Here is a 144179-nt window from a genome sequence, read left to right as displayed (position 1 = left end):
TCGTCATCGCTGAACTGTGGGCTCGGGGAATCATCTCCATATGTTCTCCTTATTTCTTAGAGCTGTTTTCTCAATTCAGATATGAGTAGGGTCAACTCTTGAACCTGCTCTCCATGTTACGAGTTTATCCTTTTCGCAGAAACCGACAGTCCGGACGGATCCGGACTCGGAGTACTTTATGTTTAAAAGTCCGTCGACGTCCATTTTTGTGTTGCGCACTAAGCACTGTCGGGCAGGTATCTTCCGCTAGACACACACTTCGGAACAACTGATCTCTCTTTTCACTATAGGGCTATTTCTTCACTTTCAAACTCACTATTTCTCACTGACTCTAGGACTAGCTGGCTTGACTATCAGCACTCAAAAAATCGAATGAATTGAATTGGAATGAATTAAGTAGAACGTAGAACTTCTTTCTCTTTTGCGGTCTGGCTATTAGCCTTTTACTGCTCCATCTCAATATAATTCACCTCTGGTGAGCTTTTGTAATCTGCTCTAGCAGGTGGCTATATGACATTCAGAAAGTTTGTGTATTCATTACACAATCTCTGTTCCAGTAACGGTTTGGCTTTAACACACACTTCCTAGGGAAGTGACATCTTTTGTCATTTGTGTTTCCTAGGAGCTTTTTCATCGTAGTCGCAAGCCTTCGTTATAAGAGGGTTTGCGTGCTTTTCCATTTTGATGAAGGTCTTCACGCTCAGATCTCTTAGGAATGGTATTTGCAGGTGCATTTACGGCTCGTCTCAGGATCGTATTCTGCACGACTTGAAGTTTCTGCAGATGCGTCTTTGCGGCGTATCCCCAAGTCAGACATGCGTAAGACATGACCGGCTGAATGGTGGACTTATAAAGGCGAAGCTTGTTTAAAAGAGACATTTTGCTGCTTTTGCAAAGTAGCGGTTGCAACGCTGTCGCTGCTGTCTTTCCTTCGTCACGGCTGATGTGACGTGTTGGTTCCGAGTGAGCTTCTTTACAAGTATCACTGCCAGATACTTGGCCTCGTTTTTCCATTCGATCCTCCTATCGAACATTACGACGTGTCCGACGGGATCTTTTTTCTTTCGGTTGAAAAGAACTGCTTCGCTCTTCTAAGGGTTTACTTCAATTCTCCATCGGGAAAACGAAGATTGAAGTCTGTAGATGGCTTCTTGTAGGTACTTCGTTGCTATTTTGGGACACCAAGAACTGGCAAGAATGACGGTGTCGTCAGCGTACATTGCCATGGAGGTTTTCTCCGTTTTTGACATGTCGGATACATATATTGTAAACAATATTGGAGGCAGCAGAAATCCTTGAGGAACTCCGGCTGAAAGGGACCTCTCTAAAGACTATTCTCCGTCAACTCTGTCTCTAAACTTGCGAGAATGGAGACCATGGACCATGTAGAGTGGGAAACCTGCCGCAAGCAGTTTATATAGCCGTCCTTTGTTCCACCTCAACGCAGACATCAGCGGCGGATTTTATGTCGTAAATACGACTTTCATCTCTGGGCAGGTGAACGAGAACCAGGGGGGTTGGCTTTCTCTCTTTGCCACTCTTCATCCTGAAGGCTCCCGTTGGGTGGAAACCTTGTTTCTTTAGATCGTCTTGGACGGTTGACATCTCAACCGTTTCCGGTATTCCCATTAACATCACTAATTAATTGAGTTTCAATATCGGATATATTTATATGATAAATCGGGACGTTTAAGCCGTTACAATCAGAGCCAGGTTTGAGGGAATGAAAATGCGTGGCTTCCCGTTGAATTTATTCGTAATTAATTCGTATTTTTATCTTAAAGAAATCCACAGGATTTTTCACCTTCTTGTTTGTAGCATTCCGCTACAGTGTAAAGGACTAAGCAATTTTCCATATTTAGTTTGAAAACCCAGAAAAGACGGGTTAAATCTCCATATTCGCCATAAGGGCTTTATTTCCTTTTATTTCATTCAAATGCGCTGGTGATGAATTACGATCGGATCGTAATCTAGTGATTGTGGATAATGCTTCCCTTGATATGTCCGCGTTTGAAAATTCGTTTACCGGAACTTTATTTCGATTTCTCATACTTGCTCAGATCGATATAGCTTCAGATAGTCTTAATATAAAAAAATATATAAAGACTATCTGAAGCTATATCGATCTGAGCTCAAAAAGGCAAAAAAAAACACAATGATAATTACCTTCGAAAACGGAACTTTATTCCTAAAGCGATTTGGGACGTGATAAAAGAAAGTACAAACCTATTGAAAAGACGTAAACAAATTGATAGCAAGTTAACACCTAATGACTTCAATAATTTTTTTGTTACAGTCCCTGAAGAAATTATTGGCAAAATTCCTCCTTCTAAAAAATCATCTGTTGATTTCATTCGAGATTACTGCAATTCTAGAGGATCTGGGTTGGATGGTATTCAGTTTGCTTTTTCTCCTGTATCTGAGATCAAAGTAAGAGATGTAATAATGTCACTAAAAAATAAAAGTAGTCGTGACTTACACGGATTCAACAGTAAAATACTGAAGAGTTTAGTTAGTGAGATCATTAACCTGCTAATAAAATTAATAAATTTCTGTATAAGAGATAACATATTCCCAAATATACTCAAATTGGCCAGAGTAGTCACTGTGCACAAAAAGTGTCCAGATGACTAGGTAGATAATTACAGACCGGTTACAATTATATCTCTTTTTTCGAAGGTTTTGGAAAAAGTAATGCAACAGCAGTTAACAACATTTTTTGAAAATAACCACATCTTTAATAAATCTCAATTTGGTTTTGGAAAAGATCTCTCTACAACAACTGCTATTGCTGAACTCATGAGAATAGTAAATGAGGGTTACAGTGAGGGCGAATACATAGGGGCACTGTTCTGTGATCTGAGCAAAGTTTTCGATTGTCTTTCCAGGGAAAAGCTTCTTGACATAAATGAATGTTCTATAATATTGATCGGAGTGCAATAAATCTTATTAATTCCTTTCTCATAAGTAGGAAACAGTGTGTAGATCGCAGTGGTAGTATGTCTGATATGTGTGATGTTAAATGTGGTGTACCCCAGGGATCTGTCCTTGGGCCACTTCTTTTTATTGTTTACACGAACGATCTTGTAAACAGTGATGAGGGCGCTGATTTCGTCATTTTTGCCGATGACACAACGGTATTGAAGAAAGCAAAATCTAAGGAACTTTTGGTTAATAACATGAACGAAGCATTTTATGTAGTTTCGGATTGGTTTCATAGCAACCAGCTCAATTTAAACGTAACTAAAACAAAGTTTATGTATTTTTCAATGAGAGATATGGAGGGAATTACTTCAACTGAACCGGTTAAGTTCTTGGGAGTCCATATAGATAGCAAATTATCTTGGAATGCTCACATGGATAACGTTTGTCAGCATGTATCATCTTGTGTTTATGCATTGAGAACATTGTCTGGTGTAGTTTCGAATACAGTGTTAAAGAATGTCTATCATGCTTTTATTGAATCAAAGATGTCGTATGGTATATTGTGTTGGGGTCATGATGCAAATGTAAAGCGTCTATTCAGTCTACAGAGGAAAGCTATCAGGGTAATAAGCCAGCTCGGTTTCAGAGATGATTGTAGGAATGCTTTTGAACATAATAAAATTCTTACTGTCCCTTGTTTATACATGTTACAATGTTTGTTATATGTGAAGTCTCATGTTGATGAATATAGGACAAACCAAGATGTGCATGATCATGATACACGTCAAAGAAGGCATATTTATACCGATTTCCATCGAATCAACAAAATGAAGTCTGGAGTAACATATTACGGGCCTTAACTTTACAATAGGCTGCCAACCGCTATGAAGATGACTACCATTAAAAAGTTTAAAGTTTCAGTTAAAAACTATTTACTGAGGAAATGTTTCTATTCCATAGATGAATACTTCTCTTGTGATTTTTCTGATTTTCAGGAGTGATACTTTAGTATATTTTCTTTTTGATTTGTAGTTTGAAGTATGTAAGCATTTTTGTAATGTATTAGCATGAATAAACTATTACTTGTATAAGTTTTGCCCTTAATTTTACCGGTTTTTGTCCAATTTCTATTCCATTCCATCATAATTTCTTTCTTCGTCTTTATATGTAGCCTTCAGTGTTAGTAGCGGTTTGTTCCTTTCCTCATTAGCTAGTATATCCGCTATTTCATTACCTTTTATCCCTGCATGACCAGGGATCCATATGAGCGTAATGTCTATGTTTGATTTATATGCTTGGATCATTAGTTTTTTCACCTCAACCGCTATATGATCCACATCAGAGCTAATTTTCCATTTCTTGATTTTGGTTACTGCGTTTTTTGAATCTGAAAATATCAAGGCTTTTGTAATATCTTTATCGATTATACATGTAATGGCCTTCGCTATCGCAAACATCTAAGCAGAATATATAGTAAAGTAGTTTGATAATCTAATAGTAAAGTTGATCTTTAGATTTTCAGAAAAAACTCCTATTCCTACAGACCCTGAGTCTAGATCTTTAAAAGCATCAGTATAAAAGGTCTCGTAAATATCTGAGAAGTTATTTTCATAAAACTGGTGAAATCTAGATCGGGTTGTTATGTCGTCTTTAATGAACACTGGAATCATGATTTTCGGTTTATTTAGGTGGTCTGATGGATCTAAGCTATACAGGGTGGCCACTTTTTTTTTATTGGTAACTTTCAAACCATAATATTTAGGAGGTCGGTCAAATGGAGAAAAAGTTGCATGCATAGAAGCATTATCAAGCAGTTCAAACAAATCGTGATTATCAGGGCCGGTTTTCGAGATATCATAAGAAAAGTAAATTATGTCATTTTGATTTTTCTTGTTTTCCCACTTTATTTCGAATATTATAAAAAAATGTTACAGGAATTTTTTATTCGACAGTAAATTATTTTCAATTTGACGTAATCAGATTTCGTATCCAACGTTTCGTACTCTCTGGGCCACCCTCAACCTCATTTTTTTCAAATACGGACCTGCATATTTTATGACATTTTTTGAAATGACTTTTAACGCTGGAATCAACGATATATCATACAATGTCATTCAGAGTTGATTTTCAGGAGACTTTGACCCTCATCCAAAATTAATGGTGTGTATGTAAGAAAAAACAAGTCTATTAACGATATCAATGTTCTGACCCAAATTCATTCGAACTCAGAAAAAAAATCGAGAACTGAGGCCAGTGTTCAGGTTCCAAGTACCTAAAAAACTTTCATTTTTCTTTCTTTGACTTATCGGTACTCACTCCGGGGCATTTTCTCACACTGGCTCCTATTTCCGATATTCCTGAGCCTGACTTATCCAATGTGTCCGTCAATAGATTATCTAGGTGGCAGTTGATCACTCGGTTGCATCAAGATTTCTGGAAAAGGTGGCATGTTGAATATTTGAATACGTTGCAACAACGGACCAAATGGTTCACACCACGAGATTCCCAATTATCTGTGGGACAACTTGTGTTGATCAGGGATGAGCAACTGCCTCCTCGACGTTGGCGCATGGCTCGCGTGATTGATGTCCATTTGGGCAAGGACGGTATAGCACGAGTGGCTACCGTTCGCACTGTTAGCGGTATTCTGCAAAGACCGGTAGTAAAATTGTGCCCTCTTCCGGGGCAAGCATGAGCATATAAAATAATGCTATTTTAGGTGGGCGGAATGTTCAGGTTCCAAGTACCTAAAAAACTTTCATTTTTCTTTCTTTAATTTCAGACTTAAATTTATTTTAGTTAATTTTGGTTTGTGGAATGAGAATGTTTTGTTGGAAGAAATTCAAGTTTTATTTCAATTTTTCGCGCGCATGTGTTGGTCAAATTTAATACCATACCTGCAGCGAACACGTGTGGAAGAAGCAAGAGAGAGAAGATTTTTTTCAGTTTTGAGTTTTCGATGTGCTGCAGAGAGAAAATATAAAATTTCTACAATTACCAGTGATTTCGACATTGTTAATGATCAGGATTGTGCCTTAAAATAGCAGGATAATTGAGGTTTACAAACAATCAGTGAAGGTAGGTCGATTTGACCAGTACTCGATTTATTTTCATTATTTTTTTATACAGTCCAATAAATTCATAAATACGCCTCAGTCGGCGACATTGGTCCAATCAGAGCCGAATTTTCTTTTAATAGACGTTCTCATTTCAAAATTCCATCGTTTCAAATTGAAAATATTCATTTAATTTTGTTTTGCATTTGATAAGCAGCGGAAAGAGCATCAGAACTCTGTCCCATATTTCTCTTATCATAACTGCACATCTGTTTCATGTTATCTTGAATATTTTCATGCTCGTCGTCAGTACGAGAATTTTACGTTTGTTTTCATCCGGAAAATAAATTGTTTTTCATTTTTCAGACAATTTAATTTTATTTGCATACAAATATTTTGGTGAAGAATAAATATATTGAGGATAGACTCATTATATTATTGTTTTCTTTTTTTATTATCACGTCTTTGCAGAATATCGAATTTTATTCATTCATTTCGATAAAATGAGTGTCAATAAATTGAAACAAGCAAAAGCCTTGCGCCAACTTCAAATAGATGAAATCTTGGAAATACTAGCGCTCGCCCAACTTGCTGTAACTGATCAAAGTTTGCACGTTCGATTTAATTTGCGGTGTTCCAATTCAGATGATATTCTCGAAGAATTTAAAACAATGCATAATTCGATTATCTCCATTTTGTCAACAATCGAAAATCCAGATATGATCGCTGAAAAGGAGATAAAAACTAGCTTTATGGATAATTTCTTTACTGTCAAGACCATTTACACTAATTTATTCAACGAAGAAACCTCCTCGAATATCGATACAACGTCAACAACGCCAAATGTCAAGCTTCCAAAAATTTCTTTACCGACATTTGATGGAAGTTATAAGAATTGGCCTACTTTTTTCGACATTTTTAATAGTTTGATTCACACAAATTCTACCTTATCAGATATTGATAAATTTCAATATTTACTCAGTTCGTTGTCTTCTGAAACGAGAAATCTTCTGAAGGGATATCAGTTAACAAAAGAAAATTATCAATTAGCTTTCGAAACGTTAACTGAAAGATATCAAAACAAGAGGCTTTTAGCAAATTCTTTTTGGAAGGAAATATGTAACGCACCTAAACTAAACAATGAGTCAGTGGATGGTCTGAGAAATTTATTAGCAATATTTTCGGAGAATTTAACAGCTTTGAAAAATCTTAATTTGCCTATTGAAGATTGGGATTTTATTCTATTTCATTCGCTCATACAGAAATTAGATATAGCAACAATTAAGAGATTTGAGCTGCAAGAATGTTCCACAGAAATTCCTTCGTATCGTGCTCTTTATAAATTTCTCAAAAATCAATGTATTTCTTTAGAGTCACTTAAGTTCTCGGTTTCACAACGCGTGAATGCATCATCAAGTGATAAGCCTTATAAAAAAAGTTCAACATTTCTTACTCAGTCAAATTCGCCGAACAAATTTTCATGCAGCTATTGTAATGCTAACCATTCAATTTATAAATGTTCTTCTTTTCTCAATGAACCTCCATCAGCAAGATTGCAAATCGTTAAAGACAAAAATTGGTGTATTAACTGCCTTCATTCGGGACATAGAGTATCGGGGTGTTCGTCGAAATCTACTTGCCGTCATTGTCATAAGAGTCATCACACATTGTTGCATTTAGGGACAATTGATCCATCTCCTGAAACAATTGATCCTTGTAATGAAATTCCATCTACTTCCATGGTATGCCGCTCTCAAGTGTTAACAAACATATCTGCATCGCCAGCTACTGTGTTGCTAGCTACTGCGCGGGTTGAAGTCTTAGATGCTCGAGGTCAATATCAAAATATTCGCATTCTTTTAGATCCAGGCTCCCAAACGAATATAATCACACAAAAATGCGTAAAAAGGTTAGGACTTGAATGTTTTAAAACCCCTCTTGCTATCTTTGGCCTTGGTGAAACATCAGCATCTGTTTCTGATTCCATAACATGTACAATTCGTCCGATAGGGTCCATAAATCCATCTTACACTATTGATGCAGTCGTATTGCCGAAGATTTGTTCTAATATGCCTAACAACTTTCTACCCTACCATGAGTGGTATTCTCTTTCTAATATCAAACTGGCTGACCCAACCTTTCATTCTCCTGGTCCAGTTGATATGCTAGTAGGAGCAGCTATCTTTCCTCTCATTCTGAGAACAGGTCGTTTGCCAGGTAATCTGAAACAACCTTCTGCGTTACAAACTGTATTCGGTTGGATATTGATGGGAAACACCTCTAGTCCATCAGCTAGCATCAGCTCTTTTCACTTAACAGCTAATTCTGTAATTGACTCAACGCTTAGACAATTTTGGGAAATTGAAGAAATTCCTAAATCTGAAATTTCTTCACCAGATGATGCCCTGTGTGAGAAGATATTTGACGATAATTACTCTCGTGATTCAACAGGTCGTTACACGGTTATGTTACCCTTCAAAGAAGGGATAAACAAATCCTTTGGAGATACATATACCATGGCCTTGCGACGTCTGTTTTCACTGGAACGAAGATTCAAAACCTCTCCTGATTTCTATAACGAGTACAAGATGTTCATGAAAGATTACCTCGATTGTGGTCACATGACTTTACTCCCAAATGCCAGTCCATCTGTTGACGAATATTATATACCACATCATGCTGTTATCAACCGAAATAGTCCTTCTACAAAACTTAGAGTAGTGTTTGACTCCTCAGCGAAGGTTTCAGGCAATGTGTCCCTGAATGAGATTCTTTTGACCGGTCCAAAGCTCCAGAAAGATGTGATGGCTCTTCTGCTCAATTTTCGGTTTTATAAGGTTGTTTTCACTGCTGACATCAAACAAATGTACCGGCAGATTCTCGTTCACCCATCACATAGACGATTTCAGCGAATTCTTTTCAGATTCTCTCTCTCAGATCCAGTTCGAGTATACGAGTTGAACACTGTTACGTATGGTGTTGCTTCATCTCCCTATATAGCTCTTCGGACGTTGAAACAATTATCTTCTGATGAGGCGATGGCTTTTCCTTCAGCGGTGAGCGTTTTACGGTCCGAAACATATGTAGATGACATCTTATCAGGTGGAGATAGCTTGGAGGAGGCTCGAGGTTTGCAGGACGAGTTGATTTCTTTATTGAGGCGTGGTGGATTTGAACTCAGAAAATGGTCCAGTAACAGAACTGAGCTAATAGATCATTTTCCTCCAGATCATCGACATCAAGAATCGTTGAATTTCGATGATTCTGTATTGAAAATTCTGGGACTCAGGTGGTTTCCAGCCGGAGATCATTTCTCCTATGTTATAGATTCTACCGAAAGACCAGTTACAAAACGAACAATTCTTTCAGACTTGGCACGAATCTTTGACCCAATTGTTTTTCTGACACCATTCACTTTCCTGGCCAAACATCTCATCCAACACCTTTGGACTCTAGGTCTGCAGTGGGACGATGTTCCTCCATCGGAACTAACGGATCGTTGGAATCAATGTAAATCCGAGTTGCAGGTTCTTTCCACTCTGCGAATACCACGCAGAATCTTCACTCAATCATTTACTAAATGTGAAGCCCACGGATTTGGGGACAGCAGCGAGAAGGGGTATGCCGCTGTTGTTTACTTCCGATTTATCAATCCAGATGATTCAATAAATTTTTCTTTGATTGGCGCAAAGTCTCGGGTTTCACCAATCAAACGCATTTCTTTACCTAAGTTGGAGTTATGTGCCGCTCTTCTCCTTTCAAAATTATTAAAATCATATGGACCCTCATTGAAAGTGGATGAAATATTCGCATGGTCAGACTCCACCGTGGTTCTTCATTGGATCAAGTCATCGCCCTATCGCTGGAAGAGTTTCGTGAGCAATCGTACCTCCCAAATTCAGGAATTAGTTCCTCCTGATCGATGGTATTATGTGAAGTCTCAAGATAATCCGGCAGATTGTGCCTCTAGAGGCATGTCTTTGTCTGGTTTACTCGACCATTCCTTATGGTGGGCGGGACCTCCTTGGCTTCAGTCCAAGGATCCAATAGGAAAACCTGGTGATCCAAAAATTGAAGAAATGCTAACTGGAGAAGAACGGCAGGTTGTTTTATCAACCTTCGCCTCATCCGACGTATTTGACGATCTTATAATGAGATATTCCTCTTTCTTTAAACTTCAACAGGTTGTAATTTATCTATTTCGTTTTTCCTTCAATCTCAGAAGTCCTCACTCCAAACGAATCGGTAGTATTTTATCCGTGGAAAGAAAACACGCTCTCAATTTTCTCATCAAATGTGTTCAGCAAAGAGTTTTTGGTGAGGAAATTCAAAATCTTCGATTAAACCGTCCTATTACCGTGAAATATCTTCAAAAACTCAATCTCTTCATTGGAGATGATGACATTTTGAGAGTGGGTGGTCGATTAACGTTTTCTGGCCTTCAGTATGACCATAAATTTCCAGCATTATTGCCTAATAAACATTTGTTCACGGATATATTCATTCAACATTTTCATCGGTTGTACCTTCATCCCGGTTCACAAACGTTACAGTTTCTTCTATCCCAGCAAGTTTGGATTTTGTCTGCAAGAAAGGCTATTCGTAGAGTTACTTCCAAATGTCTCGTTTGCTTCCGCTCCAATCCCAAACCTCTACAGCCCTTGATGGGCAATCTTCCATCGTACCGCGTCAATCAATTAAAGCCCTTTCAATGTGTAGGAGTCGATTTTGGCGGTCCTTTTCTTGTTACGATGTCAAAAGGTCGGGGCATCAAATCAACTAAAGCGTATATTTGCCTCTTTGTGTGCTTTTCGACAAAAGCTCTGCATTTAGAACTAATGTCAGATTTGACTAGTGAGGCATTTCTGGCTGCTTTAAAACGGTTCATTGCGCGCAGAGGTAGGTGCACTAGAATTTTCAGTGACGGTGGCAGTAATTTCAAGGGTGCTCAGAGAGAACTCATTTCATACTAATCATGGCGGCAACTGATGCAGATGTGTCAGATCGAGATGGTGAAGATTTCGCAAATAATTGTGAATATACAAGTTCAAAAATGTTCAAGTGTTGTTCAAAAGCAACTAAAACATGCATTTGTAAAAACTGCTTATCTATTTTTCACGATAGTTGCGTGAAGAGGAACAAAAACGTTAAAATCGTCAGTGAAATGATCGTTGAGTGCTGTACTACGGCGAAGAACGACGAAATTAAACCCAACCCAGAAGATCAAAATGAAGAAGTAAATCAGCTGAGGCTAGAAGTAAAATACCTTAAAATACTAGTGGAAGAAATGAAGGATAAAAATAATGTTTTAAGCATAAACAATTCATTATTATTGGACAGATTGAAAGACCTAACAAAAAATGATGTAAACATGCCTGAAAAAAACAGATATCCAAGATCTGTTATAAACAACGATTCATCGTCTAAACAAGAACTTCAAATTCCCACCAATCCGGTAATTGCGCGCAATTATGCGAACGTCACAAAAGGTATCAGCACACAAACCACAGAACCCGACGTAAGTAATGTCAAAGTCAGAAATGACAGTCAACATCGAAATCATCAACATAAACAAAAACAAACATCTAAAACCCAATACGAAACTACTGAACCCAAAAATGAAACGAAAAAGATATCTCAAGAAACTTCTGACGAATTCAAAGTTGTAATGAATAGGCGGAACAATCGAAGAATAATATCTGCGAAAAACCTTGGCACGGCAAAACTTGAAGACAAAGAAAAAACCACGGGTTTCTCTGCAATCGAAAGAAAAGTCTGGATCTATATATACCGTATTAACAAACACGTTTCGGAACAGATAATTAGGGATTACATTAAAAAACAGCAAGATTTTTCAACTTGTAATATTGAGGTAAAGCAACTAGATGGAGATCCTAGCTTTAGTAAAAGATTTCTTGTAACAGCTCCAATAAATAAAAAAGAAGTGCTGTACGACCCTTCATTCTGGCCAGAAGGAGTAGGAATTAAGAGGTTCGACTTCTCAAAACATAAAGAGTTCCTAAGTAAAAATACTTCCTTTCCTGGGCAATGATGAACACCAAATACTATCAAGTACAACATCCAAATGCAATGTATCAATTCTACACCAAAATGTTCAATCTATCAATAATGCGACTGAACACCTTGAAAAAATAGCACAGGATATAAACGAACTAAAGATAATTTGCGTAACAGAACACTGGAAGAGGAAAGAACAGCTCCAAAACCATAACATCAAGGATTTCTACCTTGCTAGTGCTTTCTGTCGTACTGAGTACATGCATGGTGGTAGTGCCATATATGTAAAGCAGGGCATAAAATTCCAAGAAATGAAGGACCTGGTCAGAAAATCGGTAGAAAAAATTTTGGAAATATCTGCAGTAGATGTCAAGATGGGCCCTAGGAACATCTCAATTTTATCAGTTTACACAACTCCAGGTCAAACAAAAGAATTCATCAAAAAATTCGAGGAGATTCTTCAGCTAATCTGCTGGACTAATAAAACTGTTGTAATTGCAGGTGACTTCAATATTAACCTTTTAGATAAATCTCACAAGAACACAATCTGCTTTGTGGAATTGTTAAACTCATATGGACTGAACGTTAGCATAGATGTACCAACAACATCAACATTGGTTACAAAAACTTGTATAGACAACATTCTGATCAATCAATCAAACTTTACATCACAAATAATAAGAACACATATTTCTGACCACGATACAGCACAACTACTGACTCTTCAGGAAGAAATAGAACAAACAGAGGAATATCAATATAAAAGAAACATTACAGCCAATAACATCCAAGATTTAATCGAAAGACTGACGCTTTTAGATTGGAATGCTGTATATAAAATTCCAGAGAAGGAAGTAGATCAGCAATGGAGAACTTTCACAAATATGTTCAAAACAGAATTAGATTATGCTTGTCCGATAAGAAAAAATAAAACCACTGCTAGAAGACAACAAAAGCCAATCAATGATAATATTACAAAATGCAAGACCAGACTTGACATATTACACACTTGTAAAACATTCAATCCAGTCTTTATGAGAGCATACAAGGAGGTAAAAAAGGAATATGACAAAATGCTTCGAGATGAGAAAAGAGAAAGATATAAGCAGCAAATCCTTCAGTCTGATAACAAGATGAAAACACTATGGCAAACTGTAGCAAAAATCAAAAACAACACGAAAATCAACAAAGAGATTCCTGGAAATCCTTTAGAGATAGCAAATAATTTCAATCGTCATTTTGCAACAGCAGCTGAAGAAAAAATAAAACAGAACCAAAACATTCCATTTCAAAATGATATCACACGCAACAGTAACAATTTCAAATTTCGCCTGATAACTGAAGAAGAAACTCTCAAGATAATAGGAAAATTAAAAAACAAAAATAGTTCTGGAATTGACGACATTCCAATGTGCACAGTTAAAGCCTGTATGAATCAGACAGCTACTCCATTAACATACCTTGTGAATAACTCCATGAAGCATGGTGTATTTCCTGAATTGCTCAAAAAAGCACTCATAAAACCAATCTACAAAAAGGGTAAAGAGAATGAACCGGAAAACTATAGGCCAATCAGCCTACTACCAGCATTCTCAAAAATATTAGAGCTGGCAATAAGTGAACAACTCGTAGATTTTCTTATAAATGAGGAAATTTTAAGTTCCACTCAACATGGATATGTGAAAGGAAAATCAACAACAACAGCAACATTCCAGTTCATTACTGATGTACTGAATGCATTGGAGGATTCCAAAGTGGTAATCGCCTTACTGCTGGACTTATCTAAGGCCTTTGATACCTTGTTTCACAAATATATCCTAAATAAATTGGACAGTTACGGAATAAGAGGAAAAGAGAAGGAGTGGTTTAGGTCATATCTGTCAAATCGAAAACAACAAGTAATTATAGATGGTAATGGCACGAGAACTTTATCCGAGGAGGCATTGATTCAATTTGGAGTTCCCCAGGGAAGTATACTGGGACCGATACTTTTCATCATCTTCATCAACGACCTGATGAGTGTACTACGTTCTGATCCGAATACATCCATGGTAAACTATGCCGATGACACAAGTTTTATATTGAAGGCGGACATCTTGCCCCAGATTGCAGACTTAGTACAGAGTATTCTCCAACAGGCTAATCACTGGTTTCAATCAAACAATTTATGTTTAAATGTAGAAAAAACATGTGCTATAATTATTAAAACCACACATGCAAACTTTCAAACACCTTCTCACATTCAGCTAAATGACAGTAAACTTGATCTTCAGACCTCAGGACGATTTCTTGGGTTAACTATAAATGAGAACTTGAACTGGGATGAACATACTACAGGCCTGTGTACAAAACTGGGATCCATTTGTTATTCATTGGGTGTTTTACGAAACTATCTTGACTCATCGTCTATGAGAGTTGTCTACCAGGCAACCTTTGAAGCCAAAATAAGGTATGGTATTATGTTTTATGGTAGTGGTAATAACATGAAGCAAGTGCTAAAGATGCAAAAAAGAGCTATTCGAACAATAATGAGAATGCCATGCAGAGAAACATGTAGGGGCATATTTAGGAAACATGGACTACTTACAGCCATAGCGATACACATCCAAGAATGCTTGATATTTGTGTTCAAAAATAGAAACTGTTTCGAAACCAAAACCTCTACAAAATATGACACAAGAACAACTCAACTAAAATATCCAATACATAAGCTTTCACTCACAGAGAAAGGACCAGAATACAGGTGTATAAAATACTATAATAGACTTTCAAACCAGATGAGAGACATAACCAACCTCAAACTATTCAAGAAGGAAGTCTATAAGTTGCTGCTTCAGATTGAACCATATACAGTGGAAGAATTCTTGGTACATAATATTTGATATAAAATAGACTAAAGATTATTATCTGACACTGTTTCACTTCAGGTAGACAATGTATTTGTACATGAACCTACTTTATTTGAAATAAAGCTCATTATTATTATTATTATTATTATTATTATTATTATTATACATGAAGTGCGCTGTGGAAGCAGAGAAAATAGACTGGGATTTCAATCCTCCTTCAGCTCCTCATTTTGGAGGGTTGTGGGAAATCGGTATTAAATCTGTTAAATCACATCTATACGAACTGATTGGTGATCGAATTCTTTCTTATGAGGAGATGTATACCGTGCTGGTTCAAATCGAGGCGGTCTTGAACTCCCGACCACTTTGTCCTCTCAGTACAGATCCAAATGACTTATCGGTACTCACTCCGGGGCATTTTCTCACACTGGCTCCTATTTCCGATATTCCTGAGCCTGACTTATCCAATGTGTCCCTCAATAGATTATCTAGGTGGCAGTTGATCACTCGGTTGCATCAAGATTTCTGGAAAAGGTGGCATGTTGAATATTTGAATACGTTGCAACAACGGACCAAATGGTTCACACCACGAGATTCCCAATTATCTGTGGGACAACTTGTGTTGATCAGGGATGAGCAACTGCCTCCTCGACGTTGGCGCATGGCTCGCGTGATTGATGTCCATTTGGGCAAGGACGGTATAGCACGAGTGGCTACCGTTCGCACTGTTAGCGGTATTCTGCAAAGACCGGTAGTAAAATTGTGCCCTCTTCCGGGGCAAGCATGAGCATATAAAATAATGCTATTTTAGGTGGGCGGAATGTTCAGGTTCCAAGTACCTAAAAAACTTTCATTTTTCTTTCTTTAATTTCAGACTTAAATTTATTTTAGTTAATTTTGGTTTGTGGAATGAGAATGTTTTGTTGGAAGAAATTCAAGTTTTATTTCAATTTTTCGCGCGCATGTGTTGGTCAAATTTAATACCATACCTGCAGCGAACACGTGTGGAAGAAGCAAGAGAGAGAAGTTTTTTTTCAGTTTTGGGTTTTCGATGTGCTGCAGAGAGAAAATATAAAATTTCTACAATTACCAGTGATTTCGACATTGTTAATGATCAGGATTGTGCCTTAAAATAGCAGGATAATTGAGGTTTACAAACAATCAGTGAAGGTAGGTCGATTTGACCAGTACTCGATTTATTTTCATTATTTTTTTATACAGTCCATTAAATTCATAAATACGCCTCAGTCGGCGACAGCCAGTTAATGGAATTTTTCAAAAACTGCTCTTAATAAAATAGTCAAGAGACGCGAATATAATGATTTTAAATTTGAATACCAAGCCTTGCAAAAATTATATCGTAATGCTCTCAAAATAAAGTTCGATTCTGTTATTTGTTTCAACGGAACAAATGAAAAATACAACAATAGTGATACCTCGCGAGAAAATTGAGCAATAGAGATAAATAGGTACCATAAAAAACAGATTCTCCTCAACGATCAAACGGACCTAAATAAATCACCATTACTCAACCTGTTTTGAAACCCAAGAATTTCCAGGATTTTATTATATTTCACACCATATTTTTTCAACTATTTAAAGAACTGTATCCCAAATATGTAGTTAGTTACCATGCTCACCTGACGAAGTCATGTTATCATGACGAAACAATTGTTGTGAAAATAAATATAAAAAGCGGAAATAAGTTATTTTACTTTTTAATCAACAAGATGAATTTCCGACAAGTAAAGACTGAGATAATCAAACAAATTGAGAATGTTTTGGAAGGTATTCAAGGAGACCAAACAAGCAAATGTATAAGAAGTATGGGTTCCAGAACCGTAAAGTGCATTTTACAAAATGGTGGACATTTCGAACACTTACTTCATTAATTTTCATTTACTATCGAATAATCATTTGATTTTTCTTTCATTAAATGATACTTTCGTTTAATTATTATGAATTGAAATATTTAAATGATTATTATAAAAGAAGAACCAAGAAACCAGTATACTGGTTTCTTGCTTTGATTCTAATATGTTCCATTTAGTTCAAGATGGGTAGGTTGATTTTCTTATCAAAATTTATTGCATATTGCATGTTGTTAATTAAACTAAATGAAGGTAATACAGATCCGACCCAAAGAAAATTGGATAAGGGTCAAAATCACCTGAAAATATACTTTGAATGACATTGTATGATATATCGTTGAATTCAGCGTTAAAAGTTATTTCGAAAAATGTCATAAAATATGCAGGTCCGTATTGAAAAAAATGAGGTAGAGGATACGTTGGATACGAAATCTGATTACGTTAAATTGAGGATAATTTACTGTTAAATAAAAAATTCCTGTGACATTTTTTTATGATATTTGAAATGAAGTGGGAAAAAAAGAAAAATCAAAATGACATAATTAACTTTTCTTATGATATCTCGAAAACCGGCCCTGATAATCTCGATTTGTTTGAACTGCTTGATAATGCTTCTATGCATGCAACTTTTTGTCGATTTGACCGACCTTCCAACTCTTATGGTTTAAAAGTTACCAATACAATCCCATTAAAAAAGTGGCCACCCTGTATGTGGAAAGGTAGTTATCAGTGTGCATTTTTTCTATTTTCGGGATTGTCTATGCATATGCCATCAAAAATGAGGGTCTAATGCGATTGTGCCAGAAACCCTTCATAACAGGTGGTTTTTCGATTGATTTGATAACTGGATTAGCAATTTCGAAAGCCTTCGCTGTGTTGCCATGTAAGTCAGTAAGTCTGATAGTTCGTCATTATGTTAATTGTGTTAAGAATTGGTTTTGGCTGTTTTTGCTTTAATTTTCAACTGTTACACTCATGCTCATTTGAATACATATAATTTTCTGATTTCACTAGCAAAACAATTATCAAAAGTGACATCAAGAGAATCACGGATGAAACAACAGTGGAGGCTGCTATCACCATGCATTAGAGAAATTTTCATAGCAGAATCAGTTATGATATCATATTGTGAGGAAACAGCATAAACATCGACACCATTTTTTTCTCCTCTTAAGGAGTTTTTTCTGAAAATCTAAAGATCAACTTTAGTTGTCAATAAATGATTTTTTTTATTTAATACTATTTTTGAGTTCTATTCTTTTTTCTTTGCAATTAAATATTCTTGTTATTATCATTATCATTTGTGTTCAGTTTGAGATATTTGTGTAGGTATGTATTTGATGGACACTTTCATTAGGGATTTCAGTTACACCGCTTTTCCCACAACCACGTGCGAGAGTATCTCCGATTTTAATTCTTTGGATGAGCAAAGTAGTTGTTTGAGTCTTTATCATCGGAACATTCGTAGTCTATCGAAGAATTTTGACAGTTTCGAGGTGGTGCTCGGTCAGATCGAGAATTCATTTGAGGTCATTGTTTTGGCCGAAACATGAAGAATACACGATACAGAATTTTTCAACATTCCTGGTTATGATTTGGTCTATAATAATTTCGGAAATGTGAATCAGAATGATGGCGTGGATGTTTATTTGAAGAAATCGCTTGATTATTTTGTCAAGGACCTTTTGATCACTTCTTGAAGAGTTTTGGAAAAACAATTGGCGATGAAATCGAAAACTTTAATAATAACGGCAATATTATGTTGAGTTGCTTTCTAATTATATAAAATAAATACTTGGAAGGTGACTTTTTGTGACGATTTTTTATTGACAACTTCGTTCTAACTTAATCTTGCGCCATAATGACAATAACACACTACAAAAAATATAACATGTACAGTATGAAACAATAAAGTACAGCATGTCCCAACATTCTCCGGCCCCAAGCTTATTCCACACCCAACCTTGCTGGAGCATTCAAGATTCGAACAAACCTTGATCTTTCGACTGGGTTTTCATTCTTCTCTTCTTTTTTCTTATTCTTTTGTTTCTTTTCTGTAGTGATAACTTCTTTACTGTTTGATTCTGATGCTGTTCCTAATTCTAATGGATAGATCCTTTGGAATGGCCTAATTATTATTCCGTTCTTCGTTTTTACTTTTGCGACCCGGCTAACTCCATCTTTTCCATCATAAATTTCTAATATTCTTCCCATTGGCCAAAGTACCCGTTTCAGATTATCTGCTCCAACCAAAACTACATCACCAACTTTAATCTGCTCCGTCTTCTTCCTGTGACCTTTATTAACTAACTGTGCAAGATACTCATTTTTAAATCTTTTCCGTAATGAATTCCGAACATTTTGCAAATGTGTAAAACGACCTTTTAAAAATGTCGCGTCTACCTCGTCTAAATCCGCAACTTCACCCAAAAAATTTGTACCTAACGACTGTGAGTGTATAGGCCTTAAAAACCTTGCAGGACTAAGAACCTCCCACTCATCGGCGCTGGAAACATAGGTGAGTGGTCGTTCGTTAATTACTGCTTCTACATCGCAAAGCATAGTGTATAACTCAACATAATATAACGATGCTTTTCCCAACGATCGACGCAATAGTTCTTTTACAACCCTTACTAATCTTTCCCACCATCCGCCCCACCACGAAGCCGAAGGTGGATTGAATATCCATTTAATTCTTTTTTGTCCCGAAAAATTTTCAATTTCCTCCCAATTTAATTTCTTAAACAAATTATTACTTCCACGAAAGTGTTTGGTCTACCTCGTCTACTGATGAAGCGTCTTAGCGAATATAAAAATGCTTCTGTTGAAAGCGATTTAACTAGTTCAAGATGAACTGCCCTGTAGACTGCGCACGTGAACAATACAATCCAAACTTTGCTACCATCTTTTAGTAGTAATGGTCCTGCTAAATCAACACCCACAACTTCAAAAACCCCCGCGTCGTTTATTCTGTTTGCTGGAAGAGGCGCAAAAGGAGTTTCAAGTGGTTTAGATGTATGTTTTTTACAATTTACACAGGCAAATATTATGGAATTTATCGTTTTACGGGCTTTTAGTAACCAGAACTTTTCTCGGATGACTCCTAATAAAATTTTTGGTCCTGCATGACAACTATTTTCGTGCTCTTCTATAAGTAGTTTCCTAACAATTTCGTTTTTTAAGCTGTAAACACAGTTGTCAACATAAAACGCATTTAAAAGTTGACCTGCAGTTTCTTTAAATTTTTTCTCTTTTTTTAAGTGTAAATTCAGTGTAGCTGCCAAGAGAAATGGACTTGGCTTTAACCCGAAAACGACTCTACAATGTCTTAAAAATTTAATTCGTCGTTGTTCGAAATCTTTCCACCATATAAAGCGCAAATAGTCTCTATCTTCTTTTTTAATGCTAATTTGTGAAAATGCTTTGGCGATATCTGCTGTTACCCCTATTTTATGTAGCCTAAATTTTAAGATGAGAGGAATAACTAACTCAATCATATTGGGACCCTTTTCTAGTAGATCCTTAAGAGAATTACCGTTTCTATCCTTTTGTGATGCATCAAATACTGGCCTTATTTTTGTTGTGTAGCTTGATTTCTTTATGACAGCATGATGCGCCAAATAGTGGTGTCTCCCGGTGAAACATGTTGACTTAAAACTAGGCTTAAAAGCTCTCTAACATAAACCTGAATTAAAACCTCGTCCCTTGCAAATCTAGTTTTGAGTTGGTCAACGGCAATTTTGTTATTGTTTGCTGAGGGTGGGAAGCTTTCCACCAAATACGGGCTGGCGAGTTTTCTTCGGTGGATTGGATAAGGTACTGGAATTTGTCTTCATCGGGCAAATCTGAATTTTCATCTATCTTGCGAAATTGACCCCAAAAATTGATCCAATGTTTGACATTTCCGTCAAACTTTTTTATTTCTAATTTTGGTAGGTTAAAATTCTTTGGAGATTTTCTTGTTTCGTTTTTAACCTCCGCTCCTGCTTCTTTTATTTTTTCTAGTAAAAAATTGCATTTGTTTGTATAATTGGTTACCTCAGTGCAAAAATTCATTTCCTCTGTGATTTCTTCACTAATATCTTCGACACTGGGTTCTTCGTTACAAAGCAATTCTTTTATACTATTGTCTAGGGAAAATACTTTTTCTGCTTTGACTAAAACTTGTTGCAATAGTTCATTTATTTTCTCCTTATCATCCTGTCCTACCTTCTCAATCTCTTGGAAATGTTTTCTTGCAGCGTCCTTGACAATCTTTCTTTCTGTTTTCAAAGACTGCATGCTCTTCTCCAAAATTACCAGGGATGCCAATTATGTTGAGTTGCTTTCTAATTATATGAAATAAATACTTGGAAGGTGACTTTTTGTGACGATTTTTTATTGACAACTTCGTTCTTACTTAATCTTGCGTCATAATGACAATAACACTCTACAAAAAATATAACATGTTATGTGTTCGGTATTTTCTCTTCCACTAGTTCATTTTTGTTTTGTTTAGTTTTGCTGGGATAGAAGTTCACCTCAGTTTTTCTTTTATTCTTTCTTAGTTGTTTTCGTTTTTGAATTGCGCGGGTTTTGTTGAGGGTTGCACATGTGTGCCATGTCATGTGGAGTTTACGAAGAGAGATAGGAGACAGTATGAAAACAACCGCCGCAGAGCTATATATGCAAGATATCACCGCATGTTATTTCGTCTATGGAAAATACAGTCCACTCGCAAAAAAAGGTAAGTGCACACTCAACATTCGAAATAATTCTAAAATTTCATTATTTGCGCGACATTATTTGGTCCATTCGTGCCAAGAATCGCTCCGCATAACTAGAGGTGCATTTCTTCCTGTTCATTATTTCATAAACTCAATATTCATTAGAATTCAATTTTTCAGTTTTCATTACAATATAATTCCGTTTCAAATTGATTGATTTCATTATCATTCAACTGCGACATAAATTCGCACGCCTTATCTGCTAACAACAAATCTGGTCATTTTTTGTGAGGTTTTGTGTTTTATCGCATTTCATTCCTGAAACAGCTGACTTGGTCAGTGCCGTGCCGTTTCGGGGTTCTGGAGTTGATTGATAAGTTCGAAAATGGCAAACACGAATAAAATTAAACAAGCTAGAGCTCTTAGAACAATGAGTGAGAATCAGATTATTGAAATCAAGGCATTTGCTGATGAGGCTAAAATTGATATAAATAAACGCGCCCAGTTCAAAAATTTGTGTCAGAATCTTGATTCATACCGCGAAGAATTTAAGTCTCATCATCAAACTCTCATATCTCTTATGGCCATCAATGATGAAGACATAAGTAAAGAGGAAACAAATAGAAAAGACTTTGATTTCAATTATTCCTATATTGAAACAGTACTTCAGGAGTTTTTCGAGGTGAAACCCAGTGTTACAACTTCCGCTAGCGCTATTGGGGATATATTTCAAACCAGTAATCATAATGTTAAACTTCCCAAGATTGAAATACCAAAGTTCACAGGTGATATAAAAACATTTAAACCCTTTATAGACATGTTTGAAAATCTCATTCATAATAATACCTCTCTTTCGAACATCGAGAAATTCAATTATTTGATTTCCTCTTTACGAGGTCCGCCTCTCACTCTAGTGCAGACTACGCCAATGTCAAGTGACAATTATGCGATCGCCTTTAAATCACTTTCAGAACGCTATAATAACAAAAGACTTATAGCCTTCGCTCATTTTCAAGAGATTGATAATGCTATTATTATAAAAAATTCAAAGAATACTCAAAGTTTAAGGATTTTACTGGACACCTACACAGAGAACCTTGCCGCGCTCGAAAATATGGGTATTCCAGTGAAGGAATGGGATTTCATGTTATATTATCTTTTCACAAAACATTTAGATCAAGAAACCATTTCACGTTTTGAATTTGAGAATCCAGTAGCATTCGATGAATTACCTTCTTTCAAAAAATTGGTTGCCTTTGTTCAACAAAGATGTAATACGCTTGATGCTATTGATCTCTCAGTGGGTAAATCCTCAAACACGCTATCACCCAGTTCGAAAAATGTTCCAAATTTTTCCTCTCATTCGAGACCAAAACAGTCTTCAACATACTTCGCAAACGCTTCTAAGGGTATAAAAAATTCAACTATTACATGTTCATTCTGTAAACAGGATCATACAATTTACAAATGCTCTGAATATCATAACAGAACACCTAATGACAGATCTCTTTTTGTCAAGCAAAACAAACTATGCACAAATTGTTTAAGTTCGCAACATTCAATTTATAAATGCAGGTCAAAATCAACTTGTCATTTTTGTCATGAAAGACATCATTCAAGCATACACGTAAATAAGGATCTAACTAAAAATTACTCTTCTTCCGATAATCTTCAAGTCAGTTCTCAAACAACTCAACCTTTACCTAGTACTTCCAAGTCACCAGACATTTCCACATTTTCTGGAATGATGTCTTCAGCTGTTGGTGTTTTACTTTCAACTGCAATAGTCGAGGTTTCTGATTCTTATAGTAACTTTCAAAAGGTACGTGTGATATTATAGATAGTGGTTCACAAACAAGTTATATCACCGAAAAATGTGCGAATAGGTTGGGTTTATCACGTTTCAGTTGCTCACTTTCGATACAGGGTCTTGGAAATATGACTAACATGACATCCAAGAGTGGTGTTACATGTAAAATAAAGCCTGTTGGAAAAATATCTCCTATATTTACCATCGACGCGGTTGTTTTACCCAAACTTTGTGCCAATATGCCGGTCTCAAAATTAAATCATACTCATTAGGTTCACCTGAATAATATCCAACTAGCTGACGATTCATTTCATAAACCTGCTCCGGTAGATATGCTATTAGGAGCCGATATTTTTCCACATATTTTAAAAGAAGGTCGTGTTATAGGACATGCAAATGAACCAGTAGCTATCAACACTATTTTCGGTTACATACTTATGGGTAAATATAACGCTTATGATACTCATATTACGGCCAATGTGTCTACATTTTTCGCAGCTCTGGGCAATAATGCTTTATCGGTCGATAACTTGATTGGGCGGTTCTGGGAGGTTGAGGAAGTTCCTTCAGTCAAATCAATATGTTCGCCTGAAAATGCGTTATGTGAAAAAATTTTCGCTGAGACTCATGAAAGGGGTAATTTTGGACGTTATACTGTCAATTTACCATTCAAAAATTCCGAACCTTCATTTGATTCGGAAGATATTCGCTCGATAGCTCTGCGCCGTTTTTATTCGCTCGAACGTCGCTTATACAAACAACCAACAGTATTCAAACAATATTCAGATTTTTTGAATGAATATCTCAAAAATGATTACATGGAGGAAGTTGAGGTTGAGAATAGTGACAATCCTATCGCAAAGAAAAATATATTTTATCTACCCCATCACTGCGTAATGAAAGATAGTACTACCACACAGCTCAGAGTAGTTTTCGATGGATCTACGAGGTCGAAAGGAATATCGTTAAATGATACCCTCTTGGTGGGGGAGAAACTTCAGAATAATATTTTCGAAATATTACTCAAGTTCAGAGTGCATTCAATCGTTTTTACTGCCGACATAAAAAAAATGTTTTTACAAATTCTAATAAATTCTAAGCATCAAGATTATCAGAGGATATTGTGGAGGTTTTCGCGAAATGATCAGGTTAGAGAATATCGCTTAAAACGATTAGTTTTCGGTTGGTCTTCCTCACCATTTATAGCAAATAGAGTCATTTTGCAGTTAGCCAGAGATGAACGCAATGATTTTCCTCTGGCCGCAAATATTTTGGAGGATGATATCTATATAGATGATGTGTGTTCTGGGTGTTCCAGTTTAGAGGAAGCAAAGTTAATTCGCGATCAATTAATTAATATTTTAAACAGGGGATGTTTTGAATTGCGCAAATGGGCATCCAACACTCCATTACTTCTAGATGATTTACCAATTGAATATCGTTACAACAATAATTCATCGATTTCTTTCGATGATGAAAACTCCTGCATAAAGGTTTTAGGGTTGAGATGGCAACCATCCTTGGACGCTTTCATATATACTATAGATTCAACTGTTGTGGGTTACACAAAAAGACAAATTTTGAGCGATATAGCCAAAATTTTCGATCCTTTAGGATTTCTCGCACCATTGACATGTTTCGCGAAATTGATTATGCAACGTCTCTGGACTTTGGGTCTCAACTGGGATGATACGCCGCCTCGCGAAATTTGTGAAAAGTGGTACCAGTTTAAATCGTCTTTCGCGATGTTGTCAGATTTTAAGATTTCTCGGCGTTTTCTTGTTGACAATTGTGATGAATGCCAAATTCATGCCTTTTGCGACGCTTCTGAGAAGGCATATGCCGGGGTCATATATTTTAGGGTTCAACAAAATAGTAAAGTTAATGTATTTTTTGTATGTGCAAAAACAAAGGTTGCTCCCTTGAAGAGTATTTCAGTTCCCCGTCTGGAACTGTGCGCCGCGGTATTGCTTTCTAATTTACTATCAGAAGTGTTGACAATTTTTGATAACAAAATTAAATTTTCTAATGTATATGCCTACACCGATAGTATGATTGTCATTCATTGGATTAAATCGTCTCCACATAAGTGGAAAACGTTTGTCAGCAATCGTGTAACTCATATTCAAGATAAAATACCCCCAGCTTCTTGGCAACATATTTCAACAGACAACAATCCGGCAGATTGTGCCTCTCGTGGGTTTTTACCTGGTGAAATTCTACAAAATAAATTATGGTTTTCCGGCCCAGAATGGCTTCAATCGTCGAGCGAATACTGGCCAGTCAGTAAATTCGATCCGAATTATGTGAATTTGTCTGATGAAAAGGCGGAACAAAAAATCTTGACTCTCACCACTTTGAATATTCCGAATTTTATCGAGACACTAATTCAAGATTGTTCTACTTCATCTAAATTGAAAAGAATTCTCGCATATATTCAAAGATTTTTATATAATTCTGCAAATTCTGTGAACAGAAGAACTGGTGTACTCACAGTGAAGGAGCTTAATGATTCCTTAATGACGCTGGTTAAATATGTTCAGGTTTTTCATTTTCATGATGAAATTCAGAAATTGAAAAATAAAAAATCAACATCAAAATTCTTAAGAAAACTTAACGCCTTTTTGGATAAAGATGATATTCTCAGGGTAGGAGGTCGTTTAAGAAATTCAAATTTGAGCTTCCTTCAGAATCATCCCGCAATTTTGCCTAAAAGGAGTCGTTTCACGGAATTAATAATTCAACATTTTCATATCACTCACTTACATCCGGGTGTCCAAACCCTTCAGTTTTTAATTTCACAGCAATTTTGGATCTTATCAGCTAGAAGTTCCATTAAAAGGGTAGTATCAGGATGTAAACAGTGTTGGCGCTTATCACCAAGGCCTTATCAACCCCCTATGGGTAATCTTCCTGATTTTCGCGTTTCTCAGTTGAAGGCGTTTTCAGTAGTTGGTCTCGACTACGCCGGTCCCTTTGCTATAACGCTTGGTAAAATACGCGGTGCTAAGACTCATAAAGCGTATATTTGTGTGTTTGTATGTATGGCTACTAAGTGCATACATTTGGAACTGGCTTCAGATATGACATGCGAGATTTTTATTTCTGCCTTGAGGAGGTTCATAGCTCGTAGAGGACGCTGCGATTGTATAATATCTGACTGCGGTACAAATTTTACAAGCGCAAGTAGGGAAATAGGCACTTTAATGAAGCAAGCTGCTGAACGCGAAACAATCAAGTTCAAATTTAATCCACCTGGTTCGCCACACTTCGCAGGTATGGCCGAAGCAGGAGTGAAGTCTGTAAAAACACATATTCATCGTGTTGTGGGTCAACAGATTATGACTTACGAGGAGTTTTACACTCTTCTGACGCAAATTGAAGCGCTATTAAATTCTCGCCCCTTATGTCCAATGAGCAATGATCCCAATGATTTGTCAGTTTTGACACCGGGACATTTTTTAACTTTGGAGCCTCTGACGTCATTGCCTGACCCTGATTTAGCCCATTTAAATATCAGTAAGTTGAACCGATTCCAATTTTTACAACGATGTGTTCAATCCTTTTGGAAAAGGTGGCAGTTAGAATATTTGCACACACTTCAACAAAGAAGTAAATGGTTGAACGCCTCGCACCCAATTGGGGTCGGTACAATAGTTCTCATAAAAAATGACCAGACATCGCCAATGAAATGGTTAGTAGGGCGAATTCAAAAACTTTATTATGGAAAAGATGAGGTTGCGAGAGTTGTGATGTACGAACGAAGAATGGCGTTCTAAAGAGGGCTTTGGTAAAATTGTGTCCTTTACCAAGTGCCGAGCTAAGTAATGGTATTTAATAATAATAAATTATTTAAATTATTGCATAATTTAGTGGGGGAGAATGTTCGGTATTTTCTCTTCCACTAGTTCATTTTTGTTTTGTTTAGTTTTGCTGGGATAGAAGTTCACCTCAGTTTTTCTTTTATTCTTTCTTAGTTGTTTTCGTTTTTGAATTGCGCGGGTTTTGTTGAGGGTTGCACATGTGTGCCATGTCATGTGGAGTTTACGAAGAGAGATAGGAGACAGTATGAAAACAACCGCCGCAGAGCTATATATGCAAGATATCACCGCATGTTATTTCGTCTATGGAAAATACAGTCCACTCGCAAAAAAAGGTAAGTGCACACTCAACATTCGAAATAATTCTAAAATTTCATTATTTGCGCGACATTATGAAACAATAAAGTACAGCATGGCCCAACACTACCGACCACTCTCTACAAGCGAAGCTGATTTTATAGCCGAGTTACATACATGCCTACTTAGATCAAATCAGATATAAATGCGATGGTCACATTATTTTAGGCGACATAAATATCAACTTGTTTTCGGAGGATAAATCAACAACAGATTATCTGAATGTAATTAGTGAATTCAACTTTGTATCAACGACTCCCGCAATTTCAATCCCGCAGAATTTAAGAGGGATCCCGTATTTGCGGGATTGGATTCCCTAATTGCAACCGATTTCTCTGCTGATAAAGTCATATTTTATTTTTCATCTACTCACATATTTTATCAAGTGTGGAGTTAATTTTTTCATATAGTTCTTCAATGTACCACCCTGAGGCTTTGATGAAGATATCATCTCTATTGAGCACATTATTATCAGCAATAGTGTGTATGTATACATTATAAAATATAGGGCTCAGTGATGATCCTTGTAACTGACCTGACCCAGCAATCCAAGGGTCTTTAGTTTGATCCTTCTGTCCGTTATGTACATAAAGTTCTCTATATTTAAGTAAATTCATTATCAGATTTGTAATATCAGGGGTATGTCTGCAGAAATTAGATCATCTTTCAGAATTCTAACATTATATCATATGCCGCTTTCACATCCAGAAACACAATGATGGTGAATTTTCTACGAGAAAATGCATCGTATATATTTGAGACAGCATATGTCAAATTATCATATATTGATTTTCGTCTACGGAAACCGAAGCTGAGGGGATTATTTTCTGATAGTTGATAGTTTTTGTCTATTTTTTCTATTCTACTTTTGATGATAAGATGTTAGTGCTATCGGTCGCAAATTATTGAAATCTGTGTTGGTTTTGCCTGGTTTACAGAAAGGGATTATTAATGTTTTCATCGATGTCTTGATTAGGTCAGGTTGTTGCAATATTTTATTGTATATTTGAGACAATAGTTCAATAGCCGTGAGTGGTAGATTTTGAATCATAATATATGTAATATTGTTCAGCCCAGGCCCAGAGTCTTTTTGAGGTATACATGTTCTCACCTCTTCCGTAGAAATGGCATCCGAGGTTGCCAGGGGGTGGAGTAAGTAGTTCAACATTATCTATGGAAGGGGTAAGATGATAGCTTTTCCATTCATTTTTCAATGACCGAGAAATCTGATATTGATATTGGGGATGATGTGTCATTATTGTTTTAGAACTTTTTTATCGTCCTCCACATCTTTTTTTCAATCTTTAAAATTAATATTCTCACAAAACTTTCTCTTTTCTTCTGTTTGATTAGTACCTCATCTAGTTTTAGCTCCCAATTGTTGGACTCTGATGAAATTTTCTAGGCTTGGGCTTTTCACGTAGGTTTTGAAGGCTTCTTTGCCTAGATTAACTGATGTTGATAGTTCTTCATCCCACCATATTACCGCTTTTTGATTTGGTTTTCTCTTTTTGAGTATCGGTACCTACTCTTCCGCGCATTTAATGATCATGTCGTCAAATTCTTGTTACGAAGTTATTTTATGCTCAGGAATTTATGATTCTATCTTTTCCTGATCAAGAGTCCAGTCTACGTCATTTGTCTTGTATTTTCTGGTATTGAAAAGTTTATTTTGTGTTTCCTCAACTGGTTTGTCAACATGTATCTCTATAGGGAAATGGTCGCTGAATCTTGAGTCATATATACTTGCCAAGTAATTTTATTACCAAGATCTGCCGAAGATAGTGTAATATCTGGGACGCTTTTATTAATGATGGGGCCCATCATTATGGTAGTTTCTTCCAGTAGAGACTGTATTATGCGTCCGTTGAAATTAACGCTTTGTGATCCCCACATTGGAGATTGTGCATTCAAATGGCCCATTATTATGTAAGATGTCGGGGCGCTGTTACATATGTAGGTAGTGTTTGCATCAGTTCTAGATATTTATCAACCATGTTTTCTCCACCTCAATTACATTGAAATCTATTGTTTATGTTTGGTAATGAAATGTCTATTATTTCAAATTTAATAGTGCTATTCCACCTCTCCCATCTGTCCAGTCTTTTCTAATGTGGCGGCTTCTCATAAAGCTCCAAATAGCAACAATAAACACAGCACTCGGTGGTCTAGAGGTTAGGAGTGTAGACTCACTCACCGAGATGCGACAAGGTGCCGGGTTCGAGTCCCGGCGGCTCCCGATAATAATTCCCCAAGCGTCTGTGACACGGCACACACAAACAGTGCTGCCAACTCTACCTAAATTTAGGTAGATCTACCTAAATTCGAACTAATCTACCTATCTACCTTTTTTGAGCTCGATCTACCTTAATTCAGCTCCGCTCGAACTTCACGGTTTTAGATCAACAACAAACCGTTTTACCAGTAACGTGACTATGAAAAAAATCTATTCCTTATTAACGCTGTCACATCTTAATTTTTACGCACGCCATTGGATACGAAGATCTCAGGAAATCAGCGGCGGAGTTTCAGAAACATACAGATGCAAAGAAAGGACCGAAATGGGTAATAAACTAATAAATAACGATGGCTGCGCCTCAATACGCACTTGCTTGATAGAAAAATAGCCATAGTAAATATGGTTGCATGTACGTAGGAAAAATAGATAGGTTCGTATTGCTCGCAGATTAATAGAATCGAACCTTATGCTTAAAAAAAACAGAATAAAATAAGATCGTCGAAAGAAATGAGATGAGACCCTCTGAATACATCGAAGGCTGCCGTCGGGAAGCAATAAAAGACCCTTTTGGGTGTTAAAATAATAAAAGTTTTTGGACAACAAGTTTTCTTGCAAATTATCCACATCTGTTGAAATGAAATATTTGAAAGACTATTTATTCTTTCGTGTTCAAGTAGTAAAGAGAACAACTTTCTTCAAAGCAGGCTGTTTTAGTAGAATTGCTGAATCGGGATATTGCGTTTTTGACGAAACAGAAAAGGTGTCGTTTTGTATAGGTGAGTTTTTTGCTGAATTTATCGAAAATATGAGTGCCAGGAATAGTGGAGGCGAAGGAACAAGTCGTGGTCCATTACCGAAGAAAAGATAGTATTACCAGACCTATAAAAGTGATTGGAAAAAATTATCATTATTTTATATATATTTAAATTTTAATTTATTACATAAATATATTTCTTTGTTTTTCAATTTTTTTTTATTATGTGAATTCTTATATTTTTTTATTAATTCATCAATATTTATCATTAGTGAAGTATAATTCTAAGGACTCAGTTCTTTCAAAACTCCTAAAAAAAAGGAAAAAATAATCTACCTAAATTTGGCAACATCTACCTAAATTTCGAACCTCTATCTACCTTTATTTGAGCTCAGTGGGTTGGCAGCACTGCACACAAATATACCAAAGTCACACTGATGAGTCCGGTGTGTGTGCCAGGGACGAAACGCATATAAGTAGGCATATCTGAAATCCTACACTAACTTTATTATAATTTTTGAATGTTATATGTTTATCTTGTTTTAAGAATGTTTCAGATAGTGCTACAATGTCTGGGTTTTGCTGTGACAATTTGCTGATTAGTTCATCATAATTTGATAGCAAAGATCTTATATTCCATTGTATAAGATGCATTAGAATAAATATATTATTATATTGTATTGATTTTATTTTTTTTTAATTAAAATTTAATTCATATTTTTAGGAGAAAAATGCACGAAATCAAAAGGGACTGATATAAGAAAAAAAAATTTCGAAGGAAAGAAAATATTCTTCCTCTTTTTCAATTAAATATCATCACTTTCAGTTATATCCTCCTAACTAGGAGATTGTTGTATCTAACTTAATGTATTATTAATTCGCCAAGTAGGTTTTCATCAAATTCTGAGTACTGCATACTATTTCCCAAACTATCGGGTATTGAGAAATCAATTTTTTCCATTGCTTCTTCTGTGTTCTTATTTTGTTGCGATACGAAAGGTTGTTCATTAGTTAATACTGATTTTCCAATATTTGCTGGGTATGTGAGTCTGTATTGATAATATATAAGCATTTTTTTTATTTTTTCACGATTATACGCATCTTGTTGCTTATCGGTGCGCTTTCTAGGAGCACAATTAGTTATTCTATGACCTGAAATTTTTGTGTTCGCCGTTTGAATTTTATTCTTTATTTTTTCCGCATATGTAACTTTTCCAACCGTGATTGGAATTAGTTCCGTTATTATCAGCTAGCTCTGATCGTGAGAGTGTGGGGAATGTTTTATTGTAGCCATTATTCTGAATATTATATTGTTTTTGTTTCTTTTAAAGTAGGTTAGCCTCATAGTACGTGTATTTCTGGATTGCTATTGCTTCTTATATTCTCTACATATTCTGTCAATCACTGAATGGGGTTCTACGCAGTAAAAGTATTTGATTGAGAAATTACATTCTTCCTCATCGTGTTCCCCGCCGGAATTTCTGCATCTTTTCTTTCCTCTACATATATTAGCTGTGTACCCGAAGCGTAAACAGTTATAGCATTGTATGATGGGACTGATATATTAATTATCTTTTAAGTAATTATGATATGTTATATAAGTTGACAATCTTGACTATTGAGCTTCTTAATGTAACTAAACATGATCTAGAATTTACATATTGTATTTCACCTTTTTTTGTTGTTCTTCGTTTAATTCTTCAAACTTTAATAACTTCCGCATCCGAGTTAGCATAGTTTCTATGTTTCTAATTTCTTTGTCTGTTATATCCAAGTCTATATCTGGAATTATTCCCTTAACCGTTAAGTAATAAGCCAGTATAATAATATTGTATTCCGGAAGTAGAGGACTATCAACAAATCTATTAGCTCCACTAGCTGTATAAAATTCTACTCATATTGTTTTTCCTTTTCTCGTTATTCCAACTATTTTAAAGTTATCATTTTAAAAGATAAGTTTACCAATTTTGAGGGCGTTAAGGTTTCGTATATTCCCCGTTTTACTTTCTATGAAAACAATGAAAGGTCCGTGATCTCATAATGTATATTTAAGTGTTTCGATCTTTTTTTTGCAAGAGCGATTGTGATATTAATTTATTTTGGTTGATAAGTTCTGTGTCCTTATCATTTATAGCCTGTTTTTTTAGTTCATTAATTTTATCATTTATCAATAAGGTAACATCTGCTAAAGAAAACTGTTCACTCTCTTCACCTAAATTTTCAACAGTTTTTTTTTATTTTGGCGTTAAATCTCCTCGAGCTATTTAGAGACATAACTGAATCTATTAATCTCCGGATTTTGCGCGTTTACAAATAAACAAACACGCAAAAAAGGATGCTCAAAAACTCGAAAATAATACAAAACTCTAAAGAAAAAACACAAATCACAAGGAATATTAGTAAATTTCGAAAATTCAAATTGACACAAATGACCCGCGTCAAAGCTTACCTCCGAATCCAAATAACAAGTTTCGATTCCAAAAAAACACTGATATTGTTGGATTTAAATAAAACACATGCTTATGGTTCAATATTTATGTCAAACAAATTCTTTCAATTGCTCTGGTTCTCAAAACCTAAAACTCTTGATGCCCATTCAAGAAACTATTTCAACAGTTGAAAATGGTTTTATATTTTAAATTTCAGAAAATTAATACTTTGAAAACTAGATTTGCAGTAATCGAAACATTTTTACCAGTCGCCTATAGAAGTGGAAAATAAGCAAACACCCATATCAGTTGCCAGTTTTCGATAAAATAAGTTACCACTTATTCTAAGTATTCAAAATGGATGCCCTTTGAATCATGTACTTAATATTTTGCCACCGATTCAGAATAATATCTTAATTGTTAATAAAGGGTATGGTCCGCAAATTTTGAAACGGAAAAAAATTTGACTATACACAAGTTGATGTGAATTTCTCTAAGGAAATGACAAATAACAGATGGTTATATAACAATCTACACTCAAAGTGTCGTCAGTTGTTCTTAGGACAGATAATTATTAATAAATCAAAGGAGTTGTTGTATCTAACTTAATGTATTATTAATTCGCCATGTAGGTTTTCATCAAATTCTGAGTACTGCATACTATTTCCCAAACTATCGGGTATTGAGAAATCAATTTTTTCCATTGCTTCTTCTGTGTTCTTATTTTGTTGCGATACGAAAGGTTGTTCATTAGTTAATACTGATTTTCCAATATTTGCTGGGTATGTGAGTCTGTATTGATAATATATAAGCATTTTTTTTATTTTTTCACGATTATACGCATCTTGTTGCTTAGCGGTGCGCTTTCTAGGAGCACAATTAGTTATTCTATGACCTGAAATTTTTGTGTTCGCCGTTTGAATTTTATTCTTTATTTTTTCCGCATATGTAACTTTTCCAACCGTGATTGGAATTAGTTCCGTTATTATCAGCTAGCTCTGATCGTGAGAGTGTGGGGAATGTTTTATTGTAGCCATTATTCTGAATATTATATTGTTTTTGTTTCTTTTAAAGTAGGTTAGCCTCATAGTACGTGTATTTCTGGATTGCTATTGCTTCTTATATTCTCTACATATTCTGTCAATCACTGAATGGGGTTCTACGCAGTAAAAGTATTTGATTGAGAAATTACATTCTTCCTCATCGTGTTCCCCGCCGGAATTTCTGCATCTTTTCTTTCCTCTACATATATTAGCTGTGTACCCGAAGCGTAAACAGTTATAGCATTGTATGATGGGACTGATATATTAATTATCTTTTAAGTAATTATGATATGTTATATAAGTTGACAATCTTGACTATTGAGCTTCTTAATGTAACTAAACATGATCTAGAATTTACATATTGTATTTCACCTTTTTTTGTTGTTCTTCGTTTAATTCTTCAAACTTTAATAACTTCCGCATCCGAGTTAGCATAGTTTCTATTTTCTTTGTCTGTTATATCCAAGTCTATATCTGGAATTATTCCCTTAACCGTTAAGTAATAAGCCAGTATAATAATATTGTATTCCGGAAGTAGAGGACTATCAACAAATCTATTAGCTCCACTTCTTCTTTAAGTGCCGTCTCCTCAACGGAGGTTGGCGACCATCAACTGGAATTCCTCTCTGTCTCGTGCCAAATGGATGATCGTACTGGCCTCTCTTATATCAAACCACTGGCGTAGATTTCGCAGCCAAGAGAATCTTTTACGCCCGACGCCTCTTCGTCCTTCGATCTTTCCCTCAACGATTAGTTGCAGAAAACTGTACTTGCTGTTCCTAAAAATATGGCCGAAATAAGCTGCTTTTCTTCGCTTTACTGTTGTTAAAAGTTCCCGTTCTTTATCCATTCTTTCGAGTACCCTATCATTTGTTACTCGTTCGGTCCATAATATCTTTAGTATCCGTCGGTATAACCACATCTCAAAAGAATCCAAACGTGACATGGTCTGCGCCTTCAGCTCCACTAGCTGTATAAAATTCTACTCATATTGTTTTTCCTTTTCTCGTTATTCCAACTATTTTAAAGTTAAAGTTTTCATTTTAAAAGAGAAGTTTACCAATTTTGAGGGCGTTAAGGTTTCGTATATTCCCCGTTTTACTTTCTATGAAAACAATGAAAGGTCCGTGATCTCATAATGTATATTTAAGTGTTTCGATCTTTTTTTTGCAAGAGCGATTGTGATATTAATTTAATTTGGTTGATAAGTTCTGTGTCCTTATCATTTATAGCCTGTTTTTTTAGTTCATTAATTTTATCATTTATCAATAAGGTAACATCTGCTAAAGAAAACTGTTCACTCTCTTCACCTAAATTTTCAACAGTTTTTTTTATTTTGGCGTTAAATCTCCCCGAGCTATTTAGAGACATAACTGAATCTATTAATCTCCGGATTTTGCGCGTTTACAAATAAACAAACACGCAAAAAAGGATGCTCAAAAACTCGAAAATAATACAAAACTCTAAAGAAAAAACACAAATCACAAGGAATATTAATAAATTTCGAAAATTCAAATTGACACAAATGACCCGCGTCAAAGCTTACCTCCGAATCCAAATAACAAGTTTCGATTCTAAAAAAACACTGATATTGTTGGATTTAAATAAAACACATGCTTATGGTTCAATATTTATGTCAAACAAATTCTTTCAACTGCTCTGGTTCTCAAAACCTAAAACTCTTGATGCCCATTCAAGAAACTATTTCAACAGTTGAAAATGGTTTCATATTTTAAATTTCAGAAAATTAATACTTTGAAAACTAGATTTGCAGTAATTGAAACATTTTTACCAGTCGCCTATAGAAGTGGAAAATAAGCAAACACCCATATCAGTTGCCAGTTTTCGATAAAATAAGTTACCACTATTTCTAAGTATTCAAAATGGATGCCCTTTGAATCATGTACTTAATATTTTGCCACCGATTCAGAATAATATCTTAATTGTTAATAAAGAGTATGGTCCGCAAATTTTGAAACGGAAAAAAATTTGACTATACACAAGTTGATGTGAATTTCTCTAAGGAAATGACAAATAACAGATGGTTATATAACAATCTAGACTCAAAGTGTCGTCAGTTGTTCTTAGGACAGATAATTATTAATAAATCAAAGGAGCAAACAAGTAATTTTATGTTCAAAATAGTTAATGTTTTTTCAGGAATTTGGTTTATATATAAGGACTGAACGATTCCATCCACAATAGATAAATTAAACTTGAGAAAGCCTCAAATACAGAGGAATATTTACGATGACCATGAACACATGGAATTTATAAGGACCATATCCAAAACAAATGGATGCTATTATCAACATTCAAGTTTGATTAAATAAAAAATCTTTTCTGAGTTGGTGGACAGTACATTTGACCAAAACACTTCAATATATGCCTGTAATAAGATACAGTTAGAGAATTAACAGAAATATGATATACACTAGGTTTGAATATCTAAAAGTTAAAAGATACTCAACTGTGAGTTTAGGTGAAATTTGAACACTTAAATATATGTTGTTTAAGGGTACTCTGAAACACCTATGATGTATCAAATTAAATATACAATTACTTAACTTCAAAAGGGGAAACAATAATTCAAAATTTGGATCCTGAATAATTAATGATGAGGTTTAGATAGAAGAATGTTTAATAGATGCAAGTCCAATTCCACTGAAAGAGAGGCGATTTATTGTTTCCCTTTTGCTGATGCTGAAAAAATAATTAATATAGCAAGGCTGAGAAAATTACAATAGATAAACACTTTTCTAAAATTACAAAGCAAAACAAATACAGAAATATATCATATCTTACTAGACTGTGAAAATGACACATTTATAAATCGATTCAACTCTTAAAATTTTTAAGATTCGATAATTGTAACAATTAAATAACTTCAAAATCAAAATTATCTTTTTATCGAAGGAAATGATTTTCCTAGCAGCTAAAATTGATCGATTCATCAAATGGAAAATTACACAAATAGTTGAAAACAATTACAATTATAATTTATTATCTGGATTATAATATGAATACAGTTTTATAAAATTGTGAAGCTAAGTATATTTACCAATTTTTCTACCATGTGTATAATATGAACAGCTACATAAAATTGAAAATTTTTGGGATTTTATAATAGAATACGCCGATTATCAACATCCCTTATTACAGATTCTTTTAATTGCGTAAGTTTTACTTTTCTGTTGCTCCTCAAACATGAAAGCAATATGAAAAACTTGTCTTGTCTCATATTTTTGTTTTAACACAACCAAGCTGGGCATCTTCTACTTGGTTGTGACACAGGCATGTAAGATTATCTTTTAAACAATTAAGGCATCTAAAAGAGTTTTGGATGGTCATACAAACATGAAATTTTGCACCATTGAACATTTGAAATTACAAAAACACCCTGTTTCCATTATTGAATGGATTACATTTACTAAAGTTTTCAATGTATGGTATCTTTCAAAATATTTTCTTTGTTATTTCGAAATGTTCAAACCGCTCTTTGGCTCTTTATATTTTGATGCATCATTAAATTTCTCCGGAATGTAATATGCATTTCTGATGCTTTATTTGTTTTTTAAGTAATTTACTGCAATCATTATTATTTGTCCAATAAGTTATATAGCCATAACAATCTGTCAATTGATTTTAATTTCCATGTTAGAATGGAAGCCAAATGAGCGGATTTTTTTGTTCTTGCAAAAGGGAAATATCAAATGGATGCTACCAGGAATCAGGAATATTGAAAAAAATCTAATTTTTCAACCTTGAAATATATCAATAAAATGTATATTTTGATATCTGATAATTTTGTTGTTGTTGATATAACCCCTTCTACATTTGATAATAAAGTTTATTGTGATTGCTGAAGACTGTATATACAGGCAAAGTAACCACCAATTTTGTATACTTACAGAACCATCTTTAAATTATCTCATTCCTTGAATATATATTCAATATCATAGTACAGTGCAATAACCACACTGTAATAATGTTGAATAAATATCCCACTATCAACAGATCTAAAATGTATATAAATACCATAAATACAATCACAGTTGCGTTCTGAACGCAAATCTTCAGTCAATATAAATTTATTTCAACATTTGTAACAAACATAGAAAAATATACATATGCTTTCAAACAGATCAGTCAGCGTTATTGAAATCGTTTTGTGAACACAATAATTTGTAGAATGGTTAGTTTTTGTTCACAAACTTTTTTGGGCTCCTTAAATAGTTTCTCTTAGCTGACTATAACTTGCATTTAATTTTCTCGCACAGAATGCACCATGATATTAATTACTGAACTAACCACTATTTATTTCTTGCCAGTCAAAATCACATATATCTTAGTCAGTTCACTCCTCACTTAGTTTTAATAATAAAAATATTAATTGTTGGGTAGGTAACCTAAAGTAACATGAAAATAAATGGATTTTGGCAATACATCTGAATTAAGAAAACACAAAAGTGATCCAGTTACTTCTTAATGGGCTTCTTTCTTCAAAATTCTTCAATTGTCTGCAAATTTTGATTCTCCAGTTCTAGGAGGTGCGTCCCCTTGACCCTGATGTTCTGTTTTCTGGTTGCCTTCTCGTTTGTCACCAATTTCATTATCAACTATTTCCCCTTCGACCACTGGTACATCACTAAAAGTCAGTTTTTTGTTAGTAATTCAATTTTCTTGGTTTCATCAAACATACCCATCTTCCGTATTCACAGTCAGAGTTCTCATCTGATTGGTTGCAGTTTTGTTGCCGTTCTTGTTAAATTTGTTAGAAGCATTGCGTTTTTTGTTTGTCTACGATATAAAAAAGAAAGTGAGTGGAAATTGTTTAGTTCATTCATGAAATCGAGATTAATCCACAATAGGTTATTTGAAAGAATTAAAAAATAACGATGAACTTACATTGACGTCACACTTCGATACTCATTTAATATAACAATATGCAGATAGCGCGTAGAGAGAGAGACAGAGAGAGAGAGAGAGAGAGAGAGAGAGAGAGAGAGAGAAGGGGGGAGGGAGAAATCGACTACAACATAAAATTGAGACCCATGTATCAGCCGACTATTCTATCATTGGTTGAAATTCAAACTTCCTTTAGCTTCGCCTTCATGGTCACTTGGCTGGACACTCAATCTTTCTCTCTCTATTCTCTCCAGTGCTGTAATTTTTTTATTTGAATGATATAACCTGAGTGGTATTATCGAAATGTGACGCCATGTCGAGAAAATTACGTCTTGCCAGTCTTGTTGAAGTTTACTTTTTTGAATGCAATATATTTTTTTTGGAACTAACTATGCAAATTGAAAATACCCACTTTCTATAAGCTCAATAATAACCAACGAATAATTCAACGAAATTTGAAAAATGTCAAATATCCAATTACAATAATCTGATAAAATTTGTAGGTAGTATAGCTTGTCAACTGTTTCCACTATTTACAGAAACAAGAAAAAAATTACCTAAAGGAAAATTCAATTCAAATATTTTCAATTTGGAAAAATTATAACACCAATTAACAAGGAAGTTGATTAAACATTGCTTCAATGGTTCAAAGAGAGAAGAATTCTGAATGGTCCCATAAGTGAACTAATGTTATCAATATATCAATCTTATGTTTATAACTACCACGATCGTTGTAACCGAGCAAGAATTCTCAAAGGCAGAAACACACTAGAGGAGCCGACTATATTTCTGCTACGCAAAGACCCAAAGTCTAAGAGTGGTTTTAATAGCGTATTCGACTGGCTGTACCAGTGCGAATTAATTCGAATTTTTGTAGAGCTAAATGACATAATTATCTTGAATTAATTCGAACTGGTGCAGCCAGTCGAATACGCTATAAAATAATTGAGATACGTCGGTTGAAAGACTTCGGTCGATGGCCATTTGTGTTGTTGAGATACGATTGAAAAACTTTTGAATATTCAGTGATATAAAACAAAAACTATAACATTTTTTGTGGAAAGAAATCAGTGAGCTTATTCTAAACTGTCATACGAAGGTTTCTTACCAAAATTGTAAGAATCGATCAAGCGATTTCCTCAGAGAATCGAAATGAATCTGCACTGAAGAACCTAGTGAGGAAGTAGTGTACAACCTCGATACATATTTCGTTAAGGAAAGGTGCGGCAGGATATGACACTACTCTCATTAAGTGAAGAACTTTTTGTAGGACTCCTGCACCGCGGTCGTAATACCGGTAGGAGTATCGAGAGATCCCGATACGTAGGAGAGTAAAACAGAGCGATCCGCCCCACTTAGTTCTAACGGGCTGATACGTGATCTCCAAGTTCAGGTGACCAATGATCAGACGTATGTAACGCCGACGACTTGCTAATTTTTTCAAACTCCCCATGATCAGCTTCTAAACAACTCAAAACGGCTATCGAGCTTCTTCGGAAACTGAGGATATAGTTCAATCCCACCCAGCAAGTGCACCACGATAACCGTATGGGTTAACCGTTATAATCCTCATTTTGCAGAAACGATGTTTAAGAGCCATATTTAAAATGAAACAGACGGAAACATGTAGAAATATATTTGTTGAATTTGAAAAAGTTACTTTACATAGTTACTTACATATAGTCGCTATGGCTCCGAAGGTGAACACGGTTGCAGATACGTGCTGCAGAAAATGCTCAAAAGAGGTGAAAATTTCGATTACTTGTGCGAAATGAGGGTCAAACTACCATCCCAGTTGTGTACTCAAGATATGTGGTACTTTTGTGAGGGCTGATGGGGTAGTTATTTGCTGTGATTCACGGAATTGTGAGTGTAAAGCCAAATATGAGGAAATCAAACAACTCAAATTGAGATTAACAAACATAAATGAGTCAATATATGAAAAATCCCTTGTGCAGGAAATTAATGTTTTCGAGGATGAGAGAATATGGGGAAATTACGATGGTGGAGCAAATCAAGATATGCGTGGTGAGTTGGTTTCCCAGAATGTTATCATTGCTCAACAAAAGGATGTATTGATTGAAGAAATGAAGGATAAAATTTTCATTTTGAAAAAACATATCTCTATTGGAGGAATTTATTGAAACGAAAGAATAGCATTTTCATAATCAAATCAATCTATCAAATTCTTCAGGAACAGAATACATAAAGAATTCAGCTGCAAATAAAGATGATATTATTATTGATATAATAATATTTCTGAAGTAGACTCGATAACATGTGAGAGAGGTATTGAGCGAGAGAGAGAGAGAGAGAGAGAGAGAGAGAGAGAGAGAGAGAGAGAGAGAGAGAGAGAGAGAGAATGGTATCAGACGAGTGGAAAGTGGTTACACAGAAGAAGAGAACGAAAACAAATGTGAATTTGATTGATGACAAGGTTGACGTACAGAAAGATAAACTTTCTGATAAAAGAATAAACAACAGGACACGAAATAAACAATGGAGTACAATGGGTGTTTCAAAGGATAGTTCCATAAAGGCAGTGGAGAAAAAAACTTCTTTGTTTGTGACGAAAATTGCGGCTGGTAAAACCTTGGCCGATTTTGAAAATATGGTAAAGACTAAATTTCCTAAAGCTAAAGATTTTGCATAACTGTTTCCGATCAAGAGATACAGGGCGATTTTGGAAATTGATACTTTTCGGACCCCTCCTTTATCTCTGAAGTTATTAGAAATAATGCTGAGGTAAAAACCACGTCTGAATCAGAATTCTGCGTAGAATCCAGTGGCGTACTCAATTTTTTTTTTCGGTGTAGGGTTTTGAAGATTCAACAAACACCTATATTTTTTTTATGGAACACCCTTGAATTCGTCATTTTTTTTCCTTCAAAATAATGTATGATGTAGGATGTATGTAGGTAGGATGTTCAGAAATGTTAAAAATACACTAAAACATCAAATAATGATGATTTTTGGTTAATAAGCAATGGATTTCCCATATAAAAAAAGGATCAATTGGACAATTTTCATTTGTGATTTTTATTTATAGTAGAGTGAGCAAACAAAGATAATACGCTCATCACTAACATGAAAAACAAAACGTAGGTACCTACCTAATAACAACAAATGAATAATATAAAAATTCATAAACATTGCATAATATCATACAGATTAAACTGTTCAAATTGCTGTCCATTTTCCCTAATACATATAATATACTACAGTAAAAGACTCAACAGTCCCGAAGAACTTCGTGCATCAACAGAGGCAGTTTTCCAGGATTTATAAAACCGCCCTTTTATAATATTAAATGCACTCAGGCGTATTGAAGAGTTTTGTCAGTTATGTATTAGGGGAAAATGGACAGCAATTTGAACAGTTTAATCTGTAAGATATTGTGCAATGTTTATGAATTTTTGTATTATTTATTTGTTGCTATTAGGTAGGTACATACGTTTTGTTTTTCATGTTAGTGATGATCCAATCCAATTGATCCTTTTTTCATATGGGAAATCCAATGCTCATTAACAAAAAATCATCATTATTTGATGTTTTAGTGTTTCTTTGACATTTTTGAACATCCTACCTACATCGTATGATACATCATTTTGAAGGGAAAAAAATAAAGAATTCAACGAAGTAATGATATATATAGGGTGTTCCATAAAAAAAATATAGGTTTGTGTTCAATCTTCAAAACCATACCCCGAAAAAAAAATTGAGTACGCCACTGGATTCTACGCAAAATTCTGATTCAGACGTAGTTTTTACCTCAGCATTATTTCTATTAACTTCGGAGATGAAGGAGGGGTCCGAAAAGTATCAATTTCCAAAATCGCCCAGTATCTCTTGAACAGAAATAGTTGTGCAAAATCTGATTAGACCAACTTGAGTTTCACAAAAAAGTAGGACAGGAACGTGAAAACCGCAAGGCTCTATCTTAAATAACAAGCAAGAAACCTGGCTGTCTCACCCAAAATGGGATGCACTGTACAGTCTATTAGAAGTAAAATAAATGACCTGGAAGCTATGATATACAGTCTTCCCAACGTTATAGATGTAATGTGGCTTACTGAGCACTGGCTGAGAGTGGATGAGTGTCCGGGTTTTGGTATGGAAGGTGGGACTGTTGGAGATTCATATGCGAGATCCGAACTATAGCATGGCGGATCCATGATTTTGGTAAGGAATCAAGTTGAGTTGACTGAATGTAAAATAGTGAGTAAAATAAGAAATTTTATCTGTTGAAGTACATTGGGAAATTTCGGTAATTAAATTGACTGAATGTAAAATAGTGAGTAAAATAAGAAATTTTATCTGTTGAAGTACATTGGGAAATTTCGGTAATTAAATTGACTGCATGTAATGTGTTCGTGATATGTGTTTATTCCTCACCATCTAGGGATTTTAGTAACTTTGTCTATATTCTGGAGTTGGCCCTTGGATTCTTCGACGTGTGCAGTAATCGTGTTATTGTATTGGACATTTCAATGTCAGGTTCAGAATTGATGATGATGGTGTTTTGGAGGGGGAAGCAAAGACTCTATGTGAAATGATGGGATCGTATGGTTTTCAACAGAAAATTTATCAGCCAACTAGGGGTAATAATTGTCTTGACAATATTTTTACAAATTTTGACACAGGAAAAGAGAGTGCCGGTGTTGTTGTGACTGATTTATCTGAACATGATGCACAGTTTTTTCAGGTGAGTGTGCTTGGTCGTTCTACTCATACCAGCAGAGTGATTAGACCTCTTAACATACATGGTTTCAATACGATGCATCAGCTGCTTGGAGAAGTGGATTGGGCTTTCATGGATGACAGTGATTTGGATGGGAATGCTTGTTTTAACATGTTCCATCGAGCATTGGTGGATGTGTTTCGATTCTCTTTCCCGGAAAGACAGGTGAAGCCTACGAAATCGGGGTCTCAGAGTGGTTGGTTTACTGATGAGCATAGAAGAATGAGAGAACAACTTCTTCTGGTGAGAGCAATGTGTGGTAAATATGCGTCAGAAAGTTTGTATTCACTCAAAAATCACTTAACGAAGTGCTATAAAATTCGAAAACTGATTATTTCAATAACATTATAGAAAAGTCAGCAAATAAATCCAGGACTGCTTGGCAGCTTGTAATTAGTCATTCCAAGAAAAAAACACAATACAAAAATTAGAATTGATTTGGGTATTTTTAATGAACATTTTTCTACTATAGCTGAAAAGACATCACAAAAACTGCCACGTTCTTTGCTGGGTTCTGAGGATACTTTTAGAAAGAACGTATCAGATAGTATCAGTATGAGATTCCATGAGATTAGTTCTGTTGAGGTAAGAGACGTAGTGAGGAAACTTAAGCCAAGTAAATCAACTGACTTCTATGGACTTTCTGTTAAGGTCATAAAAGCGAACATAAGCTCTATTATATCACCATTGACCAAATTGATCAATCGATGCCTAATTACTGGTTGTTTTCCCGAAACATTGAGGATATCCAAAGTAATCCCAGTACTAAAGAAAGGGGATAGAGAAAATATAAAAAATTATCGGCCAATTTCGTTGACACCTGTCATATCAAAAATATACGAAAAAATATTTCAAAGCAACTGGTAACGTATTTTGAAGAGAATGGTCTATTTTCGGGCAGGCAATTCGGATATAGAAAGAATATGAGTACCGCCAAAGCAGTGATGGAGTTTGTAGACTTTGTTGTGGATTGCTTCGAGAAAATGGAACATTGTCTCTCTTTATTTATTGATTTATCGAGGGCCTTCGACTGCGTCCGCATGAAGAACTAATAATGAAAATGAAGAAATACGGATTGGAACATAATGCGGTGAAACTTATCCATTCATTTTTGAGTGGTAGATATCAAACGGTGTTTGTTGATGGCAAGTATTCGGAACTGAAACCAATAAAATTCGGTGTACCCCAGGGGTCCACATTGGGGCCTCTACTGTTCTTGGTATATGTTAATGATTTTCCTGATTTTGTGCCTGATGCTAAAACGACTTTGTTTGTAGATGACACTACCATTGCAGTTGGATCCTCTGATATAACCGAGTTGGGCAGTATCTCTGAGAGGGCTAAGTCAGCAGCCTTGGAGTGGTTTACTGCGAATAGACTCAGTATGAATAATGAAAAAACGAAGCGATTGATTTTGAGCATGAGAAATCGAAGCCATCAGGATGGTAATGTGGTGAACTCGATTAGATTTCTTGGTGTGAATTTAGATTCGGCGCTCACTTGGACGTCTCATGTGGATGAACTGATGGCAAGCCTTAGCAGGAATATTTTTGCTTTGAGGGTGTTACCGCATTCTCTATCTGGTGCAGTTTTGAAGACGGTTTATCATGCATTGATTGAGTCCAGGCTGAAATATTGCGTGTTGATATGGGGAAATTGTGCCCGACGTGAAGATGTCTTTAGATAGCAGAGATGGGCCATCAGGATAGTGGATGGTCTTGGATACAGAGAATGTTGCAAGAAATCATTTAGGAAACTGAGTGTACTGAGCTTTCCTTCTAATTTATTATATGTTCATAACAATATTGAAAGATATCGCCTACAATCTGATATTCACGAATAAAACACACGAAGTAATTCGTGTATAAGAAAAGACTACTTCAGACTGTGGAGGTCACAGCAGAGTCCAGACTACTGCGCAGCTTCTCTTTATAATAGATTGCCCGGTTGGATGAGAAGATTTTCTGGGGTTGAGTTTAAAGCAAGGTTGAAAACAATTTTGTTGGATACTGCTTTTTATTCATTGGATGAATTTCATAAGTACAATATATTGCAGAATTGAACTATTTTATATTGTTCTTGCTATGTGTGTGACATATTTGTCATTTTATTATATTGACACATTTATTATTTTATCTATACATATATTTATTATTTTATTTATACATTATGCGTTTGTTATGTCGGATAAACTGAATACTTTGACTTGTGTAAGCGATTTATGTTGCATTGGCACTAATAAACTCTTTCTCTCTCTCTCTCTCTCTCTCTCTCTCTCTCTCTCTCTCTCGTACATATATGAATGTGTAATGTACAAAATAAATAATCCATCTGAATTCGAAAACTTAGAAATGAAACATGCCCATAATACAAGGAGCAAATTCTATTTGAGTAATGAAAAACCTAATTTTACCTTTGTACAAAAAAATATCACTTACTCTATTTTATCAATATGGAATAGGTTACCAACTGTTTTCAAAAGTAGATGTAAAAATATTCAAAAGAAATCACTTAAGATGTTTTTAATTAAAAAATGTTATTATTCAATTAATGAGTTTTTGGATGATAATGATTTCAGGGAACTTTAATGAAGTTGTGAATTGTTGTTTTTTTAGGTTTATTATTATTGTTTTGACAGGATCTACACCTAATTGGTATGTACATAAAGGATCAAATAAAGAATTATTCGTATTATAACAAGAACATACAGGGTGTTTCGAGTTCGACGGCCTATTAGACGTTTCTGGAGAAAGGAGCCGATTTGAAATCTGAAAATTCGGAATAAGACATTGTTCATGCTGCTCTATTGAGCTAAAATATTTTCGGAGTTCCGGCACTTCCGATTATACAAGAATTCAAAATATATTTTTCAAAAAAACTTTTTTTTTTCATTTTATGTCTTAGATATTATCAAGATTTCCATTTTCAATTAAACTTTTCTAAAATTATTGCGTCAGTCCACATAGTTTTCAAAATATTAAGGAAAAACCGAAAAAAAGAGAGAATTTCCGTAGTCACTATTACTTGAATTACACTGATCAACAATTGCTAGGGATCACTTTTGAACTTCTCTTCATTTGTATTTTTTTCAAGTTATCTCGTGAATATCTGTACATTATATGTTCTCTAAGGAAAAAGTAAAATGTTTTGAGTTGATTATATCAAAGTCTTCCTCACTTCATCGGCTCTTGTTCACAAAATCGATTATTATCTGTAGGCTGTTACAGGTGGAGTGAAAAGCAATGTGGTATTTGTTATTAAATCTGTTTTTTTTCTCTCGTTCAAACACATAAGGTGACAATAATTGAAGAAATGAGAACAATATCAGCTTATCAGTCATGCCGAGAAGACGTTTGGCCCCTGTGCAACTGGACCAAATCATACGGTGGATACAGAAAGGTTTGTCCCAGCGAGAAGTGTCCCGGCGGTTGAATGTTTCGCAAAGTGTCGTGAGTCGGGCTTGGAATAGGTTCATCCAAAACGACTCAGTAGCTTATGTTCATGGGGGAGGTCGGCAGCGCAGTACAACAGCTGCCCAAGATCGTCTTTTGATCCTCAATGCTAGGAGAAATCCCACATTGTTGCAACAGGAGTTCTAATTTCGAACCAGACTATAAGACAACGACTACATGTTCGTGGTTTGAGAGCACGTAGGAGGGTACAACATCCCCGTTTGAATAGGGAACACCGGGTTCATCGACGGCAATGGGCTGAGGAGCACCGCAATTGGACACTTGAAGATTGGAGCCGATGTTTATTTACGGATGAGTCTAGATTTCGTTTGGTCAACTCCGATGGACGTATTCTTGCTTGGAGGGAAAGAGGAGTTCGAAGGTATGCAGAACAGTTTATGCTACCCACAACAGCTTTTGGCGGAGGTTCTATATGTGTATGGGGAGGCATTTGTTTGAACCAACGCACAGAGTTGGTTGTTCTGCAGAACACCACCATGACCAGCCAGAGATATCACGATATTATTATTAAACCCATAATTGTTCCGTTTGCGGGTGCCGTGGGCGGGAATTTCATTTCAATTGACGATAATGCCCGTCCACACCGTAGTCGTCTGGTTAATGAAGCGCTAGAAACTCATGCTATTGATAGGATGGACTGGCCAGCTCGCTCTCCAGACATGAATTGCATCGAACATGTCTGGTCTGAGATGTCTAGACAATTGTCAACCTTAGAACAACCGATCAATAACCTGGAGGACCTTTCTAACGCTTTACGGGATATTTGGACGAATTTGCCCCACAATTTTATAAATCGTTTGATCGAAAGTATGCCTCGTAGGGTAGAATGCTTGAGACGAGCTCGTGGTGGACCAACTAGGTACAAGCTTAACCGAAACTTTAGCCTTCTTGTGGTTTCATCATAAAATTTTTATGTTATTCAAACACAAAATTTTGAGTGTTCCTAATAAAGTCTTTTTTTCTCTCCAACTTTCCATTTTTTCATTCTTTTCTCAAGTGAACCATATTATCAACTGAAAATTCTCGGATATCTGACTAAATTTATAATCTTGGAGCGAATATTTCAGAAATGAATTTAGAACAAGTAAGTGATCCCTATCAATTGTTGAGCAGTGTATTTTTACTGTGGATGAAATTGACCCTACGTATAACATAAATTCATAAAATCTCGAATAACTCTTGAATTATTGAATTTGAGAGCATAATCATGTTTGGACACTACCCTTATTTTACAGCGTAGAATCCAATGAAATCACAAAAAATTAGGGTTCTAATTTGAAAATCGAAAAACAACATAGAGGCACTTCTTTACGTAAAATCCAGTGGCCTGCTCGTCTTTTCAAAAGGGTTTTTAATTATGAAGCTATGACCCAAAGTTATGTTTTTTCAAATGGGAACACTAGATTTCTATGCTATTTTTTGAAAGCTCAATCTTTCCTGATTTCAAAAATATATAACATCGTATGGTATCGTATCAATATAAATAATGGAAAATGGTCAAATACCTTTTTCCATAAAATAATAAGGTTTTGTACCATCTAAGAGTCTCAATATTTCTATGGTTTCAACTGTTGATGAACACAGAAAAATTGAGCTTCTTATAACAAGAGTAGTATCAAGAATTTTTTTTTTTGTAACAACTACTGTCCCCATCGGCAATCATTTTGCTGTATCAATTTGTACATAGGTAAACTGGAACAAAATCCTTCAGCTTCTATGGCCGTCGAAGATGAATTTCAATTTTCATAGCGTGTATGCACTGTTGGTGTTACATACTTCATTGTGTACTCTTTTATTTTGAAATCATTGTAAAAAATTCTCTTTCTTTCTTTATACAGTGAAAATGAAAAACAAGGGACATTCATACCATTTCGAAATTCTACACATAATGCGTACGAAAACTAATTTCGACTGAAACCCTATTTTTATTTCCTTCACCGAACGCATATTAGATAAATTTTATTCAAAAATAACGGAGTGACTGGAATGTTCTTTTAGAGAAATTGCTGAATATAAACAATTCGGAATGTATCCAAAGATATTTCCCTGCATAAAAGGTTCAATTCAATACACATAAACAAAATTATAAGGAGAACTGCACAGGACAAATAGATATGAAAACTTCTAGTAATACCTCAACCCGAAATTGAGAATACCATTCTAGGAATTTCAGTTTGAAAATGTTTATTTCAATGTCGGGTATATTCTTCATTTCTACATAAAATCAATGAGTAAGTAGAAATATACGTATAGGTACAAAAATAGACCATTTCAAATTTTTACTCCTGAAATGCCTTCTTTCAGGTACCTATGCAATGCTGAACCTACCTAGAAACTGTCAAATTGTCCAGCAATGAAATAATACGGTACACAAAAGAGTACCGAATAACCTTTATTTACAACTGATGTTTATCTGATGTGACAATGAAATCTTGAAATAACTCTAATAAATTTACACGAAATCACTTCTTGTTAACTTTTTATATAAGTATTATTCTCAAGCAGTAGCACAATACCGAATCTTAGATAGGTTCTGAACTACCCAAATTTTGTATTATATGAAATATGTTAAAAACAAGGTAATTTGCCAGCCAATATTACATCCGAATCGATTTTTTCAATAACAGATATCTACTTTTTCTCAAACTTACGAACCTTCGGTCCGAAGTAATTAATTGACTATTGCATCCAATCCGAAACCTTCCATGAGGAATACATTTTTTCATTCGAGAAAGTAACATGAAAATCAGACATATGGCTTTAAAGATAATCAATGCTGGAATAGGAACTTGCAGGTTTAAGCGACAAAATATTTTTTTTTGTTCGTAACAAATAATTCAGGTTTTCAAGAATACATTTAAAGATGGCGGAAAGTGGAGAAGACGTGACTGATCAGTGCTCTGATATAAGTGCAGATTCTGAGGTGAAAAACACCCAGAAAATTTACAAATACTTCAAGTGTTGCCCAAAAAAATCATTTTCAACATTTCTATGCAAAAACTGTTGTGGTGCCTACCATGATTCATGTGCAAGAAAACTAATGAGCATAAGTGGCTTTTCATTTTTGGATGGATTGTTCGTGAAATGCTGCGAAGCAGATGGCTCTGCGTACAATTTAGACAAGAACACGGAAGCTGAATTGGACCCGAAATCTTGTGTCACTAAATATCCAACTGAAGGAAGAAAATTTTAAAATGAGGTATGAAAACCAAATACTATCAGCAGAAGTGAATCACTTGAAACAACTTCTAAATGAATACAAGGATAATAAGGAGCGACTAAGAATTGAAATGGAGGATAAGAATTCAATCCTGAAGGAGAACAATCGTTTTTTAATGCAAAGAATCGCCCAAATCCAAAATGAATTTCTAGAAACAAGAGACGACAAAAAACAGATAAAAAACAATCAAAACATAAACACTGGATACAAGGAGAATAATTTGATAACACAGACAGCAGCATTACCGACAAATCACCTGAAACAGAGGAATTATAGTTTGCAAACACAGATGTCATCAAACATTAAGAAGAAAGATGTTACATATAGCATGGTAACAGGTGCAGCACATCCTCAGCAGATGGCGCCGGCATCCTCCGAACAGAAAACTGTAAGAGATTATCAAAATCACACAAATGACAGTCAGGCAGAACAAGAAAAACTGATTGATGTAGTAGAACCACGGAATAAAAGATACTCTTTGACAGAACAGTCGAATGTAAACAATCAACAAAAACAAACAACAACAGAAAACCAAGTAGATGAAAATGGGTTCAAAAAGGTTACATATGGGAAAAAAGACCCAGGAAAAACTTAGGTACAGCGGAAATCAGCGAGGAACAAAGTAAAAATGGATTCGCAGGTGGAGAGAGAAAAGTATGGCTGTATATATACAGGGTAAATCGAGTAACCACAGAAGAACAAATTCTTGACTATATTTCTAATAAACCTGGATTTGATAAGAAAACAACTAATGTTGAGGAAATTCCAAGTGATATTGACCAGCTTAAGAGATTTCTTGTAACAGCACCTCTAGAAAAAAAAGACACAATGTATCAACCGCAGTTTTGGCCGAAAAATGTTGGAGTGAAAAGATTTAATTTTGAAAAGAATAAAAAATTTTTGAGTGAAAGGAGTGGAAATTTTCAAATAAATACTCAATTGGCCTAGGTTACGCCGGGAATAACAATGAATTAATTGAAAACCGAAATACAGCAGAAGTAAATATAAGTGCTATTCATCAAAATGTTCAGTCACTTGGTAATGTGGTTGACCGAATCCAATATTTCCTGAGGGGTGAACAAGAATGTAAATTTTTCATGATGACTGAACACTGGAAAACTCTTGAACAGCTGCAATTAATATCAATTGGTGAATATGTCTTGGCAGCGCAATGGTGCAGAGAAGAAAACGAGCATGGTGGTGCTGCAGTTTACTTGCACAAGGAAATGAAAAACAAGCACAGAAAGGACTTGAGTGAATTGTCTGTAAAAGGTGAGATGGAGTGTGCTGTGGCAGAATGTGAACTCTACACTTGTAAATATTTAATAATATCAATATACAGGCCATGTAACGGTGATAGAGACGCATTTCTTGTTCACTTGGAGGGTCTATTGCTCTCAATTCAACAGGAAAACAAAACGGTAATTTTAGGAGGAGATTTTAATATAGAACTTAAAAAAGAAAACAAATTTAAAACTGAATTATTGTCTCTTTTACACTCTTTTTCATTGAAACAGCATATTAACGAGGACACTAGAGTATTTAATAACACAAACAGCTGTATTGACAATATATTTTCCAATGTAACTAGAACTATAAAAGGCAGCGTTATCTTCAACCATATCTCTGATCACAGTGCCCAGAAAATATCTTTTAATGTTGAAACTAATAGATCACTCAAAACAAGGCAAATTAGGCTGTTCACAGATCAGGCAAAGCAAGATTTCTTGAATGAACTAGGTGAGCAGAATTGGTTGCAGGTTTACTCTGTCGAAACTCATTGTGTCAACGAACAATGGGAATACTTTGCAAGAATATTTTCAAATATCTTTGAGAAACATTTCCCGAAAAGAAAAATAGTTTTAGGAAAACCGAAGCTAAAAGAAATTTTTCGTGACAATCCGGAATTTATACAATGCAAAAAAAATTTAGACTTATTATTCAGTTTAAGTAATCAGGATAGGGAGTATAAGAGCTTGTACAAGAAAGAAAAAAGGAGATATGATAACACCTTAATTGAACTCAAAAAAAAACATTATAACAACAAAATTTTAGCATCTGATAATAAAAATAAAACCATGTGGAATGTTTGTAAGGAAATTCAGGGAAATTTTTTCTATGAGGATGAGTGTCAATTAAATGGAACACCTAAGTACATTTCAGAAACATATAATAACTTTTTGCAAAACATAGTTCCTAACATATTACAGAACAATACCGGTTGTAACTTTTCGTGTAATGTCAAAACAGATACCATGTATCTAAGAGCCTTTTCACCCTCAGAAATTTCAGAGCTGGGTAATAAATTAAAGAGCAAAATGAGTAGTGGTATTGATGAAATTCCAGTTTGCATTGTAAAGCTCAGCATAGATACTGTCAGGGATGTTTTGTGTCATATTGTGAACAATTCTCTTAAATTCGGCATATTTCCAGACCCACTTAAACTTACAATTATCAAACCAATTTTTAAGTCAGGGGATCCTGACAAATTAGAGAATTACAGACCAATTAGTCTATTAAACAGTTTCTCAAAAGTTTTTGAGTTAGCTATGTCTACTCGTATTCTAGAATATTTTAACAACTGTAATCTTTTCAGTCCTTCTCAGCATGGCTATTTAAGAGGTAGGTCAGTTCAAACCGCAATTTTCCAGTTCACATCTAACATCTTGAAATTCTTAGAAGAAAATAAACTTGTAGCAGGTCTATTTATAGATCTAACTAAAGCATTTGACTGTTTGAATAGAGAACACTTATTGAAAAAGTTGGAACAGTATGGTATAGTAGGTAGTGCCTTGAGCTGGCTTGCTTCTTATCTATCAGAACGGTTGCAACGGGTCAAGATAACAAAAAATAATGAAACACACTTTTCCTCATGGCTGCAAAATGAGTTTGGTGTACCTCAAGGCAGTATTTTAGGGGTTGTCCTTTTCTTGATAATTATAAATGATCAGGACCAAGAAACAAATACAATAGAAGATTCAGAACTCACAAATTTTGTAGATGATACTAATGCCTTAATAGCTGGGAAAAATAGTAATGTATTGAAAGAAAGATGTAACAACCTGTATAGCTGCGTTGAGAATTGGTTCAAAAAGAATAATTTCACTATCAACACTGACAAAACAAACGTAATAATATTCAGAGCAAGTAATTCAAAAGGAATACCCTCAGAGGTCTGTCTGAGCAACCAGCACATTAAAACTGTTGAGAGTACCAAGTTCCTGGGAATCATTATAGATGAATTCTTGAAGTGGAACACACATATTAATTATCTTTCAAAAAAACTCAACAAAGTCATTTATGCTTTCAGAATTATACATAAATATATAAATCAAAATGTAAAAAAAGTACTGTACTATGCTAATTTCGAATCGCTACTGAGATACGGAATAATATTCTGGGGAATAAGGCCCGGTGCACACATCCGACTTTTGCAGTTACGACACCGTTGCTGTGTCGTACTTGCGGCCTGTGGTACAAAGAATCAAATGGGAGCATGCACACTACCCGCCGTGCAGTTGCGACGTCGTAACTGCCAGCATACGATCGTTTTTTCGTAGCATGTCCCTCTAGGCCGCAACTGGGCCGCAGTCGTACATGCGATATCTCAGTACTCTTTTCTATATTGGCCTGTGCACACATACGACTTTTGTCTTGAGTTCGCACAATGGCAGAGAGGGAATTGGATATCGATTTCTTCATTGAAGAAACTAAAATGAGATGATGTCATCAGAAAAATTTATTGGGTAGTAGTATGTTGTTCTCATCAATTCTTCGAACCACAGGATTTTCAACAATTCATCTCTATTTCTCATGATCGGTGAGTCCGCTGGTAGCCTATATATTTTCTTCCGAACGATTTTATCATTGTCTATAGTTATTGCGAAAGTAATAAAGTGTCTTATTCAAACTCTTATTGATAAAAATTTAAATTCAATTTTTGAAACAGCTAGAGATTTCAAGATCATATGAGTGACAGTTTCGTAGAAATCATGAAAAACTGAAAAAGTTTTAAATTTTTATGATCCAACAAATACAATGCGCACTAGTTTCCCATTCAGCATCGTGAATGTAAATACTTTCTGGACTTATTTGATCATAATCAAATAAGTCCAGAAAGTATTACATTCACGATGCTGAATGGGAAACTAGTGCACATTGAATTTATCCGGCTCCGCAACCACGCCGGTGTAGTATGTAGTGTGCATTGAATAGGTACGACACCGCAACGGGTGTCGTAACTGCAAAAGTCGGATGTGTGCACCGGGCCTAAGTTCATCTGTCCAGTCCATATTTGTCAGTCAGAAGCGCATAATCCGAGTATTATTGAATATGGGGTTTAGGGATTCCTGCAGAGGTAAATTCAGGGAATTAGGCGTTCTAACAGTTTATGGTTTGTACCTGCTCGAGTGCCTTCTATACCTTCATAGAAATAAAACAGAATTCCTTAAAAATAATACTAATTTTACGTATAACACAAGAACGGTTGATATTACTTTTCCACAACATAAGCTATCTCTATCTGAAAAAAATCCATCATATATGTGCATAAAAATTTTCAACAAATTACCCCAGAATATAAAGAATATTGAGAATTATAAGATCTTCAAGGCAAAAACAAAGAAATTCTTGATTAATATGGAACCCTATTGTTTGGGGGATTACTTTATATAGGTATAATCAAATTGTAAATCATTGTAATTGACACTATTTCATTTTGTATTTTTTTCTGTGTATGAAAATTTAAAATCTGAAATAAAGAACCTATCTATCTATCTATCTATTTCCTAAAAGACGGTCCTGATAGCTACAAGCCACGCCCCTCAGGGACGAGCAACGATTTTTAGTTCACAATTCTGGCACTTGAAACAGATTTACAACGTCACATAGAATTTTGGGTAACTATGATGTAATATATTTCTTATTGGTATCATTGGAAAGAAGAAAAAATAGGCTATGACCATGTTGTATTAGATTTTAGAATTTAGGTCAACTGGAGCGACAATAAATTAATGAAAAATTGGTATTGAAAATCGTTCTTTCTACGTCAATAATACAATTAATTTGCAACTTTAAGTGAAATTATTACCTAACGATCATACAAGGGATAAAGACCTTCCAATATTGTTTTGAATCATCTCGATAGCGTTTACCGTTTCTGTGAAAATCAAGACCGAATTAGTTAAGAAAACGCCTGAATTTGCGCCGCGTGAACGGACTCTTAAGTTCTCAAAAGGGCACCTTCCGGTGTTCCGAACAATTAAAAGGTTTTCTACTTCCGAAAAGGAATTGCTGGAGATATTGCCACCAAATTGCGCGCACTGTTAGGGTTAACGAATACAAATTCGACATTATTTCAATCCGATGTTCCGCTTTCAAGAGAAATTTGATCACATGTCTCAATAAATGGGTGCTTTCGATAGAAAATATATTGAATTCTTTCATAACTTAACAGCATTCAATGAAATTACGTACAGTGCATCCCATTTTGGGTGAGACAGCCAGGTTTCTCGCTTGTTATTTAAGATAGAGCCTTGCGGTTTTCACGTTCCTGTCCTACTTTTTCGTGAAACTCACGTTGGTCTAATCAGATTTTTCATAACTGTTTCCGTTCAAGAGATACAGGGTGATTTTGGAAATTGATACTTTTCGGACCCCTTCTTTATCTCCGAAGTTATTAGAAATAATGCTGAGGTAAAAACTACGTCTGAATCAGAATTCTGCGTAGAATCCAGTGGCGTACTCAATATTTTTTTTCGGGGTATGGTTTTGAAGATTCAACACAAACTTATGTTTTTTTTAATGGAACGCCATGTGTATCATTACTTCGTTGAATTCGTTATTTTTTTCCCTTCAAAATGATATATGACACTATGTAGGTGGGATGTTCAGAAATGTTAAAAAAACACTAAAACATCAAATAATGAAGATTTTTTGTTAATGGGCAATGGATTTCCCATAGAAAAGAAGAATCAATAATGATAACAATAATTTATAGCGATGACAGCTAGATCAGATTGGTTTTTCCCTCCAATGCCTACTTGATAAAACAATGCTCCCAAATGCATAGTAGCCATAATAACAACGAGGATGTTTGTGTCATCAATGACCTACTACTTTTAAAAATCGAAAGTAATAATCCTCTTATTGAAACATAGAAAATTCATGGCCCATTTACAAAAAATCATCATTATTTGACGTTTTAGTGTTTTTTTAACATTTCTGAACAGCCTACCTACATAGTATCATAAATCATTTTGAAGGGAAAAAAATAACGAATTCAACGAAGTAATGATATATAGGGTGTTCCATTAAAAAAAATATAGGTTTGTGTTGAATCTTCAAAACCATACCCCGAAAAAAATATTGAGTACGCCACTGGATTCTACGCAGAATTCTGATTCAGACGTAGTTTTTATCTCAGCATTATTTCTAATAACTTCGGAGATAAAGAAGGGGTCCGAAAAGTATCAATTTCCAAAATCACCCTGTATCTTTTGAACGGAAACAGTTATGCACAATCTGATTAGACCAACTTGAGTTTCACGAAAAAGTAGGACAGGAACATGAAAACCGCAAGGCTCTATCTTAAATAACAAGCGAGAAACCTGGCTGTCTCACCCAAAATGGGATGCACTGTACACTAATAATACACATTGTATAATTTGAGGAAATTGTTTACCATCAACACATACAATTATATTTTTTTACTATACCCAAAAATGAATAATTGTAAGTTTTTCTCCATTTGAAACATAAAGTTGAAAGACAGAGACGAGTGTTTTTATCTCAATGAAATTGCTCTAAACTGGGATTATTGAAGTTAGTATGAACTTTTATATTTGCCACACCGACAAATTAATATAAATCAACTTACAGACTGTTTTCTATTTCCTACAGGATAAGTTGGGGAGCCGTTTTTCTTGCCCTGTCCTCTTCCTCCGGAATTCTGGGGAAACTGGTTGCCGCCTCCACGTCCTCTACCAAAGTTTACAGGACCAGGAGGTTGACGATTCAAACCCTGATAGCCATAATTAGCCCCCCAAGATCCAACAACCACACCTGCTACTTGCAACTGACCCCCTTTGGATAGGATAGGTCTCCTCAAACCAGGCGTGCTTCTCGCTGAAGGAATGGGCATTTGAGGAATACAAGTTGGTCCTCCAAGGTTTGGACGTATCAAACCTAAAATATCTTAAGTTTAATGTTTTCATCCTGAGATTCTCATGCCTCTGAGAAACTCAAGGAACTGACATTAGGCCCGTACAAGCCCCAAAAATATTCATTGTTAAACCAATAATGAACCGATGGAACCATATTACCAAATACCAAGTGGGTATAATTAATTTTATTTTTTTTTTAATTTGGATATTTATTTTTGATAAACTACTAATTAGAAAAACTAATTAATTTCAACTTGTGCGATTTAATGCAAGAGGGCCTTAGAATAATTGAGCAATGGTGCTTGTCAGTGGGGCTGAACATTAACCCATCCAAGACCACAGTAATCCCATTCATTCGGAAAAGGAAACTTCCAACTATGAAATCTCACTCTCTAAACGGAGACATCATAGAGTGAAAATTTGAAGTCAAATATCTGGGAGTAACACTAGACAGTAAGCTTCTATGAAGGAAACACATTGAGGTTACGACTAACAAAGCAACAAAGGCCTTGATGGCGTGCTAGCGTTTGGCTGGTAAGACTTGGGGATGTAACCCAAAAATACTGCGATGGATGTACGTCATGATTGTGAGATCGATAATAACCTATGGGGCATGCTAAAGCAAGTCAGAACAGCATGAGGAAAGCCCTTGATAAAATACTAAGGTTAGCCTGCGTTTGTATTTGACTGGAAACGTGCCCAACTAGGGCATTGGAGATCATTACAGATCTAACACCTCTTCATCTAGTAATAGAGGGATTGGCTTATGAAGCCACTCTAAGACTATCTAGGGAACGTACCGGCGATGAGAGAATTAGGAATAAAAGAGCCTGGTCCTTCTTGACTAATTACATCCATCAGCGAACCTTCCCAGTAACGGGATGATAAAAAAAATTAGCATCGAAAAAACCTTTATTACGATACTAAGTAAAAAAAAAAAAGATTGGGAAAAGGAGTCCACAATCCCAGTTCTTAAAAATATTACCATCAAATGGTACACAGATCGTTCCAAAACCACGACTGGGACTGGCGCTGGAGTATTCGGGACTGGTACCAAATGCTCAATATCGCTAGGCCGCTGTCTTTCATGCAGATACACTAGCAATAAAAATCAGTAAACTGATTTACTTGAAGGTCAGGTTGTTGGAACAGAAACCACCTCTCAGACCATTGCCGACATGTTTCGATTTTATTTCAAAATCTTCGTCAAGGCTCTAAAATAAATAACAAGATTTTTTAAAACACTTATAAATAAACTATGTTGAAATATGCAATGGGATATCACATTTGTACAACAATTGAATAAATAATTACATAAATATCTGAAAACTACAATGCAAAAACAAATTTCAAAACGAACGGTGAGAGAAACATTGAAAATAATTCAGCTCAGCATACAGATACTTGATGATTTAACATCAAAAAAAAAAGGAAAACAATTACTTACAGTCTATTTTGTAGTTTTTTGGTCAGAACCATGAAAGATATGAAATAAACAATACTTTTGGATACTGTAATATATTCGTTATAAAGATTAATATTGTCATGCGCAAAACCCCCCACTTAATCTTGTTGTATCCAACTGTTCTCCGTTGCAAAATCAGACCAGTTGTATTGTAGCACATGAAGAATAAAGCATACGTCGTATTCGTTTCTTTTAATTATTGCTATTATTCCAATACACCACATAATTTGGCGACGAGGATAAAAGAAGTATTTTTTGAGTTAAGTGTTCTAAGAGTATTTTTAATTTTGTTTTGCCTGCGAATATTTTTTTTATTTGAGTGAATAAAAGTGGAGAAGACAAAATGGCTACGGGTGAAGTCGGTTCTTCCGAAGTGATTATGGGTGGAATCGGCCAACTGCGAGAATTTCATTTAAATATCACGGATTGGAACATCTATAAAGCGAGATTGAACAATTATTTCATCGCTAATGAAGTTACCAGTGATAATAAAAAACGTGCAATTCTCTTAAACATGTTGGATGAAGAATCGTACAAACTGATATTCAACATGTGCAGCCCGGATGTCCCTGAATTAAATACATTCGATATGCTAATTTCACTCTTGGATAAGCATTTCATCCCAAGAAAATCAGTCCTAGCTGAACGTTTCAAATTCTTTGATAGCAAGAAAGGGAATAATGAAACAATTAAGGATTGGGCAGCACGTGTGCGGAGCTTAGCTGTTTCCTGTGAGTTTGGAATGGAATTAGATATTTGTCTCCGAGACTGTTTTGTTTGTGGATTCGAAAAAGGTATTATACTGGACAGACTCCTGGAAGAGAAGAAAGATATAACTTTCGAACAAGCTATCGGCATAGCAGAAAACAAGATGGCGTCTTCGCAGAGCTACCAGATCGGCAACTCCGTGAAGATGGAACAGTTGTTACTTGTGCGCAGCCACGTCAAACGTCATGAGAGCGGACGTCACTTCAATTCCCAGAAAGGTTCCAGCGCCAGCGCAACGAATGATGGTACAAATGACAAGTGTACAACCTGTGGAAAAATTGGTCATAATAAAGATAAGTGCTTTAGAAATTTATTTTGTTCTTTCTGTAAAAAGAATGGCCATAATATTAATAATTGTTTCAAAAAGAAAAAAAGAATGAATAATGTTTCAAGTTACATATATCTGTTACATATATATGTCCATAGTTACATATATCTGGGGCATGAAGTGAGGATTGATAGAGGCAACCAAACAGCAGAACTGCTCAGAAGAACAACTTTAGGATGGGCAGCATATGGCAAACTTCGTGATGTCTTCAAGAGCGATATTCCAACCAAGCTGAAGAGAGAGGCTTTCAACATGTGTGTTCTACCCGTTCTAACCTACGGTGCAGAGACCTTAACCCTGACCAAAGCATCGGCAAGAAAACTGCAGAAAACGCAGCGCAGGATGGAACGATCGATGCTGGGAATAAGTCTAAGAGACAGAATTCGAAACGAGGAGATTCGCAGAAGAACGGGTGTGGATGATGTTTTGGAGAGAGTGACGAGAGCTAAATGGAGGTGGGCAGGACATGTTGCAAGATCTAACGACGGAAGATGGACGAAGAAAATTCTGGAATGGCGACCAAGAGCAGACAAGCGAAGCCGAGGCCGACCTCCAACGAGATGGACCGATGACTTGAAAAGAATCCACACCAACTGGATGGAAGCCGCACAGAATAGAGAAAGATGGAAATGCCTTGGGGAGGCCTATGTCCAGCAGTGGACGGTTTAGGGCTGAATGATGATGATGATGATGATGAATGTTTCAAGATCTCATAATTACTTGCAAGATGAAAATGATAATTACGAAAATGAACCTTCTTTGTTTGTTCTCAATAATGCTATCAGTCAAAACAATGCATACTCACTAGAAGTAAAACTTGGTTCTTGTAATATTCTATTTCTAGTTGATACTGGAGCGAGTATCTCTTGCATTTCTGAAAATTTGTATTTAGAGAAATTTAGAATGTACAAATTGAAACAGACTGATCGATGTCTCACTTTTTATAATGGAATCAAGGTAGAGCCTTTAGGTATTTTGAATACTAATGTTGAATTTAAAAGAATTGTAACTAATATGAATTTTTATGTCTTTAAAAACGGTGGCCCACCAATATTGGGTAGAGATTTCTTGAATATATACAATATTGGCTTTTCAAATTTGAATTTCATGAATGAAAGAATTAATATTAAAACAAATGCTCTGATGAATCAATTCTCGAATCTCTTTTCTGAAGGAGTAGGATTATTCAATAAGTCAAGCTTAAGTTTAAAGTTAAAAAATACCAATGTTACTCCTAAATTTCATAAGGCCCGTCCTATTCCATATGCTTTAAAATCGCCAGTTGAAGCTGAAATTAATCGCCTTCTTTCACTAGGTATCATCTCACCGGTAGACTATAGTCAGTGGGGCACTCCGGAAGTACCAGTGTTGAAGAAAAATGGTGCAGTCAGACTTTGTGGAGATTACAAGGTGACAATAAACCCCCACATTGAAATAGATCAACATCCATTACCAAGAATTGAAGATCTGTTTGGTTGTCTACAGGGAGGAGTTCAATTTTCCAAATTAGACTTATCAGACGCGTATCAACAAGTAGGTTTGAATGATGATTCAAAAAAGCTCACCACTATTGTAACTCATAAAGGTTTATTTATATACAATAGACTTACTTACGGAATTGCTTCAGCGCCCTCTAAATTTCAGAAATTGATGGAATCACTGTTGAGCGGAATTGATGGCGTGACAGTATTTTTAGACGATATTCTTATTACGGGAAAAGACGAAAAAGAACATTTTAATAGACTTAAATTAGTTTTGTCAATTTTAGAAAATTCCGGTCTCAAGTTGAGCATCTCTAAATGTAAATTTTTCCAAGATTCAATTGAATATTTGGGATATAAAATTGATAGGGAAGGTCTTCACACAAGTGAGAATAAAGTTGCGGCAATTTTGAAGGTCCAGAAACCAAATAACATAACTGAATTAAAATCATTTCTAGGTATGGTAAATAATTATGGAAAATTTATCCGAAATATTTCTTCGATTTTATGTCCATTACATCGTTTGTTGAGAAAGGATGTAAAGTGGTTTTGGTCGAAAGATTGTGACCAAGCTTTTGACAGAATCAAGTTATTGCTTAGTTCAACAGAAGTTTTGGTACATTTCAATCCTGAGTTAGATATTAGATTAACAGTAGACGCTAGTTCACGCGGATTAGGGGCTATTTTAAGCCATCAATACCCATCAGGAATTGAAAAACCAATTGCTTATGCTTCAAGGTCACTTTCAAAAAGCGAAAAAAATTATAGTCAGATAGAAAGAGAAGGTTTAGCTATTATTTTCGGCGTACATAAGTTTCATCAATATCTTTATGCAAAAAAATTTAAGTTGATTACAGATAATAAACCTCTGATGACGATTTTCGGACAAAACAAGCCAATCCCTCAATTTTCTGCTAATAGGTTGAGGCGTTGGGCTGTGATTCTATCGAATTACCAATACGAAGTCGAATACGTCAAATCGGAGAATAATACGGCGGACGCATTATCTAGATTATCCGAATCCGATAGTTTGAGTAACAACGATGATGTCGAATTCCCATATTGTAATTTTTTAACAAATAGTGAAGAAATGCCAATCAACTTAGATGTAGTTGAAAGGGAAACTGCCGATGATAAAGGGTTGAGTCAGGTCATTGAATTTATGAAGATAGGGTGGCCAAAGTACATTAGTAACGATATGATCAAACCATATTTTTCCAGACGTTCAGAATTTGCAGTGTCTAATAAATGTTTATTCTGGAATCATCGCATAGTTGTTCCAGTAAAGTTACGACATGTTTTTCTCAAAACATTGCATATGACGCATTTTGGTATTGTTAAATCGAAAAATATTGCAAGGGCACATTTTTGGTGGCCAAATCTTGATAAGGATATAGAAAATTATGTTAAGCGGTGCGAAAGTTGCAGAAAGAATTTATTTAATCCCGCTAAGGTTCCTTTGGCAACCTGGTCGTGGCCAGGTGAAGTTTGGGAAAGGTTACATATTGATTATTTTGGACCTTTCTCCAAGAAGTATTATCTGATCATATTAGATGCGCATTCGAAATGGGTCGAATATTTTGAAACTTCAACGACAAGTTCGGAAGCGACGATTAAGATGCTTAGGAGTTGTTTTGCCAGATTCGGTTTACCAAAAACGGTAGTATCAGACAACGCTACTTATTTCACATCTGAACAGTTCGAATTTTTTTTGAAAAAGAATAATATTAAGCATGTTTTGATCCCACCATATCATCCAGAATCTAATGGTGCAGCTGAAAATTGTGTAAAAACAGTTAAAAATGGTATCAAAAAGGCTATGAGCGAAAAAACCTCTGTAGACACCAATACAGTTCTTTCTAGGTTTCTTTTTGACTATCGAACTACTGAACATTGCACTACCGGAGTAAGCCCTGCTCAAATTATGTTCGGTAGAAACTTGAGAACAAGATTCAATGCTCTGTTGTATAAACCATCTAAAGAATTAGCTAATAAGGTACATTGTAAACAGCTAGATCAAAAGAAATATTATAAAGGAAAAAATTCTATCGATTACCAAGTAAATGATTTAGTTTTGGTAAAAGATTATCGAGACGTTAATAAAACAAATTGGATTAAAGGTAAAATTAGGAAAAAAATTGGAAGAGTAACATTTCTAGTCCATATTTTAGAGTTAGACAGATGTTGGAAACGTCATGCTAATCATTCATTCATTCATTCTTTCTCGCTTATTGTCTCAACCTTTGGTTATGTACCCAGTCACAAATATGTTGGATTTCTCCTAATTTTCTCACATGTATTACATTCAACTCACATTCTCATTTATCCTTACGTCAACATACAATTTTTATTATTTCTCAAAGACTTGACAACCACTAAACATCCATGCCCTTGCCGGGATTCGAACCCGGTACCTTAGCTTTGGCAGTCGGGAACCATCCCACTGCTGCCACCAAGGCAGGTCGTCATGCTAATCAATTGAGAAAAACTTCAGAGAATATTGTTTACCCATCAGAGAGAATTGTTAGTAATTTTGAACAAGAAACAAAAAATAAAAATGTATTTGAAGGTAATGAAAATGTATTTAAGGGTAATGAAAATGTATTTGAAAGTAATGAAAATGTATTTAAAAGTAATGAAAATGTAATATTAGATAAGACTGATAGACCTAAGAGAGTAAGAAAGCCTCCGGAGAGATTCCAGGCTGAATAATTTTAATGGATATATGTTTTTTGGATGTTTTGCTGTGATGAATTTTGATGTGATATGTTAAATTTTCATTGATCAATTTGTGATATTCTTTTGAGTGCTTATAACTAAAATAAGTTAAATTTACTTATGTTGTTTTCTGATATTTTTGAAAATTCATATAATTCAGATTTTCTCGTAGGGGGGAAGAATGTAATATATTCGTTATAAAGATTAATATTGTCATGCGCAAAACCCCCCACTTAATCTTGTTGTATCCAACTGTTCTCCGTTGCAAAATCAGACCAGTTGTATTGTAGCACATGAAGAATAAAGCATACGTCGTATTCGTTTCTTTTAATTATTGCTATTATTCCAATACACCACAGATACCATCAAATTAGAATTTAACAAAACAACTGATAAATCGGGAACAGACCGCTCTGATCATGTATATGTTATAAGTAAGATGCATAGAATACCTGGTGTGTTTACTGATTCGATTTTGTTTCAGACTTTTTGAGAGACCCACCTGTTGCTTAGGTGGTCTGCTTCACCAGAGGTGGCGCTCTTTAAAATTTTTGCGAATTACCGCATCTGCCTGGTGCCGTTTAAAAAGGAAATACTGATTTTAGACACTGCAAACATTCACAATAAATTACAATTCAGTTCATATCGAATTTTTACTCAAATGAATGGAATATAATGACAGACCATAGAATATAAAATATTATTGTTCTATACTCAAACTTCACGACAAGAGCGTAGAAATAGGGGGATACTGGGGGTAATTACATGGTGTTCCTAAATTGGAGATACAAATGAAAATGACAGATTTCCGGATCATTTTAAGAAAAAAAGTCCTATAACATGAGTCCCCAAACATTATGTTTTAGATACAACAGTTTAAGTTTTTTTCTCGTATAACGTATAACCTTGCCTTCACAAGATATTTAATATGAATTGGCCATAGATATTCCAGTTTAAAGTTTTCACCATGTGATATGCTAATTTTGAATGCAAATCTACAGGGTGATATATTTTCTGGAAGAATGCCTGCTTCCTTCCTCCAAAACTATATTTTGGTGAATGGCTGTTAGTTTAGAAAAATTGTAAAATATAACTCTGGTCCAGTACTACACTTTTTGGTTTGTTATAGTTTTGTCGTATCTGCTATCGATTTCGAGAAAAAATCTCTAAAAATCCTCAGGAAAATCCAAATTATTATAAAGATCCAGCTAGTAAGTTCTGATGAATGCATTAATTATAAGTTTTGGTATTTATTTACCTAATCTGTAGCGAAGATTAATAAATATTTGATGAACTGTACGACACACTAGAAACAACCTGTATATTGAAAGCAAAGCGTTTGTGGGCTCATATTCATGAAACTTTTTTTTCTCAAAATTATCCAAGTAATTTCTCATTTTCCTTCGTAACTCTTATTTGAGAACACCCAGTATAAGGTAAGAACAACCGCATTAGTAACAACAAAAATTATTTCGAGTAATTTGGTTCAAACTTCATTATCAAACTTCTTTTTCTAACATTACAGATATGGATAAAAGTTGTCGTCAAAAATTTTTTTTTCGATTATCCCTCCCCAAGAAAAAAAAGATCTACGCCCTTGGTTCACAAGAGTCGAGAATTGAGAGAAATGTCAAATATAAACGATGTATGCGCCATCTGAAACAGACCGCGATCTCTCGAAATCAAGTAGGTATAAATCTGAAAAATCTCCCGTTTTGTCTGAAAGTTTTACAGGTATAAGTAGACACACCAGGTTTTCTATGCATCTTAGTTATAAGTAAATAATGACTACTATTTACACAAATAATATTGACATTCAATTTAAATAATTCGTTCAAGTTTTTTTGTTCTTTTTTATTTTGTTTATGAGATAGTAATAGGCCGTATTCAAACCTTCAATGTCTGTTCTCCTGTTAATGGATTTTTCATCTTGTTTTATTGAGATATTTCATGCAGTAAGCGTTTTTTCAAAAATTTTTGGTGTTCCAATATTTTTATTGAATCGATGTTAAAATCAAAAGAATGGAATGTATTTGACACATTTTCTGCAAGAGCGATGTTGTTCTCCTTTTTCTTTTTTAGAGGTTTGAGTATGTTGAGGGAATATCTCTTATGTTCGGAGATTCTGTCCTTAAGATACCGACTTCTTTGTCCTATATACACTGTGTATGGGGCAAATTCATTTTTAGCTATACAGACCATTTTAAGAAATAATCCTGAAACATGTCGATTTTTGATTTCAATTTACCGTATTTTAAAATAATAATCTAATATACAGGGTGAATTACTTTGTAGTTATAACCTCCCCGTCATTTTTTTTAAATAGAACACCCCATTTTGTCTCAATTTTCGGATTACTCTAGCTGAGCTAATTCCAAAAATGTATCACATGTTGATTCCAATTGGTACAGGGTGGACAAAAATACAATGGTTTTGTGTGTGCTCATAAAGTAACGCGTAACATTCTTTATTAGTTACATTAACAATAAAGAATAGTTTATTGATTTACCTTTGTATCCATATTCAGATTGAATTGTACTCAAATATGTTTGGTATAAGAAAGTGTGCTCTGAAAAAATGTTTTAATTTTGCTCAATAAACTTATAATAATAATAATATTATCAAAAATACTTATTGTCTAGCGGCAATTGGTCTGATTGTAACACCCTGTAGTTTGTTACATTTTTAGATTAATAAAAATGAGCTGTTTCCAAACACGTTTGGTAATTGTGGTCTAGCAGACAGAATATGAAAGAAATTATTTCTTATCAATTTAAAAAAAACATAGTCGTCTAGTTTTTTGTGAAATGTCATTATTTGTTTAGTAATTTATTGGTGTTCAATGACAGTTTAGTACTACAATATTTTTGATATTCGTGAATGTTTTAATTATTGCTTAGATTCAATTTGAAGTAGAAATGGAGTTAAGTGTAAAACAAAAAATTGAAATACTTATGATGATTGGGTATGGAGACAGATCGCGAACTCGGGTGGAAGTGTGCAATTTGTTTAATGATAAATATCCAGAAAGACCTATAACGCGTTCAACAGTCAGTAAGATTGAAAAGAAATTTAGAGAAACTGGTACGGTTGAAAATGTACGCAAATCAGGTCGTCCCTCTGCAAATGCTGATACAGCATTAGATGTTTTACTGAGTTTTGAAGAAGATGCGCACAAATGGCCCGGGCACCTCTTAAATTTTGCCGGCCCTCTTAGAATTTGACATACTAAGGCTCGAATAATTACAACATCAGCAAAAATTTCACTTTCAATACATTTTGTGGAAAACCATGAACGGCAAAAAAATGACGTCCCAAAATGGCGGTGGTGTCTGGGGTCCACATTTTCAGTATTTTGAGTATCTAAAAGCTCCCCCCCCCCCAAAGTGGGGCCTGGATCCGCGCCTGGTTAGTCGCAATATCGGTGTTAGCAAAACAACGGTAGGTACATAAACTATTGACGTTTGAAAAATGGTATCCTTATAAAATCAAATTTGTGCAAGAATTAAACGAAGATGATCCAGATAGAAGAATCCAAGAAGAAATGATGGATAAATGTCACCGGGACCCTCTCTTGATACAAAACATTATTTTTCCTGATGAGGCCACTTTCACGTTAAATGGAGAGGTTAACCGTCAGAATTGTAGATACTGGACAAAAGAAAACCCCCACTGGATGCGTGAGCATCATACACAATACCCTCAAAAGGTACATTTATGGGCTGGAATTGTAAGAAATCGGACCGTACTTTACTGAAGGTAATTTAAACGGGTCAAAGTTCCTTGAGTTTTTAAGGGGGTATCTCGTATCTACTTTACGTAATTTGTTTCCCAGCAGACGTAATCCTGGAGGTTTTGTTGAAAGTTTATGGTTTCAACAGGATGGTGAACCTCCACATTATGCTGCAGATGTAGAAGGTAGGTACCTAGATGAAATTTTTCCGAACATGTGGATTGGTAGACGTGGACCTACTGAATGGCCAGCGAGGTCACCAGATTTCAATCCTTTGGATTATTTTATGTGAAGATTGAAGAATGTTGTTTATAAAATGAAACCAGAAAATATTGAAGAAATAAAAGAGAGAATTCGAACATAAATAAACAATATTACTCAAGAAACCATACACAAGGTTCAACAAGAATTTGTACACCGTTCGGGTTACTGTCAAATACAGCAAGGGCTGCACTTCGAACATTTATAGAGTCATGTATTTCATCAATAATATTATTATCATCATATTGTATTTTTTTTGTCCACCCTGTACAAATTTGAATCAACATGTGATAAATTTTTGGAATCAGCTCAGCTAGAGTAATCGGAAAATTGAGACAAAATGGGGGTGTTCACCCTGTATATTAGATTATTATTTTAAAATACGGTAAATTAAAATAAAAAATGGACATGTTTCAGGATTATTTCTTAAGATGGTCTGTTTAGCTAAAAATGAATTTGTTCCATACGTTACGGACACAGTGTATGTAGACTGACAATCCCTGCAACAAATCTTGTAGACAACATTACTCAACAATTCTTTTGGAGTTGTTCTCTTCACCTTTGTGAAAAGCTTTCTGTTGGTGTTATCAGATCGAAAAGCTATGTCGACAGCAAGCGATAAAATAGTTCTTCTGATCTCCTCAGATAAACCCTCCACGTAAGTCAGGGCGTAAATTTTTTTTTCGTAAGTAATTGCACAAGTGTATCAAAATTACTGATAATTTTGCATGACAGCGTGTTGTCATGAAAACTGCATGATTTTCTCCAAAAATAAAAATGACCGAATGCAGTTTTTCAGAGAAAACACGCTGTAATGCAAAATTATGCGGTCATTTTGATGCACGAGTGTAATTCGAGGGAATATTTCCCGAATAAACTGTTACATTACTTGTCAAACTGATGTAGAATGAAATTGCCATAGATTCGAACTGTGTGAGATGCATAGAAACTATGCATCTATGAACAGTGCAATTATCGCAGGGCTATTTCGCTTCCTACAATGCAATTATCGCTGTAATTTTCGATAATTGTTCTCCATATACATAGAATTTTTGACAGGAGGGAAATATTCGTAAGTAATATCATAAGGGCATCTAATTTTTCCGAAAAGAATCGAAAAAACACGTTGCTAAGTAATATTTTGACAAGAAGCATGAGTGCTGGTGGCAACAAAAATCCGAGTCGAAGACGAGGATTTTTGCACCTGCACGAATGCTTTTTGTCAAAAAATATTACTTTGCAATGTGTTTTTTCGATTTTTTTCACAGGAAAAATTAGATGCCCGAATGGTATTTGACAAGACTATTTCCTGAGTAACAGATTATTCTGCATGTATAGGTATTAATTTGAAAACTGAAAAAAACAATTAAAATATAAATTGCAATTTTGGTACACGGTAGGGGTATTGTTTGAAACTTTTGTTGATTCATTGAAGATGTGGGGTGTAGGTACATAATAAATGTAATCTGTTGAGTGAGAAGCGGGAGGAGTGACTGCAGGATCTTCTGTTTTCTGCTTTTTAGCTGGAGGTTCTGAGGCGTCACTTCTAAGGGTGTTTATGATGTTGGAGTAGTGCTCATTATCCATTTGCAGATAAGGTTTAATTCTGGTGTCCTTGGAAATAATAATTACGTTTGTTTTCAAATGTATTGTAATTTTTGGTGACAACAACTGTCAAGTTTTGCCGCGGGTAAACGCGAATAAACTGCTGACAGGTCCTGCCAAACAGTTTTTCCACCTAGAAACCATTTGTAATTCAAAATTGCTCGTTTCTGATTGGTGCAAATTACGACGAGGGAAATAGTCGCTGAAATTTTCGATAATTGTTCTCCATTCACATAGAATTTTTGACAGGAGGGAAATATTCGACGATATTATCGTCTTGAATCTATTCTCGATTTCTTCTGTAAATAATTTTTTCTATAATTTTGGTGGGATAATCATTGTTCTGCAAAATAGATTTTATTTGATTCAAGTTATCTGAAATTCAGGAGATGACAGTTTCAGAGCTCTATTTTTCAAATCGTTGATAATATTAATTTTTTGTGTGATGGTGTGCTTTGGATTAAAATTTAAAAATCTGCTAGGAAAAGTCGGCTTTCGATACCAATTATATTTTATTTCATTACTGCGTCTTATCAGCAAGAAGTCCAGAAAAGGTAAGGTGTTTTCCTGTAATTCGATTTCAAGGTGAATTTTGTTTAAATCAATGATTCACGTTTACATTTTCCCTAATTTGTTTGATATATTAAATATACTTAGTAGGTGAATGAATGTCAGATTGACAGTTAGTTATTAAAAAGTTTTTTTTGATAAACGTGTTTTTTCCTAAGATATTTCCTTCAAGTTCAAACTTCAACAGGTTATGGGCTCAGTACCGCAGGACTAGTGAAAAATAGAAATTTTGAGTTGTCAATTGAACTGATCAGTATTCGAATTTGCGTTTTGTAAGAATAGACAGTTATGAAAACAACAAGAATCAAAATTGGTTTACTTGAAGGAAAATCTAACTGGACGACTTGGAAATATAAGTTGTGCATTCTACTACGACGAATTCCAGGCGCGATTGATGTCATAGAAGGTAGAATTGGGTCTCCAACACCTACGGCAGCAAACGCAAGTGCAGAAGATAAATCGAAGTATGAATCCGATTTAGAATTTTTCACGAAAGCAGATTGTAATGCACTTCTAATCATGACAACCAATATGACGGAGGAGACGCTTCAGAAAGTTATGCGATTCTCAACAGCACGTGAGGTTTGGCTAGAACTGCATAGATTATACGATGGAAATGCAGAAGATAAGACTTATGATTTATGTACGCAGTTTTTCAGTTATAAGCGACAGACTGAAGATGACATTGCCACTCATACATCAAAACTGAAGAATTTGTGGAATGTACTACAAGTTGAGATTGTCAAAGATAAAGAAGCAGCCAATAGTTCATGTAAATGTAACTTGCCAGAGATTTTACTTATATGCAAGATTTTGGGTACTTTACCAGATGAGTATTTTTCGTTCAGGTCGAGCTGGATGCTGATGGCAAAAGCTGAAAGAAAAATCGACAATCTCACAAATCAGTTGTGTGCTCACGAGAAAGCATTGTTGAGCAAAAGTGAATACAATCAAGAAGCTTTGATTGTAGAAAAAGCTAGTTCAAGCAAACCAAAAATGAAGCAGAAAAAAGGTTTTATTTGCAATTATTGCAAAGCACCTGGACATATAGTTCGCCATTGTATGAAGTGGAAATCTGATGGCAGACCTCCTAAACCAAAGAAGAATACAAGCGGTGATACAGTAGGACAAGGCAGTAATGTTAATATGTCTCTTCTTGCAGTGACCAGTAGCGTACTTTCTGTCGATTGTGATCAAGATAATTGGTTTGTTGATAACGGTGCAACAAATCATATCACTAATCGAAATGATGTTTTTGGAGAATTCAAGTCATTCGATGAAACTCACACGGTTACCACAGCAAATGGAGATTCCATTGTAGCTATCGGAAAAGGTACTATTACCGTAGAAGCATCCAATGAAGGCAAATCAGAGAAATTCACTCTAACCGATGTTTGGTATGTTCCTAGTATAAAGAAAAATCTATTTTCTGTTCTGTCTGCACAAGATAAACATCCTAATAGTGAATTTATTTCCAAAGCTGAAACATGTTGCTTTATAATTGATGGACAAGTGAAACTTGTTGATGCACGAAACCGATATGGTGGGTTATTCAAACTGTCTTTGAAAAATGTTATGCCAGTTACAGAAATGCAAGTGAATCTGATTTCGAATGACAATGTATTGCAATTATATCACGAAAGACTTGGTCATCAAAATTAAAGACACATAAAATCTGTAATATCACGCGAATTGGGCATAAACGTGAAACTGGACAGTGAATTATGTGAAGGGTGTATATACGGCAAAGCTCATAGACTAAAATTTGGAACTAGAGAACGTGCAAAAATGCCAGGTGAACTCATACATTCGGATGTATGTGGACCTTTCGTGAACTCTCTATCGGGATATCGTTATTTTGTCCTGTTCAAGGATGATTACAGTCGTTTCCGTTATGTTTATTTCATTAAGGAGAAATCTAATGTCCCTGATGCGCTAAAAATCATGTTAGGTGAATCTAAAGTTGCAGGACATGTAGTCAAGGAGCTTCTTAGTGACAATGGCGGTGAATTCGATAGCAAACGAGTGAAAGACATCCTACAACAGAATGGAGTTCGGTAGAGATTAACAATGCCTTACACGCCGCAACAAAATGGTTGTTCTGAGAGGGATAATCGAACTGTTGTTGAGACTGCAAGATCAATAATGCACGCACAGGAGGATTTACCACAGTATTTATGGGCTGAAATGATCAACACAGCCACATATATTTTGAACAGGTTAGGTGTTTCCAGTATCGATGACAAATCTCCCTATGAAGTATGGTTCGGCAAGAAATGTAGCTTGAAACACATGAGAATAATAGGAACTAGTTGCTATGCTCATATTCCAAAACCTTCTCGTAAGAAGATGGACAAGAAGGCTGTCAAAGGTATATTGATTGGTTACAACAATCATGATGGTGCAAAGAAAGCAAGAAACTGATTAGATCTCGAGATATTGTTTTTCAATGAAAAACTCCTTGACTGTACTGGATCAGATGAAGTCCCTATCATTTTACCTCCACAACAAGCAGTAACGACATATGACTCAGTGGAAGAGGAAGGAAGGAGCAAAGGCGAGTCGTTGCAGAATGAGGAAAGTGAAGAGGAGTATTACCAAGAGGAGAATTTTCAAGAAAACAGACGGGTTGATTTAGAAAATGAGGTTGAAAGTAGACAATTGAGAGACAGGTCGGAAATCAGAAAGTCTGCTAAATTCGAATAGTTTGTCATGAGCATGTCTACAAACATTTTGAAAATCAAAGAACCGTTGAGTTATGAAGAAGCGATAAGAAGTGATCAGCGGGTACAGTGGTTAGGAGCTATGGAGAATGAGATAAAATCACTAAAAGAAAACGCTACTTGGGTTCTGGAAAAACTACCAAACGGCAAGAGAGCGATCCCTTGTAAGTGGGTTTTTCAAAGTCAAAACAAATCCGGATGGTTCAGTGGATAGATACAAGGCTAGACTTGTTATAAAGGGTTTCTCCCAGAGAAAGGGTGAAGACTATGACCAGACATTCAGTCCCGTGGCAAAATCTGTTGCAATTAGGGCATTATTGAGTATCGCAGCTAGCGAAAATATGTCTTTGAATCAATTTGATGTTTCAACCGCCTTCCTTTATGGAAAATTAGAAGAAGACATCTTCATGAAACAGCCAGAGGGATATAAAGATGGTTCAGATAGTGTATGCCATCTCAAGCGTAGCCTCTACGGTCTCAAGCAAGCACCCAGATGCTGGAACAAGAGATTCGGAGTATTTTTGACCAAACTAAAGTTCCATACGAGTGATGCTGACCCATGTCTTTTCGTAAAGCAACAAGGAAAAGATATAATGATCCTAGCACTTTACGTAGATGATGGTCTATTGGCTTCAAATAATGAATCACTGAAAGAAGATTTCCTGAGAAATCTGAAAAGTGAGTTCAAAATCACAATGAAACCAGCTTCATATTTCCTTGGGTTGGAAATAGAGAAACAAGAAGATGGATCAATTCGAGTGAGCCAAGCAAACTATACAAGAAAAGTGTTAGAACGTTTTGGAATGGGAGACTGTAGGCCTGTTTCTACTCCTATAATAAATGAACGTAGTCCACAAGGGAAGGAAGAGGAAACTAATTCAGAAGTGGATTTCCCATATAGGCAAGCGGTAGGGGCGTTGATGTATCTCATGACTGGTACTAGACCCGATATCGCTTATGCAGTTGGTTTTGTATCGAGAACTCTCGAAAATCCAAATTTTGCTGATTGTATCCGAGTCAAACGAATTTTTCGTTACCTTCAAGGCACCATCAACTATGGAATCACCTATAAACCTCATCATAAGCATTATGGTATAGAAAGTTTTAGCGATGCAGACCATGGTGGTGACGAGACTACAGGGCGTTCTACTACAGGTGTAGTATGTTTGTATGCTGGTGGAGCGGTGTCGTGGCTAAGTCAGAGACAGTCATCAGTTGCCATATCAACAACTGAAACCGAAGTTATTGCTGCAAGCGAAGCATCTAGAGAATTAGTGTGGTTAAACCGTCTCTACTCTGATATTATTGAGCTGAAAAGCGTTCCTCAATTAATGGTTGATAACGAGGCTGCAATCAGGTTGGCACAGAATCCTGAATACCACCGTCGCACGAAGCACATTAAAATAAGACATTTTTTTGTTAGAGAACTTGTCACAGATGGTTCTGTCGAAATCAAGAAGGTTGCATCCGAATTTCAGATAGCGGATATCATGACAAAGCCGTTATTCAAGCCAAGACTTCAAACTCTTCGCAAAAGCATGGGTGTAAACCAGAAAATCCAACAAATCAGTCAATGAGGGAAGGTGTTGAAATCAATGATTCACGTTTACATTTTCCCTAATTTGTTTGATATATTAAATATACTTAGTAGGTGAATGAATGTCAGATTGACAGTTAGTTATTAAAAAGTTTTTTTTGATAAACGTGTTTTTTCTAAGATATTTCCTTCAAGTTCAAACTTCAATAAATTTCAATCGTGGATGTACGCTGTTAAACAAAGTGATGGTCTCCTCTCTCCTCCACCTTATCGGCCGTTATCGACGTGCAGATATCATCCACGTATCTCTTAAAAATAGGTGTGCAGAAGGAAAGTCGGCCTAGAGCAATCATTTGAACCTCTACCATAACGATGTCAGCCACCATAGGAGCAAGACCCCCATTCCAAGTCCAAAAATTTGTTTATAATATTTGTTGTTAAATATAAAGAAACTGCTTTCAACACAAAAATTGAAAAGTTGTAAGAAGTCCTGAATTGATAGGGTTGTATGTGGCTCGATTTGATTCCATTTATTTTCTATCAACGTAATGTCAAGATCAACAGGTATATTCGTAAAGATGTTACAAGAGAAACAAGGACATAGTTATCTGGGAGGACTACATTCTTTATACTATCTATGAATTCGAAAGAGTTCCTCACATATCTCTCATCTTTGTCGAAGGCATAGGACAACAGATTCGACAAGAATTTAGTTAGATTGTAAATGGGTTTACCAATGTAAGTAACAATCGGTCTTAAAGGATGATTTTCTTTGTGTATTTTTTGTAAAAAGTAACCTTTACTACATCTTAAGGACTTATAAGTGGTTTCATCTATTTTTCCTGATTTGTATAACGAGTATATTATCTTATTAAGTTTTTGATTTTAACATCGATTCAATTGAAATATTGGAACACCAAAAGTTTTGAAAAAACGCTTACTAGATGAAATGATCTCAATAAAACAAGATGAAAAATCCATTAACAGGAGAACAGACATTGAAGGTTTGAATACGGCTATTACTCATCAACAAAATAAAAAATAACTTGAACCAATTGAATGTCAATGTCATTTGTGTAGATATAAACAGTAGTCATTATTCACTTATAACATATGTATGATCAAAGCGGTCTGTTCCCGATTTATCATTTCTTTGTTTAATTCTAATTTGATGGTGTCCAAAAGTATTGTTTATTTCATATCTTTCATGGTTCCGACTAAAAACCACAAAATAGACTGTTAGTAAATATTTTCCCTTTTTTAATGTTGAATCATCCAGTACCTGTATGCTGAGCTGAATTATTTTCAATGTTTCTCTCACCGTTCGTTTTAAAATTTGTTTTTGCATTGTAGTTTTCAGATATTTATGTAATTATTTATTCAATTGTTGTACAAATGTGATGTCCCATTGCATATTCCAACATAGTTTACTTATAAGTGTTTTAGAGCCCTGAAGAAGATTTTAGAATAAAATCAAAACATGTCGGCAATGGTCTTAGAGATGGTTTTTGTTCCAACAACCTGACCTTCAACCCTGTCAAGTTTATCAGTAAAAAAGGTCTCAAGCAACTCATAGAAATTTGTGTAGAAACTAACCTAGCAAGAAACTAAGAACTAGGCAAAAATAACATGTTTTGATTTGATCTGGGTTCCCGATCAAAGATCCAAGAAGTATCTGGATATTAGTAAAAATATGCTACACCTCCTCACTGGATTCCTCACAGGGCATTGTCGCCTAAGAAAACACCTCATGAGAATGGGTCTAACAGAAAATAATGACGAGTGCAAATTATGTGGAGAGGAGGAGGAAACTCCGGATCGCCTGCTGACGGAATGCCTCGCCATCGCTTGTCAACGCAAAACCTGCTTTGAACATGAAAATTGTAGAAGTGAGGAATTAGCCTCCCTAAAGCCATCTCAGATATTGGTGTTCATTTGAACTCTGGAACTGGAAGGCGAGCTGTAAATCACGTTGTGAAGAGAATAGCTCTGATGGGGGCACAATAGACCATTAGGTCGCAGTGAAACGGAACTTCCTTAATTGAATCTAAACTAATCTAAGTGACCAAATTCGAAATTTAACGTCTCCCTTTAAAATTTCCAGATTTTGTTTTATTTTGTTCACCTTATTGACTACATCAGCTGCTGCGGTCATTATGAATGATTCGAAATATTCGGCGACGCTGAGGGAAAAGAAAAACTTTACTACAGAAATTAAATGCTTAAAATCCAATCTGCCTTTAAATCTGAAAGGGGTTATTTCAAAAATAAAAACATTAAGCAATGATGAAGATATGATTCATTATTAATTATCAATAAAATTGATTTTCGATATTTCATACTTTCATCATTACAGGGAGATAACAAATCTTTCATTTAAAACAATAATCACATTGCACATTTCTGATTTATTCACTGTTATCCCTTTTATCTTCAATTTTGCTTAGAAAGGAATATCGAAGTTGTATAACAAGTATCCAAATACGAATATTTCAGGTGATGAGTTTTTTCAAAAATTCAATAAAAACCCCGAACATACATACAATATGGAATCAAACATTCTTGTGAATTCACTCACCTTGGAAAGCAGCTAGAGGAGGTTTGGCAAATTTTATTTCTAAACCTTCTAATACTGCTTTGCGCATCCTTTCAACTTTAACTACACGTTCTATGTGGCTTTCGCAGAGTTCTAGAATATTCTTGGAATGCGCAGATCTAGCAAGGATATGATGAAATAGTTTACCATCAAAATAGAGCCATGGGCAGCACATAAGCCAAGGCAATGGCGCACCACAAGCATCGTTTGCCAAAATAGCATATTCAACACCCTGCATGAATAGTGTAGCGAGTTGAACACCTCGGCTTGTGACCACACTCAACTGAGGATAAAAAGAAACAATGCATTAATCTTAAATGTCTTTTTTTCTAACAATTAAATTATAGACAGATCTGTTTTTGCTCCTAAAAGGTGTGAGTCAAACTCTAAATGATGTATGATTTTCTATGCTATCAACTGTGAGCTGAAGATTTGCTCAAAATATTTCCTAAAGTGTGGATTCAGAAAACTTAACATCGGTTGTCATTCAATGACAAAGAAATATCTGTATCTTATAGATAAAATGAACAAAAAGCAATAAAAAAGACAGATATGAAATAGATTTTTTGTTCACAAATAGACAATACAGCTGACATTCGCATAGATCTGTTATCAATATGTCTCTTCTATCTAGAGTTTTTAAACTTACTGGTAAACTGGAGTCATTGAAAGAATGCAAAAAAAACATTCAACTACAATAGTTGGAAACGACATTGACGTAGAGTCCACATTTCAACGGTTAATCTTTAATTATTCCACTACTTAAATTCCCATTATCGCAACAATCTTATTTTAAGTTGCCTTGACTATTTTAGGTCATCGATGACGTTGATGAACGGGATGCTACTGATATATTATCGAATGATACGTTAATGATCGGTTCCTCTCCCTCCCCTTCACCATAATAACTATGGTGGTAAGATGCTTAGAAACTCTGATGTGTGCACATATTCGATTTTGTTTCGAACCTCTTGAGTTAGTCCACCTGCTTTGGCTAGAACTTACCAAAGTTCTGTGAGGTGGCGCTCTTCAGAATCCTTCGAAATTTTTTTTTGCCCTGAGGTAGGGGGAAAGCTAATGCCATCTCCAGCGGCGGGCCGGGGTGAGGTTAAGTTGCCGCTGGATTTGTGTGGGACTTTCACCTCACTAAAACCCCATCCTTTTTTCACAAAAGACCTGCGGAATAGGCTTCCAAGCCTGCGCCATTTAAAAATGAAATAATAAATAAATAATGTGCTTTATTTCAGATAAAGTGTAAACATGAAAGATTTTCAACATTGAACACTTGAAGTGAAACAGGGTCATTTTGTGCATTATAGTCTGTGTTCCATAAAGTCTTCCACACTGTTTGATTTCAAGTAGGAGCTTGAAGATAAATTTCTTGTACTGTTGTAGGGTCAATTCTCCTCTCAGTTTGTGAACTATTTTATTGTAATAACGAATGCATCTGTATTCAGGTCCCTTTTCAGTAAGGCTCAATCTGTGTGTCCGATATTTTACTGCAATTGTCCTTGTATTATAATTACTGTTTTCTCTTCGAAATAGTGCTTGTTCTTGAATGCAAAGATCAGGCATTCTTGGATATGTACAGCAGGAGCAGTCAATAGACCATTTCTTCTGAATGGCTCTCTTCTGCATTTTTAGCACTCTATGTAGGTTGTATGAACTACCACAGAACATGATGCCATACCTAAATTTCGATTCGAATTGGTATATTGTTCTTAGTGAAGTTGTGTCCAGATTATGAAGACTCCAATGGTGTAGCAGATAGAACTGAGTAGAGTGCAAAGGTTAGAAATGTGCTCGCCCAAACAGAGTGGAAGAGAGTGAAGTGCTGGAAGGCGCTTGGGAACTGGAATGAGCTGTCTTGAATAAGATGGCACTTGTTTTTTCAGAATTCATGCACAAACCGTTTGCTTTGAACCACTGGCCAGCAGGATTTAGAGTTAAATTTACCATTTCACACATTTTTGGGAAGGTCTTGGCCAAAACAGTGAAGTTTGCGTCATCTGCATAATTCACTGTCCTAACCAGTTTCATCGAATATGGTACTTAGGTCATTTAGAAAAATGATGAAAATGATGGGGCCTAATATGCTACGTTGCGGAACTCCAAGCTCTGTGAATTATTCTTCCGAAATTGTTGCATTCCCATTCTGAGAGATCACCACTCTCTGCCTGCGGTTCGCTAATAATGATCGAAACCAGTCTAGCTCGTTTTCTTTCATGCCATATGCAGAAACTTTATAGATAATGAGGTCGTGGGATAGATTTATTATGTTTGAAGTAATCATATCTCATTTATATTAACTTGAAGATTAATTGATAAGAGTAGTTTTTCCTCCACGATTTCGTGCCAATAGAGTATCAAATGCCTTTGATAGGTCCAGCAATAGACCCACTGTTGTATTAGAATCCTCCAAGGCATGTAGGATTGAATGAGCTCAAACACTGCTGTCTGATCTACCTCTGACATAACCGTGTTGTGTGGGAGAAAGGATCTTTTTTTTTACGAGGTATTCTACTAGTTTAGTGCGATTGTTAGTTCAAGTATCTAGGAAAATGTTGTTAGAAGGCTGATAGGTCTGTAGCTTTGAAGTTCGTTTGGTTAACTTTTCTTGAATATTGGTTTGATCAGGGTTTTTTTAAGAACATTTGCAAAAATACCATATTTTATATATATATACAGGGTGTCCCTAAATTGAACGTACAAACGAAAAGGGGAGATTCCTTAAGTGAGTTTAAGAAAAAAAGTCCCATTAACATGGGGTCGCAAACGTTTCGTTTTCGAGATACAGAGTGTTGAAGTTTGAATTTTTTTCAAGTTTTTTTTTCATAGTACCTACACTTCACAAGATATTCAACTGAAATTTGGCATAGATATTACATTTGAGAGTTCTCACCACGTGACATGGCAATTTCGATAGAAGATCTACAGGGTGATATTTTTTCTGGAACACTGCCACCTGTTCTTCTGCAGAACTTTTTTTTGGTGAGCAACTATTAATTTGAAAAAATTCAAAAAGAAGCTTTGTTCTTATACTAAACTTTTCGGTATCTTGTAGTTTTGTCGTATCTACCAACGATTTCGAGAAAAAAATTTTGAAAAAATATTGCAGCATTCAATAGCATTCATCTCCGCTTAAAATTCACTATTGAATTAGAATCACGAGATGATACACTACCTTTTTTAGATACATTGTTGATTAGACGAAATAATAGGATAATAACAGACTGGTACCAAAAACCAACATTTTCCGGGAGAATACTTAATTTCAACTCAAAACACAATATGGCACAGAAAATTAACATCATTAATAATTTAAAACATAGAGCTCTCAAACTTTCTAACAACGAATTTCACGAACAAAATATCATTAAAATAAAATCAATTCTGGAAAAAAATAACTATCCCGCTAAATTCATAAATGAAATTCTTAACAGAAAAGAACCTGAGCACCACAGACCACAAGAAAAAGAGGAAAACAAAAAGTATTTCAAAGTAACTTACGTTGAAAATCTAGGAGAGCAAATCAAGAATATATTCACCAAATTAAACATCAATATAGCATTGAAATCTGATAATACTATAAAAAAATTCTTCACAAAAACTAAGAGTGCAACCCCCATAGAATTACTCAGTAACATCATCTATAAAATATCTTGTAAAGACTGTCCAGCCACATATATAGGACAAACTGGTCGGTACCTTAAGGACCGAATTTCTGAACACAAAAGAGACTCCCTAACATCCTCAATCCATTGAAGAACAAAAAAAAAATAATACTGCATTAGCGGAGCACGTAAGAAATCTCCTTCATTCATTTAATTTCGATCCGGGCTCAGTAGGAATATTAGGTAGGCTGACAAATTTAAAGAAACGGTTATTACATGAGATGATATCCATAAAACAGGACAAAAATTCTATCAATAAGAGAAATGACATAGAAAACCTGAATACCGCGTACTATTATTTAATAGGAAAAATGAAAGATTGATAGAAATTGTTGTCCAACCAAGATTAAACGTGCACACTCCATAAACAACTGATATGCAAACCTCAGTTTTTAAAAAGTCCCCTATGCAAGCAGTTGGTATCATTTCCAACATTTTAATTATTGACAACGGAACCACACAAAGTGAAAATGTAAGTCGACAACTCTAGTCAAAACACGATATTTTTTTAACATGTTTCCTCACTTTCTGAATTTATATGTTTGTAAAGATTTTAAAAATAAGATTTTAACTTTTAATGTTGTAATTTCGTGCATCTGTATTTGATTGTAGTTCTTGTTGATCCATTTCAGAGCCCTGATGAAGACTTTGAAATAAAGTCGAAACTAGTTGGCCTTTTTTACAGAAAGTTGGTTTTGTGAATATATCCCTGACCTAGAAACCTGTTAAAGATCACCGAATTTATAACATCTATATCATTTTGTCTAATACTTTTTTTTTCTTGACTACTGTCAAGAAGTTGTCATATTTTCTTTGTATTTTTGTAACGTTTTTATTAATAGAATAGAATCAGTATAAATTTATGGGAGATGATTCCCCCATATAAGGGGCCTGTAGCGATCCTGGTACACCTGAGGATTCATCACTTGGAGAATCGGTCCTGGTTGAATAAAACCTCTCGATATTGGAGCAGTTTGGTACCATTTACTTAAATATTGAAGGGATTTCTAAGAACAGGAGTGATTTATTTTGTCGACATTGGTCATAGACAATGACGCGGCGGTCATCCTTCTTCAAGAAACCCGCAAGACAATTGAACAACTTCGTGAAAGAGAATTTTAGCAGGTTATGTATTGATATATTGCCTATTGAGTTTGCTTGTTCTCTGGCTTATTATGTTGGAAAATCATTAGTTAGTTTTTGGCCTATAAATTTCGATGTCATTCTTTCTTATCCTTCAATTTATTGTGGTGATTTCAATTGTCACCATTCAATGTTATATATGATGGAAATTATAACATTTATTGCTCCTTCCTGGTTCTTTTCTTTTTTGTTTTCAGATTTAATTACAATATATGCGTTGTCAACACAATTTTTGCATATCCATCTTAACCATACTCCAAATATAATATAATTATAATATATTTAGAGTATGGTTAAGATGGTTAAATTATAATTTATATAGCAGGATATGTTGTATATTATTTGAAACAAAAAATTGTTTGTGAGCGATGCTAAGACTGTTTAAAAAGTGATGAACACGGTTGATTTTTGTATTCCTTCGTAAAAGTTTACTTAATCCGACCCTGATCTTTCTCCAATTTTAGTAATAGAATAAGCCCCGCCTACTGGTCACTTTTTTCTAGCACGTTACACTTCTTGACTTTGTTTAACGATTTTTCGTGACGTTTCTAGTTGACATTTGTTCCTAATACCAGTAGTCTATGATAACTAGAGACTTGATGGCACAGATTACAGATGCCATAGATGGGACACTTCCCTCTCTAAAGCGAATTATTTGAAATATAGCTCCCCCTGGCGTCTGGTTCTCGAACAAACTCGACAAACGCGGGAAGTTTAAAATGAGTGGTTTTTCTATACTTGTTTTGAATTTGAATTCAAATGGTCTTTGGTTATCGCAGCACCAAACTCCATTTGAATTGCTCAATACGAGATATTGAGCAATTCAAATGGAGTTTGGTGCTGCGATAATCAAAGACCATTTGAATTTTTCATAGATAACTGGGACCATATGTGATGATATTAAATTTTGTGGAAATAAAAGTCGTTAGTTATAAAGAAAATATATTGAATTAGCAGTAATTAAAAATGAGTAAATTAACAATAGGGAAACAATATCTGTATAAAAAAATCAACAACATTAAATCATATAAATTAGTTTCAACAATAATATATAACAAATAAACAATATACATATGTATAAATGAATTAACAATAAATGAGTATCACCAACAAATAATTAACATAAACAGATTAATTAATATGAATCATTAAATAACTTTTTTTTCTCTTTGTATCAAAGATTCTTTTTCACCTTCAATTTGATGGGATCTACAAATTCTTCATAAGGGGAAGTTTGAAGGAATTTCAAAATTTTGTGTCGGTACCATTTATAATTTCATGTACCTGCTTGCACTACCAGTGTAAGGAACATCTTATAATGGTTTCACATACTTTTTCCCCCAAACTGTATTCATTACAGTTTAATATTTTGAATTCTAAATTTTTCATCAAAAACGATTTTAAATAGAGGGAATTGTTTTTCTTTTCACAAATTCGCGGAATAATATAAAGAAGGTAATTTAAAGAATGCCTAAATAAAAATGATACACACTGCCCAGGTTTTGTTAACTTTCCATATTTGTACTGCCGTACCTGAATAAAATCCATGTCCCCCAATTCTTGACGATAAATTTCTTCCCTACTTGATTTTTGCCAATTTTTTGGTTGGATAATTTGGAGCCAGTTATCGAAAATATTCAAATTTCTCTTAGGGAAACAATGTCTTACACTTGTCTCATCGGTACATCCAGGTACAGAACATTTCTTTATTTTCGGCATTCTGATAAAATGAAATATGCATTATTTATTATATTGAAACTTATTTGATTGGAGCACTTACCTTGAAATTTTGAAGTATATTTCTTTCTTGGAATTAATTTATACGACGTACGGAAATTGTATTTAATTCAACGAATAACGTCTTGTTTGAGCTTCTAGTTTGAAATGAAAATGACAGCAAACCAAACGAAAACAAATGACTAACAGCGCCACAGATTGGCATCTGTAATCTGTGAACAGCGCCCACAGCGGTGCCAATCAACCGGTTCCTGAACTAAAACTTAATTTTGAGTGGGGAAAGGCGAGTGTTCTATCTATATTATCTGTAGTCTGTGCTTGATAGGCATTTTTCAAGTGTATATACATTTGTTGAAATAGACAATTAATCTTATAATATAGTTATGATAAAAAAATGCAGAGGGCTTTAGAACTGGCATTTGAAGATGACGATAGTAGTGACGAAGATTTTCAGATTCGACGTCCAAGATGGATTAGTTAGAAAAGATCATTTCAACAATTTTGATGAGAAAGATTTTACAATGAGATTTCGATTATAAAAAAAAATCTGTTCTCTTTGTTTTAGAGCCAATTAATAATCAGTTAAAATATCCATAAAAGTCCGTAATAAATAACTATCAAATAAAATTTCTGAAACTGACGTGCATATTTAAAAGCAACCGACATTAAACATTCTTTTTTCTCCAATTACAATTTGGTTTGCTTGAACATGTCTGCTTCTTCTGCGACAACTGTGTTGAAGGAGTGAAGTTGAAACTACTCCCAGGAACTGACAGCAATCCTGAATTTCAGGAAAATACTACAACATCTAAACAAGAAATGAAGGAACATACAGACCATAATGACAACAATAAAGAAAACCTTCATTTGATCTAAAAACTGAGATAACAACATTAGAAGAATCCAACATTGATCTGGTACGCCTTTTATCTTCACGAGTACATGAAACCAATAGAAAAAATGTGAAATCCACTTAATTGAAGGCTCATGGAGCCTTCTATTAATTGGAAATTTTGTTGATGAGAGTAGTTAGCATGTTCAATATGATGCTGTTTTGATTTAATGGTTGTTTGAATAATGTCTTGAATTCGTCTAGAAATTTAGTCAGTTTGTTTTCAACATCTGAACTTTCAACGTTTGTATGGGTAGGATTTTGATAAGCGTTGTAATGAGCTTGTGTTCCAGAAGTATTTCTTTGGGTTTAGCGTGGATTGTCTCTGTTTCGTGACTCTATTAGATTCCGATAGGTTTCACAACCTTTGAAATTTGAGGGATGACTACCAGAGCATAAAGCGCATTTTGGAGGAGATTTTTTGGTTTTTTGCATGATTTACTGTGGTGAGGCCCGCCACAGCGTACGCAGTTGAACTGTTTAGAACAGTAAGTCTTTGTATGTCCATACGCTTTACATCTTGTACCGGGTTTTTCACCAAAATTTGACCCCCCTTTAACTTTGTTACTAAAAGAGGTACAAAATGTTTTCCACGAAATCGACTAGTGTTTTCTAAAATGATTTCAAAAAATTAAATATATACAGAGTGGGCAACATATTGCATGCAACTTCATTTTTTCAAATGGAACACCCTGTATATTTTTCCATATTTGAGTAGCTCTTTTTCCCCTGATTTCGAATATATAACATATGTTTTGTCTATCTCTCTTATTCTGAGTACCACAGAGTTTCAAATTTTTAGAATCACCAAGCACGCTCCAGGAATCACTTTTCACGTAGTAGGCTGCGATAACTCAAAATACCCTCTTTTAAGTTATCTCGTTGTTAACGATATATGGCGAACGTTTTTCACTATAAATTGTGACTCTAAAAAGGTCATTTTGAGGTATCGCAGCCCCTACCACTTGAAAACTATTACTGAGCATGCTAGGTGGTTCTTAAACTCTGGTTGAAACTCTGTGGTACTCAGAATAAGAGAGATAGACTAAACATATGTTATATATTCGAAATCAGGGGAAAAACAGCTAGTCAAATATAGAAAAATATACAGGGTGTTCCATTTGAAAAAATGAAGTTGCATGCAATATGTTGCCCACTCTGTATATATTTAATTTTTTGAAATAATTTTAGAAAACACTAGTCGATTTCGTGGAACTTTTGTTGAAAACATTTTTTTGTACCTTTTTTAGTAACAAAGTTAAAGGGGGGGGGGGGTCAAATTATGGTGAGAAACCCGGTACATTGCACTATATTGTTTTTGATCCTTGGGGGTTCAATTCGGATTCGAAATTCCAAGTTGTAAATATCTTTGTTGTTATGTTGTGGTTCTAAATCGATGAAGAACATTGGTAGTGGTTCCTTGCTCACCCTATGTCTGATATTGATTATGTTACACACTTTATGTCCAATGTTATCCAATTCATTTTTTATTTCCTCAAGCGATATGGAATGATGGAGATTTTTAATGACTACTCCATAGGCTCTTTCCTGTTTAAGTTGGTAACTGTGATAAATAATTTTTTCTGCTCGGACGTGATTAATCAGTTTTCTATATGATTCAGGATTCTTTGGATTTATCTGCACAGTATTGTTACCTAGAGTTTTCGTGTAGAATGTTTCCTTCTCTGTAGCCAAAGTTAAGTTTTGGATCATTGATGAGTAATCGGAAACTCCATAAATATAAATCAGTGGAGGTTTTGGATCAGATTTAGGTTTATTTGGGTCATTATCTGTTTGATTTTCATTACAATCCATGAGTGACTGGAAGCTGTTGGATATTGTCAATTCTTTGAATATTTCATCAGAGGTTTGACGACTTATTGGTCTTTTTCTCTTCCGTTCTATAGTTTGCCATGAGTGTCCGCTATTATCACTTGGTCTTTCATTGGATGATTCATCACAGAGTTCAGTACATTCTCTTGCATTAATGTTTTGAGTTGAAGGTGGAATTGAGGTTTGGATGGCTTAAGAGTAGACAGATTGTTGACTATTTTCGTGTCTTTGTTGATTATTTGTTCGATATGGTAATTGAAAGATTCTGGGGAGATATTTGATTGTCGAATATTTGTCGATCCCTTGAACGAGGCATCATATCCATTTGGAAACATTTCCGTTTGTTTTCGCTGCGATCACATTTATATTGCTGATCTCCGCCACTGAACTTTGTTGATGATACGAACAGATGACGATTGTTATCGGCACTCGCAGATGTTGTTTATAAATTCTTTTCTGTTATGAATAAAAATGAATTCTTGCAAATTTGAATTTTCTTATAAATAGAGCGCTTTCAGAAAAGAAAGTTTGCACTTTCGTGTTCAGTGATTTTACCACAACAGATGGGTATAAAATTTTATATAAAATTTCAATTGCTAGCCCTTGGTAATCAAGATTAATCGGGAGCTCGCCTGGCCTATCCTATGACCTGCTACACGTCGAATCACAGGATGCTAAAACGTAAAATGGCACAAAATTTCGAAGATTTAATGATCTTATACAAAGATGCGCCCTTGGACGATCGTGCAATGCAACTTCAACATTGAAGAGACATTAAATGAATAAAAGAAATTAAGTCTCAACTAAAAACAATCAGCATTCTTTGGACAATTTATAATCGTGTTATTGAAATTTTTGTGGTATATATATATATTGTAGTAGTATAAATAATAATAATCCCTGAGAAGACTCAGTCGAAAGCTAGGACATATATCAATAAAGAGTAGAACATTAGAACTGCATTGTGACTTCTCACCTGATAGAACTGTTAGCTTTTAGATTCTCAGGATCCTAGGCACTCATAACGTAAGTGTATAGATAAGAGCAAATTTTTTTATACTTTAGGCAGGCAATACACAACTTACTGTTAACTCTTGCAGATATTGAGCGTTCATTAGATCAGCACTGAAAGCTTGACAAAGAAAAGCGTCCAACTCTTGTGGCCTCATAATAGGTCTGTCTTGTGACATGATGTACCTCAAAACACAAGCCATAATGAGCATATGTTGAGGTACATAAGATGTATTCAGTATGAGAGGGGAATCTGAATTAAGGCAAGAAAGGAGTGCTCTCATTCTCCTACGTTTATCGTCCATTGCAGGGCCAAACCAAAGTCTATGTAGGGTAGGAACTGCCCACGGTAATGGCTCTGCTTTAACTTCTTCAGGTTTTATATAAGGATTGCTCCGACTGTATTTCCATTCTTTAACGATAATGTCAGGCTGTGGGGCATATTCTGAGATTTCTCCAGATTCTGAGAAAAATAAATAAGAGTAAATTAATTATACAAGGTGTCCCAAAAAGTTCACGTCAAACGAAAACGGAATGTAGATCAGAATGTGCTATACCTGATGTGAAAAAATCGTTTATATGAAAGTTTCACAGTTTTCGAGATATTCGATGTTTTATGAAAATGTTGAATTTTTTCACTTTAACTACTTTATCTCATGCCATAGGCACAATGGAATACTTTTAGAATCAGTTTTTTCCGTGAATACTGTTGAATGATTGCATCCATTTATGCAATGAAAAATAGCACAAAATATTATACAGGGAAAAAAATGTTTAAAATTCATGTTTTGGAGAAAGTGTTTTTTTGTACCGAATTCGATCTGAGGTGGTCTCAAAAAAAAGCAACGGGCCTTTTCTGCATATTAAGTTGAAAAGTTACCTATTCTTTGAGGATTTCGAAAAGGTAAAATACAAGTGATAACCTTATTAAGAAAAAAAGATATTCAAATGTTTACCGAAACTGGAACATTTCTCTGAAAAACTGATTTTGTCACCCTGTCCACAAAGTCTTTCATTTTGAACACCCTGCTGAAAATAATCAATCAGTTCATTAATAAATTGTCATTTAGGTGGCAATTCACTTACTGAGTTGATATCAATAACTTTTTGTGATGAGCTGTGCGTACAAGCTCAAATACCTGGAAAAAGCAAGTGACTTTATCAAAAATTAATCAATAAAGAATTGCCGCAATCACCAAACGGCACCAACTATTTGGATTCTTGGATATACCCTTACTCTTGGAAGATATACCATTGGAAATGCGATTTAATCTGTGGTTTCAACATGACGGGTGACCAGCACACATCATAGAGAGAAGAAATTTGGATACTTTAAGATCATTTCTCAATCGATGCAGGGCATGTATAAGCAAAAGGGGTGGTAATTTTGTACATTTTCTCTAATAATAATTGTGAATTATTTTTACAACCACATCGTTCATTGTTCTAATTTTTAAAAAGTGACTTTACAATAAACTTGTTGATATTGAAGCTCCTGTGCGCATATCATTGAATAATTTTACTTTATAAGTAATTTAAGGAGTAACTAACATTTTTCAATAGAATTATTTAATAAGTTTCAGCAAAATGTGCAGAATGAAAGGATTTTTTATTGGAAAAAGTGACAAAATTAGATTTTCACAGAAATATTCCATTTTTGATAAGCATTTGAATTTTTTTTTTTTGAATAAGATTATCACCCGTATTTTACCTTTTCGAAATCCTCACAGAATAGACAACTTTTCAGCTTAATATGCAGAAAAGGTGCAGTGTTTTTTTTTCACACCAACTTAGATCCAATTTAAATTTAAATTCAAACATTTTCTTCAGAATCTCTGTATAATATTTTGTGCTATTTTTCAGTGCATAAATTGAAGCAATCATTCAACAATATTCAGGGTAAAAACTGATTCGAAAAGTATTTAATTGTGCCTATGGTATGAGAGAGTGTATGTGAAAAATTCAACATTTTCATAAAACATCAAATATCTCGAAAACTCTGAGACTTCCATATAAAATAAACGATTTTTTCACATCAGGTATCACTTTCTGATCTACATTCCGTTTTCGTTTGTCGTGGTCATTTTGGGACACCCTGTATATTTTAAATTATATTCATCAAAAAGTAACAATACTATTCTTAAAAAATAAGTGCGGTGAATGAATAACACTCAATACTCAAAGCATTTGCTCGTCTGAAAATTGCAGTGCGTTTAAATGATTGGACTGTTTCTATACAGTTAAAACAAATATCATGAAGAATTATTTCAAGTACAGTAACGAATAGGATAAATGAAGCCAGACCCAGTGAATATGGCGTTGGCAGATTTACACTCACACTAAAATTATGATTAAAATTAAATAGAAGTTAATATAATGATGCAAAAGCCATGATTTTTTAAATCTGAAAAGTTTGTTCTTTCTTTTCTACATTATTTATAGTAACAATTATATCATTTTCAGCTATATCTTCAGCCTTCAAAATTTGTGTCATTCTTTTTTGAATAACTAGAGATTTTCAATTAGTATTTCAGATTGATAATATTAGGTACTATTGCAATTAATTCAGTAAAGGAAAACGTCAAAGGAAACTTCTGTCTTTAAAAAAGAGACAGGAATGTTTTTATTATAATATATTATTTTCATGTATTTTATTTATTACAGCTTGTGCTTCATTTTAAAAGGCTGATCAAAGTATTGTTCAACTAACAGAACTATCTAGTTCATATATAAATGTGTAAAAACAAGGATTGTCTTTTTTCGGTTTGTCCTTATAGTGGTGTTTTCAAACTTGTTGATTTTATCACAGGCAGAGAATAACATAATGATAAAAGTCACCTTTTCTTTTGCTATGTAGATACCGCAAATGATGCAAGTTGAAGATAACGGCATAAACTTTCTGCCGCAGTGGTTGATATATATCATGAATAGATGGGAATTCTCTGTTCTGTTCATCTTCCATCAGACAAGGTAATCGAACTTCTTGGGTGCTCAAAACATGAAGAATCTGAGGTGCCATAAGGCCCTTCTGGTGGCGGAGAGAAGCTGTCCTTAATACATCTGCAGCCACCGTAGGGGTAACCAAGTTAGTTTTAGGACAAGCTGCATTTCAAATCGGTTTGTATTAGTAAATCTCATTAATACTATTTTCGTTTAAACGATTACATTCATGATTTCAGTCCAGAGATGTAATCTAGCATTCATTAAAAAAAAAAAATGAAATTTGAAATGAAAGTTCAAAGGATATCCTGTAACCTTTTCAAGTATATTTTTAAGACTTTGAATAAGAATTGCTTGAAGTCTCTGTAATTTAAGGGCAATATGTTAAAGATTCTTTAGGATTGCATTATTGGGGTCTCTTTAAAATAATTCAATAATGATGTTAAATCTTGGTAGTTAGTCTATGTACTTAAGGAAATGGTAACACAACTACTAGTAATTGACTTATGTTTTTATAAATAAGTTCAAATATGGAAATAAGTAGTCTCAGTAATCCGCCAAAATGCCGTGAAAAAGGAAATATAAGATTATTTTTCCTTATTATCCAGCAATACTAAAATTGTGTTTTCTAGGTATATGAAATAGCCAAACTGAAAATCAGTATTGGTTTAGAAAAATTTCATCCACAATTATCATATAAATAATTCACCGCACCAATGAACAAAATTCAACAAGGTGTTTGGTATACAGGTTTGATTATCAATATTTATAGCAATTTCTAAATCTTAGTGATTAGAATGAAGGATATCAAGAAATATAATTTTTTGAATTATAATTTGAAACATATGCGGTTAAATAAATTATTCTTTTCTAAAACAAGTCGATATTTTAAAAACTAGATTTGATCCTATACCCAAAAATTACCCAAACACATTAAAAATAAAACAAAATATTAATTAATCTTATCTGACATTAGGTGTACAATAGTTTATTTCTGCTTAGAATAGATTAGAAAATGCATATAGTCCCACATAAAACTGTATAACCGGATATTTCCGTAGGTAAGAATTTTTACCAGATGCCGAGACAAGTGAATTCGTCCCCTTAAGCGGAGCGGCCCAAATTATGGAAAGATAGTTGGAGTTCTATCTCCCAAGAAGCCACAACACTTCTATAATAAACAGACCTCAAGGTTTAATAGCAGAAGAAGCGGGATGGCTACCCCATCAATAATATCAACTAGCACTCATCGTTGAGAGATAATTTTAAAACTATTGCATTTCTATACTAAGTGACAAAACAAAGAACACCCATCAATAATGAATTGTTTATCAATTTTTTCCATACATGTTTCTTAGGGTTACGTTAGTAATTGATTTCAGAGAAATCCAACTATTGGAAAAAATCAGTAGTGTTGGGACTCCACAAGGTTTTATGCACTTAAAAATACGTCTGGGTCGAGTCCTAATGACATAATCGATTTCCTCTTGCGGCATATCATCCCAAGCTACACAAGTGTACCTTGTGTTCGTGGAAGATATCTCCCTCTATATCTACATGGTGTTTCAAGTTCGACGGCCTATTAGACGTTTCTGGAGAATGGGGCCGATTTGAAATCTGAAAATTCGGATTATGACATAGTTCACGATGCTCTATTCAGCTAAAATATTTTCGAAGCTCCGGTACTTCCGGTTATAAAAGAATTGAAAAAATTTTTTTCAAAAATAATAACTCTTGAATTATTGAATTTGGGAGCATAATCATGTTTGGACACTACCCTTATTTTTTATCGTAGAATCCAACGAAATCACAAAAAAATAGGGTTCTAATTTGAAAATCAAAAGTTATGATCAAATTTTGTTCACAATTTTTGGCACATTATTTAAAACACCCTGTGATGATATTTTTCAAATTCATGATATGCAAGATGTTCCTACATCATTCTAGTTTGAGAAAATGAATTTAGTATACGCATAGGATATTCACAGTAAAAATAATTCACGTAATAGTGACTGGGAATCCTCTCTTTTTTTCGGTTTTTCCTTAATAATTTGAAAACTATGGGGAAAACGCAATAATTTCAGAAAAGAGTAATTGAAAATAGAAATCTTAATAATATGACATAAAATGAAAAAAAATAGTAATTTACGTAACAAGTCCGGAAAATAGGGTTTTTTTGGACGAATAGTCAAAATTCCAGGACGAGCGTAAGCGAGTCCTGGAAGTCTGTGAGTCCAAAAAAACCATTTTCGGGCGTGTTGCGTACAATATTTTTTCGGCAACCATGTAAAATAACACTATCGCTGCTGCTTTCCATATTTTATTGCGATTGCGATAAAAAAACATGCAAATTTTTGACAACTAATTTCATATGAACTGTCAGCCGTTATCTCGGTTGCTATGAATTCTATGATTCTTTTCCGGCCTAGTCCGGGAAGTACGTACTTTCCGGACTAGGCCGGGAAATGCTACTTTCTCAGAGAAAAAGCGTCCGGGAAGTGAGCACTTCCCGGACGGTTGCCGAAAAAGGTTATTTTTGAAATTTTTTTTTTGATTCTTGGATAACCGGAAGTGCCAGAACTTCGAAAATATTTTAGCTGAATAGGGCATCATGAACAATGTCATATTCCGAATTTTCAGATTTCAAATCGGCCCCATTTTCCAGAAACGTCTAATAGGCCGTCGAACTTGAAACACCCTGTATAATGTCACGCACGAGTTCAATGCGTGAAAGATCGAGAAATCTAGGAGACTAACAACCAATTTGATTGCATTCATTCCTGGTTATATGTGGTCGAGCATCATCTTGTGGAAACAGTGGGTTGATAAGCTTCCTTATATACAGGGTGTCTCATTCAAAAGTGTCCACCCTCAATAACTCAACAACGAATCAGAATTTGTGAAAACACTCAGACAGGTCGATTTTTGATGACAGGGAGACATGATCTGGGATACAAAGCTTGGTTCTTAGTAGAACCAAGCGGGGTTGCTAGTGCAACCCCGGAGAGGGTTGCAACCCCATCAGGAATTTGAATAGGGAAAGTGGGTTGAGATTATTGCTTTCAGAAAATTTCGTTTCAGTATTCTGTATTGCAGAATTATTAGAGGTTAGTTTTATCTGTTCTTAATAAAAATTACAGAATTGTTTACACGTTGGAGTAGAGAAAGGAAATGTTGAAAATTTATTTCTCTAACTCTGTGGTTATTCCGTTCATTCTTCCACATCTTGTAGAACAAAATCGTGCGAGAATATATCAGAAACGCACAGTTTTCATGGTTATATTTCATTATTCGATGTTGGCACTCCGAACTTTCCGCCACGGCTTTATCTGTCAATTCATCAATTTGCCTTAAAGAAATCAGTTCTGCCAACCAACATTTTTCAATGCAAAAATCACTAAAATATATTTATGGAAATATTTCAATCATTTCAATGAAAATGCAATGAATTAGAGAAAATAATGTATAATACTCGTACAGAAGGCTCATTCTACCACTCGTTCATTCCAAAACTCGCCACTTCGTGGCTCGTTTTTGAATTTTGAACTCTTGGAAGAATATCAATGCCTTCTGCACTTGTATTATAAATAACTATTCCAGTACAATGACTGTGCTAGGGCTACTACGAGGATTTTCAATGAACGACATCCTAATAAAAATGTTTATCATTCATTTATCATTCAGTTGGTTAATGAATTTGAGGTAACAGGATCAGTTGCAAACAAAAAACATAATCGCACTAGTACGGTTACGGGTGAAAATGATCAAGTCGGCGTAATTGGTCAACTAATGACTGAACAGGAACAATGTGGAAGTGTTAGAAAATGGTAACAGGAAACTGGATATTCAAGGGCAAGTGTCCACAGAATATTGAATCTGGCTAAGTTCCATCCTTATAAAATGACACTTCTTCATGAACTAAACGAAGATGATGGTCGGAGAATGGAATTTTGACAAATAATTTCGCAAGAAATTATTGCAAATCCTGTGTTTTTGAAAAACGTGTGCTTTTTGGATGAATGCACCTTTTTCCTTAACGAAAACGTCAACAAACATAATTGATGGTTTTGCTCCGATGAAAATCTTCACCTCTCTAGAGAGCAACATTCTTAACACCCATAAAAACTCAACGTCTGGATGGGTATTTTGGGAGATCACTTGATTGGTCCTGTGTTCATTCCTGGAAATCTCACTGGTGATGTGTATCCGGATTTGCTCGAAACGTGATTGATCTTCTAATCACCGAAGCTTTGGAGGCAGATGAAAACCTTTTAGAAGAGGAGTTACGCTTTCAGAATCTCAGGTGAGATAGTACCTGAATGGTAGGTTTCCTGGACGTTGGATAGGCCGAAGGGGCCCAGTGGAGTGACCTGCGCGTTTGTTAAGAATATTTTTCTTTCAATAGAAATTATACGATCAATTAGAAAATCTCTGTTTCATTTAGTTTATCGGTACCATAATTCCATAAAAAACACCCTGTAACTTTGTGAATATTCACTTTGTAGAACACAAAACGGAAGGTACAGGGTGGGCAAATTTCGATGTTTTAGCACTACAACTTTTAAACCAGATGAGATAGACAAAATCTGATACCCACTTCTCGGTCTCTTTTTCTGAGAAACTAACAAGGGTAGTATTCATTTTTGGCCACCTTCTTTTGTTTTCGAGTTATAAGCGAAAATTGGAAAAATGGCGATATCGAAAAACATTTATATCTTCGCTAATACTGATGAAAGAGCTCTGAAATTGAAACATTATACAGGCATTTTTTTACGTAGAATCCAGTGGCGTGCTCGTCTTTCCAAAATGGTTTTTAATTACGAAGCTATGACCCAAAGTTATGTTTATTCAAATGGGAACACCAGATTTATGTGCCATTTTTTGAAAGCTTAATTTTTCCTGATTTCAAAAATATATGACATCGTATGGTTTGTATGAATATGAATAATAGAAAATGGTCAAAAACCTTTTTTTAACTAAGAGTCTCAATATTTCTATGGTTTCAACTATTGATGAACCCCGAAAAATTGAGCTTCCTATAACAAGAGTAGTGTCCTTCCATCAATCTGATTATTTCTATGCTTTTTACTCATTTCTACAAAATTCGAATCTAGGTATATTTTATGAATTTTTTATCTAAAAATAGATTCGGAAATAACGAAAAGATCCACAGGATCGATTGTTTCAATCGAAAGAGTTGTAATGAGATGGATGCATCATAAGATTATTTTCATAGGTCTCCGCAAAGTCACTTGAACTAGTCCATAAAAACGCTTGGCCATAGATGTCCCTTTGAAGTGGATACCGCGATCTGCAAAATACCGGGGTTTATCTGAAAGTATTGTTAGGCAATAAATTCGCTGGCCCTAAAGGAATTTCTGGAAACTTGGACAAACCTTGTATAATCGAAATATTCATCTTCCTCCAAGTGACTTTGGATATACTATACCAATCCATTTCAAATAGCACATGAAACAATGCATATATGATTGAACAATTTAATTACGAAGGTAATTCGTAAAAATCATAGAAATAACCAGATTAACGGAAGGACACTTCTCTTGTTATAAGAAGCTCAATTTTTTCTGTGCTCGTCAACAGTTGAAATCATAGAAATATTGATAATCTTAGGTAAAAAAAGGTTTTTGACCATTTTCTATTATTTATATTGATACAAACCATACGATGTTATAGATCTTTGAAATCAGGAAAAATAAAGCTTTCAAAAAATGGCACATAAATCTGGTGTTTCCATTTGAAAAAACATAACTTTGGGTCATAGCTTCGTAATTAAAAACCCTTTTGAAAAGACTTGCACGCCACTGGATTCTACGTAACTAAGTGCCTGTATGATGTTTTAATTTCAGAACTCTATCATCAGTATTAACGGAGATATAAATGTTTTTCGATATCGCTATTTTTCCAATTTTCGCTTATAACACGAAAACAAAAAAAGTGGTCAAAAATTAATACTACTCTTATTAGTTTCTCAGAGAAAGAGACCGAGAATGGGGTTTCAGATTGTGTCTATCACCTCTGGTTTAAAAGTTGTAGTGCTAAAACATCGAAATTTGCCCACCCTGTACATACAAATTTGAATCCATGCATACATTTATGCTATAAAACTACCCACTTTCGCTTCATTATGAACGAGAGACGCTAAATCTAGGTCTCCCATCTTCGTTGGACTTATGAATGGGATGGAGTACTGTGATAAGATGAGTAGTAATTACAATGATAAACCCGCAATTAAATACCAAACGTCGTCTATAAGGCGTCGGTGCCATCTAGAGCATTCCTCTTTAGTAGCAGTATCCAACAGCTCTGCAATGATAGGGCATCAAACACATTTATTACTTCGCCCTTCCCTACATAAGGGCCACAAGGCCCCTCCAGAGGCTAAATGTTTAGCGGCTGCGGTCGCGTTGAGAGGAGCTTAAGCCACTTCATTCAAAAATGCTCATTGATCCATAAAGACCAAAATCCAACACAACTATACAGGATGGGACACGGTCGATGGTACCCAGGACTTTTCGGAGAACGGAAGTTGATTATATTGAGAATTTAGTTTCTTCGGTAGGAACCAGCGTAGGAGCGCTGCGGTGTTGCGCTTATATCAAAAAGTACTAACAACTTCGATATTTCCAATAGAACATCCTGTATATTATTACTTTTTCGCTTTACTATAGCTTCTTGATTATTAATGATAATAATATATACAAGTTTTGAGGAAAAGATCAAATGGTAAAAAGAACATGCAGAAAACAAGAGGAAATTTATAAGCTTTGGGCGTGAAGAATCGTCTATCAACCAAATATTCGTTCATAATGAAACAGTTGTCATTGAATAACTCCACAGTATTTTCTAAAGTTTATTTGTAGTTTTCGAACCAATAAATTTATTATTATATATTTATTTAATAATTAATTTATAATAAATTCAGCAATACTGTACAATCGGTGTAGCTGATTGTCAAATTATCATAATTTAAAAGTTATATATTTCATAGATATCTAAAACAAATGTATTTTTAAATTGTCATTATGGGATGAAAACTAGCTTTCAATTACAAAACCTTACAATTTTGAAATAGGAACATGTTATATCGTCTGAAAGGAAATTTAATTTTCTTTCAATACATCTTTATCATATTCAGGTTATTCCGTTTGAAAAAAATGCACTTTTTATCAATTATATCTCGTTGAATCTTATGATTTTGAACAACCCTGTATGATTAGATACGTATTTCATTGTACGTAATAATAAGACATGGGATATTAATAACCCATATCCGAAATTTCATCTTTCTAGAATTCCTAGTGCCGACGTGTTGATATTTAATTGAAGCTATCATTGGAGTAAATCAATCAGTAACTTGAAATCCGCTAGAGATAGAGACAAGGAAGTACATAAATAATAAGCATGCTACGGCAAATCTAAAAAAGTAATATACAGGGTGTTTTATTTGAAATATTGATGTTGTTAATACTTTTTGCTATAAGCGGCAACACCGCAGCGCTGAAAATATTTTAAATTGAAAGAGAAATGATTCCTACTCAAGAAACCAAATTTTCAATAAAATCGATAATTCCGCTCTCAGTAAAAGTTCAGGATACCAGCGATCGTAGCCAACCGTAAGGATTTGCAAGATGTCACGTGCTAAGGGGCGAGATCTGAAAGAAGAACAGGAGTTCGGACCTTTCCACGAGCATAAGTGCACGTGAACATAGATCCTATACACTCATTATTGTCCTACTTTTTTATTTATGTTTGCTATCCCAGATGTACATTTGTGTGATTGTTCTCTGTATGTTATTGCCTTTGTATCGGGTGTGCCAAATTCGTTGTCTAGTGAGGAAAACTCAAAATCCCTTTGAGATTCTTGATTGAAAAAAATGAATGACACATTTTAGGGCTCAATTTTTGAAAAATATGGTGTGAACCGCATCCTCATAAATTGAACCGTTTTCAAGCTATAAGAGAAAATTTAAAAATGGCGTGAAATGAAAAGTTCTCATAAATTCTTCATAACTGGTGTTTAAAGATGAAACAAAAGCATTCTACAGCCCCTTTTTTCAGCAGAATCCATTGGTGTAATGATTGTTTTTTTATTGCATCAGTTTTGAAGTTATAATATAAACTTTATTTTTTTATAAGTAAACCATAAAAATTTCTGTAACAAATAATAGTATATTGTGCAACAAGTGGGGAAAGTCCAACTTTTCTCGCGAGTGTGGAAGTTTGTGGCACGAGCCTGAAAGGCGAGTGCCGCAAACACACGAGCGAGAAAAGGACTTTCTCCACATGTTGCACACTATACTTCTCCTACAACTGCACAAATTTCAATAATTCAAGTAATGGACTTGATTCAAATCAAAATGACCTTCGTTGACGGTATGTGCTAATTTATTGCGTTTCCATAGAAACGACTCAAAAACCCAATTTCATTGGTCTACTAAGGAAGGTGTGGGCAAAGTGCCGTGGGGAATAATATTTCCCACAGTATGCGCAATACATAGTTTTGCAATTGAGTAAATTATGCAGAATACGCTACTTTTCATAGCAGTTGTAGGAAAAATAGCTTTTTTTCCTTTTTCAACTATATGTATCATGATATATAAATTTCTCATAAAACTATAAAAAAATTATCAAAAGTTTCAGTTTCACATGGAAACTTGTTTGTTCATATACATATAAAAAGTTAGCCCATAGATTGGATCTGGCAAAATAACAATGATTGTATATGTGTAGGTAAAGAAAGTGACACATGCTAGCCGGGAAAGTGAGATTGGCTAGCCGTGAAAGTATATAGTATGTATTGATTCCCTTCCTGCCTGCTTTGAAGGTTGGAAATCCATGAATTACCTACCGATTGTGAATAGAATTATTCGTAATTGAAACAGAAATTTTTTAGAATATCCATAAATAGCATTGCAAAACCTTCAAAGTTGTCTCACTCCACCCCTTTTGCCATTCAAGATACTTGAGGGTGTTACATCCCACAGGCTAATCACACTCCCACAAATTTGCTATCACAAGATGTCTGCCCCCCTCCAAATAAAAATTAATCCTTGTCAGCATTTTCTGGAATAACTCATACTTACAGAAATATTAGGCTGAAATGTTTTATGAGCCACTCTTTAATTTTGATTGACAATGAATTGCTCTATTCAATAAATAATGTCAAATAACTTGATGATGATGAAGAATAACGCTCTAGCAGAGCGACCGAAGATAAATAAACAGAATATCAGAATGGCAAAAGGCTTGAACACAAGGTGCCACATTGGTATATGTAGTCTCATTGCTACTGCTGGCTGGCGTTCAATTAAATGGCCTCTTTTCACCTGCTGATGATCATCATTGGTTTGGTTGTGCGATACTGATGAGCTCTACCTATCGCTACCTACCTCTGATGGCAGCATTTTATCCATAGTTAGTTCTTGACCTAGACTTCTAGCATTGGATATTTTGTTTATTTTAGAACCAACACAAATTGATAATATATGATATAATAAACACTGCTTTGTGCAGAATAACTTAGTCTCAAAAATAGTAAACTTACATACCGCTTTTAATGGCTCTTTTGGTATTTGTGGTGGCTGCTGAACTAGAGCTACTATTATTAACTAACAGGTTGACCTGGCCACGATTCAATACTGTATTTGTTGTTGAGCCATTAGTAAAGCCATTAAAATGTGAAAGATCTGATGGAAAATTGTTGTTACCTAAAAATAATTCTCATTGAATATTTTTAGCAGTTTGAATCTATATGAAATCCTATAAAATTCAAATAATGGAGAAAAGTCACCTTGGTTTTTGATAGTATCTTGGGTATCAACTAAAATATCAGAAGACATTACTGCATTGGCTGTGGCCATTTTGTAATTTTGCAGAGTTTCACGCTGAAATTAAATTAGTTGAAAGTTAATCCCAAACTTGAATTAAAAATGTTCCTTACTTCTTGCTCTGTAGTTTCAGAAGCAAAACCAACACTAGGATTGAAATTATTCTCTTCCAATTTAGTATAATCACTGAAATCAGTTTTCTCCGCATTTCTATCTTTAGGGGTAACTGCAAAAAAAAAAAAAACAAAATAAAAATAATTTTTTTTCATATGAAGAAATCAGCACATTTTTCGTTTGTTAAACCTTAAAACCATTCAAGAAAAAAAGTTTCAATCACCTTCGGTCAACACAATCTGAACATGTAAAGATTTGGTCAATGTTTGTCTTTCAGTAGGAATGTGATACATGATATAGTTGTGATTTTGAAAATGACAAGAATTGATTAAGTGATTTTAAGCTTTCAGGGTATTCTAAAACCTATTGTCTCATTTTTGAAACCACATTTACAATTTAAGGCACCAAAAAAGGATTATAGATTAGAAAAGACTTATGGTGATTGTTGTAGTGTAAGTATTCGATCAACTTTCATCTCAAGTTTTGCCATAAGAAACTCCTGATTAAATATGAACCCAACACTATTAGAGTATGAGCATTTATTTGATTTTTCAATTTTATATTGTATAATTCTGCCGAAATTAGTTACCAAACACTGAATTTAACAATATGGTTCACTAATTTTCATCTCATAGAATTTTGGCTTGACTCGTGGAAATTCATTTTGTTCAAAATTAATTAATTTACATGAAAAAATTAATTTTTGGATGGCTAGGTACCTAAATTTAAAAATAATAATTTATGTTTATTGAGAATTTGTCGATATTCACCAGATATTTCCATGAATCAAAATGGCAAATTGTTAAAAAAAAACACATTTCTTAACATGTGGCTAGTTAATGAATGCAAGCTCACTTTTGTCAACACTATTTCAAAATGCAATATGAATGGGCTGATTAAATTTGATAGAATTTATATTCTCTTTTCTATGAATATATGTCATGCATGTCAAATGGAGAAAAACTTATTAATCTTGGTAAGTATTCAAATAGAATCAACAGAAAAATGAACATCTTGTTAAAATCAACAAAATGAATGGGATACTTCAAACATATCCATTTGCCAAAGTTGATTGAGCATTCTAAAAGGTTATCGATGTTCTATGTTTTATTTTTTTTAGTCTCTTAGACCTTTCAGAAGCTTAGAGCTTATACAAGTTAGGGGTACAGGTTGAGTTCTGAGGAGGGGAAATAATAGAGGATTATCAGTAGGTAATCTTTTTATTTTAATGTAATTATGAATTTTCTATAATAATTAGTAATACACATTTTCAAGAATAGACTTGTATTGTTGACAGTAAAATTTGTTGGTCAATTTTGTATTTTGAGCATAATAGGACTTTTTCTACTCTTATTAATTATTATTAACAATAATTCAATAAATTAGACAAAAATATAAGCAACAAATAGTTATTTCATCATAAGGGCAGAAAAATAAAAATAAACTCACTTCAGACTCAACATAAAATTCTTTTTATGTAGCACCTCACTTCCACTCACTTTATAGGTACAGTGATAATCATTAATTCTCAGATATATGAAATGAAAATCTTATTGCACTCTTCACAATGACAATTTTTAGAAGCATCACTAACATATATGACTTTATTAGAAATTCAATACAGACTAGTGGTTCGAAAATTTCCTCTGTATTAATTGAATTTGGTCACTGAGTTGAAAGGTGAAGGGGCAGTCAGTAGCATGAAAGTAATTTTATTTATTTTATAAAAGTAACAATACAACATCGTTATGTCATATTTTAACTTGATTGAACCCAAATTTTAAAAGAAAATATATATTATATAAAAAGTTATTGCTATACCCATCTACCCCTGTTCCACAAATGAAAAAGAAAATTTCAAAAAGCTGGAAGAAATCAAAAAGGATTGGAAGAGACTGTTGGAACTCAAGCATTTCAAACGGGAAAAGCTGAACGAGGCATATCAAGCTGCTCTTCAGCAAGTCCGTCGAAGAGTTTGATGTTTGGCTCAGTGAAATTGAGATTCAAGTTAGCTCTAACGATTTCGGAAACGACTTGACTTCAGTCAAGAACATCCTAAGATGCAATCCAGCTTCGGAAAATGATTACCAACATCACCTAGAGAACTACGAGATCATTAACGAGATAGACGAGGAGGTACAGTGGTTGAGCGACAGGAAATCGCTGGCAGCGTCTTTGTGCCAGGGTATCAGTGTTACCGCGGTTCAGAGCTTACAGAAAAAGTATCGGACGCAGGAGGTCGAGCTGAACTCGAGGAAACACATCGTGAAAAGTTTGATGGATACGGCGGTCAACATGATGAGATCCGGTCATGATTTCTCCAATGCTATCAGTGAGAAGGTGAAAGAATTGGAGAATCGAATTGTGATGGTGAGGGATATGGCCAATCTGAAGATATTGAGGTTGCATGCCCTTGAATCGGAAAAGTTTTACGAGGAGAGTTCCGAAGCTGAGGTCTGGATTCATAAGTTGTCAGCTCTGGAAACAAGTGAGGTTGGTAGAGATGAGATTTCCATTCAGCTATTGATGGGAGAGCTGGATATGATAGCTGCTGAAGTTAAAGCTTACCAGGAAACAATTGATAAATTATCTCAGAGATGTAGCAATCTTGTGAAAAGAGCACTACGATGCAGATAACATCAAGAAAAGAGAGGAAGAAATAGTGCACGAGTTCAAGAAGTTACGTCAGCTAGTGGCTCAGAGGGAAGTTTCCCTCCCTTGAAGCCTTCAAGTATTTCGAGTTCCTCCAGGAGTGCACCAAGCTCCAAGAATGGATCAAGGACCAGATGACCAAGTCCATAATTGAAGAGCATGGAGTTGATGTCGAGCATGCTTTCGACACTTTTTACGCTAGTATAATGAATAGCGAGGCAAGGCTCCAATCATGTTTAGTTAGCGGAAATGCTCTGATCGAAGCTAAATGCAGATATAGCGCCAAGATCCAGGAGAAGATGATTGAGGTCCAGACTCAATGGAAGGATATTTAGAGCTGATTAACGTTCCGAATGAACTCTTGGTCGGAGCAAAACAGGTGCATATGTTCGATAGAAGAGCTGAAGAAATAATCTCTTGGATAAGCGAGAAAGAGGTTGACTTGTGCTACGATACCAATAGTCGAGACTTGCTCCAAGATTTGCTCAGAAAACCACAGGCTTTCGAAGGCGAGTTGAAAGTGGTCAAGGATAAGGTGGACTTTATAGAGCAAGAGGCCAAGAAACTTGTTGAGGAATTCCAAGGTACCAATGAGCACATGGACAGCAAGAGGGAAGATATGGTGGAAGCTTACAAATATCTTGTTGTGTGCGCAGAGAGGAGGAAATATAACTTGCAGTAATTGAAACCATCCCGAGTTTATATAGACCAAGACATTGCAGAGAAGATCGAAATCCTGAAGCTTGAATTAGATACTTGGGAGAAGCAAAAGGATATCTATGATCAGAATCTGGACGCTCAGTTGTTCGAGAAGGAGGAGTCGGTATGCGTGAATTGGTTGATAATGAGAGAGGACGCTCTCAAGAATGAGAAACTGGGAGGTAATATCTTGCAAGTGGAAGATCTGATCAGGAAGCATTACAACTTTGAGGAGAGGATCAAAGTTCAAGAGAAGACCGTTGGGTGCTATTTCTGTGAACAAGAAAATTGTAGAAACGGAGAATCCTGCAGATTTAGCCACCGGGCCGGATATGTTCAGGGACTGAACAGCCTAGGAAAGAGGCAGCCAGCGAAGATGCCAGCCGTATATAACCAATCGAAGTAGTAGACGAGATCAGTGAGTCGTAAACAGCGGTCAGTGCCGTACACTCAATTAAATATAAGTTGTAGAAATGAATTAATGTAGTAGTGTAAATAAATTAGTGTAATAGTTGAAATCAATCTTCTGTAAATAGTTGTTTATAGTTGTGTAACTGAAATAAATTAGCTTAGTAAGAAGTACCGATTTAATTAACCGAAAAACGTAACAGTATACAGCAAAATAGAAGCGTAAATTCAAAACAGTCGTTCAAACGAACTAAGTTCGAGGGGTTGAGGAGGTCTTTGACTGAATACAATTGGAGTATACTTTATGAGACCCGGGATGCTAACACTACTATTGTTGTCAGGAATCGGAAATCTCTGAAGCGGAAAAAGTGGATCACAACAGACCTAATTAGATCGATTGCTGAAAGAGATAGATTGTATAAAATTTATAAGTTTAATAAAAGTAACGACTCTAGAGAACAGTTTATCGCGTACAGAAATAGATTGAACAACATAATCAAAAAATCTAAGGAAATTGTACTTGATTTTTACAGGATTTTAGGAAAGTGGGTTATCAAAAACTAAAACCAACTTATGCCAACGTTTCGCGGATATATTTCCATTTCTTCAGGGCTACAAGAGAGAAATTAACGAATATTAAATAATGTACAATCATTTCTTCAGTTAACATTAAATTATCAATTTCTTAAACTGCTTCGAAACAAATTCTAAACACACATATACAATGAAAGATGATAAAAATATATTGATCTAAATACATATTGAAATTCATAGATTCGATTTTTTTTTTATTTATCTTATTATGGAATTGACTAGAACACTACCAATTAACTCGAAAAACCGTACCAAAGTTGAAACTTATGTTTTCCACATAAAAGATCTTAATATGAGCTTGTTGCGCAAATTGAAACAGAAATCAACATCAATTAGGAGAATTTTGTCGTGATCTTCCATGAAATCGATCGTCCTCTACAATACAAAATGTCACAGTCAATGAGAGTGTCAAACTGATGTGTTTACTTTATTCTTGAACTTGTTCAACTACAGGTCGAGTCTGCAATATGTTGTTAGAATGTAGGAATCCTGATTCACGGTGTTAAACATCTGTTTTTGAAAAGATTCAAAATGTTGTGAGCTCAAATTTTGTGTCCGTTCGGCAATTAACAGTTTAATTCAGTTTAATGTATATCATTTCACTAAGGTTTCGTTTAATATAATTACTTTCTACATCCAACACAGTGACAGCTTGAAAATTAAATTGATGTTTTTCATTAAAATAGTGAGCTGCAAGGGCTGTTTTGGCATCCTTGGATTCGAATTTCGTGACAATCATATTTATGCTGTCGTACTATGTTTCTTAAGCCCCGGTGCACACATCCGACATTTGCAGTTGCGACAACGTTGCGGTGTCGTACGCTAGTGTGCATGCTCCCATTTGATTCTTTGTACCACAGCCCGCATGATGGCAGTTACGACGTCGCAACGGCACGGCGGGTAGTGTGCATGCTCCCATTTGCGACGTCGTAACTGCCATCATACGATCGTTTTTTCGTAGCATGTCCCTCTAGGCCGCAACTGGGCCGCAGTCGTACATGCGATCTCTTAGTACTCTTTTCTATATTGGCCTGTGCACACATACGACTTTTGTCGTGAGTTCGCACAATGGCAGAGAGGGAATTGGATATCGATTTCTTCATTGAAGAAACTAAAATGAGATGATGTTATCAGAAAAATTTATTGGGTAGTAGTATGTTGTTCTCATCAATTCTTCGAACAACAGGATTTTCAACAATTGATCTCTATTTCTCATGATCGGTGAGTCCGCTGGTAGCCTATATATTTTCTTCCGAACGATTTTATCATTGTCTATAGTTATTGCGAAAGTAATAAAGTGTCTTATTCAAACTCTTATTGATAAAAATTTAAATTCAATTTTTGAAACAGCTAGAGATTTCAAGATCATATGAGTGACAGTTTCGTAGAAATCATGAAAAACTGAAAAAGTTTTAAATTTTTATGATCCAACAAATACAATGCGCACTAGTTTCCCATTCAGCATCGTGAATGTAATACTTTCTGGACTTATTTGATTATGAAACTAGTGCACATTGAATTGATCCGGCTCCGCAACCACGCCGGTGTAGTATGTAGTGTGCATTGAATAGGTACGACACCGCAACGGCTGTCGTAACTGCAAAAGTCGGATGTGTGCACCGGGCCTAAGCCCCGGTGCACACATCCGACTTTTGCAGTTACGACACCGTTGCTGTGTCGTACTTGCGGCCTGTTGTACAAAGAATCAAATGAGAGCATGCACACTACCCGCCGTGCCGTTGCGACGTCGTAACTGCCATCATGCGGGCTGTGGTACAAAGAATCAAATGGGAGCATGCACACTAGCGTACGACACCGCAACGGTGTCGCAACTGCAAATGTCGGATGTGTGCACCGGGGCTAAAAGTTGTTTTGTTTGACCTATATAACATTTTGAACAATTGTCGCACGGAATGTGAAATTGGTTTCTTACAACATTTCAACTTGCAGTAGTTTGTTTTCTAGATTGAAGGATGTCGACCCCATAATGGATTGTAGTGAATTAATCTACAAGATTCCGTGCGACAATTGTTCAAAATGTTATATAGGTCAAACAGAATTGACAAACTTGATTTTGTCAGAAACGTACCCATTTGGATAAAAACAGCCATATCTCTTTTCTTTGAATAACAAATGACTTGTGTGATACCTCTTTGATATCACTATAAAATATAAAATTTATTGGTGTAATGTGCAGCAGTAGCTCGGTAAATTTTTTTTCACTACGATGGGCTAAACTTCATGAACAAAATAATCCACTACCAAAATTTCCAATAAAAATATTTCTCATAGCCCCCCTTTAAAATGTTCGGAGGATGTTTTTAAGGTAAACGTTAAAATCATTCTTCCGCAATATTTTACTGAAAAAATTAACCAAAAAGATGTGAAATTGTACCAACCGTAAGGACAAAACTATTGAAAGGGGCAAAAATCATTATTTTCAAACAAAAAAAAAATATCTCGAAAACGGTAAGATTTTTATAATGGCAATTTTGTCATAGCAGGTGGGTTATCCTTTGATCTACATTCTCCCTCGGTTTGACGCGGTCTTTACGGGACACCCTTTATATAAAAAGCCAGATATGGGTGGTACCGAGAAAATAAAATACTCGGGGCGGACCAAAAATAGCACAGCAGCGTCTGACTCAAAATGAGCGGCTACAAACTAGGGATGTTACGAAAATAACCGAACAGGTTCTTCGCAACAAGTTAGCTCAGCCTCTTAAGGTACCTGTTCTCTTTAAAGAACCGAACCTGTTCTTTTCGAACGATTCAGTGCTTCTGCGCAATAATCAATTGAATTTTCTCTCGGAAGTCGGAGCTGCTATCGTTCTTCAAATGAACAGGTTCTTTTCTTGCCTGTTCCGTAAAGAGCAGATGAGCTACTCACTGCTCATGTTCATTAAAAGAGCAGGTTGTTGGTTGTTCCGTAAAAAGCGAAGCTGCTCCCGTTCTTTCAAAGAACAGGCTGTTCCGAAAAGAGCATGAATCTACCTGTTGTCATATATGATCCCATTCTTTGAAGTCTAAAAGAACGAGTTTAAGGCTGTGCTGGGAAGAAAAATAAATGAATCGTTCCATAGGAAGGAAATTGATAATGAGAAATAAGAAAATAAATTCCTAGTTCGAAAATTAGATGATCATTTTTGTGTCCCATTTTGGATGTTTGAAGAGCAGTTACTAAACTGATTCTGCCTGTTGTCAGATATGATCCCATTCTTGGCGAATCCAGCAATTATTTTAATTACATAACAACGTACAAAATAATATAGATCCTCAATTAGACGCAGTAAAACCTTCGCTGGGACACTACATTGTAGTGTCCTATTGTAAGTTATCATTCAAACTTTCACTCTTAACTTTGCAAATGATTAATTACTCAACTAACTACTATTCACCAGTGAATATTTATAAATAGTAACAAATATTCATAACTACTCACTAAATAAAAAACTATTCACTGAATAATCAGTGAATACTCAACATTCAACAATTTTCATGAATAGAAAAGTGGTCGTTGATTATTCAACTATTCACTGAATATTCAACTATTCAGTGAATATTCGAATAATGCAAACCGCAATTATTCGAATAAATATTCAATGAATATTAAAATCATTCATTAATGATTCCTAGCCCTAATTTACAACCAAAGATCACCTGCCACCATACATCTAAAAAAATCCATGACCCCGGTGAGGTTTGAACCCGCTATCGGCAACCTGGTCGACTTTCATAAAAGAACAGGTAACCAAAAGAGCAGGTTAAAAGAACAGGTTCTTGCAAAAGAACCGAACAGTTCTGAACTGTTCTTTCATTTAACCTATTCTTTAACAACACTACAAACAGCGTCTGACCCAGAATGGGCTGAACATGACACTCGTCAACACGGTCGGCAAGCGAAGCGTTTTATATATGCCAAAAACCCTAGGTGAGAAGTGCCCAACAAGAATCTCACACTGATTTTAGATCAGTCAGCCTCACTTCGGATTCTGGGGGAGGCAGAAATTCGATGAACCAGAAGAAGAAGACAACACAAGTTGAATGAAACCAAGATATTTGTTGCCTCATATAATATAAGAACTATAAGCACTCCAGAAACTCTTTGAAATAGAAAATGAACTTGAAAACATAAAATGGGACGTCTTGGGGATATGTGAAACTACCAGGAGAGAAAACTACCATACTATAATCAGGACACCTTTTGTATCAGAATAAATTCATCGAACCTGAAGGTCAAGGAGTGGCATTTTTGGTTAACAAAAGACTGAGGCATTTGGTGGATGCCCTAAACTCGATCTCCGATAGGGAATACATTGTTCTCAGAATAAACAAGAGATATAGGATCCAATTAATTATTCATGGATACGCGCCGAAGATAAAGAGATGGAAATTTTCCTAAAAGACTTATCAAAAGCAATGACTGCACATAAAACCCACTATAAAATAATAAGTGGTGATTTCAATGCTAAAATTGAACAGAAGAGCTCAAGCGACTCAGCTAACGTTGGAAATTTTGGCCTGGGAATGAGAAATAGTATGGGAGAAATGCTAGTAAATCATTTAAATAAAGAAAATTTGTACTTTCTCGCATTCGCGATTCAGCAACAGACGTGTTCACATCTGTACTGATAAGTTATTTCCGACGTGCGTTGTATAAACAATTTCATGGTAGAAAAACAATACTGCTTTCATTTCTGAAATTTATAACTCGAATATAAGATTTCGAAAAAACTAACCGCCAACGCCGCTGAATTCGAGGACTTCTTCATGTCTGAGATGTCCCAGATACCTAACCTAATCTTGGAAGGAAAGGAAAGAGAGACCCCGTCCCTTGCAAGAAAAGGACGCAAAAAAAGACTACCGAAGAATCCGACATCAACAACAACACAAATGAGAGCAAAGTACCTGATATTGTTTTTCAGCGCCCAACATTATCGTTAGCGGTAGCATAAACAAATAACAACAAAAAAGTAGAGGACATGGAAGTAAATAACGGTAATGAGGAAATTCCATCACATGCTGAAAACAGTCAATTAATCAACTCACAACAAAATATAAGGATTCATCCACAAATAAACTACCCACAAAAAACCTTACACAGAAACGTGATTTCAACAAGAATGCATGAAATTATAATAAACACCGAATATAAAGTATTATTTTATCTAACAGCAAATGAATCTACCATTAAAGACAAAATCCATTGAACCAGAATGGCAGAAGAGTGGAGCAAAACATTTCCTCAATCCACCGACATAATCCTCAAAACTAAAATAGGATACCTACTGAAGACGAACAAAAATAAAAAAGAAGCGCTAGAAGACGTGAAGAAAAATAAAATTATAAAATTCAATGAAATAAAACATTACAATAAACCAAAAGAGAGCAACGAACCACAAAAAACATTCTCAGTAGTGATTGCAGGGATAGAAAAATCTATTACTGATGCTGCTATTAGCCAGCATTTGAATGAACAAAATATGAATCATAGATACTGCAAAAGAATTATTTCTAGAGCAACTAACCAAATAACAGGATGCTTTAGAATAATCACAGGGGAAGAAACAACATTTGAGAAACTGCTTGGAGATGGCTTGTTTTACAAAAACAGACACTACCTAGTATACCCCAGTCATCCACCCAAACCCACTCCAATTCCTTGTAGCAAGTGCTTAGTCTTTGATCACACCACAGAAATGTGCAATGATCCACCAGAATGCCAAGACACGCACAGAGTTTCCCAATGTAAAACAAATCTACACCCTAAATGCAACGTCTGTGGGTCGGAAGAATACCAGGCTTGGTCATCGAAATGCCCCAAAACACCCTAAGAAGCCAATAGAGGGCATGCCTAATGCCTCTATAAAATCACTGAATAAAAAAACAAGGAACATAGAAGAGTTAAACAAAAAACGTAATAGAATACACAATATGATCACCATACATGATGACTCAATAAACAACTATCTAAGAAAGTTGAATAAACCAAAAAATACCAATAGAGAAGAATTGATGAACAAATTAAAACGAAGATTTATTAACCAATACAACATTGTTACTGTTTTCTTTGGTAATAGGGTATATATTATGATGTTTAACATGGAAGACCCAGAAGAACCATCCCCCACTGAACCAGTAGACCAAAGTAGTCAAATCCAAAGTCAACTCTAAAATTAATATTCTTTATGACAACGTTAACAGCTTCATTCCCAAGAAACACCTAATAAACAATTTCATAGAAAAAAATGATATACATTGTGCAATGTTTGTGGAAGCCAAAATCAAAGAGGGGCATGTAATCACATATAGAGACTGAGACATCATAAAAAAGTGGGATATAAAGAACGAAATACAGGGGGAGGAATTATTATACAAGGATGTCCAAAATTGAGAATCGGTAAAGAAAACCCACCAGGGTTAGTCAACAATCTAAATGAATGCCTACACTTCACAGTCCCATTCAAAACAGGAAAATTAACATATTTTTCTGGTGTATATACATCCATTCTCTGACATAGAAGAGACAATATTCACCAAAGCTGCTATGTATAAATACTCTTTGATAATAAATGGTTCAATGTTAACCGAAGGAAAAACAAGCAGATCAAGCAATTTCTACAAAATGGACTGTTTAAAAAAGAGACTGACAGCTCCTACATTCATAATGGAGAACAACACTGATACAACCCCAGATCTTGTAATCCATTCATCAAACCTGACAAACTGTATTAAGAAAATCGAGCTTCTTCCAGACCTGGGATCAGACCACTTGGCGATGATGATAAATATTGATTTAGAACAAGAAATCGGGGAAATTCCTAAACAAGCATCATACACATACATACAGATGTAAAATGAACAGGGTAAACAGATCAATAATTAATTTTATAGAAAAAAACAACAAAAGAAGCATCCATGAAGAATACATTACTGAATTACTGTAATAACGTAATATCAGAAAGCATAAGAAATAATACACCCATAGTGAATCATCACCCATTTCTACATAAACTCCCCCTATATATAACAAAACAGATTAAACTAAAACGAAAAATGTATAGGTAATACCTGTTACACCCTAACCCTAACTTAAAGAAAAACAAATGAAATAAATAAAAATATACACCAAATGATACTTCAATACAGACAACATACTTGGATAAAAACCTGCATGAAATTAGCAGAAAACAACGAAAATCTCTTTACCAGGAGTTCAAAAACTCTCGAGATACAAACAGCATCACGAGATTCCTATCTTGTAGGACAGGATCAAGGAATATAAGAGGGACAAGGAGAAAGTGAAAAAATTTGCAGAATATTACCAAAGCATATATCGATACGATGTAAACAGTAGATTTGATGCCAGAACAGAAACTGAAGTTGAGAACTGGTACGATGAATATTTCAGAAATGAGAATAAGGAGAAATCTTCAATAAAATTGAGGAAGAAACTTATTATGAGATACTGTCCAAGAGTAGAAACAGCGCCCCTGGAGCAGACAATATTCCATGGAGGATCATTAAAAAGCTAAACACTGAAATATATTAACAAATAATCAAAATATACGAACACTGCATAAACAAGGGCATATTTCCTATAATATGGAAAATAGACACTGTGATAATCATCCCCAAGAGAAACACTGATCATCAAAAAGTAGAGAGTTACAGGCCAATCACGCTTCTCCCAGTTCTAGGAAAGTTATTAGAAAAAATTATAAAAAAACATTGGAAGAACACCTAGATAACGCCATCCCAAAGTTTCAATTCGGATTTCATAGAGGAAAATCAATTGCTTATCCACTCTCTATTTTTCTCTCCAACACTCAAAATGACCAACTGAATAATAAAAGGACTGCAGCAGCATGTGTGGATATAAATAAAGCTTTTTGACAGCGTCTGGCACAAGGTTTACTTCAAGATACACAAACAGGACATTCCGCATCATCTCCTAATGTTAATCAAGAATTTCTTGGAGAATAGAAGGCTGGCAGTTAAAATTAACAAGCTATCCAATTTCTTCACACCAGAACAAGGCACTCCACAGGGCTCACCACTTTCTCTTCTTCTATATAATACATATTGCATCGACATCTGTCCTGAAGTCAACCAAAATATCTACATGCTGCAATACGCGGATGAGAAACTCCGCTCTGTCACCTAGTCATCTATATGTACTTGTGAATATTATTTTATTCAGTTTTGACAATGAAAAGAAACCCGAAACATGCATGTCAACAAGATTTTATATATTTTATTAATAAATTGTGAAATGTATAGTCAAGTGTTTTTATTTATTTTCTTTTATCAATATTGAAAGTATGTTTCATCAAGGGATATGCGAAGAATCAATTTCGAATAATCTAATACATTGCAACAAGAAAGATTTGCATGACACCAGAGACTTTACAGCTAATTGAACAGAGAAAGAGAACATCCAGAGATACTTCAGAATATCAGGAAATAAATAAGTAAATACACAAGGAATTGAGAAAAGACCTTTGAGCCTATGACATCAAGATAATGGAAAACGCAATAGAGGATAACTAGAACATGAACTCTCATGTTCTAGTCTAAGGGCAAGACTTTCCAGGGGCAAGAATGAAATCACCTTAATGAAGGATGAACAAGGTACCATAATCTCGGACAGGAGAAAGATCGCGGAAATTTTTACACCCACCTTTATACATCTACTAGACCAGACCCCAGAGCTGCGAACACGTTTTATGCAACGTAGGTTCCGAATACGTTCGTGAAATATCTAAGCAGGAAATAAAAGCCGCCCTCAAGCAGATGAAAAATAGGAAGAGTCCGGGAGAGGACAAAATTAATTTTTGTCTTGATATTGATGATGGACTATACAGGGTCTTTCACGAGGAACCTCACTCATATTTATACGGGAAACTACTGAACGTATTTTCATGAAATTCAGCACTTATAAGTATTTCACGATGCTGATGAAATCTAAAATATTTTCAAGGCATGAGCACTTCCGGTTTTTTCGGAAATTACGTCAACTTCCGTTTTTCAAATTAGAACACCATTTTTTTATTGCAGAAATAGATTCCTTAGAAAATTTCAAGTTATTTTAATGTAACATTTTTCAGTTTTGGTTGGAAAATAGTGGATATTTTCTGAGTTATTCACAAAAAACTGTTTTTCGTCTTGAATTTTCAGCTATTTCTTTTCCCTTCACGCCAAAAAGATGAAATTTTCAGGAACTGTTATTTGAACCATGCTGTAGATTTTTCACCCCTTCTTGAAACCGACTTCAAGTTACTATTAGGAGAACCATGGCAAACTCTCGCAGTTATAACTAGAGAAGATGCTCAAAGTTTTGACCGTTAATTTCTAGACATTTATTACATTCTCCATGAAGTAGAATGAGATTTAAATAATCTTCATTGGTAAAATTAGGCATAGTGATCGATTTTATAACTTAATACGAATTATCACCAAATTAATAGTAAACACAAAATGCTACTGAATAAAGAGGAATTTGGCAGATGTAATTAATGATATCTATCATTAAAAAAAAAGAATGTAAAACATGGTAAGTTTTTGCATATGGTTCATAAGGAATAATTTATTTATCACTGGGGAGAAAACCGATGGCCGATTAGTTGAAATAAAGAGGTTTCCGATACAAATTCGAATCAAAATTCGCCATCTATTTAGGAACAACCTGTAACTTTTTTCGCTTGCATATTAGGGTAGTAAAATCTAAAACATGGTTTAAGTAACAGCTCCTGAAAATTTCATCTTTTTGGCGTGAAGGGAAAAGAAATAGCTGAAAATTCAAGACGAAAAACAGTTTTTTGTGAATAACTCAGAAAATATCCACTTTAGGGCAAGGGTGTGATGCATACACTCACATTATTTTTTAAAGTAGATTCAATATCTGCCATAAAAAAATGGGGTTCTAATTTGAAAAAATTGATTTTTCACGATTTTGTCATCCCTAACTTTGAAAGCGATTTTTTCACCCCCTGTATCATGAATCGCGATTTCGATTTTTAAAGTGGATACATCAATCTTACATCTTGAAAAATCTCAAAAATGAAAATTTTCCATCCAAAAACCTCGAAGTTATTCTTGTTTCAGCGGAGCTCTATTTTCGATTTTTTTTTCGAATTTTCTCGCTCAGAGAGAATTTTCCAACCAAAACTGAAAAATGTTACATCAAAATAACTTGAAATTTTCTAAGGAATCTATTTCTGCAATAAAAAAATGGTGTTCTAATTTGAAAAACGGAAGTTGACATCATTTCCGGAAAAACCGGAGGTGCTCATGCCTTGAAAATATTTTAGATTTGATCAGCATCGTGAAATACTTATAAGTGCTGAATTTCATGAAAATACGTTCAGTAGTTTCCCGTATAAATATGGGTGAGGTTCTTCGTGAAAGACCCTGTATGTTAGATAGTTATTTGGGCTGTTTCCATTATCACATTCACAAAGGAGAAAAAATGGAAAAACTGATGAGAGACTCCAAGAAATAAGATGATGGAAACAGCCCAAATAGCTATCTAACATTCTAACAGGACAAAATTACGTGTGAAATGCTGAAAGTGGGAGGAGTGGTTATTGAGAGATCTTTTTTTTCATGCATATTCTTCTGAATAAATGTCTACTTGAAGTCGACATTCCGATCGCATGGAAGAATGCAGGAGATATTATGCTCTTCCAAAAAGGGGATAATAAGAATATAGAAAACTATCGCCCAATTATCCTATTATCCCATATGTATAAACTGCTCACCAGAATAATAACAAATAGATTAACCAATAAAATGGACGAATACCAGCCAGCAGAACAGGCAGGCTTCCGCAAAGGTTTGAGCACTATAGATAATCTTAATAATAATAATAACAAGCTTTATTTTGAATGATCTCCACATAGATATAACATTAAAGCTACACGAAACATCAAACAAAATAGCGTCAAATAATACATCTTTGAATATTAATACTCATTTCCTAAACAATTGTTTCTACATAATCAAAACCAAAATTCAACTATCGAAAAACTTCCTTATGTTATAGGGTTCCCTTTCTATTAAGAATGTTTTACTCTTTTGACGAATTTCTTACCGTTACTGCCTTCTTTAATTTCATTTGTTTATTAAAAAGTTTCATGCACATATATGAAGGATTCCTCTCTGCGATTAGTAGGGGTAATATGGAATCTAGTGTTCTTGTATTATAACACGATTCTACGGTGTTCCCTGTGAACCTATCCTTGTTTCTACTGAAAAAAGTTAGGCAATCAAGTATATACAAACAAAAAACCGTCAGAATATTATATTTTCTGAACATGCCGCGGCAATATTGTTTAAAAGGTAACTTGAAAATTATTCTCATGACTTGTTTTTGAACAACAAAAACATCCTCCAGGTTGTATTCCATCCCCCAAAACATGATCCCATACCTGAGAACTGACCCATACTGAGAACTGAATTAGCGTGATTTAAAATTTTAAGGGTTTTTTCATTCATGTATCTACTGGTTGTTCTCATTGCGAAGTTGATTTTATTAAGTTTTTGTTTCACATCATCCGTGTGTACTCTCCATTTTAAAAAGTTGTCAATAAATAATCCTAAAAATTTTGAGTGCTCAGAAAATTGATGTTCTTCACCGTGTAATGTTATGTTGTTGGGCTTTTCTTTCCTATTTCTGTCTGTACTGAATATTACAAAATAAGATTTCTTTGCATTTAATAACAGTTTATTTCTTGAGAACCATTTTTCTGCTATAGTGAAAAAGTCTGTTCCGATTCTAATCAATTCACCTTTTTCGCGTGCACCTACCATGAAGTTCGTATCGTCCGCAAAATTTACGATACTCTCTACAGTATTTTGTACTATTTCACACAAGTCATTTAAATATATTATAAATAGCAGAGGTCCAATTACACTCCCTTGGGCTATCCCAGTTTTGTTAACTAGCATGGCAGATTTCACAGTGAAACCATTTTTAGTTATTTCAACACTTTGTGTTCTTTCAGATATATATGATCGGAACCACTCATTAACTTTTCCCCTTATTCCATATATCTCTAGTGTTTTCAGTAAATATTCCTGATTGATTGAATCCTATGCTTTAGATAAATCTAAAAACATTGCTAATACCATATTATTATTTTCTATTAGATCAATTATACTTTTCGTAAGCTGAAACATAGCCGTTTGCGTTGATCTGTTTTTTAAATAACCGTGTTGACTCTCCGCAAAGAAGTTGGTTTGATGTAAAAACCCAATTACCCTTGAACACATTGCAAGCTCGAAGGAAAATTTTCAAGCCTTTAGAATTACAACAGAAAAAACAATGGAATATAACATACCCCTTCATTTTGCATTTGTAGATTTTCACAAAGCGTTCGATTCTGTTGAATCCTGGGCTTTTTTACAAGCAATGGACAACCCAAGAATAGATTCAAGGTATACAAATTTCTTGAAGACCATATATAAAGATACCACTTTACATGTTGAAATAAACGAAGATTCAAAAACAGGTGAGATCAAAGTAAATAGGGGAGTACATCAAGGTGATAAAATATCGCCAAAACTTTTTACTCTGGCGCTAGAGAACGATTTCAAAATGATGCAATGAGAAACAAAAGGCATAGATATCGACGGAGCCTACCTGAGCCATCTCCTATTTGCTGATGACATAGTCCTTATGAGTCGTAGCATACAAGAACTAAGGGACATGATAAAACAACTCAATGATGCTTCAAGAGAGATCGCCTTGACAATGAACATCGCCAAGGCAAAAGTGATAAGTAACACCGAAGAAACGATACACATAGATGGTACAAAACTAGCAAACGTGAAAGAATATGTATAGGTAAAGAAAACCAGACAGTACTCAATTTGTGAAATTTTCATGAATATTGTATTTGGAAATGAAGATTATTATTATTATGTTTAGGACAAAAATAAGATTAGCCTGGACAGGGTTTGAAAAGATGAATTATATATTTAGAGATAACAGCATACCCATCAATCTCAAATGAAGAGTTTTCGCCACCTGTATACTCCCTATAGCAACCTACGGAATGGAAACGATGGCAATAACCAAAAAGACAGCAAACCAAATGAGAGTCATGCAAAGAGCTATGGAACGTGCGATGCTTGAGATTAGTCTCAGGGACAGGAAGAGGTACGAGGATATCCGACAGAATACTAGGGTGGTGAAAGTGATAGAGCGAATCGCGGAACTGAAATGGCGATGGGTAGGACATGTGGCGCGAGAACATGCAACAAACTGGACGAATAGGCTGACACACTGGCGACCAAGAATGACAAAGCTAGCGCAGGTATACTACAGTAGGGATGGCTTGGAACAGCAGGGAACAGGTGGTTTCAGATGGCACTGGATAGGACAGCATGGAAAAATTTGAAAGAGAACTACGTCCAGGAGTGGACATTATGTGGCTGATGAAGAAGAGAATAAGAATTCGTAAAAGGAACGAGATACAAGTAGGATACCATACCATGACAGCAGGGTGTCAACTACGACTGTGTGAGGTTCTATAACAGACTGTCCCTGGAGATCAAAAAATAGGACAGAAAATCCTTTGAAAAAAAGGAATTTTGTTGCTGGACAGGACCTTATACAATGTTGATGAATATACTCTAAACTTTTCCTTGTAATGTTTTGGGAATATATTTAATTTATTCATTAGAATACGAATTAATCATAATCAATCTTCCAATATACAAAATGTTGAGAATAGAATTTTTCTTTCTGATTTGTGAGAAATAGAAGGATTGTTTTGCAACATCTTTCTTCAATTGCTGATGTCCTGCCATTGCTAAAATAAATGATCTATAATAGTGATATATAAGAAGTAATCTTATTCCATTCAATTAATCATTTTCACATAGAATTTTCAAATTCCAAAGGTTCACTATTTTTAATTAATTTACATAAAACACCAAATATTTGTTTCAAGTCAGATTGAAGAGGTAAACTAGATTAATTGTTTGCTCCGCACCCAAGACTTGAATTAATGTGCTTCTCACTGACAACCTATATGACTACCAACAAGCGCATACAAGTGCTTTTGGAGAAGAAAAAACTGTATCAAATATTTTGAGAAACTCACCGGCGGGTGCACAGTACTTGAGAAATCCACTAGCTGTACCATTAAGATAATACTGTACAGATTGCCTGAACCTAGATGCTCTCTTGTCATTTACATTTCCAAATACAGCCTCTACCAGAGACTCCATAGAGGAAGGTTGTGGTAAATTTTGTATATACTCGGCCAACTGCCTAATATTCGCTTCAATTTTAGTCTTAAAAAAAAATTAAAAACAACATAACTAAGTAGTGAAAATACTGCATCCAAAATAATCATATATTGATCACATCAGATTGAAAAGGGTCATCAATGATTTCTCAGACCCGAAAGATGGTAAAATATTAAATAAAATCATCATGATATATTTTTGCGAGATATTTTTTCGCAAAGACATAATAATAAAGATAATCTAATTGATCTGTGCTTGGTAAATTATGTGTATAGTTAATAACACACAAGTATTTAATGTTATAAAATGAAAAAAAAAATAATAATTTCAATAATTTTCAACTGAAAATCATATTAAAATAATCATAAACAGAAATCATTTCTTACCAAATCTTCTTTTTCTTTATTGTCACAAGGTATATCAGTTAGACCAATCCTCCTATACAAATCCTGTAGGCTTGATTCAGAAAGGAGAAAATTTCCTAATAAAGCTGCCATCACACAAATTTGCTCTTGAGATAACTTCAAAGTTTTGGTCAACTCCTTCAGCATATATTCTTTTGTCTCAAGGGATCCCTGTCAAAATTAAATATCCAATTAATATTTGTTTGAATCATATAATTTCATTTTCTCTATTTCAGTATCGTAATAAGTTCATTAAAGTTCTAAAAACAGTGCTGTAATGAACTCATTACAGCATTTTCATTTTCAGTTATATTTTTCGGTTTGTGGTTGTCTATATTGACTACGAATCCTATCAAATTTCAACAAACGTCAATAATTGTCAATATAATATAATTCAGATATAGTGAAATGATTTGCAACATTATTCGCAATTTCTCTTAATACTGGTGGTGTTAAATCGATTTCGTCAGACATAACTAACGAATTTAATGCGTAATTGTAAATTATTTCAAAATTCGAAACATACGATTCATATCCAAATAGTCACACACACAACAGTCACACCAACTGCTATGATGCAATACAAATGTCACTAGGATATATAATCTAAATTTTTCATTGAATTTTCGACAATAATTCACAAAAGTTGACTGAAATAGAGAAAACATCGTCTAATACTCGTTGCAGAAGGCAATTCCAACACTCATTTCGCATTAGAATAGAAGCCCATTCTGCAACTTGTTTTAGAATATACTATTTTAGTTTTAATATAATTTCAGTTAGAAATTGAAATCATAGCATTCATACCCGAAAGATGGTATCTGTATGAAAGACTTCATCATTTTAATATTTATAATTATTATTACTAATTGATTCAAATTAAACATAAAAATAATTGAATCTACATTTTAGCTACCAAACATTATTTTGACTCACCTTATATGTCAACTTCAAGTTTTCTGAAGAAAAATATCTAGGTGGATCAAAAGCAGCATATTCAGCATCATCTGCCAACAACCCGTGAAAGCCATACTCTCGGCAATAAGCAATAACTTCTTGGTGGTGATCATCCATGGTGCACATCTTGAAATAAAAATTAAAGGATGTGTTAAAATTACTGTAAATAAATCCAAACTAACAAAATATTACATAAATTGAGAATATCTCTGGGGTGACTTACCACAGTAATACCCAAATGTCTTAAAGCCATTCTCAAAGCTGACCTAAGAAAAGTAGGGGGAATCCACCATACTTTAGGTGGTGGAGTGGCTTTAGTATTAACATGTTTCAAAACACTAGCAACTCTTTGGCGTAAAAGAGCTTGCTCCGCAATCCACTCACTCATCCTACAATTTTCAATTGTTCCATTGAAAACCACAGCCAATTCAATGCTTCCAGGTTCGATAGCTTGAGTTAAAAGGGATAAAAACTGTACCATTCTATTCCATTGACCTCCACAGGCCCAATCTGAAGTCAAACATGAAAATATTCGATTCTATCAATTCATATTTTTCATTTACCTGAGAAGTACCCCCCATATAATCTATCTAAGCAATTCTCAGCATCAACAATAAGTTTCAATTTATTTCCAATAGGCCTTATTTTACGATTAGTATTGTGAGGCTGTTGTCTTTGGGTAACATTTCGTGCAATTTTCAATAAATCAACAGACACCGCTCCTCCTTCCAAATTTGGACTTCCTAAATATGTTTGAAGATGTTCAACACCCATTGTGACTTTTCGAATTTATTCTCGATAAAACAGAGAAAATATATGTGTTTTGTTCATTTTTGATCTGAAAAATTAATAAAGTTCAATAAGAAAAAGTAATTTGCAAAATATACTTGGAAAAATCTAATCCAAAGTGGTTACAACGCAATATGGCGGATCAGAACATTTCAAGTTGTTTACAAATACTTGTTCAATGCAAATAACGTTAAAGAAAATGAATGTTTATCACTAAATAGAGGAGATATATTAAATAGGGGATGTGGTTAAACGTTCAATTCACCTCGAAAGATGTTAGCTTGCCGGTCTTCGATTCACAATTGATTGGACCGCTAAGTGACAATTTCACGATACATAGTTAACTGAATTATTGTACGAAAAAAATTTAAGGAAACGTAAAATATACATCAATAACTTCCGCTCGAATTGAACATTAACAAAAATACACTTATTTTTTCCATTATATTAAATTAAACAGTAGACATTACACTAAACGGAAACGATACAAAGTTATACGGGCTATGGCAGAACAGAGCACAGAATCTATGATAATTAATTTATATTGACGTGTGAAGAATATAGAAATAATTTGATTATAATCTTCTTATTATTACTGCGTTCGGTTTCGGTATATGCTACACCGTTCGCAAAATTCCCACCGAAAGCTCCCTAAGGGCCAGTTGTACATTTCAAATTTCAAGACCACAAACAGTTCGATGTTGACTAAGGGCGAGTTCGGAAAGTCAGCGCTGTTGAATGCGCTGAAAGAGATGCGTTTGACAGCGCTGTACCAGCAAAATGCTGGAGAAAGAGCGCCGCATTCTACGCTGAATTTACGTTGAGTTTACGAACGCTTTTTCAACGAAATAATGGTTTCAATGTTTGTCAATTAATATAAGAAAACTATAATTGTCTGCATGCCGTGATGTCATTTTCTTGTGCTATTTCAACAACAGTTCAAATGAATAATAAGGTTAATCTATTTTATTTTCTCACATAGAAATATCTTTATTTACACGCATCTGAAAATAAGAATGCAGCGCCAAGGTGAGCAGACGTAGAACTATAAATGTTGACATTGAAGTGTTTTGTTGTATTAGTTGTGTGTGTATTTGCGTTATTAATTGATTTAACAATAAATATAAAAACTTTTCAGACTTCTATAGTGAACAAGTGTGTTACTGTGTATATAATATTTTCATTTTAGGTAAAGGCGTTTCAGTTCAGTCTAGTGATAGTGAACCTTATGCAAGGATGGAAATCTTCGAAAAATGACGAATAACAATCGTGCGCATATAATATGTGAACGGTTCATTCAACATTATTATATTACAGGACTTGCTCTGCTCGCCGAAGGGGCTCCGCCCCTTGGACCCCGTCACTATGCCGGTAGATACTTCACTGGGTATCCGGCTAGAAAATAAAAGCTGTTTTTCCGAAACCTTGTATCGTTAGCTGATTTCAGACGATTCACTTGGTATACTATGCTGATTCTAGGGTGGAATTCTAAATGATTTTTTTCCTAGAATATACCGTTTCGCCCTTCTTCTTCTTTATGCCCTTGCTCACATGAAAATATTTGATGCAAATAACTTTACATGACGACAAATCAAGGGCGGTCCTATCCTTAAATTTTGAGCGGCTTCGCCATTATGGGCTTCGAGTTTTTCTATGGGACTAAATCCCAGATTACACCGATATCAAGCTTAACCTCTCAAAAATATTTATATTTAGATATTCATATGAATATTTATATAAGGCGTACAACTTTGCTTCCGCCGTTTTGCAATAGATGGCTGTAACGGTAAGTGGTAGTAGAAATAAATATATAGTAGATGTCATACAATAAGTTTAGGTATTTGTGAACATAACGCCATCGACATGTTAGCCGATTTGTGTCTGCATCATAAAGTTATTCACGATAAATCATGTCAGCTTACGAACCAAATTCTCGTCATTTGCGGGAGGTTTTAATTTTCTACTAAAATATGAAGAAATCTGCGTCTGAGGTACATCGAATGCTTTCAAATACCTATAGTGAGACCGATATTGGTGGAAGAACGTACCAACGATATTGTTTATGTCTAGGTTTAGTTATTTTCTGGTACATCTGTAAAATGGCTTGTTCCGTTTGATTAAATAAATACATAAATAGAAGAGTGGTTTCAACGCTTCAAGGATAGTGATTTTGATGTCGAAGACCAGCATCGCGGTGGAAGAGAGAAGGTTTTTGAAGATGCAGAATTGGAGGCAATAATTGATCAAGACTCATGTCGAACGCAACAATAATTGACAGGATCAATAGGCGTGACACTAAAAGCCATTTCAAAACGCCTGAAAGTCATAGGAATGATTCAGAAACAAGGACATTGGGTGCGGTACGAGTTGAAGCCGCGAGGTGTTTGAAAGGCGTTTATTTTCTTGTGAACAGCTGCTTGCAAGGCAAAGACAGAAGGGTTTCTGCATAGGATTGGGACTGGAGACGAAAAATGGGTTCATTACGATAATCCCAAGCGCATAAAATCATGAGGATATCCCGACCATGCTTCCACATCGACGGCCAAACCGAATATTTACGGTTCTAAGGTCATGCTCAGTATTTGGTGGGACCAGCTCGCCATAGTGTATAATGACTGAAAGAATCACAGGCGATCATTATCGAACGCAATTAATGCGTTTGTACCGAGCATTGAAAGACAAACCGCCGCAATACAACGAGAGAGAAGTTGAATTGATTTTACTGCATGACAATGCTCGACCCCATGTGCGAAAGTAGTCAAGATATACTTGGAAACGTTGAAATGGGAATTCCTACCCCACCCGACGTATTCTCCAGGCATTGCTCCCACGGACTGTCACTTGTTTCGATCAATAGCATACGGCCTGGCTGACCAACACTTCCGATCTTATGAAGAAGTAAAAACTTGGATCGATTAGTGGATCGCTTCAAAAGATGACCAGTTTTTTCAATTCGTACGCTGTCCGAAAGATGGGAGAAAGTAGTGACCAGCGATGGACAATACTTTGAATTATAAATGTATAACCAGTTTTTTACAATAAAGCCTCGAATTTCGCAAAAAAAGTTGTACCCTTATGTATTTGTTGTATTATAATTATATAATATCAATATTTACTTATCAGGGTTTTAACCATTCAGGTAGAAATTAAAAAAATAATTAAATAGTAAATCGATTGTTTAATAAGAAAAAAAAAGAAGAAAATTGGCAACTACAACACAAAATCTAATTTGGTCTTTGAAACTTTGAACCCTTTGAAAACCTTGTAATCACAGCGTCCTCGTCAACATCAATGTCCTTATGAATGTTCAGGAGGACAAAATGTTCCATAAAAATGGAAGCAAACTACTAAATATGTCGTTTTCCACTGAATCTTGTCATCTGAATCTTATTATTTCTCACACCAAAATATCTCAGCGATATACAGGGTGAGTCTTTGACTTGTACATATATTTTATCCGAAGATTCCTGAGGTCAAAAGAAACACTTTTTTCCTTTACCGTTTTTTCCGATTCGGCCCGGTTAAAAAGATGCAGGCTGTTGAAAATCGATAAAAAAATGTGATTTTCGGCTATATCTCGTAAATGGTTCTATTGAAAGAAATGATTTTTGGAATATAGCTCTTCCTTGACATGACACATCTTTTCCGAACACAAGATTCCATACACATATTTCAGTTTCTTCATTATGAACATAACATAAGATTTCATGAGACAGGTGGTGTAAGATGTGTACAGTTTCCGTGAGTAATGGCTCGTTGACACGGTGCGAGCTCGAACGCGTGAAACCACGTGCGTGAAGAGCATTCGTGACTCGCATCTCGAAAGAACATTCGTGAAATTGGTTGACACGATTCGAGCTTTCAGTTGCAAGAGTGAATTCGGTACTACAAGGTGTGTGTGTTGTTAGTGAAATTTTGGCTGTAATAATAGCCAATAATGTGAACGTATATTTTTTATTTTATTTTTACAATCATTCACTGTAAAATTCGGGATTTTCATCTCTTCCACGATATTCTCTAGAGCCTGCTGACGTTTGTCGCGATTTTTGTACTCCGGAGAGTTTGTTTGCCACAAACAAGAATGAGTTACATATAAATGAATAAAGTTTGACATTTGTTGTTCACTCCACTTTGCCATAATTTAAAAAAAACACTGTTTAATTTAGCAATCAACAACGTTCTACCACGAATCTCGAACGCCAACTAATAAACCTGCATAATACCCGTTCGAGCACGCACGTGGTGACACTGACCACGCGCGTGGTTGGTATACACGGTTCGAGCTCGAATGCGAATACGATTCGAGGCCTTCACGCACGTGGTTTCTCGCACCGTGTCAACGAGCCATAATTTTGGAAGTTATTTTTCGATAAGTTTTGAAGCTTGAGCGTAAGCATATAAAAAAGTGAGTAGAGGCTTATGAATTGAGGACAAATTTTGAATAAGATTTCTGCAATTATAGAACAGAAATATGATTGTTTATATTTCTTTTGTGTTAATAAGATCGAAATCGGCTTGCTGTTATCACTTGACCGACAGCAGCTGTGACCGGAATCTGTTCTTAGTAAAGGTGTTCCATACACTTCACGGTTTATAAGTGCAGTATAAATTTGTTGATGGTTTCCTTCGTGTTTTTTTCTCTGTACCTTACCTTATTTACCCCTGGCCTTCCTGTCTGTGTTCATTTTTGAAGTCTCCCTGATCGGCCACAGTGGAGTGAAGCGCGTGTCCCTTGTATATGTATTGTTTATTGGAAATAGTCTAAAAGTTAAACTGGTGGAAGGTGACATCAACAGTTTGTTTACACTAGGGAGGAATAAAAATAGTCCTATAAAGGTTGAATTTACATCCTATTTGAAAAAACTCACAGTGCTCAAGAATACTAAGAACCTAAAGGGTTCCTCAATAAGGATCACGCAGGATCTCACTGAACAGCAGAGATCTGAGAATAAAATTTTGAGGAAACATCTTTACTCTGCCAAACAAAGAGGGGTGACCAATTGCTACATTAGGAAAGGAAGATTTCATATGGACGATCGTGTCTTCACTCCAGCCGATCTTGAATGTCTAGAGGAAGAAGGTTTTGAGTGTTTTCCCAGTAGACCGCATAGTGATCCAGGTACACCAATCCACCAAACCAAGTCTACAAAGGAAGGAATAGGACATGCAAAGCCAGGTGAATCTACGGTGAAACTGCCCCCGCCAACCCAACCAGTGAAACTGACAACAACCAACAGCGTTTCTGAAAGAGGGTCTTCCATTACGCCTAAACCAGGTACTGTACAAAATTCTTTAAGGGCTTTGGCAAGAGATCGACCAAATACAAGAAAAAACTCGGCTAAAGCGAGTCTCAGAGATTAGTTTCTGTATTATTTGTGTGCTTGTTATGTGTGCAACATTTTGTTGATGTAGATTAGTAACTCCTACTACAAGAATTCTTCGTGGGATTATCCTGATTTATTTTCACATTACTTGAATTGTTTTCATTTTGTGCTCGTTTTTTTCTGTTAGGTCTACAAGAGTTTTGGGATGGATCAATATATAAGGGATTTCGAACATCTGCAGTACGAATCGACTGAAGTGGACGACGACCAGGGCTTTAGGATCATTGATGGGGTAGCCAAGAAGGCGGGATTTGCTGTTTTTCATGCGAACATTAGAAGCATCAATAAAAACTTCGATGAAATGTCAATTTTACTGAAAAAGTTCGATTACCTTTTTGATGTTATAGTCTTCACGGAAACATGGTGTGTTCCGAATATCAACCTTTTCAAAATGCCAGAATACGAAATAATTTATAACTCAGGAGATTATAATCAGAACGACGGAGTTGTCGTGTATATAAAAAAGAACCTGGTGTTTCAGTGTTTTTTTCTCGATCTTGGTATTATAAGGACAGTTCGCCTCACCATCAAAGGCGCAGACAGAGATATTACAGTTGATGCCCTCTATCGTTCTCCCTCATCCAGTCCGTACGAATTCAATGAACATCTCTATAATTACATGAAGAACTACTGCCTGGACAACAAATATACGTATTTTTTTGTCGGTGATGTTAATATAGATATTAAATCAGATACTGATTTTTGTAATGAATATCTGAATATACTAGGAGAATTTGGCTTCAATTCAATGATTGATAAATATACGAGAGTACAGGGTGAGTCTCAAACTTTGTTGGACCATATCTTTGTCAAGAATCCGGTGAACCCTTCAGGATGCAGGTCATATGTCCTCCACTGCAATGTCACAGATCACTTCCCTATACTTGGAATATGTCCAATGTCAACCATTAGAGAACAACCTCCATCAAAAAAACGAGTTGTATTAGATCGGAAAAAACTTTTTGAGACCATGGAGGTGGAAGACTGGAGTGACTATTTCTGTTTGGATGATGTGAACCGGATGTCTGAATGTTTGCTCAACAATATAAGAAGTGCGGTGGCATCATCTTCCAGACGACATATTAAAAGCCGAAAAGTGAAGAGAAAACCATGGATAACGAAGGGTTTGGTAAAGTCTGTTGATGAAAAACAAAGGATTTATAGGTTGGTACTTAGTAACCCGAACGATGCTCAATTACTACACAAATACAAAACATATAAGAATAAACTCACCAATCTGATTAGAACAGCGAAGAAAGACTACTACTCAGAACAGATAGGAAAAAATAAGGATAATTCAAGAGCTCTTTGGTCCAATATCAGAGATCTGACGGGAAATGAGAAGACCCAACCTGGAATATATAAGATCAATAAAGAAGGTACCAGCATCACAGATACAGATGAAATTGCTCGGATGTTCAATTCATACTTTGTGAATTTGGGTGGAGAGATGGTTAATCAGATCAGGAGACCAGTGACCCGTATTGTGAGGAGAGACAGAAAGAGCAAAACAATGTTCTTGAGGCCGACAGATGGAAAGGAAGTGCTTGAAATAATAAATGGATTAAAAAATCATAAATGCCCTGGCTTCGATGAAATAACTGGAGAACATCTGAAAATTATTGGTGAACACATAAAGGAACCTCTAGCGTGCCTGGTGAATGTTATTTTTGAAAGAGGAAAGTTTCCAGACAACCTCAAGACGGCTATGATAAAACCTCTGTTCAAGAAAGGTGATCGAGAAAGTCTCTCCAACTATAGGCCAATCTCACTGATTAGTACCATTGCAAAAGTTATAGAAAAGGTGATCAGGGTACGACTGGTCGAGTTTCTGGAGAGAAACAATTTGCTTTCCAAAAAACAATTTGGTTTCAGACCGGAGAGATCAACGGATGATGCTATTGTTTGTTTGACGAATGGTATCTATCGAGCACTCGATGGGGGAAAATGTACGATGGGACTCTTCTTAGACTTGGCCAGGGCCTTTGACACTGTCAACCACCGCAAACTATTGGACGTCATGGAGGACCTTGGTATAAGAGGAGTAGCGGGTGATTTGTTCCGGTCGTATCTTGAGGATAGAAAACAATGCGTGGAGGTTAATGGAGTCGTGAGTGAGGGGCAGGAGGTTTTGACCGGTGTGCCCCAGGGGACGGTCCTAGGACCTGTACTATTTCTCATCTATATAAATGGATTCCTGTCTCTTGAGGTGGATGCAGAGATATCGTCCTTCGCAGATGACACTGTGATCCTGTTTACTGGCTCTACCTGGGAGGAAGTTGTGGATAAGGCCGAGAATGGAATGGAAGAGATGAGAAATTGGTTAAGTGAAATGGACTTGATGCTGAATATGGAAAAGACCAAGTGCATGGTATTCTCTAACAGAGTATCTGGCTTACCCAGGATTCAGAATTTGGTATTGAGGAATGGCAGTGTAATTGAGTGCATAAAATCGAAAACTTATCTTGGAGTGGAATTCGACGAACACCTTAGATGGGACCTTCACATCGCCAGGGTGACGAAGAAACTTAGATCCCTATTATTTACATTCAGATGCCTGAAAAGAATCATGGACGATGGTATTCTCAAAATTTTGTATCATGCACTGGTTGAGTCGCACTTACAATATGGAATATCATCCTGGGGTGGAGCGTACAAATGTCACAAAACACAACTCAAAGTTTTACAAAAAACCTTCCTCAAGATTATATATAACAAGGAACGGACTTATCCCACCCAAAAACTCTTCGAGGAAGTAACTATGTTAGAATTGGAAAAACTTTATTATTTTAGAGTTCTTTGCCAGCAGTACAAAAGGAAAACGGAATTGCCGTCTATAAGCCATACTCACGACACTAGGCACAAAAAAAGATCGGAATATGTCACTGAAAGAGCAACAAAAACAGTAGGTCAGAGATCATTTTATTATATGGCTCCAAGAGTCTTCTCGCTGGTTCCGCTTCATATCAGAAATGTGAATAGTCCAATATTATATAAAAAGTGGTTGAAGATCTGGTTGAGAGGTATGTCCGCGGATGAGATTGACAGGATTACCGTGAATTCTGGTTAATGGCACTCTTAGAACATTGAGAGCGATCTGTTTTTAATTTTCACTATTTCATACGATCCCGGTTTGGATTGCTTATTGTTTTTTTTTTTCTTCTTGCATTTTTTGTGTGAATTACCTACAAATATGATTTTTCATAACTGATTGTATATGTATTAATTTCTGGGAAATAAATCTTATTATTATTATATTATTATTATTATTATTATATTTTCCCTCAAACGATCACTTTATCAATAGACTCATCCCAGAAAAACATTTGTAAATATAGGTTTAAAAATTCGTTCGTGAAATATTTGATGATGCCAAACGAAGAAACAGATGAGGTCACACTAAAGCAACTTTTAGAAGAAATCAGAGATACCAAAAAAGAGATTAAAAATTGTTTGTCGGCATCGGAGGCGAGGTTACTTTTGGAAATCCAGGCTTTGAAGAATAAAAATGAAATTCTGGAAAAGGAAAATGCTGATTTGAAGAAAAGGCTAGAAAAGACGGAACGCTGTTGCAACAAAAATAATTTAGTGATTTTTGGCCTGAACAGAAATTCTGAAATTACGAACGAATATATTTGCAACGAAATTACCCGCTTATTAAACGTTGGGATCGAGACATCTGAAATAAGTGACTGCTATACTTTAGGCAACAGGGAGAATAGTCCTATAAAGGTGGAATTCGTTTCATACCAGACGAAAAAACTTATTCTTAAATCCGTTAAACTCCTTAAGGGTACCGCTGTATCGATTGCAAACGATCTAACGCCACAACAACGACAGGAAAACCAAAAACTTAGGTCGTTTCTGCTGAAAGCTAGAGCTAACTCATCAGAAAAATCTTATATAAAAGGTAATAGACTTGTGGTGGGACAGAGAATATATGATTTGGAGGAGCTGGAAAGTTCAGAAGAGGAGGGTAGGACGAATAGCGCCCCAAATACACCTACTTCAGAAAATTTACGTAGTGCTACAGACGTCTGGCCTGGTTCATCAACCACGAATGAGAATTTCCGTAAAGGAAAATTAATAACACCCCACGTAGCAACTCACAAAAAGGAATATATAAATAAGAAGTGAACACCTCCAAAAGGAAACACTGGTGTATAACTTGTTAGAAGTTAAGGGTTACCAAAAGAAAACTAGGAGTTCTAGAACACGTTGATTTTATTATGACCATTTCCAGTATCTCTACATTCATTGACATAACCTGAACAAACAATGGTGAACATAGAACAACAATTCTTATTTATCCATATCAAGTGTCAAGAGGATATGCAACACAAACTACTTCAATATGACCATATTATACATCTCCCCTCACAAGTTCAATTTGTCTGGTTTTTTAATGACACGTCCTGAGCGAGTGGATTGAACTTGATACTTATTTGATTCTGGAACTTGTAAGGGGTTCTGCAATTCTGGTGTTAACCTTTTAGATTCTTCAAACTGTGAAACACTATTTCTTGGAACAGTTGACGATGGGGTGGCATCACTATCAGATACACAAACATCCAATGAACTGTCAGTTAACTTGAATGGGTTCTCTGATGGTTTAATATCACTGCGATTTCTTCTGATAGTGTTGCCTTTACAATCTTTCAATATATATGATCTGGGACTATCATGTATGTCCTCAATTTTTGCAGGTTCCCAAATATTATCTCTGTGATTTAAAACAGTTACATCTGACCCTTCTTTGAGCGGTATTAGATTTTTAGTATTACGGTTATAATATTGCTCATTAATTTGACGTTTGGCTACAATTTTTTCTTTTACATTCACACACAATTTAGGATACAATAATTCGCAAGTAATTGGAACCTTAGTCTTGCAATTTCTGCTGTTCAATAATTGAGATGGTGAATAACCCATTCCTTTTAATGTAGAATTCCTATAATTCAATAACGCACAACACAAATCACCTTTTCCTTCCTCCAATGATTTTTTAAGAAGGTTTTTTGCTATAGCCACAGCTTTTTCAGCCAATCCATTTGACTGTGGATATTCTGGGCTACGTGTGACAAGAGCAAAGTTCCAATTCTTGGCAAACTCTAAAAATTTCTGACTCTTATAGGGTACATTATCACTCACAACAATATCAGGGGTCCCAAATCTTGCGAACACTGGTTTAATTTGAGAAATAACAGCTTCAGCGCTTTTATTTCTTATTGGCAAAATCTCAATCCAGTTTGAGTAAGAGTCAAACAAAACACAATAGCTCTGATCAGCATATGTGAATATGTCGGTACCAACACGTTCCCATGGCCTATCAGGTACTGGGTATGGCAGAAGTTTTTGTTTTGGATTCCTTCTCGCGAATTTTTCACAGGTCTTACATTTTTTTATATAAGTATCAATATCCACTGAAATACCTGGCCAATAAAATACCTTTCTGACTTGCGACTTTGTCTTTTCAATTCCTAAGTGGCCCTCATGCAAAAGTTTTATCATTTCCTGTCTTAGGTTACGAGGAACAATTAATTTGTTTTCTAGGAACAATAAATTTTTACATTCAAATAATTTATCTCTCAATTTGTGAAAATTTTTTATATTTTCTGGAATTTGTTTTTTTTGAAGTGGCCAACCATTCTTAATAAATGTTATTACAGTACTGAGCTGTGGGTCTTTAATTGTTTCAACAGTGAATTGTTTGATTCGATTTGTGGACATAGGCAAGTATTTAATTACAGAATGAACTGCAAAATCTATTTCATTTTCAGACTTTTCGTTTCCCTTCTTGAGAAATGCACGACTAGCTTGAATGTAACAGTCTTACCATTGACTTGTATCTCTGTTGTCCACATCGATTCTTTACTGCTTCTTTTTTCTTGATCAATTTTATCAACTGAACTCACGAAGAACTCGTAATCACTTCCAGTTTCATCACCTGATTCTTCTTCTTGCAATAAACTGTGTACTTTTTTCTTAACTTGATTTTTGTTACGACAAACTTTAGCAAAGTGGTCACGGCCCTGGCATTTTGCACATGTCTTTCCAGTAGCAGGACACTTGTTTTCGAACTTGTGTTTATAACCACACTTATTACAAGATTTATTGGAATTTTTTTTCATGACTGATCTTGATGTACTAGCTTTGATGGCATCTACTCGAGATTCATTATCCAACATTTTCACTTGGTCTTCACTTGTTTCTTTAGCTCTACAATAATTTATTGCTTTTGTCAGAGTTAAAGATGCTTCTCTCATCAGTTTCTCCTTGTCAGCAGTGTCTCTTAGCCCTATAACAATTCTGTCCCTTATCATTTCATCTTGAATGGGATATTCAGTGGTCTTCACTGCCTTTCTTAACTCGGTCAAGAAACTATCAAAAGATTGCTCTTCTTTCTGTACTATCGTGTTGAACTTAGCCCTCTCAAAAATTACATTTTTCTGGGGGGCACAGTGATCTTCGAATTTCTTGACTATTTCGGACAATACTTTATCTTTTCCAGGTTGGAATGTAAAGCTATTGAACAAGTCCAGCCCGTCATCACCAACCAGGGATAAAAAACATGCTACTTGCTTTTCTTCATCTTTTTCGTCCAGTCCAGTGGCCTTTGTGAACAGTTTAAATTTTTGGGAAAATCTCTTCCAATTCTCTGAGATATTTCCATCGAGCACGAGCGGGTCTGGAGGTCTAAAATAGTTCTCCATTTTGTTTCTTCTTTTGTCACTCCAGCGGCACAGAAAACAAGCAATGAGCCGAACAAAAGCTTTTTCGAAATTGCACTATTTCGTTAATTTCATCAGCACATGGGTTCACTAGCGACCTGACACCATGTATAACTTGTTAGAAGTTAAGGGTTACCAAAAGAAAACCAGGAGTTCTAGAACACGTTGATTTTATTATGACCATTTCCAGTATCTCTACATTCATTGATATAACCTGAACAAACAATGGTGAACATAGAACAACAATTCTTATTTATCCATATCAAGTGTCAAGAGGATATGCAACACAAACTACTTCAATATGACCATATTATACAACTGGTGGCATGAGACTCAGACAAAAAGAGCCAATTAAAAAAAAAGAGTGAACAGGCTTGGAGACCTTATATAACAAAAAAAAATAAATAAATAAATGAATAAATAAATTGAAAAAAAAATTAAATAAATAAAAAAAAATAAATTAATTAATTAATCATAGAAAATATGTTTATTTGGGATCTGGTAATAAGTTAATCAGGGTAGTTCAGTTGATGTTTTAACTATAGTCCAACAATTGAGGAAGAAATATGGACGATTTTATAAAAAACTATCAAAATGAAGACTATGATACTATTGTCATAGATGATCTCAAATCCATTGATTTCATGAATAAAAATAAAAAACTCAAGATTATGCAAATGAATATTCGAAGTATGCAAATGAATTTCAACGAGTTTGAATTGTTCTTACAGAGTACGAGAGCTGATTTGGATATTATAGTGTTGATAGAGACATTTCAACTGGAAGACCCAAAATTGTTCAGTTTGAATGGATACCATCAGATCTACAATGGGGGCAAATATAACATAAATGACGGAACTGTAGTATACATTAAAGAAACTATTGATATTCAACACTCTATTGTTCGGATTGGAAAAATCAAGGCACTGGAATTGGATATTCATTATCAAGAAAGGAACCTCAAACTCACAGCAATGTATAAGTCACCACATTATTCCATCGCGGAGGAATTGATGGATTATCTAGAGAGAAATAAAAGAAGTATGAAACATACAATTACAGGTGATATGAACATAAATTTATTATCACATGATTACAATACAGAGGAATACAAGAATATACTTTCCTCTTTTGGGTTCACTTCACTAATTAATAAATTCACACGTCCAGATAGTCAAACATGCCTGGATCATTTTTTTGTAAAGGGTATGGAACCTGAAAACACCATTGTGGATGGAATTATTCTGCAAAACTTGATTACGGATTATTATCCTACATTATTGTATGCTAACCTAAAAATTAATGAAAGACCTGCTAAAAGAGAACATTCAAAAAAATACATTAATTACAATAAGTTGAGAAATGATTTGAGTAATGAAACATGGAAACAAGTGTATAATTCTGATGACAATAATAATATAACTGAAAATTTCATTGAGATTCTAAAACGATATATAGAGGATAGTACCACAACAATAAACAGTAAAAAAAAAGAACGCTTCAGAAAAGAGTGGATGACCACATCGGTACTGAATGAAATAAACAAAAAACAAAACATCTACAAAAAACTAAAGAAGGAACCCCAAAATATTCAGTTAAAAACAGAATATTCTAAATCTAAGGTTCACATACGAACACGAATATATGAAGCCAAGCAGAAATATGTGCAAAAGTGCATACAAAAAAATCAGAGTGAATCAAAAGCTTTATGGGACTGTGTGAACAAAATAACGAATACCACGAAATTAGGAACAAGTATAAAATATATCAAAAATGAAGACAACTCGAAGATAGAGGATTATCAAGATATGTGCGAAATTTTCAATGACTACTTCAGCGGGATTGGTGAAGCCTATGCAAATGCACTGCCCACGACTGATGACTTCGAAGAGGAAGATTTTCAAAAACAGAACTCTTTTTATCTTTTTCCAACAGATGTATATGAAGTAGAAAAGACTATAACCAGTCTGAAATCGGGCAAGTCGGCAGGTTACGATGGAGTACGATCAGAAACACTAAAAAACATAAAAGAAGAAATATCAAAACCGCTTGTATATATAATTAACAATTGTTTTGAAAAGGGCTGTTCTCCAGACATACTAAAATTAGGACTAGTAAAGCCATTATTTAAGGGAGGTGATAGATCTCAAATGGTCAATTACAGACCGATCACTCTCATATCAAACATTGCCAAGATCATAGAGAAGTTGATCCTAGTCCTCATGGATTCATTTATTGCAAAAAATAAATTATTATCAAGGAACCAATTTGGATTTCGCAAGAGTATGTCAACGGAGGATGCTATAAAAAAAGTAACAGATATTATTTACAACAATATTGACCAAAGGATTCCTTCCTTGGCAATCGTGATAGATTTGGCGAAAGCGTTTGACACCGTTGTTCGATCTCATCAAGAGTTACTTATCGGATCGAAATCAAATTGTAACTTTGAACGGTAAGTTCAGTGAAAAAAAACGACTTACCAATGGCATACCACAAGGCACCGTTTTGGGACCTTTATTATTCAACTTATATATAAACGGCTTACTTGAAATGAAGAGTGGACGTGAGATAATAGGTTTCGCAGATGATACTTTAGTCCTCTATAAAGATAAAACGTGGGAAGATCTAAAACAGAAAGCGACAGATGATTTGAGGATCCTGACGAAATGGTTTCAATTGAATAAGCTTACCTTGAACTGCAAGAAAACAAAATACTTAACCGTTTGATCCAACAAGTTGGGACAACCAAAGCTAGGAGATCTGCAAATCAATGATGAACTGCTCATCCCAGCAACACAATCAACTAAATATCTAGGTATTTTTATTGATGAGCAACTTAAATGGGATATGCATGTATCGTATCTAACAAGAAAACTGAGGGATATTCTGTGTAAATTTAGGTACATAAGAAAAAGTATAAACTCTCAAAGGCACATGCATACACTATACAACGCACTGGTTCAGTCGCAACTTACGTATGGTATTATTGGATGGGGAGGTATTTTGGATGTTCACAAGAGAAGCTTGGATATTCTACAAAAATGTATATTGAAAGTGATGTATGGAAAAAGAATAACATTTTCGAGTTCTCAAATATATGAAATTTCCAAGGTACTTGATATAACACAAATTTATGGCCAAAAAATTATTTTAAATGTCTACCAGAACAAAATACCCATCAGATTGAAAGAGCACGAGCATAATACAAGAGAAAAACAAAATAATTATGAAAGAAAAAAAGGGGAAAAAAGAATTGGCCAACGTTGTTGTACCTATATAGCTTCAAGAATTTACCCAATTGTACCACAGAAAATCAGGGAACTGAGAAGTGTGAACAGATTCAAAAAAGAAATAAAAACATGGCTTATAACAGAGGATCGATTCATGTTCCATAGAATGATCAATTCTAGTTGAGATTCAACTACCATTTTGTACCATTGTGTTATTTCAAATAATTGAAAGCAATTAATAGTCAGTTTTGATGAAAAACTCGATCACCGCGTATCTCGAAATATGAAGCATTTGCGAACAAAAATTATTCAATGAACTGCGCTAAGTTTCCATGCAGGATCACCTTATGAAGTTTGTCGCACTCATTCACTAACACCCTGTATCCGTAAAATATCATCCCGATCGGATCTGTTGAAACTGAAATATTGGGTATATCTTTTCCAGTATTATTCTTGAACGTTTTACAGTTTTGGTTATTGATTCACAACTAAATAAAAATTTTTATGTGGATCGAATCAGCAGTTTTGAAATCAACTGAAAATAGCTAGTTGTTTTACTATGCAGCAAAGTAGTAGATTGTGTAATTAATCACTACAGGAAAAATAAAAAGATTGTGGTAATTGTGATAATTTGCAAATACAATTTTGCAATACAAACAATCGAATATAAATTTTGTGTTTAACTCGGCAGCAAAGTAGATTGACAGCCTTGGCTGGATTCCTATAGCCTTGCTACGCTAGGCTGTGAACTATCTGCCGCGGCAGTCTATCTACTTTGCTGCTGAGTTGAACATAAAATTTTTATTCGATTGCTCATATTGATGCATGTAGGATATTTTATTTGCAAATTATCACAATTACCAGAATCTTTTTATTTTTCCTGTAGTGATAAATTACAACGAAATTTGATAGAAATCGCAATTGTTGCAATGGTTGGTTGCTATGGAAATGTATATCTCCATGATAATTATAGTTTGATAACTTATGAAATATCTGACAGTTTTTTGGAAAAATATCGGATATATTCATATTATGGACAGTGATAGTGACTTAGAGGTACTTACTCCACCAGAAATAAGGAAGATGGCAAAAAATATTGATTGTCAGAAAATGTCGAATGTTTTATTCGCATTGAGGATAATCCCTTTGCTGTCTTGGCAGGAAAGTAGTTACTTTTCTGCCTAGACAGGAAAAGTAATATTTTTCTGATTGATATTTATCTTCAAAATCAATATTTGCTGTGAATCGAAGAAAACCTAATTTTAAATGCCCAAGTTTACGGAACTCTAAGTCGTATTACGTCCATTTACAAACTCAAACGTATCTTTCGAGAATTTTAAGTTTTCAGGTCTTTTCTTTGGGAGTTATCGTATTCACGGCCGGCTAGCCGAAGATTATTTTATTCAACCAAGAATTCAGCATCAGTGAGTTGAACCATATCGTTTGAGACCATAGTGTTGACAATAAGTAGTTCCTAAAAAAAATCGTAGACTTATTGTTTTCAGGGTAGCTTCAATCGGTAAAGCGACTGATTAACAAAATCAAAAAAGCTCATGACGTCATGCAGTACTTAAGTTCCTTTAACATCTCACAGAACAAACTTCGATATTGTTTAGATAAATGTCGAAAACATCTTTTCATTCAGACAATAGTACCTGGATCTACTTCGGTCGAAAAGACAAAATCACTTACTGAATCATCAACAACACTGATATTTTATTGTTCTAGGAATTTGCAAGAGTTAAATGTATAGCAAACAAGCCCATAAAACTCATTCAACCATTCAACATTCTTACTCTGTGAAAAGCTGTGTATTACAATCATCGTTTTATTTCTGAAAGCCAACATCTCGTGGTCCATGCAGAAAAAATTGAAGGAACCGTAATGCTCATAACATTACTGTGTACTGGCATTTTTGCCTTTATGGGATATGATCAGGGTCGGGTTGAAAACTTGAAAAGTCCCCTAGTATGCAGTGACGGCTCGTGCCCTCGAGATGTGGGTCGGCCACACTCCGGAAAATTACGAACGTATATATCAAATTTATTAAAATTCATTAGTTCCAAAAAATGAAGTGATGAAATGTCTTTAAACCTTATTTCAATTTGAGTTATAATTAAATCCAGAATTTCACAAAAAAGCCGTTTCATTGAGGAATTATCCGTGAGCTGAATTTCGGAATCTATTTTACGTTTTCGACGTCTAGCACTCGGTGGCATTACTTCTGGGAGTTTTTCTACTTCTGAATATAAGCGAATGAAATACTCATCTTCTGTGCGAAATTTTTTCAGAGTCGATAATAAAGAAGTGATTCTGGCGTTGCAATAAGTTATATCTGATAACTTATGCTGGATTATAGAAAAAACGGGATCTGTGTATGTAAAATCAAATTAAAAGAGTGGAGAATGAACAAAAATTCGAAATCATTCAACATTTTCCTCAGACCGGTAGCTTCACGTATTGTAATATCATCCCATTCATCTAAATTGTCGCTGATATGATCAAAAACTTCAATTAATTCTTCTCTCTTATCGAATATTGTTTTTACAGCGCGAGATTTGAAATTCCAATGAGTTTCCGAGCTAGAGGGTAATCTTTTTTTGCAAATTTCGTCTAGAATATTAGTGCGTTTACTTGATTTAGTGAAAAACGACGAAAATCCTGAAAGATTCGAAAAAAACACGCTACACTCATTGATTTTCTTGGTCGAATCTTGTAACACTAAATTCAATTTATGTGCATAACAGTGCGTGAATAGTGCTTGAGGAGCAATTGTTTTTATTCGCGCTTGTAACCCATTAATTTCCCCCGCCATCACAGCTGCCCCGTCATATGTTTGACCTACTAATTTAGTCGCTAAATTGAAATCTTTAAAATTGTCCAACAAGGTATTGAAAATATCATTCACGGTTCGACCTTTACTAACATCGAAAAAACCCCAAAATCGTTCGGATATTTTACCTTCTCGAACGAAGCGGAAAATTACTGACATCTGACAAAAACATTTAGCATCCGTTGTTTCGTCTATTTTCCATGAAAAGCACGCAGAATTATTTATTTCCTCGCGAATTTTCTCCCTCGAAATTACAGAACTTTTGAAATCAGGATGTTTTCGAAGTTAGGAATATATTAATTATATTTTCATGATCAGAAAATCAATACCTAACTACTATCGAACGGCATAAATAAGTTCTTTTCTGATTGAGACGTAATATCCTATAATTAACCATTCATTTGAATATATTAATTATATTTTCATGATCTGAAAATCAATAGCTACTATCGAACGGCATAAATGAGTTCTTTTCTGATTAAGACATAATGTCTCATAATTTAATAAAAATATAAATAAATACATAAATTAACCATTCATTTAATTATCAAATATTTGAAATAAACTGTGAAAAGTTGCTGCTTGACGCTCTGCAATACGATAACCGGCCAGCCGACCCTGTGTATTGGGAAGCGACCTTACATCGAATTGTTGTGCCGTTCTATTGAGTGGTCGTATTCTGGGCGTATGTCGTAGTATCTTTTCCTTTACGTAGCGCTCTCGGTAGCGCTGGTTCCGCCATCGGCTCTTGGCCGACCTAACGTGATGAGATGCTTTCAGTGACATTCCAGGGATTGCAATTGTATAATTGTAACATTTGTGTTACATTTCAGACCTAACTGTTACGGTGTTACGTACAATTCTGGAATAACCTGTTTGGGGTGATGTTACGAAAAGTAACCATTTACGATTGTGGTTTGTTACAATTTATGAAAGGGAATAACAACGCTGGATGCTTTGGAAATCGAATATTAGGTGGGTCCGAAAGAAAATATTGGCCGGTATAAGCTATATTTTCCTGTTCTGAGTGGAAATATTCATTACCGAGGGAATTTGGATATCGAAATCGATAACTCCGATTGAGTTTGAATGAATTGAATATCTAGAATTATTTTCTATTTCCCGATAACTTTTGGGTCGGCCCGGCCGACCCTGACGAGCCGTCACTGCTAGTATGTCAGATGAATCATAATAAGTTGTAATTTGTTCAATTTTTTGAGAAAGAAAACATTTAAAAATTTCGGGGTTTCACAAAATTTTAAAATAAAAAATTTGATTGTGAATTTCTCTTAGAATATTACTTCATCCGAACAAATTACGAGAGAGACAACCAACCCTACACTTGAAGTTTTACTTCATGTCGTACGGTGGCGCTGCGATTCTGCGCGTGGCGAGGCCATCGAGAGAGAAATCAAGAATAGATCTTCGATGATCTAGAGCAAACATCAGGGACATAACCTGAGTGTTTTAGTTCTCCTATACAGCCTTCTGTTCTGACATCTGAACTGGGTTGAGTTCCCTTCCGTTCAGACAGCTGAACTGGGTTGAGTTCCCTTCTGGGTTGAGCTCCCTTCCGTTCAGCCTTCTGAATTGAACTTGCTTAGAGATAGAGTGAGACTTGAGTTTGTGAATAAACGATTAAAATCATCATCTGTGTATTAGTGTGTAGAATTTCACATATGCCTACTTATGCGTTTCGTCCCTGGCACACACACCGGACTCATCAGTGTGACTTTGGTATAATTGTGTGTGCCGTGTCACTGACGCTTGGGTAATTTATTATTATCGGGAGCCGCCGGGACTCGAACCCGGCACCTTGTCGCATCTCGGTGAGTGAGTCTACCTCTTAACGTCTAGGCTACTGAATGCTGTGTTTATTGTTGCTATGTGGAGCTTTATGAGAAGCCGCCACATGACTCCCTCACCACAAGTGAATACTCTGTATTTCATAACCCAAATATCCAATAGGTTATGGGCTCCAGTGCATGCTTAACTGCGCAACGAAGTAAACACGAGAAAAATATTGAGGTAAGTTGAAATTTCAACTTAATTAACGAGGCTAGAGGAGATATTTTATTTATTTCAGTGAATGGAAATGATTTATTTCATATTCATTGCTGAAATAGAGAATTCCTGTTATACAGTATATATTGTATTTGGAAATAATATGTTTACCTATCTATTAGAGTTAAATCATGTTCACAACCTAGGAAGTTGATTTCAAGTGTAGTGACCTTGCAAATCTGATTCTTAACGGTTATTGAACGTTGATGTTTAGAGAAATGAGATATTTTACTATACACAGGTTTTAATAGAGTTAAATCATGTTCACAACCTAGGAAGTCAATTTCAAGTGTAAGAGACCTTGCAAATTTGATTCTTAACGGTTATTGAACGTTGATGTTAAGAGAAATGAGATATTTTACTATACACATGTCTTATAGATTTAGATTATGCAGATGTAGAGATTTTGCATACTCATTGTATAAAATTGATTTAGATGTTCGTGAATTCAGAGATTTCACATTCATCATTTGAGAAAATTATATTATGTGAATTTAGAGTTTTTCAGAGTCATAATTTGAGAGATGTACATACATCATTCGAGAGGTATCGATGAAAAAAAAATTCAGAGACTTTGCTAACATACTTTCTGTTTTAGATTGGATAATTTTAGAGAATTTACATACTACACCTAGAGAATTGGAGCATGTAGATTTGAAGATTCTACATACATTGCTTGGAGCATGTAAAATTGGATGTTTCACATTCCATAAACATAATCCAGAGATTGAGATATTTTGAGAGTATATATATTGATGAAAAATTTGGGGAATTATTTATTTCACTAAACTACAAAATCTGCAGTATGGTAAGATTAGTGATAATCAATATTTAAGGGCTTCTTTCATACAATGCTTGCTGTGCTGTGTTGTTTGTTTGTAAGCTAGGGATATTATAGGATTCAAGTATTCATCCCGTACATGCACAATGGCCATACCTAACTCAATAGGTTATCATTGCAGTGCGTGATACCGCTTTTGTAGTGAGGTGTACATGTACGAGGTGGTGTTGCTTGAAAACTTGATAGTCCTGTTTCGAATTGTATCAGATTGCTGTGCGTCTGAGGCAATTCAGAAGCACGAAACAAAATTTTATATCTTATACCTGGTAGTAGATGTACTAAGAGCGCATATAATGCACAAACATCTTAAAATACATAATATAAATATTTTGTTTCATAAATCCTGAAATAGATGGCAGCCAAAGGAAATCTAGGAAAAACATTGGTGGAGTATGACAGCGATTCCACCATTTCCGTAAGTGCAGAAGATACAGGTTTCATGCATTACGAGGAAAGAAAGAATTGTCAGAACCAATGTAAGTTTTTCATGCAATGAATAATTGCCCATTTCCTTGATTTTAGCTGACTAGAGCAGTATCAAAGAGTGATACGTAAGAGACTAGATGAGAGATGCTAGAGAAATTTTAGTGTCATTACACAAAACCCCCTTTTGAGAAATTAGGGATCTGAGAGAGGAGAAATTGTCGACAAAAGAGAGAGTAGAGAAGAGAATATTAGTTTTAGAGTATGAGAAAACCCAGGTATATAAAAATTTATTCATGTTACAGAGGTAATAAGAGTTATAAGAAAATTTTTGATTGAATTTTAGAGATTAGAGTACGAGAAAACCCAGCTATATTCAAAATTAATTCATGTTACAGAGGTAATTAGAGTTATGAGAATATTTTTGAGGTTAAATTGTAGAGATTTAAGAGTTTGAGAAAACCCAGCTATATTAAATAAAAATTAATTCATTTTACAGAGGTGATTAGAGTTAAGAGAATAATTTTTGGGGTAAAATTCTAGAATATTAGAAAACCCAGGTGCTTAAAAATTAATCCATGTTACAGAGCAAAATTCAAATTTTAAGATCTGGAATAACAGTCTATGATCAGAGCTTTTTGACAAACGATTTGTTGGACGTCATAGAGCCAAGTACGAGTAACCAAACTTTTTCAGAGGCCAACAAATCCAAGAGAAGTAATTGAGTATGAGACATTATCATAAACAGAATTGAGGAGAATTATTAAAAGAAAACTTTCAATATCCGAGACCCTGTTGAAGTAAGTAGAGGTTTGAGGTTCTCCAGGAAGTGCAAGTCAAATGCGACACACGCTTCAGGTAAGAGCCCACTTGTACTCCATTAAAATGGAGAAACACGAATCGGTCGATGATTTCTGTGAAAGACTCGACTCGGTAGTATGAGAGTATGAAGCATGTGAGGTGTGATTGAGCTAACTGCTCAAAAGATAAGATCTGCACTTTATCAGGCTGTATTACCAGTCACATCCGAGTTACGAGATGCAGATCTTACCAGGAGACAGACCCCAAACCAAGAAGGTAATTTAGACGAGATCAAGACCTTCATCAGAGAGAGAGAGAGAGAGATCAGAGAGATTAGAGGTTGAGAAGAGGTCTGAAATTGAAGAGGAGATTCCAAAAGATCAACGGGTACATAAATTAAAATGCTTCTGTTGTAACAAAGAGAGACACTGGTCAACTGATGGCAATTTGAGGCAACAGAGTAAGTAAGTGATTCTGCTTCGGTTGTAGGACAATCAAGTTAGAGGATTGCATTAACAATGGTGGCACGAACGAGACTAGGCCCGTTAAATTTAGAGGATCGAGTAGAGTTAGGTTGAACACGCCAAGTTTCAACACTAAGAGACGGAGCCACGTAGACCAGAGGAGAATGAGAGAGAGTAAGAGATTCAACAAAGAGGGTCGCTCCAAGGCAAGAAGGGTTGGAAGTATAGAGCGTAGAGAAACTAAAACAGGTAAACTTGATCCAATCATTAACTTCTTTGC

The 144179-nt window shown here is 35.1% G+C and overlaps 3 protein-coding genes and 1 long non-coding RNA gene across 6 annotated transcripts; 3 read left to right on the top strand and 1 right to left on the bottom strand.

Annotated features, from left to right (window-relative positions):
• The first annotated feature begins 15014 nt into the window (after window positions 1–15014).
• LOC123680880 lies at window positions 15015–15635 on the top strand. Its single transcript, XM_045618997.1, has one exon. It carries the CDS (start codon window positions 15015–15017, stop codon window positions 15633–15635), a length of 621 nt encoding a protein of 206 aa, XP_045474953.1.
• Window positions 15636–32926: 17291 nt separating this feature from the next.
• On the bottom strand, window positions 32927–121655 carry LOC123681098 (constitutive coactivator of PPAR-gamma-like protein 1). 2 transcript variants are annotated; one of them, XM_045619303.1, is made up of 15 exons: window positions 121391–121654; window positions 120900–121174; window positions 120560–120846; window positions 120316–120462; window positions 119362–119550; window positions 118828–119020; window positions 100360–100472; window positions 100210–100303; window positions 99968–100126; window positions 90297–90560; window positions 87533–87921; window positions 77151–77451; window positions 57098–57405; window positions 38581–38678; window positions 32927–38526 (listed from the first exon to the last, which is right to left on the bottom strand). In XM_045619303.1, exons 2-15 carry the CDS (start codon window positions 121108–121110, stop codon window positions 38391–38393), a joined length of 2889 nt encoding a protein of 962 aa, XP_045475259.1. In that variant the 5' UTR covers window positions 121111–121174; window positions 121391–121654; the 3' UTR covers window positions 32927–38390. The 2 variants fall into 2 exon arrangements, with proteins under 2 accessions (XP_045475259.1, XP_045475260.1); XM_045619304.1 differs by lacking the exon at window positions 38581–38678 and having other exon boundaries at window positions 38467–38526; window positions 121391–121655.
• On the top strand, window positions 60460–64506 carry LOC123681096 (uncharacterized protein K02A2.6-like). 2 transcript variants are annotated; one of them, XM_045619301.1, is made up of 2 exons: window positions 60460–63616; window positions 63889–64506. In XM_045619301.1, exons 1-2 carry the CDS (start codon window positions 60620–60622, stop codon window positions 64135–64137), a joined length of 3246 nt encoding a protein of 1081 aa, XP_045475257.1. In that variant the 5' UTR covers window positions 60460–60619; the 3' UTR covers window positions 64138–64506. The 2 variants fall into 2 exon arrangements, with proteins under 2 accessions (XP_045475257.1, XP_045475258.1); XM_045619302.1 differs by having other exon boundaries at window positions 60460–63630; window positions 63903–64506.
• LOC123681099 lies at window positions 80235–82153 on the top strand. Its single transcript, XR_006747623.1, has 2 exons — window positions 80235–81314; window positions 81475–82153. It is a non-coding gene; the product is annotated as an uncharacterized LOC123681099 (long non-coding RNA).
• Window positions 121656–144179: the final 22524 nt, after the last annotated feature.

This window comes from Harmonia axyridis, chromosome 5 (genome assembly GCF_914767665.1).
Source record: "Harmonia axyridis chromosome 5, icHarAxyr1.1, whole genome shotgun sequence".
Classification (NCBI taxonomy): domain Eukaryota; kingdom Metazoa; phylum Arthropoda; class Insecta; order Coleoptera; family Coccinellidae; genus Harmonia; species Harmonia axyridis.
Note: the sequence above shows the minus strand (reverse complement) of the source record. Positions and strands in the feature narration are given on the sequence as shown.

Excerpts from the sequence above, each read along its gene's own strand:
- LOC123680880 (XM_045618997.1), top strand. The coding sequence starts at position 15,015 with ATGAAGTGCGCTGTGGAAGCAGAGAAAATAGACTGGGATTTCAATCCT.
- LOC123681096 (XM_045619301.1), top strand. The coding sequence starts at position 60,620 with ATGATGATGATGATGATGATGAATGTTTCAAGATCTCATAATTACTTG. Across the intron at positions 63,617-63,888 it reads AGTTAGACAGATGTTGGAAA|CGTCATGCTAATCAATTGAG; the intron begins CGTCATGCTAAT and ends ACCAAGGCAGGT.
- LOC123681098 (XM_045619303.1), bottom strand. The coding sequence starts at position 121,110 with ATGGGTGTTGAACATCTTCAAACATATTTAGGAAGTCCAAATTTGGAA. Across the intron at positions 119,021-119,361 it reads ATAAAGAAAAAGAAGATTTG|ACTAAAATTGAAGCGAATAT; the intron begins GTAAGAAATGAT and ends TTTTTTTTTAAG. Across the intron at positions 100,304-100,359 it reads CTGAAACTACAGAGCAAGAA|CGTGAAACTCTGCAAAATTA; the intron begins GTAAGGAACATT and ends ATTTAATTTCAG.